Source organism: Centropristis striata, chromosome 17, assembly GCF_030273125.1.
Source record: "Centropristis striata isolate RG_2023a ecotype Rhode Island chromosome 17, C.striata_1.0, whole genome shotgun sequence".
Taxonomy (NCBI): domain Eukaryota; kingdom Metazoa; phylum Chordata; class Actinopteri; order Perciformes; family Serranidae; genus Centropristis; species Centropristis striata.
The window spans coordinates 6,076,758-6,198,705 of NC_081533.1; the positions used below are offsets into that span (position 1 = coordinate 6,076,758).

A 121,948-nucleotide genomic window follows, 5' to 3' on the forward strand; every position below is an offset into this window, starting at 1 on the left:
CAGTGATTAAAAAAGTTCAAGAATCTTACCGAACTGAATAAGCAGCAGCTTGGCAGACAGGAGCACACAAATCTTATTTTTGTTGTGGTTTGAGAATAGGTCCTACTCCTCATTAATATTCCTAAAGATTATTATATTCCCAGGGGCCATGGACCTTTTTTTGTGACGTTATTAAAAATGTCACATTGTGTTGCATATGCAGACCTTCGTGCTTGGTCTATTTCTATTTGCACAACATTGCCCAAATGGGCAAGCAAAGAGCTGAGCAAAACTAAATAAATCAACACAAAGTGTATTCTGTGACAATATTGAGGAACAGTTTTTATGCACAATCTGCATGTATGATTGCAGCAGCTGGCACAGAATAAGTATTTACTGTCCTTCTGAACAGTTAGAATGACAGGTTTTGATGCCTCACGTTGTCATTTAATCAGGTGAAAAGTAACTTGGTTACGAAAGCTGGAAAGATGTAAATGTTGCCTTATTTAAAAGGTAATGCAAAACAATATCAACAGGCAAACATGATGTGAAAACAACAGTTGCATTTCAGGTGAGATTTAAATGTATTAGTTAAGTTAATCAGGTATTTATTATTGAGTTTCCAAAATGGTATTAATTAAAATTCAATAAGTATACAATAAATAATGTTAATAATGTTGTTTTTGTTGTTATTTTATTTGGAGTTGATGAGCAGTTTAATTGTAAACTGTAGGCCTAAAGTTTTGCACATATTGAGATGTAAAGGTGGAAAGATTTGAGTTGAATGGCATGAATGTAATTATACTGCATCCTGTCAGTAAGTGGATGAAGACTATGAGAACAAAGATGTGTTTATGTTTTTATTTTTGCTTCCTTTGTTTGCATAAGTAACACAAACAGTGTTTCCGTGAGAAAGTCTGTGTGCGTGCGTTACTGTCAGGTACAAAAATTACGGAAGGCCTAAAAGAATTTATTTTTTTCACCTTGCCTTTCAGGGCGTAGTGTCTCCTACGAGCGAGATAAACTTAGGTTTTGGTAGGAAAAACTTTGAAGCTTAATTAGGCTGTTATGAAGGAAGCACTTGAGGGACGATACAAAAGGAAGTGAATGTTCAGCAAAATGCAACATAAACAAAATGTTAGCTGTCACTTGACTTCACCGCTGTGTCGCAAACTGCTAGACCATTGTGGTTTGTTGCTACATTTATTTTACATATGGCATTCCTTGAATCCAGGTGCATCATGTACACATTAGGTAGGTTTGCTGCCAGACACCATGATCATGGTCACGTGAATATTAAGTAGCCTTGTGGAACACAATATGATTTCATCAAACCTTATATCTACACTGTTCAACCCAGGTCGGCACCTGTGCACAGTCCCATTATGTTTTACAGACATTTGTAGTTAATTAATAAGGTAACACATTTTGTTTATGCTGCATATTGCAGAACTTTCACTTCCTTTTGTATGGTTAAACTTTTGCCTCAAAGTTTTTTCCAACAATGCCCGATTTTTTTTCATCTTGCCTTTCAGGGCTTCTGTAAAAATATAGAAAAAACAAGGGAGTGGTTATAATGTTCAGTAAGCGATAAGAAAAAGAACAAGTGCAAAACACTTTTACTTCATTGAGATGGAACAAATATGAAGTAGGCTATAAACTGACTCCTCTCCTTATTTAGAAAAAAAAAACACACGTGCTGTGAATGTTTCCAGACTGTCACACACACACACACACACACACACACACACACACACACACACACACACACATTTTTTCCCTTTATGCATTTCACCCATTTTCTTGCAGTTGTCGCGACATTGTAATAAAAAAATATATAAAAAACAAAAAAAAAAGAAAACAACCTTGTGGTTTTTTTTCCCCAGAAAATTCATTAAAAAATATGACCTTATTAAAATAAATAGATCATTTTCTAACCAAGTTAAACTAAAATGACAGGATGTCTGATAAATATAAAACCTTAACGATGCCTAATATTTAACAGGTAGGAGGTAGGGCCACTGGGTAAGGCAGAGTGATAAGACATCCTCCACTAAACCTCACTGGTATCATTATGTGAAGACAGCTGTCAGTAAGTATTACTAGATCTTTTTTCCTCTAATATTTCGTTACAACTAAAGTAGCATCATCTTATTATTTTAAAATTACTCCAAACTGCGACTTGTTTTGAATCCCTGCAGACAGTTATTGTGTTTTTCTTATTCCCTCATCGGTGTGAACTGTCAGTCACAGCTTGGATTAAAGTGGTGGATGTTTTACCAAGTGTCGCTGTATGCAGTACAAAACAATAATGCATGTGTCGCTCCGGAGCATGGAGCTTTGTTTTCCGTTAAATAATTCACTGATCCGGTGTAGAAATGTTTCTTTTTTTACTGGGGTAATCAAAAATCCCGTAACATCTTAAACGCAACACATACTCAAATTTTGTGATGTTCAATCTGCTAGATTTAGATAAATTTTCTTTTGCCACTGCGAATTTCGAAAACATACTCATTTCGAGGTATTTATTGGACTGGAAGATTAATTTTTATTATTTAGGTCTATTAGGTCACGGACAGTGGTAGGTCTGATGAGAAACAACTCATTTTGTCCTATGATTTAGACTCACGGTAGTACAGCATACTAGTTTCAGTGCTAAACTAAATTACTTTGACCAGATGACCATAATTAGTCTGAGGGGTAGCCGAAAAGGAGCGCGGTCATACCAACTGTTAATTAGATTAAAATAAATGATACAATTCAAAATCAGTAATCCAAAATATGAAAAATATCTGGAAACATTTTTCTTTGGTGTGACTTCCTAACTTCTTAAAGGGAAAGATCATTTTGTTGTTTGAGTGAATTGAAGGGATATAGCGCCATCTACTGGACTAACTGAGTGTCACCAGGCTGAGTATTGACATTTACAAAGCTGAAAAATTAAAAAATGAGTTGTTCTCATAAAAACATAGTAACCCTTTCTTATGTTCAGTTGGGAATTCAAGAGCAAAAATGAGCAGATCTAAAAAACCACCTCAGGACGAGGAGGACCACAGAAAACCACCTCAGAACGAGGAGGACCACAGAAAACCACCTCAGAATGAGGAAGACCACAGAAAACCACCTCAGGACGAGGAGGACCAAAGAGAAAGACATCCGGAAGAGCAACACAACGCATTAGAGAAAAAGGAACCAAACGGTAAGAAAGATGTAGATGTAGAACAACATATTATTGCAGGCCACTTAGTGGATAGGCAACAAAAATAAAAGTAAAAGAGGGTGCCACAGTGACTCACTGTGAAGAACTATTGGGCTTGAGCCTATTGTTGCTAGATATTATAATTAAAAATCAACAAACCAAATAATGAAAAGTGAGCTACAAGGCAAGGCAAGGCAAGTTTATTTGTACAGCACAATTCAACACAAGGTAATTCAAAGTGCTTTACATAAACATTAAAAACAGCAAGACACAATTGAAAACAGTAAAAACAGTCAATTAAAACAGGGAAATAGAAATAAAAATACAAATAAGATAAATTAAGATACAGCAGGATAAGAAAATAGATAAAATAATAAAAAGCACAAGTCAAACATTGTGTAGTTAAAAGTTACAAACATTTATTTTCTTTGGTGTGACTTTCTAACTTCTTAAAGGGAAAGGTCATTTTGTTGTTTGAGTCAAGTGAAGGTATATAACGCCATCTACTGGACTAACTGAGTGCCAGCAGGCTGAGAAATGTAGTATTGACATTTACCAAGCAGAAAGACTGAAATGAAGTTGTTCGCATAAATAAAATAAAATTAGTAAAAAATAACACTTTCTTATGTTTAGGAGGAAATTCTAGAGCCAAGGTGAGCAGAAAACAATCTCATAATAAGGGGGACTCTCCAGAAGAACTACAAAAAGCAGCAAAGAACAGGAAACGAAAAGATAAGAAAGATGTAGATGTAGTTAAACATGGAGAACAACGTGGATAGGCAGCCAAAATAAAAGTAAAAGAGGGCACCAAAGTGACTCACTGTGAAGAACTGTTTGGCTTGAGCAAAGTATCAAATATTCTTTTTCTAAAAAAAAAAAAACATATACCTATACGTATACCTTTAACCATTTGTGCAAGTGGGTCAGCAATAAATAGGGAATAAACTGTAATCATTTTTATGAAAAAGTCCTCCAAAATTAGCATTTTATATTGGCCCATCCTGTAGTTTGTACATTTAGATGGTTATTTTGGTTATGGTTATACAGACCTGGTTCCAAAAAAGGGGGAGCACTGTGTAAAATGCAGGCGGCAACCTCCTGGTCTGAGCAGGGAGGCAAACCAGGAAGTGCCTTAAGCTGCATTCTACCAATATTTATCTATAAAATATATATCTATCAAAATTCCAGCAGGGGGCGCTAAGTTTGGCTGCAAAAAAAATCTGTCCATTCATTTCAATGCAAAATGAGAAAACTTCTCACTTGATTTATTACTGCAGATTTTTTTTAGGAAAATACTATGGTTTAAATCAATAGTAAAAAATCTTCTTCAAGACAATTTGATGTAGATGCAGTGAAATATATAGTTTTTTTTACAATATGAGTTATCAACTAAAGAACTACAAATGATAGATGAATGGAGATGGTGTGATGACAATATGTTTTCTTTCCTCTAAGTGACTCATCATGGTCTCTATAATCAGGGAGCTACATGTTACCTCAACACTATCCTGCAGGTTCTCTACATGACACCAGAGTTCAACAGCAGGTTTGAAACAGCTCCTTTCATCTGCAGAAATAAAAGTACAAGAGCATTTACAATGAAAAGAAAATATTATGTAAAATAACTACAAGAAAGTAAAGGTATTCAAGTGATGCGTGATGGGTTTTATATGGAGGCCTCACACCTCAACACTCAGAGAGTTTATTAGACAGACAGTTAACAGTCACTATTCACTGAGAAACTGCTCTCTCCCTGAAGGTTGGGTACAGAATCACCAGATGATCGTGAGCTGAGAAAAATCTTTGAAGGCCTGAAGGAAAATACTTGTGGAACAGGAAACATCACAAGGCTTCTGGAGATTAAAGATGGTAAACTGGACTGTAATAAATATGAAAACAGCATTCAGAGAGCAAGAGACAATTCATAAGAAAGTAATATATTCATAACAAGTTAACTAAGATGCTTTTTAAATGCTTCAATTTATATATTAAATTAAATTTTATTTTTCAGTTTATCAGCAGCGTGATGCACCAGAATGCCTGGAGATGATTTTACGTAAAGTCAGCCCAAAGGCCTCTGAGGTGAGAACTTGTGAAATATATAATGTTATTTACAGATGAACAAATCAGAAAGCTGTGTTATATGTTATATTTCCATTTGAAGGTTTTCCAAGGAGAGGTGAGATACACAACAAAATGCTCCCAAGGCCACATCATCAATGAAGAGACAAATCCATTCTGGACTCTTCCACTGTCACTGAAAGACACTTATGGTACACTCTACGACGTGGTAAGCAGCCAAAATTAGTATTTTATGTGATTTTAAATATCAATTTAATTGTGAATTTATTACAACATTTCTGTTCCTCAGGAAAGTAGCTTCCAAATGACTTTCCAGAAAGAAGACTTGAAAGGAAACAATGTGTACTGCAAAGAATGTCAAAAGAAAACAGATGCAACAAAAGTAAGTTTTGACATTAGAAACTATGTTGTATGATACTGAGATCATATAGTGTGATTATAGTGTTCATTAATGTTTCTTGTGTTGTTTAGGAATGTGAGATGGTGAAAGATCCTCAGATTTTGGCTTTACTCCTCAAGAGATTTGACTACAACACCATGTCATATGTCAAATCACACTGCTTTGTGAAAGTGCCACGAGAACTCCAGACGAAGGTAAGAGGAAGTGACTTTTATGTGTGATTTATGGTGTTCTATTGAAATTACTTGAAATCTTTCTGTATGTGTGACTTTGTCCTTTATTGCTGTTGATTGTTATTGTTCTTCATTGCAGAACAAGGAGTACAGTCTGTATGGGATGGTGAATCACATGGGCAGTCTCAGTGGTGGACATTACACAGCCACCATCCTGTCTAATGAGGACCAAACCTGGTATGAGTTTAATGATGCTCAAGTTAGAGAGGTATGGAGGACTTTACTTAATCTAAGCCATTTAGATTTTACACATTCAAAACATACCAACAGTTGGATCAAACATGAAAAGGAAATTCATGACCATTGTTTTTGTTGAACCATGCAGGCTCAAGAACCACCACACAGGTATGTTTGATAAAACCCATTTTATTTAATTTTATCAATAATAATCTGAGATATATTACATTGTTTATCCAGAAGTGTATTCTGTGTGTTGTCACACAACCTTTGTTTGTTTGTTCTATATAAACAATAATTTCAAAATGATTTCTCACCAGCTCCCAGACTGCATATCTTCTCGTGTACAAAGGTAGGATCACAGACATGTCACATTAACAGAGCATACAACCCCACTTCAAGAAAGCTGAACTATCCCTTTAATATATCTTTTAAAAACATTTCTGCTTATTATTCTTATGCACAATGTCAGAGTTCAAACTTCAACACTGTTAAATATGAGACTTTAACTGCCTTGTTCCATTTAAACACATTTAAGTAATTTTTGTTTTGCTGCAGCTCAATCAATGACAGATTTAATTTGTCTGGTAGATTTAAATATATTCATTTATTTTACATGTTTGACTTGAGAAACTCATTTATGGTTTATTTTTCCACCAGATGAGAATTCTCCGAGAGGCTCACAGAGACTCTGGAACAAATACACAATGTTTTTTTGCTGTTGCTTGGTTATTGGTTGTTGTAAGCTTATCATACCTAAACTTAAATTAATTACACTAAGAGCAAAATTTTTTGTGGTTTGTGAATACTTTTCGAAGTTGAGAGGATTTACAGAGAATCTTGTGTGAGCCTTGGCCCTGTTTTTAGGGAAATCCTTCTTGTTCTACCTTTTAAAGAGGAGGAGACGTTTCTGTTATTGTATCATATGAGTTCAGAAATACAAACTACTAATCTAATCTACAACCTGATATCAAAGTGGTCAAAAATATGGAGGACTTTACTCAATCTATGCCATTTAGATGGTGTATAATCAAAACATACCAACAAGCATGGAAATTCATGGACATTATTTTTGTTGAACTATGCTGGTTAGAAAACAACCAAATGCTCACAGGTATGTTTGATAAAACCAGTTTTAATTAATTTTATCAATAATAATCTGAGATATATCATATTGTTCATCCAGAAGTGTTTTCTCTGTGTTGTCACTTTTGTTTTTGTGCTATATAAACAAAAAAATTCTCATGTACAGAGGTAGGATTACAAACAAATATGAATATATCAATTATGCTAATGGATTATGAACAGAGCATTGCAAAATATATAATCTCAGATGCCCTGTGAAAGCAACTCACTCAATAATAAATTGATTATTAAAGCATCTTTTCCCAAAGGCACATTTCTTGGTTGTATATGTTGAAATTTGCACTTGTTCTGGAGTGTAAATCATGAAAAGGGAAATGCTTTGTTATTACAAAAATTGATTTTGACACAGATCATCACTAAATATATCTTGTTCTTTCATTTCTAAACCTCAGAGGGTCAGATGTCGTCTCAGACCAAGTCAAAGACAAGAGATGTAAGAGAACTGCATTATTTCAAACAAATCTGCGTCAGTTTTGTTGATATTCAAGTGCTGTCTCTTGAGCTTGTTTCCGTGTCTTCTAGTTACTGTATTATAGCATGTTAGTCTAAATAAATTCCTTCCTGGTTTTCCTTTCCACCAGGTGATTAATCCTTTGGAGCCGACAAGAGAGCATCCAGAGTTATTACTAACAGCTATAATTGTTGTTCTTGTTCTTTTTTTATTTGTTTTTTTCCTCCTTATTATTTTAGGAGGTGTTTAATAAAACCCTTAGTCTTCCTCCAGACTTGTTTTAAAGTATGTTTAAATATTCTGCTATGCTTAATATTTCATGGTTTTCCCACATCAAAATAAATTCTGGATCTGGCCCAGTGTCAACTGTTGTAAAACAAACAATATCTGCTATGATGTTAAATGTGTTTTTGCTCTCTGTACTGACAAGATCTCTCTGCACTGGAGGTTCAGGTTCCTCGTCTGGCTTTTGAAAGTCGAGATGTATCTTATCTAGCTTGCCTTGCGTACATTGCTCAGATTGTAGGGAAGTGCAAAGACATCTCTCCTCCAGTTGAATAATATGAAAACAAACTTAGCACAGAAACGTTTGTTGTCAGTTTAGAAAATAAGGGCATTTTAGTGGTCATAAAATAGAGTAATAATAATTTTTAATGGAGGAAATCTTTAAGACCAAAAGTCACCAATATTGGCAGATGAGTTGCATAATCCACCCTTCAAATCTCTGCTCATTTGGCCTTCTGTTCTAAAAATATCAAACTTATTATTACACGTTTTTTTTTTTTTTTTGAAGAAGAAGAAGTACTTCTGCCCGAGTACTTCGGGCTGGATCCATAATTGCTTCAGTCTTCATCGTTCATAAATCAAAATTGGCCACTAGGGGGCACTACAAACGTTTATATCTCCTAATAAAAGCTCGGATTTATAATAAATCCAGTTTGCATGATCTAGGATGATTGACTTAGTCCATGCATAAAAATCTGTAATGATTGATAAAGTGGGCAAGATTTATGACAACAAATCTAATCTTGAAATCTTAACTAAATTAATTTACGCTGGGGGAGAGGTTTTAATCAGCACTTGTGCCATATATGGGTATTATGAATCTACTTTGCTTAAATCATTGTAAATAAAATTAAATTAAAAAAAGTAAATAAATAAAAAAGCCTTGACTGTCATACATTAATTAAATGTCATAATGCTAATAATAATAATCACAGAAAGTTTTACTCATTTTGTTTGACTGTTGCTCATTTAAATGACATGAATACACATTACATCGCTGTTTTTATTGTGATAATATCAAGCTGTATGTTTAATCATTTTTCCTGCAACTACATTTTACCAGCTAAATGTTGCTGCAAACTAAATAACTCAATTTTTTTGGGGTGTAATAATCAGACTGTGTAAATATAAATGAAATAAATAATAATAAAAAAGCATCAATTTGAACATTTCACTGACTTTATTGAATGAGGTTTCTCGAGAAATTCTGATATGAAAATGAACTTGTTTCACTTTGTAGATATATAATTCATGATTAGTAACATCAGTAGCTCAATACTGTAATTTCTGTTTACAGTCTAATAAAATATCAGACATTTTTGCCATGTGCAATTTATAATCAGTGGTGGAAGAAGTATTCAGATCCTTTACTTCAGTAAAAGTACTAACACCACACTACAGAATTACTCCACTACAGTAAAAGTCCTGCATTCAAAACGTTGCTGAAGTAAAAGTACAAAAGTATCAACATCAAAATGGACTTAAAGTATCAAAAGTTAAAGTACTTGTTATGCAGAATGATGCTCCTCAGATTGTTTTTTTTATATTCCAAATATATTATTGGATTATTATTTTTGAAGCATTTATATAAGTAGCATTTTATCTACAATGTAGGTTAAGTTACTTAATATACAGGGTGTCCATAAAGTGTCTTTACAACTTAAAAAAACGGCAATTGATGAGATATCTTATTCAGATTTGTTGTATGTACTCAGTGGTTATCAGAGTGTTTAATCACATTGCATTTGTGTATTTCAGCTTCCCTGTTAATGAAATAAGTAGTGGTAAATGAACCCCTATAAAATGGCTGTACAAACATGTGTATCATGGTTTATTGAAACAAAAAATCTTTCTGTGGGGTTATGTTAAATATATCGTGTATTGAACAAAGATCAGTCATGCCATTGGGACCATTGATGAGGCTCTACAGGGAACTCAACAAGAAATCGAGTACTGTCTTGATGTGCTTAGTGCAACTAATGGTGCATGTAGAGGTGTATTAAAATGAGGCAAAAAACTTCAATATCTACCCCTCATTTTGTAATAATTTCCACATATTTGTCTGTTTCATTTGCTTTTGTAACAAACTGTTTTAACTTGTTCAGTTATACATTTTATGGACACCCTGTACTGTTTCGTGATTTAATTTATAAAAATGCATTATAATTTTAAATTGATCATGTGTTTTATTTAATAATAATAAAATCTTGACCTGAAAAGTAAAAAGTACAATATTTGCCTCTAAAATGTAGTGGAGAAGAAGTTTAAAGTTACATAAGTGGAAATTGTCAAGTGAAGCACAAATACCTCAAAATTGTACTCATGCGTCATATTTTGGACTTGTATGTATCAACAACTGTTAAGAGTTTGCAGGGTAATGTAATATTAATAAATGCAATCAATCATTTATCAAATGCTTAACGAGGTACAGATTTTCCTTTTCATTTCCTCTGCCACACAGGGATGGAGGTCTGTCTGGGCGCCACACCAGCAGGACAGATTTTATACGGTGAACTGTCTTTGCAACATTCACGCTTTAGTTTCAGGCAGACGAAGCAGAACTCCACGTGGCAGCGAGGACAGTTGATGTTTTTGCAGAACTGTTGGCTGTGTTCCACCTTCATGCCACATGTGGGACAGGCTCTGACAGAGGGGCAGCTGGAGACCCCCTCCACCGCAGGAAGGCTGATGGTCGTACAGGTCTGCAGGAGCTGCAGGTCTCTGTTGATGCAGTCGTTGTTGCCGCAGCGGTCTGATCGAGGACCTGGACCTTTCCACTCCCTCTGACACTGCCAGCAGAACTGGTAGGTCTTCTTCTGATCAGCTGAGCAGATGGTGCACCGGACACACAGGTTGCCCAGATCTTTCCTCTCCACCTTCGTTTTGCACTGCGGGCACTGAAGGAGGAAAACAGCTTAGAGAACAGAAACACAGCATTTGGAAATCAGTGCACTGAATTAGGATTATTGAGTGTGCTTGAAAGAGCACACTATATACTATTCACCAGGCTTTTCCTATTTGAGTGTGCTTCAAAAGGCACACTACATGTTATTCACTGGGCTAATTGAGTGTGCTTGAAAAAGCATACTATATACTATTCATTGGGCTTAATCCTAGATTTTCTTTCGTGTTTTTTTCCCATGTGCTATGACTTTTCTAAGGGTTTCAGCAAACGTTTTTTTCAAATTACAATAATTATTCAGCAAAAACACGCGAAAAAATCGCCCCAATGTTGCCTTATGGAGAGGCTAGAATGGATGACATCATGGCTAGAGTGGAGAGGAAGAGAAAAATGTGTCACAAAATAAATTTGGAAACTGCGCTTGAGGCCGCAAATTCCACTCTACAGAAATAATTTATACATTATAATAGGAAAATGTGTCTTCTCACTCAAATTTGTCTGGTAAACCTGTCAGAGTTATAGTTTGGGCGTAGGACATTCTAGTTTAAATGCTACATCCACTGAGCCACTTACCGGCTGGATCTCAAAGTATCCTGCAGCAGCCAGGCAAGCCATGGTCTCTTCAAAGTGCTGCATCTCCTCAACAGACAGATCAGCCAGTCTACGCACCTCCTGGTACGACCACAGCTTGTTGCACTGTTTGGTCCCTTCCACCACTGCAGGGCATCTGAATTTGTATATGCCCTTAAAATCAACAAGGAGAAGAAACAGATCAGAGTTATACTGTAGAAAACAGGCAGAGAATTGATGCTGGGTTACAGCTAAAAGAGGGGAAAAGAAAGGGTGATATTTACAATAAACATTCAGGAATATCAGAGCTTCAAATACAGTTACATACTGTATTATACTGTCAATACATACAAATATGTTCTAGTCTAGAAATGTCCAGTGTATGTTCTTTACTTTGCTCTGTGCACTTTGCTGATGTGTGCTCATTTGAAACATCACTAAAGTTTCTGTGCTGTTTCTTTTAAGAGTAAACTCTTTTTCACTTCATTTAGCATTTTGTTTGCAGTTATACTACACCTTAATATTTGCTCTTTGCTTCAGAGTTGCAATGCCTTGCACTTGTCAGTAGGTGGCAGAGTAAGTGCAGAAGAATACAGGCTACACGTAGTGGAGCATTCAGATCCTTTACTTAAGTAAAAGTACTGATACCACACCGCAAAATTACTCCACTACAAGTAAAAGCATTCAAAACTTACTTCAGTAAAAGTACAAAAGTATCAGCATCAAAATCTACTTAAAGTATCAAAAGTAAAAGTACTCGTTATGCAGAATGAACCCACTCAGATTGTTGCATATATTCCAAATATATTATTAAATAGATGTGTTTTAAATGTCAAATCACTTTTAATTTATACTGATTTATGTTAAATTTCGACCTGAAAAGTGACTAAAGCTGGCAGCTAAATGAGACTGTACTGTTATGTGTGTGGTTTAATTTATAAAAATGCATAATCATTTTAAATTGATCCTGTGTTTTTTTTTAATGTAAAATCTTGAAATTGAAAAGTTCCTGGAGTAAAAAGTACAATATTTGCCTCTAAAATTGCTTCTACTGGAAGTAGAAGTTTAAAGTTACATAAGTAGAAATTGTCAAGTGAAGCACAAATACATCAAAATTGAACTGAAAAGTAACCAAAGCTGGCAGCTAAATGTAGTGGAGTAAAAAGTACAATAATTACTTAAAATGTAGTGGAATAAAAGTATAAAGTTACATAAAAATGTATATACTCAAGTAAAGTACCTCAAAATTGTACTTAAGTAAATAAACTTAATTAAATTCCATCACTGAAAAGGACTCATAATTTACATATCTTTTGTCGTAATAAATATATGTTGCCAACTGTCTTTGTATCGTGTCTCCTTCCCAGGTGGCTTTAATTAAAGTTTACATACTAATGTGTGTTTTCAGGACATGAGGTACCTCATCCAGCTGGCTGCGGCACCACAGTGTGAGAGAGTCCGGAGTGACGGCGTGGCCGCAGGACATCTCCGCTCTGAGACTATCATCATCATCATCATCACACACTGGATCCAAGTCGTCCCTCCTGTCCACAAAGTGCAGGGTGCTGTCCAGCGGGTCGTACTTCTTCTCCACCTGCTCCTGTCTCTGGATGCTAAGTTTGGGGTGAAGAAAAAAAAAAAAGTCAGGCATTATTATCACTGAAAAATGTGATTTAAAAGTTACACTTCAGACTTTATTTATCCTGCAGTGGGGAAATTCAGTCTTCACAGCAGAAGAAGAATTTGCATATAAAATAAAAAAATAAGATAATAAATACATACCTAAATATATAATAAATATAGACTCATTATATACATAAAAACTGCTTTTGAACGTTATTAATATTGGAAATTAAAAGTGTATTTTTAATTTTACATTAAAGAAGATGTTTTAATATATATGAAATATAAAGAATGCATAGAAATATATAACATAAAGGATATACAGATATAGAATAAAAAGGGCATAAAAGCATATGTATAATAAAGAAAGTACACAAACAATATTTATATAAGCTAAGCTGTACAGGAAATATGTTTTTTTTTAAAGAAAAAGTGAGAAGATAGAAAGCACATAGAAAGTGTCCTATTTAGTACGATTATAGGTATAATAATATATTAATACAATAAAATTGTGTAAAAATACAGGATAATAGTTTACAGCTGCAATGTCATGACTATTATTATTATCATTATCATTATTATTATTATTATTATTATTATTATTATCATCTGAGACTTGGTTTCATATAACAATCAGATTTTTGGGACATTCTGAGACTTAATAAAGCAGCAAAAAAAAAAGACATTAACATTAACATTTAAGGTTAATATAAATGGATTTTCTACCAATAATTATTAATAAAAAAGGCATAAAAGTGCCTTAAGTCTCGGGACTACGTCTCTTAATTTGATGGACGTAAATAGGAAGTATGACGTTGCCGTGACGTCAGCTGTGAGTTCGCTGTTGGATACAACCTCGTTTTTTGTTTTTTTTAAATATTTCTTACATTTAGGAAATTCTGCGACATAAAAAGAAAGACAAAGTATGCCGAATTATCTATAAACAGTCCATGTTTACAATGTACTAATAAATATTCATACAACTATTACTAGATTACTTTAATACTTAAGTAAAAGTAAAAAATGAGACTATTATTAGGCAAGTTCTGGAGTAAACGGCCGTCATGTTTGGTTTCGATTTCTAACCAGATTTATTGATTCATTATCAATGTAAATGAGGGATAAAGACACTTAAAGACAAGTTGATGTCCCTCTGAACCTAATAATGTGCATACTATGTGTGCGTGCTCAGATTTGACTTATTGAGTTATTAATAGTTCAAACCTATAATCTGAATAGTTTGAGTCGCATTGTTGACAAAACAAGAGATGATATTAAATCTTGAGTCACTGAACGAGCACTCCGGGACTTTCCACCTGACTTACATAAATGCAAAAACACCTACGAAAAACCCCTTCATAAAAAAAGAATAATAAAAAAGTCACGTTTGCACTTTTTTGCAGGCTAAAGTCGGCAACAACAACACAACAACAACACAACACCACACAACACAACACAACATAACATATAATAATAATGATAATATAATAACAACAATATAATAATGATGATAATATTAACGATGATAACAATACAATATTATAATAATAATAATGATGATAACCATACAATATTACAATAACAATAATGATGATAACAATAATAATAATAATAATAATAATAATAATAAGAAGAACAATACACTATTATAATAATAATAACAATAACACTAATAATAATAAGGAATAGATTGAAAATAACTCTTAAAGGCACAATCATGAATACTCTGATTATAGGGTTATTTCTCACAACATTATCATAGCCCATATAGATATATTTTTAATTTAAGGGCAGAAATGACACATAGTGAATTAACAGAACACCTTAACAGAATATAAGAGGAAGTTATGTCTTACCTTATAGACATCGTTTACTTTTATTCTTGTGCCCAACCAGAAGCACCGCAGACACCTGAAACTACACAACCCTGCAGGATTGTTTCGCTCGAATTCAACAGTTATTGCGAGGTGTAAAGTCTCCAGATACTTCTCTCTGTGTGTGTTTGTTTAATATCTCTGTCTCTCCGGTTCCTCCTTCAAACTCTCGCTGGAATCGAAAGTGAAAGTAACCAGCAGGAGCCTCGGCTGCACGGTGAGTCGACTCGTGTTTCACCCTCCCATTTTACTACACAGCCAACTATAAAGTCACCATGTGTCATCTGACTGTGTGAGTTATGATGTCGGCTACGTGTAGCTGCCACTTTAGGCTATTTATTGTTGTTATTGTTGCTTATTTTGGTTAAAATGTCTCGCTGGGTGGAGGAGGGTTGACAGGCTGCATGGGTCTCCATAACACCCAAACACAACAGCTGCGTTCACGGTCTTCCTCTGAACCCCAAAAAGCCGTTTCAGTGCGTTTTTTTGTTGTTGCTCTTTTTACATTTTACTCACTTTTTACTTTAAAGAAAATGCAGATCTTTCAACCTTTATCCGACAAAGAATCATTTAACCACCTGAACCTACCCCAAGCTGATTCAGGGCTTTGTTTGTTTACATTTTACTTGCTATGTTCTTGTATTTTACTTTAATATATATAAGCCTTGAAGCTCTATGGAGTCAGCACAGTCAAGGCTAGAAGTGGAAACAACTCGAAAATGTCTATAACACAGTTATAATAACATAAATAATAAAAAAAGAAGATGCATGTTGAATTTTCTAAATAATTATTTTAAAGATTGGAATAAAATGGATTTTATATATACAACACTTTTTTTCCCCACGTGCCCACAAGTGTTGCGAATATTGTTAGAATAGAAATATCACAGTTTTAAGCTTCGTTTTGGTTACTTTTTCTAACAGAAAATTTTGTAAACTATGATCCGTTCAAGGACTGTGGGAAAGTTCAAATTTCGACAACAGTGCCTGTTTTTACAGTTTCTTTCTACGATAAATTTTTACGATCTTTTGAAAGAAATTTACTTTTTCACACTTTTTGACAGATCACAGGTTTAAGGTTCTTTTTGGTTACTTGTTTTAATGGAAACATTCGTAACGGATGATTTTATTAATTTAATTTAATTATTTAATAACTTTTATAGACCATAAGTCTGTCCTTACGCATACAAGGACAACATATAGCTGAATGGGGAAATGTAATATTTATTAAAAAAAAATAGTATTATTATTATAAACATAATTTGGATGTCTGTTTTTATTATTATATTCACAATGACCAAATAATGCTCTTTCCCACCATTATTGGGTTACGAAACAGTATCAAAATACATGCAAAACCCTCTGAAACTAGTTTAACAAGTTTATTCTCCTGTAATGCAACCCTCATACCGTTCAGTGTGGTTTTGATGCAAATCTGCCTGTCTCGTTAACAGACTTTAGACTTCTCCCTGTGTCTCCTAACGTCTCCTGTATCTGTGCTTCAACAGGTTGAATCCAAACGTCCACAAACAAGTCCCGATCTGAAAATGTCCACACTCTCACCTGAAAGACATCAGTATGAATCATGATGTCGTTAAACAGTTCAAAGAGAAGCTGGACAGGTTGAACGTATCAGGTAAGTGAAGCATGTGGCTCATGCATTTCTGAGTTTTATGATAATGTGGCAGTTTTTGTGTCTTATGTTGGTTATCTGTTGTGTCTTTAGACTACCATGGCCTGAGCAGTCCAGGCCTGACCTGCTATCTGAACAGCGTGCTTCAGGTGCTTTTCATGACCGAAGACTTCAGAAAGGCTATGAAACGGTTCGTACTGCAGCTTTATTATGGCGCTCTTAATCAGTGTTTCCACTAGGATTTTTTTCAGCAGCGGGGGTAAAGGGTTATTCTTCCCCTAAATTTGGTGCCTCTTGCACATTCTAATGCCACCATTCCATCTTAATCATTGCATATTTTACTGAATTGTTGCAAAGGAGAATAAGGGTTCTTCTATGTTTTATTTAAGGCGTCATATTTTGACAGTCTGCTTGTAGATTATGAGGTGGACTCTGTTTACACATCCATGTGCTCTTATTTTGAAAGCTGCATGTTGCTTTTTTTTGAAGGTGGGTCTAACACGTTCTTACCTTAACGCTTAGTAAATACCAGGAAAACGAGTGGTGGCTGACTGGCCACAGTGTGCTTTGTTCTCTTACAGTAACGTTAGCAGCCATCCACTCTAACAGGCAGTCTGACCCATATACAGTCAATGGTGAAACCTCACTAAAATAACTGGAGTAATGCTAACAGTTGTGATGACATCTCCATTGGCTCGTCCCTGCGATGAGAGAGCGCTGTGGTCACAGAATAAAAAAAATAAAACAATCCCCTATTTACCGTTTGCAAAACTCCTCCCCCAAACGCTCTTCGTCCAATCATAGCCTTAGCAACCGTTGCTAAGAGAAAAAGGTCTGTCAAGCTTTGAGCTCTGAGCAGCAAGGTGAAACGGTGTTCATGCGGGATTTGTAAATCTGACACCAGGTACCCTCAGAGTTTAGCAGGAGGAGTCCTTTTTCCCCCATTTCCAAAACTCAAAAAACAAGAGGAGGGTTGCTGGCTGTGGATTAAACAGTGTGGGAGAGCCCACTCCCAACTTAATATCATGAAGATCAAAAGACACACAAATGTCTGCTCCAAGTTAAGCTGCTAGCTAGCAAACATGAGCTAACTGATGATTGTTCAGCTGTTAGATGCGATAACCCAAACTGGCTTTAACAGGTTGGTTCCTGTCAACAAGTATTCTTACCACTGCTAGTGCAGAACAAGTCCAACAAACGTATGTTTATGACAGCATGTGTAAAATTAGCATGCTACGCTAGCTAGCAATGTTGCTAGGAGCTTAACATAATACAGGGCTGTACAGTGCTAATAGCTAGCGTCACTGAATCCCACATTGCTGGCTATTGGCTAACATTCTATCAAAATGTCACATTAACTATTAATATTAATGATCATGTTGTGTTTCCAATTAATGAAGTGGTGTGAAACTAGAGTGTAACTTCTTATCTTCAAACCGTATATATTTTGACTCTCTTGATCAATTGAAACCCCCTATATTCACCTCTTTGGAGTTTCTTAAATTAATTGTTTGACATTATGGGATGCTTTACTGCTGAGACTTACATGAGATATCTGCTCGTCACTGGTTACTTTAATGCAAGTTTAATAAAGTTTATAATGTTGTCATGGTCACAGATCCTGCAGTGAACATTCAGCAACCATTGAACCAGAGCTGGTAAGGCTCTTTGATGATTTACAGAGAAATATCGCCAGAACTCACGACGTCACAGACAAACTGGGGATCTCCAACGGTAAGTTTGGACTTACATCGAACTGCAGCTGAAGGGGCTTGTGTGTTAATAATAATAATATTAATCATAATAATAATAATAATAATAATTATATGTTTTGTCCTCGCTCTGACTTTCAGTTTATGAGCAACGTGATGCTGCTGAGTACTTTGAGAAGATCCTGTGTCTGACCAGCTCAGAGGCGACCCGGGTTAGTATAGGATCAGATTAATCTCTCTAATGATGCATTCAGGATCAGAATCAGGATCAGGATCAGGATCAGAAATACTTTATATATATGTAAATACTTTATTGATCCATAGGGGGAAATTGCTTTTGTTACAGTTGCCACTGTATAAGAAATAGAAATAAGTCTTTAACTAAAATAAAGATTAAAAAAAAGGCATGCTTTACAAAGTATAAATGCAAGTCTTAAGTAAATAGAAATAAGTACAAAATAGAAATAAAATAGAAACATGAAATATAGAAATACATTTTGAGTAAATGGAGGAATGTACAATTTATATTTCATATTTATATTTTTATTTCTATTTGTCCATATCTCTCTTTACTTCAAATTTATTTCTATATTTCATATTTATATTTGTGCAATGTATTTCTATATTTCATATTTCTGTTTCATTTCTGTGTCTTTTCATATCTCTATTTATTTCACATTATTTTCTATATTTCAGATTTTTATTTCTATTTGTACATATCTCTTTTCACTTCAAATTGATTTATATATTTCTAATTTATTTCTGTTTGTACATATCTGTATTTACTTCAAATATTTCTATCTATAGAATAGTTGTCAGATAAATGTAGTCCAGTAAACAGGACAGTGTTAACCTCTGAAATGTAGTTAAGTAGAAATATTGAAGTAGAGTTACTTTAAGTTCAGAGGATCAAAAGATAAGAAATGTAGATATTTGTTACTGGGGTGGTTTCAAGTCGACAGGAGGAGAGTTTTTTTTTTTTATATGAAATAAAAAGGTTTTCGGTGGAATATTCCTTTAACAGTCAAGTTAGGCAGCAGTATTGTCACAGCTTTACTGAACTCTGATGTTTCTCTGTTTCCAGATGTTCAAAGGAGAGCTGAATCACAAGTCCCAGTGCCTCCGCTGCAAAGAGAAGAACGACTGCAGGAGTTTTTTTTGGATTCTGCCGCTCACCGTGGAAGATCCATCTGGTCGAACCTACAGCGTGGTACGAGGACGGTGATTTATTTTAACATAAATAAGAGTTGTGTGTTGTGTAATGCATGCAGGATGAATAAATAGAGGCTGGTTGCAGGAGAAAGGGCTGAAGGCGTTCTTCAAGGGAGAGAAAGTCTGCGGGGACAACAAGATGTTCTGCAGCCGGTGCAACGACAAGCAAGATGCACACTTTGTGAGTATTTGTTAAAAAGTTTACCCTTTTAATGGCTTGTAAAACTTTTACATCATTTCTCATAAATTTACTATTGAGGACGATGAATTCAGGGTCCTGAAATCGATATGAGACGACATCATGAGACCTGAACTCACAAAACACATTGAAAAACGATTTAATTACATTTTATTATAGAGCTTTTCCAGACATTTAATTGAAAAACGATTTGTTACAATATTTTTAATTAAAAAAAACTCCTGTTCAATGTGAAGTGAGATTTTCATAACACCTAGGGCTTAGTTTAATTTAGTTTAATTTTTAATTTGGATATTGGCTTCCCACAACTATGATAACAAGATAATTAAGATAAAATGTATTTAAAAATGGTAATTTAACGGAAAACAAATAAAACATAATTTAAAAAAATAAAATAAATTGTTTTAAAAAATCTGCTATTAGAGACAACTTAAAAATGCATGATTGTGATGTCAATTCTGACCAAAAAAAAATCACAAATATAATTTTTGGATAATTGTGGAGCTACGAACGTGTGATAAAAGTAAATAATTTGCCTGCCAAAAACAAAATTACTTTAATTCAACCATAAATGAAGCAGGCCAATTTCATTTTTGAGTCATATTTGGCCACCAATTTAAAAAAATATATTTCTACATAAGCTGCCAAAGCATTATTCACTTTCATTTACAAATGGAAACATAAGATATGAGAAGAAAACATACTCCTTTATTAGTCCCACAATGGGTAAATTTCCTGTGTTAGATATCATCATATTCATCATAAGAAGAAAAAAAAATATTAACAAGAAACATATAAAATTGTTAAAATGTAAACAAGAAGAAATATTAAAAAGTACTTTGCCTTTAAATAAAGGCAAAGACAAATACAAAGACAACCAAATAAGCCCATTCCCAAAATAAGTGAATTAATGGATTAACCCCAAGCCGTTTCAGGGAATGAGTTTTATATATACAACACGTTTCCAAGAGTCCACAAGTGTCACAAGTGTCTCCACATGCTATACATGTTGAACTATTTACATTTTTACAACCTCTCCTCTCCTGTCCTCTCCTCTCTGCTCTGTGACTTTGTAACTCTCGTGCTCATGCAGTTTGTTTTTAATGATGTGTTCTAGGAATGTGAGATGACACAGAGTCCAGACATTTTGACCCTCCTGCTGAAGAGATTCAGCTTCGACAACAAGCTCCGATGTTTCATCAAGCTTCACTGCAACGTGGACGTCCCCGAAACTTTACACATCAAGGTCAGTTTCTATATCAATAGGCGTGTTTCCACTGAGTACCTTTTGGAAAGCGGCTGAGTGTTTTGGCTCCGCCCACTAGTTAGCAGCTCCCCTCAGCCTCTGGTCCCATCATAGACCGTATAAATAATGGATGTAGTGACCGTGACATCACCCGTTGGTTTGTGGCTCGTTGGTAACATCTAGTTCAGCGTTACACTTGATGCCATCTTGTGCCGCCATCTTGTTTCCTGAAACAGGGAGCAGACCGTATTTGGACTGTGGAGGAGGAGAGGGATCTGATCACTGACTACAGCCTCTCTACACCTCAACCTGACTGATTCATTGTAGCATTAACTGGAGCATTAACTTGTTAATGTTAGTTTTGGCAAAAAACAAAAACAAAATGTTTGTTACTGACCTCAGAAAACTGAGCAGCGACTCCTTGGAGTGTCTGTTAGTCCAAACAAACAAGACATTTAATGAACAAAACGTTCAAATAAACTGTCATTAAGTGAAAAATACAGTGAAAGGGTCAAAGTTATGAGACCAAACCGCTAAACGTCCTTTTTTAATATCTATATAACTTTATATATAACTTTATTGACACGTTGCCGTGGATACGCATTGTTCTGCTTCTCTCCTGGTGACGGCTCGCCTTGTTAGTGACCTGTCAATCAAAGGTAGCCACGCCCCAAATCATATGATTCTTTATCTTCTATTTTCTTCTAAATGGGGCCATTATTTACACTATTGACATCAAATTGTCTTGAAGAAGATTTTTTACTAGAGATTGAGACCATAGTGTTGTCCTCAAAAAAATTCTGAGGTAATAAATCAAGTGAGAAGTTTTCTCACTTTGCAGTGAAATGAATGGACAGAAATGTTTTTGCAGCCACACTTAGCTCCCCCTGTTGTCATTTTCAGTAGAATGCAGCTTAAGGCACTTCCTGGTTGGCCTCCCTGCTCAGACCAGGAGGTTGCCGCCTGGTAGCAACCCGAGGCAGGTACTTTCTGAGCATCCACATCGGTTCACTAGAGGGAGAAGTACCTGATGGAAACGCGCCTGTTATTTCTTCTTTCAGCCACTAAAGGCTTTAACGGTCCATCAGTAGTCTGACTTTGTTCCATTTCCGTCTCTTCAGAATTGCAAATACGACCTCTACGCTCTCGTCGACCACTTTGGTAATCTAACAGGAGGTCACTATACGGCTCAGATCAAATCTTTTGAGACTCACATGTGGTATCACTTCAACGACGACACTGTGAACGAGGTAAGGAGGCTCATTTCTCTTTTCATGAATCCTCACACTGCTGAAAGTATTATATTATATATTATATATATAATATTCAATACCACAGTCTATACTATTCTATTTTCATTTTCATTATCATGCGCAATATATCTGTCTACTACATCCTGCCATGTCATCTGCACTTTATTTTTTTTTTTTATTTTGTAGTGTGATATTTATATTATTTATTTTTATTGCTAGATATTTTGTTAGATATTTTGTTCATTGTTTTCTTATACTAGCCTATATTGTGATTGTTTTTGTAATTGTTTTGTATCTTTGGAGCAATCTGGAACCAGAATATCCTTTGGGATGAATAAAGTTCTATCTTATCTTACATATTTCTCTTTTCATGTGTTTATGGATGAGCTCCTTTTAAACTCTTTTTCTTCTATTTGCCTTGTCTGTTCAATCATTATTTTATGCTCCACTTATTTTTATATAATATACTTTCTTTCTGCCCTTCTATTTTTTCTGTCCTCTTGCTTTTTAATTGTATGTTTTAATTCTGAGTCGTCCTGTGTATGAAATGTGTTACATTAATAAAGCTGCTTTTAATTCTCCTTAACTCCATCAGTGGTGGAGGAAGTATTCAGATCTCTTACTTCAGTAAAAGTACTAATACCACACTGTGAAAGTACTCCACTAGAAGTAAAAGTCCTGCATTCAAAACTTACTGAAGTAAAACCAGTGGTGGAATGTAACTAAGTACATTTTTTCAAGTACTGTACTTAAGTACAATTTTGAGGTACTCCTTGAGTATTTCCACATTTGTAACTTTATACTTCTACTTGACTACATTTTAAGGTAAAATATTGTACTTCTTACTCCTCTACATTTAGCTGCCAGCTTTAGTTACTTTCCAGGCGAAGATTTAACATAAAAATATGATACATTTAAAGTGATTACGCATGTTTTAAAATTAAATCACATAAAGTATATTAAAGAGGTAAAATGAGCTCTACATAGACAGCAGTAAAACTCTGTTTACATAAATGCACCAATACTAATAACAATCTAATATATTTAGAATATATAAAACATCGAGTGGGTCCATTCTGCATAAGGAGTACTTTTACTTTTGATACTTTAAGTACATTTTGATGCTGATACTTTTGTACTTTTACTTAAATAAGTTTCAAACGCAGGACTTTTACTTGTAGTGGAGTAATTTCACAGTGTGGTATTAATACTTTTACTGAAGTAAAGGATATGGATACTTCTTCCACCAGAGAGGAAAAGTACAAAAGTATCAGCATCAAAATGTACTTAAAGTATCAAAAGGAAAAGTACTTACTATGCAGAATTGCATCTATTATTAGATGTATGTATTGATGCATTAAAATTGATCATGTTTTTATGTTATATCTCAACCTGAAAAGTAACTAAAGCTGTCAGCTAAATGTAGTGGAGTAAAAAGTACAATATTTGCCTCAAAATGTAGAGGAATAGAAGTATAAAGTTACATAAAATGGAAATACTCCAGTAAAGAACAAGTACCTTAAAATTATACTTAAGTTCAGAACTTGAGTAAATGTACTTAGTTACATTCAACCACTGAACATCATGAAATTCAATCCTTCAGGTGAAACAACAACTGTTTGCAGCTGGAGACAAGTATTTGAGGTCTTCTACAGCTTACCTCCTCATGTACAGGAAGGGTAAGTTTTAAAATGTACAGCATTCAGTTAATTTATTTTTGTTTAGTTCCATTTAGAGTAGTTATTGTTTTTAAAATGTGTCAACAAGAAGGGACTTTGTTCAGCCACTGAAGATGAAAACTGCTTTATTTCCGTTTACTTAATGTGGAGTTGAATCCAGCCGATCAATTAAATAATAATGATTAGGTCAAAACAAAACGGGGGTGTCCAAACTTTTTTTTAAGAGCTGATATCTAGACATTTTCCATGGTTTTCTTGATTATAACCAAAATCATTATGAAGAAAACCATGAAAATGTCTAGAATTTAATGTTTTTAACAGGATGTAGTTATTACAAACGCTTTATTTTTGGCGATATTTTAAATGAGACACGTAGAATAAAGTGATTTTGACAGAAATATCACAATTTTTAGCATTGTTTTGGTTACTTTTTCTAAACCTATGGGAACTTTTTAAACCTATGATCCATTCGAGAACTGTCAGAAAGTTCAAATTTTGAAAATAGTGCCTGTTTTTACAGTTTCCTTCTATGATAATTTGTGTAATTTTGCGGATCTTTTGAAGGGAACTTACTTTTCAGGTTCAGTGTGTCTTCAGGATGATAATATTTATCAGTATTTTTAGTCAATAAGTGGTGCCAACTTCAGTACCAATAAAAGCACTGGAATAATAGTTTCTGAGAGGGGAAATAAATAGAATAAAACAAATATTTATACATAAGTAAATAGATGAATAAAAAAGGGAAAAAGAAATTAGATCCAGGAGTGTTTATCCTCATAAAAATCCTATTTAATTCTTAATTTTCCCATATTTTCTTGTACGTTTTTGGTCAGTTTTGGTTCCAGACTCTGTCCACCTCGCTGCACTTTTATTCTAAGTCTAATTCATTTATAAAACACACGATAAAACACACAATAAACAAAGTTAAAGATGAATTTGACTTTCTTATGGATATATTTCTTATATATATTGAGATTATGTCATTGTTGTAAGTTATTTTTGCCACAATAATCATGGAGTGACGGTGTGATATTGTGACAGCCCAACAGTGTTTATTTCTGCTGTTTTTTGTCAGTAATAGCTCAATTTTTTTCTCTTTTAAAGTGAGCAAGAATCCCGAAAAAACTGATGAAGGTGACCAGGAGTCTCTCTGTACACAGTCAGATGTGGAGGCAGAAGGAAGATATGAAGAGGCAGAGAGAGGAGAGGCTCTCGTTTCTCACCGTCAACCGAAGCAGGAAAGCTTCAAAGGACAGGAAACTGTGCAGCACTTGCATGGCGAGATATTAAAGAAGAGCCACGATGATACGATCGGGATGAAACAGACAAACCTGAGAGCAGGTTGTGGGAGGACACACCATGAGATGCTTCAGTCAGACTCTGTGGAAGATGGAGACAGTTTGCAAACACAGATGTCAAACTTTGTGATGCTGCAAAAAGACGGAGGACGAAAACATCATGAGAAGAGACGGCAGCTTGATACAAACCTGCACCATGTGGACAGTATGATAGAGCAAAACCGTGCATCTTCAAAGAAAAGACTGAATGCAAATGAGACTGTCTGGGAAACACCAAATTATGTCGTAGCGAAGACTAAAACAAGTGTTAAGGATTGTAGCATAAGGACCAGACCTGCAGAATCTAAAGCTGTGAGAATCAAAAAGGAGGCAGTAACAGAGGTAAGACTAGAAGGAAATAGTGCCAAACAGGAAAGAGAGGCTGGTGTCGGTGCATGTATGTGTAATTGTGATGGAAAGTCATATCATGTTTCCCCGAGTGACTGCTCTTCTGCTGCAGCTCGGTGCAGGACAGCACACATGCAGAGTCCCTCTAGGATGCGTGAACACAGTGGGGGGAACTTTTCAAAACTGAGCAGAAAATCAAAGAGTCCAAACAGCGACAAGGAGACTGAAGGCAGCAGCTGCAACCTGGACACAAAAACTGGGACAAAAGGATCAAAAACTTCAAGTTGTAGAGAGAAAAAAGAGGCTACAAAGAGCAGGGATAAAGACAGAAAAGAGCCGTGGAAGTGATGGAATAACAAAGAGAATATCTTAATCTACAGGTGATCTTTTTTGTCACTTGGAATAGCTGTTTTTAAATATTTTAAGTCAAAGTCACATTGTAAATATTCAGTAGATCTGAACATTTGACACTACTACTGACACTGACTCTGATCAATGATGTTTTTATTAAATCTCTGTTTCATACATGTAGATGGGTGTTTTATGTTTTATGTAGTATTTCAGCGAATCATCAAACAGGCTGGACATCATGTATTTATGTCTGTAAAGTAAATTACAGCCAATGCTGCTAAATAGCATTACATTTACAGTTTATACAGTCATTTACAGCAAGATATTTATGTTCCACAGTGGTTTGCAAATTATAAAAAATAATGAAGTACATTTACTCAAGTGCTGTACTTAAGGACAAGTTCGAGGTACTTGTGATTTACTCAAGTATTTCCATTTAATGCCGTTATACTTCTACTCCACCACTTTTAAGTGACATATTTTGTTACTCTCCAGATTACATCTGAGCTACCTTCATTTGGAGATAAAATTAGCACAATTTTAAACATCTACAGCATCACTTTTACTTGTTATTGGAGTGAAGTATTTTCAGTGGTGGGGCACCAGTTGGCAAAACGTTTTCTAGCATGAAGGTCAGCCTATATGGCACTGATGGCACTTAATGTTTTTTATGCCCCTTTTTGTCGAGAGCGTCTGTGTTTAGGGACCAGTCCAACTTGTTACATATAACTTATACACGCCACAATAGCAGTGTTGTCTGAGTACTTCTGTATGTGGCAGGACTCAGAGTTGTATTTGAAGTCTGCTGTGTACAGTGAGAACAGGAATGGAGCCAGAACAGTCTCTTGGTTAATTCACTGAGCATCAGACAGAACTGCAGGCTGTTTACACAGAGCAGAGGGGAGAGGACAGGAGAGGTCTCAAGTAGAGGTTGTAAAAATGCAAATAGTTCAATATGTATAACATGTGGAGACATGTTTTTCTCTCTCAATATTCATGACACTTGTAGGCACTTGTAAAAGTTGTATATGTGATACTCACAAAATAAGTGTTTTATTGAGATATTATTAGCCTATTATCATTATTATTGGGTTTATTGCAATTGTATTATTTGATTTTATTCTGCCTAATGAAGAATAATAAATGACAGAGTAGCTGACAGTGACATGTTGTTGCGTAAATCGGACGCTGGGTGGCAGCACTGACCAGCAGCGTCACTGGGCTCATTAACAGATGGAGGAGAAGGAGCAGCAGGTGTCCTGCTCCGCTGATTTCTCTCATATTTACAGGTTAGTTACTCACTTTTATGTGGCATAATGTTCGAAATGTTTAAGCTAATGTGCAGTTAAAAACAGTTAAAAACTGTTCAAATCGGTTAAAAACTGTTAAAAGCATTTCAAGTAAGTAAAAAACAGTTAAAATAGTTAAAAACAGTTACAACGGCAGCGTTGGTTAAGGGCGCGCGCGTTAACCTTTAACAGTTTGTTGTCATAGTGTAAATGTGAAATAGCTTCACTGCGAGGGAGATTTATTCTGTTATATTTAATGTACACAGTTATTACAAAGAAAATACTTTCTATGAGAGGAAAGGGCGCAGTAATGTGCAGTTCACGTTTTTTATTTTATTTTTATGATTTATGTCATTATTTTATTATCATTACTATTATTATTATTATTATAACTGCACAAAAGACATTTTCGAGTTGTTCCTACTTCGTACAGAGCTGCAGGACTTTTATATATCGCACTGAAATACAAGAGCACATCGAGTAAAATGTAAAAAAACTAACTAACTAAAAGAATCCCTGAAACAGCATGGGGTTGTTTCAGAGGGTTAAATGATTCTTGGTTAGATAAAGGTTAGTAAACAGCTGGTGTATACGTCTTTAATGATGAGCATGAAAGTGAAAGTATTTTCTCAGCTCATAGGCAGTGGGCAGGGCTGAATACATGTTTATTAAACTGCACCAGGTGAAGAGAGCAGCTCAGAGAATTGGTTCTCACGGTCTTTGTTAAAGTTTAATTTGAGAGACCTGTTAACAACGAACTGTGTGACACAGAGGAGCAGTTTAAGAGCGTCACAGTGCTGCAGCTGAAGAAGAAGATCGAGTCTGTTGAAGAAGTCCCAGGTAAAATCTCTTAGCCTTTCACATGTAACCTACAAGTGTTCACGATTAAAATGTCCAGTTGAAGCGTGCAGAGTTTAGTCTAAAGCTAAAATGATGGACTACAGATCAGATTCGGTTCATACTTGTATTCTTGGTTGCTACTTGAACATGTTGTGAATATATATCTGTATTCACTCTCAACATTTAGCTGTGTCTCCTTAAGGCCTCCTCTCAAACAGGCAGTCTGCTCTGATTGGTCAGTGTTTGTGTCACTTCAGCTGAATGAGCGTTAAGGCCCAGTGACAGCACTTTCTGCCTCTACTTCACTATATTTATAACATCACAACTTAAGAGAAGAACTTCAATCTGTGTGAGTGGATGAGTTTAATGATCAGATGGTTGATACTATGGACCATGGAGTGTGACTGCAGCTCTAAAAGGATCAACTAACATTACTTTTAACAAGTTATTTAAACTTTATACCAATAATAAATGACTTTCTGTTCTTTTGGAAAAGTTGTCAGTGACTGGTTTGACCCTGTGTGTGTGTTTGTGTGTGTGTTGTAGTAGATCCGCAGCAACTGAACTTCAAATTGGACGTGCTGGAGGACGATGCTCTGCTGGTTTCATGTGGAATCCAACACAAGACAACCATTGAGTTAACTCTAAGTATGGCACACTTATTATTATTTTTAAACCCATTCCCTATATGTTTCCTCCTGGGACACATTTTAATAAAACACCAGAGCTGCACTTCACTGTCCTGACAGTCAGCTCAGGTGACATTTTGTTGTAATTTGTTAGAAATCCAATTTTGCATGATTATCTAATTTAAATTAAATTATGTGCTGATCAATCCTTCAAAACCTTCACTGGCAGCCTGCTGTTTACATACTTCAGTTGAACATCCTCCTTTTGTTTTACAAAGCACATGTGGGACATGCTGTCAGTCTATATCCCCAGCAGGTCTCTCCAGTCACAAGGTGGAAATCAGTATTTATGCTCCTGTTCTTTTAAAACCAAACTAAATACCGTTCTTTTCACTGGAGCATTTTCTTAATGATCACACTGTACTTGTACAGCATGCTCATTTGTATGTGTGTATGTGTTTTTATGTGTCTGTATGAATGGATGTCTCTATTTACATATTTTTTTGTTCTTCTATCTTGTTACATTTCATTTTACCTATATTTAATTTGTACTGCATCAGAATGGTCATTAAAGGTTTGCAAGTGGACATGAGACAAAAACGGACTCATTTTCAACTATGCTAAGAGTCTACATGAAAAAATATCTATTTGATATTTTAAATGTTATATTGCATGTGAATAAATGTGACTATTTAACTGTTTAACTCTGTCCAACATACAGGGAATGTTTTTACATATATCCACCTGTTGGACACCAAATACATTCTGCATTCATTTAAAGAGAAACTTTATTAAGTGATGCAGTTATTAAAGACAAAGTTTGACTTTTTTTTTAGAAATGGATTTCACGGTCTTCATTAAAGAGTTAAATGGGAGGATCACACGTATCCGCCTGCTGGACAATGAGTTTGAGAGCGTCACAGTGCTGCAGCTGAAGGAGAAGATACAGACTCTCACAGGATACCCAGGTAACATCATGTTCATGATTAAAATGACCAGTTGAAGCGTGCAGAGTTTAGTCTAATGCTAAAATGATGGACTACAGATCAGATTAGGTTCATACTTGTATTCTTGGCTGCTACTTGAACATGTTGTGAATATATATCTGTATTCACTCTCAACATTTAGCTGTGTCTCCTTAAGGCCTCCTCTCAAACAGGCAGTCTGCTCTGATTGGTCAGTGTTTGTGTCACTTCAGCTGAATGAGCGTTAAGGCCCAGTGACAGCACTTTCTGCCTCTACTTCACTATATTTATAACATCACAACTTAAGAGAAGAACTTCAATCTGTGTGAGTGGATGAGTTTAATGATCAGATGGTTGATACTATGGACCATGGAGTGTGACTGCAGCTCTAAAAGGATCAACTAACATTACTTTTAACAAGTTATTTAAACTTTCTACCAATAATAAATTACACTCTGTTGTTTTGGGAAATGTTGTCAGTGACTGGTTTGACCCCCTGTGTGTGTTTGTGTGTGTGTTGTAGTAGATCAACAGCGACTGATCTTCGGAGGTAAACAGCTGGAGGACGATCGTCTGCTGGTTTCATATGGAATCCAACACAAGTCAACCATTTACATAGTTCCAAGACTACGAGGGTTCGACCCGTCTGTTCACCAGGGACGTGATGGAATGAGGAACAAGGATGGCATAAACAGAAGTATGGAACATTTTATTATTTTTTAAACCTATTTCCTATATGTTTTCTCCTGGGACACATTTTAATGAAAACACCAGGGGCCTCATGTATCAAAGAGTGCGTAGCTTTCATACTGAAAGATGGCGTACTCCCAAAACTAGAGAAGTACGTACGCAAACTCACCTCCACATGTATCAAACTGTGCTTACGCCAGGTTCAGCGCACCTTTCCTTGATACATCCCAATCAGCTGGAACTGAGCGCACATCCACGAGCCACCAGCCACGCCCCGGCTCCTCCCCAAAATGAATATGCAAAATACATGCAAATGACGATAAATCTCCAGCATGCCCGCTGATTATCGACAAAACAATGGCAAATCAACTTACATGCGTGAGGTGGACGTGGTGATCTCCGGGGTGGAGGCAGGAAAATTAGCTTTTTGGCGCCTCAGGTGTGGGATCAGCAACAAGATGTCACTGTGGCTGTTAACCAGCCGGATCAGAGACCTGCACCATGGCAGAAGGGTCCCTCAACACACGCTCCTTCTAAACGCCACCGTTATTGACTGAGGTCAGAGCCTTTAGAGCTGCCAGTGCGTAATGCGTGCCAAAATAATTTTTACGCGTCAGTTTATAAGCCTCACTTAACTTGTTGTCCCAATTAAACATCACATACGGAATCAAATATGCACCATTCCTGACTTATTCTGGAAGGATTTCCAACACATGTTTTTTCTCCGGAGAGAGGGATCTGTGCGTCATGACCTGTAGCGTTAACATTACCGTGTTAAACCAAAGGGGAAACGGTCGCGATCTTCACTTTAACACAGTAATTAAGTCAGGTTCACTGTGAAAAAATGTGTGCGCTCCATAATCACAATCACAAGACCTTTATTGATCTCCGGAGGGAAATTTGGTACATAGCAGAATATATAGACTTAAGACAATATACAATCTTGACATCAAAACATATGGACTTCAGCATACTATCATTGCACAAGTAAGCAGCACTACGCAGGGGAAGTCTAAAATATGATAATAGATGAAATAAAATCATTAATCCCCTCATATTTAGAATGGGTTATTGATGATGGAAAACTGCATTTTCCCTCCATTTTCCAAGAGCTATAAACTATAAAAAAATGCCAGTTGTGTGTAGCATGAGTTTAGACATGAAACACGTTTTAAATAGAGCATAAAATACAGTAGTTTCTGCCAAACAAAAGTTTGCGGTGCCACCGCACATTCTCACGGCAAGTTTACTTTTCATACATGTGGCGTGTGCGGAAAAACAGTGTACGCAATGTTTTTGTGCGTACGCAGCGTTGATACATGAGGCCCCAGAGCTGCACTTCACTGTCGTGACAGTCAGCTCAGGTGACATTTTGTTATGATTTGTAAAAATTCTCATTTTTCATTCACCATCTGATTTAACTTAAATTGTTATGTGCTGATCAATCCTTCAAAACCTTCACTGGCAGCCTGCTGTTTTCAGACTTCAGTTGAAAATCCTACTTTTGTTTTACAAAGCACATGTGGGACATGCTGTCAGTCTATATCCCCAGCAGGTCTCTCCAGTCACAAGGTGGAAATCAGTATTTATGCTCCTGTTCTTTTAAAACCAAACTAAATACCGTTCTTTTCACTGGAGCATTTTCTTAATGAACACACTGTACTTGTACAGCATGCTCATTTGTATGTGTGTATGTGTTTTTATGTGTCTGTATGAATGGATGTCTCTATTTACATATTTTTTTGTTCTTCTATCTTGTTACATTTCATTTTACCTATATTTAATTTGTACTGCATCAGAATGGTCATTAAAGGTTTGCAAGTGGACATGAGACAAAAACGGACTCATTTTCAACTATGCTAAGAGTCTACATGAAAAAATATCTATTTGATATTTTAAATGTTATATTGCATGTGAATAAATGTGACTATTTAACTGTTTAACTCTGTCCAACATACAGGGAATGTTTTTACATATGTCCACCTGTTGCACATCAAATACATTCTGCATTCATTTAAAGAGAAACTTTATTAAGTGATGCAGTTATTAAAGACAAACTCTGACTTTTTTTTTAGAAATGGATTTCACGGTCTTCATTAAAGAGTTAAATGGGAGGATCACACGTATCCGCCTGCCGGACAATGAGTTTGAGAGCGTCACAGTGCTGCAGCTGAAGGAGAAGATACAGACTGAAACAGAATTCCCAGGTAACATCTTGTTCATTATTAAAATGACCAGTAGAAGCGTGCAGAGTTTAGTCTAATGCTAAAATGATGGACTACAGATCAGATTAGGTTGATACTTGTATTCTTGGTTGCTACTTGAACATGTTGTGAATATATATCTGTATTCACTCTCAACATTTAGCTGTGTCTCCTTAAGGCCTCCTCTCAAACAGGCAGTCTGCTCTGATTGGTCAGTGTTTGTGTCACTTCAGCTGAATGAGCGTTAAGGCCCAGTGACAGCACTTTCTGCCTCTACTTCACTATATTTATAACATCACAACTTAAGAGAAGAACTTCAATCTGTGTGAGTGGATGAGTTTAATGATCAGATGGTTGATACTATGGACCATGGAGTGTGACTGCAGCTCTAAAAGGATCAACTAACATTACTTTTAACAAGTTATTTAAACTTTATACCAATAATAAATTACACTCTGTTGTTTTGGGAAATGTTGTCAGTGACTGGTTTGACCCCCTGTGTGTGTGTGTGTTGTAGTAGATCAACAGCGACTGATCTTCGGAGGTAAACAGCTGGAGGACGATCGTCTGCTGGTTTCATATGGAATCCAACACAAGTCAACGATTTACATAGTTCCAAGACTACGAGGGTTCGACCCGTCTGTTCACCAGGGACGTGATGGAATGAGGAACAAGGATGGCATAAACAGAAGTATGGAACATATCATTTTTTTTTAAGCCCATTCCCTGTATGTTTCTTCCTGGGACACATTTTATTAAAACACCAGAGCTGCACTTCACTGTCCTGACAGTCAGCTCAGGTGACATTTTGTTGTAATTTGCTAAAAATCCAATTTTTGGCAGCCTGCTGTTTTCAGACTTCAATTGAAAATCCTCCTTTTGTTTTACAAAGCACATGTGGGACATGCTGTCAGTCTATATCTCCAGCAGGTCTCTCCAGTCACAAGGTGGAAATCAGTATTTATGCACCTGTTCGTTTAAAACCAAACTAAATACCGTTCTTTTCACTGGAGCATTTTCTTAATGAACACACTGTACTTGTACAGCATGCTCATTTGTATGTGTGTATGTGTTTTTATGTGTCTGTATGCATGGATGTCTCAATTTACACATTGTTGTTCTTTTATTTTGTTACATTTTCTTTTGTACGATACGGTGTGACGCAGATGAAACTGAACAGAGAAAATAGATGGGTGAACCTTGAACCTTGAACCTTGAACCAGCTGGAACAGGCTGACAGATATTTGCATAAACATTGACACAGCAAAATATGTTCAGGTGAAGACAAAATGTCTCTGCGTGGTGCAGAGCAGTGCCTTGAATTTCACCATACACTGATAAAAATAATACTTCCTTATAAAAGAAAAGGCAATAATTTGCGCTGTCTTCTTTTTTATTTAGAGCAACATTTGTATTTTTTTTTCATTTGTACTGTTTAAAGAGGTAATGCCACTGAATAACTTCAATTATATTGAGTAAATCCACGTCATGTTGTTTATTAAATCATCACAGGTTTTTTTTAATCAAGATAATTTCATCATTAGATTTACATATGAAATCAAAGATCAGGAAAGAATCAGTTTCATTTTACTAAAAAAGCGGTTTTCATTATTTTTTTTATTTTATAAAAACTTAAATCCACTGTATTTTGTATTCCTTTATGTATGCCTTTACATCAACGCTGATTATGGATTTTATTTTTGTGAAACTAATCAGTATTACATTAAAAACACTAATGTAATGTATCTCTGAACATATCTTTGTGGAACCAGCTTTAGGGTTCCAGGTGGACGAACCAAAAGAACGAATTCATCTGTTGTGTTCTTTCAGCTGCACCTGAGGAAGACATTTATCAAGATTTGGATGTTAAATAATCATACTTTTTATGTTTGACCTTCCAGTTTCTGTAAAGGATAACTAACGTACTGCAGCCCTGTGGAAAAACATGTTGAAAACTAAAATATGACTCTAAAACATTTTCTTATTTTGTCTATTTTCAGTGCCATTAAATACACTCTGCTCTGTTATATATGTATATATGTATGTAGAACAAAGAATGTATTGTTGTAATACTAACTTTACTAAAATATATATATTTTAAAATATATGTATTTTTATAATCTTTCTGACTTTGCTGGATATTAAACCATTATTTTAGTATTAACGTGTCACAAGTTTTATTGTTCAGTGTTTTTTTCTCTCTGATTGACCTGTAGAGGGAGCTACAGCTCCTCCTGGGCTTCTGGGAAAAGAAATTAAAAAGACTATATGAAGATGAACATGAAGGCAATCCAGGCACTCTAAAATATAAGAAAGATAACAAGGAAGCAAATATTAAAATGCCTCTGTTAAAGTTGCTAAATTATTTTTAATGAATCATGTTTCACCACTGTAGCTACTTGTTTTGAAGTGCCTTCCTGTTTATCTTATTTACCTTCATTTTCCAAACGCACCAGACATGCATTAATTCATTTATTTAGACTAACAAGTCTCTTTTTTCTTGACCTTATATCTGGTTTTGCACTGCATCAGAATGGTCATTGAAGGTTTGCAAGTGGGCAAAAACGGACAAATGTTCAGCTCTGCTATGTGTATATAAGAAAAAAATGTCTATTTGGTATTTTAAATGTTATATTACATGTGAATAAATGTGATACGTTAACTGTTTTTTGGTTCTTGATTTTTTTAGTCTAACATACAGGGAATGTTTTTACATATATCCACCTGTTGGACATCAAATACATTCTGCATTCATTTAAAGAGAAACTTTATTAAGTGATGCAGTTATTAAAGACAAACTTCTACTGAGCAGAAATCATTACAAGACAGGGAACTCCAACAATCCAAAATCCAAAATCCAGGGAAATCCAACAGGAACAGCCCATCATGAGAAGAGACGGCAGCTTGATATAAACTTGCACCATGTGGACAGTATGATAGAGCAAAACCGTGCATCTTCAAAGAAAAGACTGAATGCTAATGAGACTGTCTGTAAAACACCAAATTATATCGTAGCGAAGACTAAAACAAGTGTTGAGGATTGTAGCATAAGGACCAGAGCTGCAGAATCTAAAGCTGTGAGAATCAAAAAGGAGGCAGTAACAGAGGTAAGACTAGAAGGAAATTGGCCAAACAGGAAAGAGAGGCTGGTGTCGGTGCATGTATGTGTAATTGTGATGGAAAGTCATATCATGTTTCCCCGAGTGACTGCTCTTCTGCTGCAGCTCGGTGCAGGACACCACACATGCAGAGTCCCTCTAGGATGCGTGAACACAGTGGGGGGAACTTTTCACCAAAGCTGAGCAGAAAATCAAAGAGTCCAAACAGCGACAAGGAGACTGAAGGCAGCAGCTGCAACCTGGACACAAAAACTGGGACAAAAGGATCAAAAACTTCAAGTTGTAGAGAGAAAAAAGAGGCTCCAAAGAGCAGGGATAAAGTCAGAAAAGAGCCGTGGAAGTGATGGAATAACAAAGAGAATATCTTAATCTACAGGTGATCTTTTTTGTCACTTGGAATAGCTGTTTTTAAATATTTTAAGTCAAAGTCACATTGTAAATATTGAGTAGATCTGAACATTTGACACTGCTGCTGTCACTGACTCTGATCAATAATGTTTTTATTAAATATCTGTTTCATACATGTAGATGGTTGTTTTATGTTTTATGTAGTATTTCAGCGAATCATCAAACAGGCTGGACATCATTTATTTATGTCTGTAAAGTAAATTACAGCTAATGCTGCTAAATAGCATTACATTTACACTTTATACAGTCATTTACAGCAAGATATTTATGTTCCACAGTGGTTTGCAAATTATAAAAAATAATGAAGTACATTTACTCAAGTGCTGTACTTAAGGACAAGTTCGAGGTACTTGTGATTTACTTAAGTATTTCCATTTAATGACGTTATACTTCTACTCCACCACTTTTAAGTGACATATTTTGTTACTCTCCAGATTACAGCTGAGCTACCTTCATTTGGAGATAAAATTAGCACAATTTTAAACATCTACAGCATCACTTTTACTTCATTACGTCATTGGAGTGAAGTATTTTCAGTGGTGGGGCACCAGTTGGCAAAACGTTTTCTAGCATGTAGGTCAGCCTATATGGCACTGATGGCACTTTATGTTTTTTATGCCCCTTTTTGTCGAGAGCGTCTGTGTTTAGGGACCAGTCCAACTTGTTACATATAACTTATACACGCCACAATAGCAGTGTTGTCTGAGTACTTCTGTATGTGGCAGGACTCAGAGTTGTATTTGAAGTCTGCTGTGTACAGTGAGAACAGGAATGGAGTCTCTTGTCTCTTGGTTAATTCACTGAACATCAGACAGAACTGCAGGCTGTTTACACAGAGCAGAGGGGAGAGGACAGGAGAGGTCTCAAGTAGAGGTTGTAAAAATGCAAATAGTTCAATATGTATAACATGTGGAGACACGTTTTTCTCTCTCAATATTCATGACACTTGTAGGCACTTGTAAAAGTTGTATATGTGATACTCACAAAATAAGTGTTTTATTGAGATATTATTAGCCTATTATCATTATTATTGGGTTTATTGCAATTGTATTATTTGATTTTATTCTGCCTAATGAAGAATAATAAATAACAGAGTAGCTGACAGTGACATGTTGTTGCGTAAATCGGACGCTGGGTGGCAGCACTGACCAGCAGCGTCACTGGGCTCATTAACAGATGGAGGAGAAGGAGCAGCAGGTGTCCTGCTCCGCTGATTTCTCTCATATTTACAGGTTAGTTACTCACTTTTATGTGACTACAGATGTTTATAGACTAATATGAATCCCCGGTGATATGTGGTTCGTAAGCTAAAAGTGGGTTAACTGTGTAAATATTTAATTGTCATCACTGTACGTGACTTTTTTTGAGAAAACGTGTCTGATGCCTTAGCCAACCGTTACTGTGTTACTCTGTTTCTGTCAAAGACTTTATTTTAAAGTCTTTGACAGAAACAAAGTAAAGTCTTCATAAAATAGGTTTCTTTCGGCTCCTGGACATTTATGGGTTATGGCTGAATATCTGAAAATCAGTTGTTGTGGCATAATGTTCGAAATGTTTAAGCTGATGCTAATGTGCAGTTAAAATCAGTTAAAAACTGTTCAAATCACTTCAAATCAGTTAAAAACTGTTAAAAGCAGTTTAAAACAGTTAAAAACAGTTACAACGGCAGCGTCGGTTAAGGGCGCGCGCGTTAAAGTTAACAGTTTGTCATAGTGTAAATGTGAAATAGCTTCACTGCGAGGGAGATTTATTCTGTTATATTTAATGTACACAGTTATTACAAAGAAAATGCTTTATATGAGAGAAAAGGGCGCAGTAATGTGCGGTTCACGTTTTTTATTTTCTTTTTATTATTCATGTCATTATTTTATTATCATTACTATTATTATAATAACTGCACAAAAGATTTTCGAGTTGTTCCTACTTCGTACAGAGCTGCAGGACTTTTATATATCGCACTGAAATACAAGAGCACATCGAGTAAAATGTAAAAAAACTAACTAACTAAAAGAATCCCTGAAACAGCATGGGGTTGTTTCAGAGGGTTAAATGATTCTTGGTCAGATAAAGGTCAGTAAACAGCTGGTGTATACGTCTTTAATGATAAGCATGAAAGTGAAAGTATTTTCTCAGCTCATAGGCAGTGGGCAGGGCTGAATACCTGTTTATTAAACTGCACCAGGGGAAGAGAGCAGCTCAGAGAATTGGTTGTCACGGTCTTGTTAAAGTTTAATTTGAGAGACCTGTTAACAACGAACTGTGTGACACAGAGGAGCAGTTTAAGAGCGTCACAGTGCTGCAGCTGAAGAAGAAGATCGAGTCTGTTGAAGAAGTCCCAGGTAAAATCTCTTAGCCTTTCACATGTAACCTACAAGTGTTCACGATTAAAATGGCCACTTGAAACGTGCAGAGTTTAGTCTAAAGCTAAAATTATAGTCTACAGATACGATTAGGTTCATACTTGTATTGTTGGTTGCTACTTGAACATGTTCTGAATATATATCTATATTCACTCTCAAGGGGCTTTTCTAATTTCCTTATTTGCATCCGTGGTTTCCTTGCGTCTTCGTCCCGCCCACCGGGGATTAATGGAGAGACGCAAGGAAACGAAGCGAGGAGAGAGGAAACGTTGGCTGTGTCCCAATGTCAAGGAAGGATGCTCAAACGGCTGGATTTGAAGGATGCCACGTCATCGACATCCGCCGAAGGACTGTCCCAATGTCGAGGATGCTCCGGAGGACAGAATCCTTCTTCTGCCCAAATTCCGAGGATGCATGTGTGTATCCTCCGTGCGCTCCCATTACCCATAAAGCATTGCGCACACCGGTCTACCGGGAGATTTAAAAATGGCGAGCGCAGAAACAGCGACGCTAGCGGCGCAATATGCATTTAAATAAGTATTTACAGTTTACACTGAATGTTGTCACATAACTTACAAAACGTGTGTTCAAAGTCAAGCAAAAACATAAACATAAACAAATGCCAGAATATTTGTCTAAAGATAATAAACGTCATCTTGATACATTGCCGGTTAAGTTAATTAATGCCGTCTCAGTCGCTAAAGTTATTGTTTATTAATTTATATGTGTCCATGATGATGTACTATGTGCAACTGTGCCATTCAGAAAGTTATACATTTCTTTATTGTGTTTACAGGGACCGAAAGTCCGCTATTATCCGTTATTGTTATTTATAATATAATAAATAATAAAAAAATAAAAAATCACAGAATATATTTCCATGATGAATTATGCGCCGCTGCATTCATGACACTAAGTAGCGGCCGAATTCAGCCAGGATCAGTTAAATATTCAGGTTTAATCCACTTTATGGTTTTTACTTGATAAATCGTGGAGATTCAACCTTCAGCATCTTCTTCCATTTTCACAAATATGTGTCAGAGTGCTGATGCCAGAGACACATTCATGTCGTGAACTGATTTTGAAATTGCGGCGCTGAATTTATTTATTTATTTTTTATTAAACTGATAATAGTGGAGCGGCTAAGTGATATAATCTTTCAGTTTATGATACAAGCGTGAAAATTGGCATGAACACTCTCCATGGGTCACTTGACAAGAAAATTGTCCGAGACATTTAAAATTTTAAGATGGCGGCCATTTTTCAAGATGGCCGACACCTAAGTGGAGCAGTTAAGTTATATAATGGTTTATTTGGTGATACAAGCATAAAAATTGGCATGAGCAGTCTCTGTTGGTCACTTGACAATAACCCACCCACAGTTACTTGAAATTCCAAGATGGCGGCCATTTTTCAAGATGGCCGACACCTTAGTGGAGCAATTGAATGATATAATGGTTTATTTGGTGATACAAGCATAAAAATTGGCCTGAGCACTCTCCATGGGTCACTTATCAAGAAAATTGTCCGAGACATTTGAAAGTGTAAGATGGCGGCCATTTTTCAAGATGGCCGACACCTTAGTGGAGCAATTAAATTATATAATGGTTTATTTGGTGATACAAGCATAAAAATTGGCATGAGCAGTATCTGTGGGTCACTTCACAATAACCCACCCACAGTTACTTGAAATTCCAAGATGGCGGCCATTTTCAAGATGGCCGACACCTTAGTGGAGCAATTGAATGATATAATGGTTTATTTGGTGATACAAGCATAAAAACTGGCATGAGCATTATCTGTGGGTCACTTGACAATAAGCCAGCCACAGCTACTTGAAATTTCAAGGCGGCAATTTTTTTTTTCAGGATGACTGCCGCCTGCCATGTGGGCCTTTAAATTATGAATTTTCTCATAGAAATGTATTGGGTTCCTCAAGAGAGGTTGTTTGACTGTGCTTTGTCTGAATCCTTGCCCACGACCTGTCCAGTTTGGTAAAACCTGACAGGAGTTCCCTCCCACCGGCGTAGCTCTCCGGGTTCACCGAGGTTCACAGGCTCCCTTACCATGAGGGCTTTTGTAAATACTTTTTTTAATTACTTTTTTTATAACTAACCATTACTACTGCCATTAAACATGCCAAATAAATACTAAGCGGTGGGGAAACACAGTTGTGGTGCTGAACGGACAGTGCTCCAAAATAATAATTGAGCAATGGTTAATACTGAATGGCAATAATGATCCAGAGGCAACAGCAGCTCTGGCTGACACGGAACCATGACAAACAGTATCTGAAACTATACTAGGCAACTAAACTGAAAATGTGAAAGCAATGCTACAAAGTAAAAACTGAACATGTCACAGTAATAGGCTGGTGACAAAATAGAACATAATGCGCCGATGTGGCGAGGGGAAGCCGAGCCATAGGCCTACACTTGAAAACACAAAGGACAACAAGGAATAACACTGGCAAAAGAAACAAGCAAATAAGTTCTAGCAGGGGCAACTGAGTCCATATCTGTAGCACTTACACTTTCCAGTACAAGCCTTGGTGAACCCACATTTTGTCAACTCCCAACAACTCTCCGCAATAGGTGGAAGTGGAGTGCAGAAGACTTTCCACTCCTTGTCCTGTTTAACCCATCCCCAGTCGGACGGGCTCGGCATTTGTGGATGTCTGTTCAATGCCTGTCCCCACACATATCCAGCTTCATAAGAAGTCTGGGATCTTCTTGACCTCTTGACATGGATATCTTTGGTATCTTTAGTGTCTTTAGCAGCAGTAGATGCCTTTTTTGTGCCCTTTCCAGCTGTGTGTTGTTGAACATAAGTTTACAGCTTGAATGATATTTGGCTCTGTTTCTTGTCAATGTGCTTTCTATGCCATCACCTTCATCTAGTCGGGTTGGACTACGTAAAATAGGCAGAGCATTTATTTTATGAAATAATGGAACATTTCTTGCAATGGTATCATAACCAGTATGATCTTGGTGTCCTGCTGTTTGTTTTCTCAACTGTTATGATTGCTTCTGCAATGTCTGCAGCAAATTCAAAGGCAGAGGCCGAGGGTTTATCCTTTTACCACTTTTTAATAAGCACTTTGATGTATGGGATACAACTAAGTTCATGCCTTAACCCTACATTTGGTCCAATCGTTCATCCAATGCCATTTTTACCCTGTACGATCTGTACACCACCCGGTTAACTAAAACTACTCAGAGAGTTGTCGTCTCTTCTTTGACTAACTTTACAATTGGCTGACACTGAACGCCACTCTGAGTTTAACAGCAGTCATATATCACCAGTGTGCCCTGGTAGTGCAGATACTCACCCTTGTCTAATCTGTCTATGATCAACAAATCAAAACAACTGTATTATGATGTGTTAAAACTTGTTTTCCAGAATAATCTAAAACCCAATACATTTCTCTGAGAAAATTTATCTTTTGAGGATCCAGGGGGCAGCCATCTTGAAAATAGAAATTTCAAGTGGCTGGGAGTGTTTTTTTGTCAACCCAAGTAACTGTGGGTGGCCTATTGTAATTTAAAGGCCCACATGGCAGGCGGCAGTCATCCTGAAAAAAAAAATTGCCGCCTTGAAATTTCAAGTAGCTGTGGCTGGCTTATTGTCAAGTGACCCACAGATACTGCTCATGCCAGTTTTTATGCGTATATGACCCAATAAACCATTGTATCACTTAACTGCTCCACTAAGGTGTCGGCCATCTTGAAAAATGGCCGCTATCTTGGAATTTCAAGTAACTGTGCGTTGCTTATTGTCAAGTGACCTACAGATACTGCTCATGCCAATTTTTATGCTTGTATCACCAAATAAACCATTATATCATTCAATTGCTCCACTAAGGTGTCGGCCATCTTGAAAATGGCCGCCATCTTGGAATTTCAAGTAACTGTGGGTGGGTTATTGTGAAGTGACCCACAGATACTGCTCATGCCAATTTTTATGCTTGTATCACCAAATAAACCATTATATAATTTAATTGCTCCACTAAGGTGTCGGCCATCTTGAAAAATGGCCACCATCTTACACTTTCAAATGTCTCAGACAATTTTCTTGTTAAGTGACCCATGGAGACTGCTCAGGCCAATTTTTATGATTGTATCACCAAATAAACCATTATATCATTCAATTGCTCCACTAAGGTGTCGGCCATCTTGAAAAATGGCCGCCATCTTGGAATTTCAAGTAACTGTGGGTGGGTTATTGTCAAGTGACCAGCAGAGACTGCTCATGCCAATTTTTATGCTTGTATCACCAAATAAACCATTATATCACTTAACTGCTCCACTTAGGTGTCGGCCATCTTGAAAAATGGCCGCCATCTTAAAATTTCAAATGTCTCGGACAATTTTCTTGTTAAGTGACCCATGGAGAGTGTTCATGCCAATTTTCACGCTTGTATCATAAACTGAAAGATTCTGGCAAAAATGAGCACTTAGCCGCTCCACTATAAGAACAGATACTACACTTGATCTTAGCCAAAGGTCCGAGAGCGGCGCTGAAGTTAAGCAGGACGTCCAATTACGCAATGACGCACAGCTGCACACTCCGAAGGCTGTCCCATTTGTGCATTACACCAGTCAAAGGAAGGACTCTTGCCTTGCCTTCGGAGGACCCGACTCTGAAGGAAGGATCCTACCAAGGAAGGATCCTTGACATTGGGACACAGCTGTTTTAAGAGAAGTGAGACGTCCTTTCCTGTGAAGCGACGTCCGTTTCTAATGACGACAGCAGCGGATCACAGCTGGATCAGCTGTCAGTCGGCTTTAACAGCTGTTTGTGCCTGCACAGATACAGACATGTGCTAATAATAATAATAATAATAATAATAATAATGTGTTTGTTAAGTGTTTTCTATCTGATGCCAGCTACCTGTTTAACAAACACCTGCACATGAATAACAACCTGTGCTCTGTATTTATACTGTGTGAACTGTGTCATTTGTTATTATTTATGTCTGTATATAGCCTACCCTGGTGATTAATAAATTATTTAATATCCCATAACATGATTGTGTCCACTGAACACTGGCCAGTGTTTTTTTAGGTTAGATGATTGAGGGACAACGTAAATTATGTCACTCAGATCAAACCTTCACTGAATGATCAGCCTCAGGTGGGACTAAATGAAAATGACAAACAATGTAAAAGTGTTTCTTGCTGACTGACAGACAATTTTTAATTGAATATTATCTGTAATAAATCTGAAGGGGGGTAATAACAGAAAGCTTCTAGACCGATATTTCTTTTCATTTATTATAATTGTAGAAATATGCTTGTGGTCTTTTTGGTGTTCAGACCAACAATAAAACTGATTTTTAACTACATTGCGAATCAGAAGATTCACTGATGGGTCAGTGTTTGTGTCACTTCAGCTGAATGAGCGTTAAGGCCCAGTGACAGCACTTTCTGCTTCTACTTCACTATATTTATAACATCACAACTTAAGAGAAGAACTTCAATCTGTGTGAGTGGATGAGTTTAATGATCAGATGGTTGATACTATGGACCATGGAGTGTGACTGCAGCTCTAAAAGGATCAACTAACATTACTTTTAACAAGTTATTTAAACTTTCTACCATTAATAAATTACTTTCTGTTGTTTTGGGAAATGTTGTCAGTGACTGGTTTGACCCTGTGTGTGTTTGTTTTAGGACGATCATCTGCTGGTTTAATTTTGTATACAACACAAGACAACCATTGAGTTAACTCTAACATGGGAGCCTACCTGTCTGCTTACTGGAGACGTGATGGAATGAGGGACAAGGAAGGTAAAAACAGAAGTATTGAAATGTTAACTTTATTTTAAACCCATTCCCTGTATGTTTCCTCCTGGGACACATTTAATAAAACACCAGAGCTGCACTTCACTGTCCTGACAGTCAGCTCAGGTGACGTTTGTTGTAATTTGTTAAAAACAAAAACAATTTTGCATTAATAATCTGATTTAAATTAAATTATGTTCTGATCAATCCTTCAAAACCTTCACTGGCAGCCTGCTGTTTTCAGACCTCAATTGAAAATCTTCCTTTTGTTTTACAAAGCACATGTGGGACATGCTGTCAGTCTATATCCCCAGCAGGTCTCTCCAGTCACAAGGTGGAAATCAGTATTTATGCTCCTGTTCTTTTAAAACCAAACTAAATACCGTTCTTTTCACTGGAGCATTTTCTTAATGAACACACTGTACTTGTACAGCATGCTCATTTTTATGTGTGTATGTGTTTTTATGTGTCTGTATGTATGGATGTCTCAATTTACACATTGTTGTTCTTTTATTTTGTTACATTTCATTTGACCTATATCCACTGCATCAGAATGGTCATTAAAGGTTTGCAAGTGGACATGAGGAAAAAACAGACTCATTTAAGCTATGCTAAGAGTCTATATGAAAAAATATCTGATATTTTAAATGTTATATTGCATGTGAATTAATGTGACCATTTAACTGTTTAACTCTGTCCAACATACAGGGAATGTTTTTACATATATCCACCTGTTGGACATCAAATACATTCTGTATTAATTTAAAGAGAAACTTTATGAAGTGATGCAGTTATTAAAGACAACTTTTACTTTTTTTTTTTAGAAATTGATATCAAGGTCTTCATTAAAGAGTCAACTGGGAGGATCACAAGTGTTGACCTGCCCAACAATGAGTTTGAGAGCGTCACAGTGCTGCAGCTGAAGGAGAAGTTGGAGCCTCTCACAGGAGAACCAGGTAACATGTTCATGATTAAAATGACCACTTGAAGTGTGCAGAGTTTAGTCATGATCAGATGGTTGATACTATGGACCATGGAGTGTGACTTCAGGTCTAAAAGGATAAACTAACATTACTTTTAACAAGTTATTTAAACTTTATACCAATAATAAATGACTTTCTGTTCTTTTGGGAAATGTTGTCAGTGACTGGTTTGACCCCCTGTGTGTTTTTGTGTTTGTGTGTGTTGTAGTAGAAGAACAGCGACTGATCTTCGAAGCCAAACAGCTGGAGAACGATCGTCTGCTGGTTTCATATGGAATCCATCATGAGGCAACCATTCACTTAATTAAAAGTATGGTCCTTTTTCTATAGAAAAAACACAACATTTCCTATATGTTTCCTCCTGGGACACATTTTAATAAAACACCAGAGCTGCACTTCACTGTCCTGACAGTCAGCTCAGGTGACGTTTGTTGTAATTTGTTAAAAACAAAAACAATTTTGCATTGATAATCTGATTTAAATTAAATTATGTGCTGATCAATCCTTCAAAACCTTCACTGGCAGCCTGCTGTTTTCAGACCTCAATTGAAAATCATCCTTTTGTTTTACAAAGCACATGTGGGACATGCTGTCAGTCTATATTTAGGTTTATTTTACCTACTGAGGGGTCTCCAGAAGCAGCAGACAGGTACCGTTCGGCCAGAAGGGCTGCAGCTGCGGCAGTTGCTGAAGCAAAAGCTCGGGTATGGGAGGAATTCGGGGAGGCCATGGAGGAGGACTTTCGGTCGGCCTCAAAGAGGTTCTGGAAAACCGTCGGGCGGCTCAGGAAGGGAAAGCAGGGCTTGGCCCAAGCTGTGTTCATTGGGGGAGGAGACCTGCTGACCCGACCTGTGGATGTCGTCAGATGGTGGAAAGAGCACTTTGAGGAACTCCTTAATCCAGCCAACATGTCCTCCGCAGAGGAGGCAGAGTCTGAAGTTTCAGGGGAAGACTCATCAATGTCCCTGGCAGAGGTCGCCGAGGTAGTTAAAAAGCTGCCCGGTGGCAAGGCGCCAAGGTTGGATGAGATTCGCCCTGAGATGCTGAAGGCTCTGGACACTGTTGGGCTGTCATGGTTGGCACGCCTCTTCAGTGTCGTGTGGAGGTCTGGGACAGTGCCAGTGGAGTGGCAGACTGGGGTGGTGGTTCCCATTTTCAAAAAGGGGGACCGGAGGGTGTGTTCCAATTACCGTGGAATCACACTTCTCAGCCTCCCGGAAAAGTCTACTCCAGAGTGCTGGAAAGGAGGCTCCGGCCGATTGTCGAACCTCAGATTCAAGAGGAACAATGCGGCTTCCGTCCTGGCCGTGCAACAACGGACCAGCTCTTTACCCTTTCGAGACTCTTGGAGGGGTCATGGGAGTTTGCTCATCCAGTCTACATGTGTTTTGTGGACTTGGAGAAGGCCTACAACCGTGTCCCTCGGGGAGTCTTGTGGGGGGTACTGCGGGAATGTGGGGTACCGGGCTCGTTGCTACGAGCTATCCGGCCCCTATATAACCAAAGTGAGAGCTGTGTCTGCGCAGCCGGGGGGAGGAAGGGATCCGGTTTGGTGACCTAAGAATTGCATCTCTGCTTTTTGCAGATGATGTGGTTCTTTTGGCTTCATCAGACTGGGACCTCCAGATGAGAGTCAGCTCCTCCAAGTCTGAGGCCATGGTTCTCTGCCGGAAAACGGTGGACTGCCCCCTCTGGGTGGGGAGAGAGGTACTGCCTCAAGCGAAGGAGTTCAAGTATCTCGGGGTCTTGTTTACGAGTGAGGGTAGAACGGAGCGTGAGATGGACAGGCGGTTTGGTGCGGCGTCGGCAGTGATGCGGGCGTTGTACCGGACCGTCGTGGTGAAGAAGGAGCTGAGCCTGAAGGTTTACCGGTCCATCTACCCTCACCTATGGTCATGAGCTTTGGGTAGTGACAGAAAGAACGAGATCGCGGATACAAGCGGCTGAAATGAGCTTCCTCCGTAGGGTGGCTGGGCTCAGCCTTAGAGATAGGCTGAGGAGCTCAGACATCCGGAGGGAGCTCGGAGTAGAGCCGCTGCTCCTTCGAGTCGAAAGGAGCCAGCTGAGGTGGTTTGGGCATCTGGTAAGGATGCCTCTTGGGCGCCTCCCGTTAGAGGTGTTCTGGGCACGTCCAACTGGTAGGAGGCCCCGGGGAAGACCCAGAACACGGTGGAGGGATTATATCTCTCGCCTGACCTGGGGACGCCTTGGGGTCCCCCAAGAGGAGCTGGACGTTGTGGCTGGGGAAAGGGAGGTCTGGAAGGCCCTGCTTAACCTGCTGCCCCCGCGACCCAGCCCCGGATAAGCGGAGGAAAATGGATGGATGTTATTTCATTTTGTTACATTTCATCTGACCTATATCTGGTTTTGCATTGCATCAGAATGGTCATTCAAGGTTTGCAAGTGAGCAAAAACGGAAAAATTTTCAGCTATGCTACGAGTCTATATGCAAAAATATCTATTTGATATTTTAAATGTTATATTGCATTTGAATAAATGTCACTATTTAACTGTTTATCTCTGTCCAACACACAGGGAATGTTTTTTTTTATATATATTCACCTGTTGGACATCAAATACATTCTGCATTCATGTAAAGAGAAACTTTATTAAGCGATACAGTTATTAAAGACAAACTTTTACTTTTTTTTTTTTTTTTTAGAAATGGATGTCACGGTCTTCGTTAAATGTTGTGATAGGAAGACCATAGGGGTCCATCTGTGTGACAATAAGTTTCAGAGCGTCACAGTGCTGCAGCTGAAGGAGAAGATACAGACTCTCAAAGGAGACCCAGGTAACATCATGTTCATGAATAAAATGACCAGTTGAAGCGTGCAGAGTTTAGTCTAATGCTAAAATGATAGACTACAGATCAGATTAGGTTGATACTTGTATTCTTGGTTGCTACTTGAACATGTTGTGAATATATATCTGTATTCACTCTCAACATTTAGCTGTGTCTCCTTAAGGCCTCCTCTCAAACAGGCAGTCTGCTCTGATTGGTCAGTGTTTGTGTCACTTCAGCTGAATGAGCGTTAAGGCCCAGTGACAGCACTTTCTGCCTCTACTTCACTATATTTATAACATCACAATTTAAGAGAAGAACTTCAATCTGTGTGAGTGGATGAGTTTAATGATCAGATGGTTGATACTATGGAACATGGAGTGTGACTGCAGCTCTAAAAGGAAGAACTAACATTACTTTTAACAAGTTATTTAAACTTTCTACCAATAATGAATGACTTTCTGTTGTTTTGGGAAATGTTGTCAGTGACTGGTTTGACCCTGTTTGTGTGTTTGTTTGTTTGTGTATGTTTGTGTATGTATTGTAGTAGATCTACAGCGACTGAACTTCAAATGGGACGTGCTGGAGGACGATGCTCTGCTGGTTTCATGTGGAATCCAACACAAGACAACCATTGACTTAATTCTAAGTATGGAACATTTATTATAATTTTTAAACTCATTCCCTGTATGTTTCCTCCTGGGTCCTCATGTATCAAAGAGTGCGTAGCTTTCATACTGAAAGATGGCGTACTCCCAAAGCTAGAAAAGTATGTACGCAAACTCACCTCCACATGTATCAAACTGTTCTTATGCCAGGTTCAGCGCACTTTTCCTTGATTTTTCCCAACCAGCGTGGAACTGAGCGCACATGCACGAGCCACCAGCCACGCCGCGGCTCCTCCCCAAAATGAATACGTAGATGACATGCAAATGACTATAAATCGCCGGCATGCCTGCTGATTATCGACAAAACAATGGCAAATCAACGTACTGCCACTGCGCGCGAGGTGGACGTGGTGATCTCTGGGGTGGAGGCAGGAAAATTAACTTTTTGGTGCCTCAGCTCTGGGATCAGCAACAAGATGTCACTGTGGTTGTTAACCAGCCGGATCAGAGACCTGCACTATGGCAGAAGGGTCCGTCAACACAAGCTCCTTCTAAACTCCACCATTATTGAGTCTGGTTAGATCTGCCAGTGCGTAATGCGTGCCAAGATAATTGTTACGCATCAGTTTATAAGCCACACTTAACTTGTTGTCCCAATTAAACATCACATACGGGATCAAATATGCACCACACCTGACTTATTCTGAAAGGATTTCCAACGCACGTTTTTTCTCCGGGGAGAGGGATCTGTGCGTCATGGATCGCTATGCACCTGCAGCGTTAACATCTCCATGTTGAACCGAAGGAGAAACGGTCGGCGATCGGCACTTTGACACAGTAATTAAGGCAGGTTAACTGTGAAAAATGTATGAGCTCCATAATCAGAATCACAAGACCTTTATTGATCTCCGGAGGGAAATTCAATAAAGGTCTATAAAATAGTGGAAATAGCAGAATATATAGACTTAAGAAAATATACAATCTTAACATCAAAACATATCGACTTCAACATACTATCATTGCACAAGTAAGCAGCACTACGCAGGTGCTCATATTTAGAACGGGTTATTGATGGTGGAAAACGGCATTTTCCCTCCATTTTCCGAGAGCTATGAACTATAAAAATAATACCAGTTGTGTGTAGTATGAGTTTAGACATGAAAAATGTTTTAAATAGAGCATAAAAGACAGTAGTTTCTGCCAAACAAGAGTTTGCGGTGCCACTGCACATTCTCACGGCACCTCGAAAGGTTGCGGAGCGGTCCGCACATTCTCACGGCAAGTTCACTTTTCATATATGTGGCGTGTGCGGAAAAAACAGCGTACGCAATGTTTTTGTGCGTACGCAGCATTGATACATGAGGCCCCAGAGCTGCACTTAACTGTCCTGACAGTCAGCTCAGGTGACATTTTGTTGTGATTTGTTAAAATTCCAATTTTACATTGATAATCTGATTTTAAATGAAATTGTTATGTGCTGATCAATCCTTCAAAACCTTCAATGGTGACCTGCTGTTGTCAGACTTGTGGGAAGCACATGTGGGACATGCTGTCCCATCCCCAGCAGGTCTCTCCAGTCACAAGGTGGAAATCAGTATTTATGCACCCGTTCTTTTAAAACCAAACTAAATACTGTTCTTTCCACTTTCATTTCCACAGCATTTTCTTAATGAACACACTGTACAGCATGCTCATTTGTATGTGTGTATGTGTTTTTATATGTCTGTATGCATGGATGTCTCAATTTACACATTTTCATTCTTTTATTTTGTTACATTTCATTTGACCTATATCTGGTTTTCCACTGCATTAGAATGGTCATTCAAAGTTTGCAAGTGAGCAAAAACTGACAAATTTTCAGCTATGCTATGTTAGAGCGTAAAGCTTTTACAGCTTTTACCTCTCACCCGGGTTCTTTTTCCTAAACTTGGTCTTACAAAACACTAAGGACAAATGAATAAAGTCAACCATTTATTGAAAGAATCATAGCCAAATGCAATGCTCAGTGCTGGACTCTGCCATGTGACCTCGATGGCACCACAAGACAGAGTGATTACAAACTTCCTTCTTGTTACATAGATCTTCTCGGGTTTTGGTGAAACCCCGTCCAATGGGTGGGCTCTTTAACGCAATTGGTCAATTTGTTTGTGATATGCATTGGTTGCCACCCCTTAACCAAGCATCTGGAGATCGAACATCTCACTGACCTTTCAAACTTTATGTGTGTGTTTTGTTGTCTGCTGAAGCTTCACATCCTATCCTTTGCTTATTCTACCTCTCCCCCATGCATACCTTCCCTGAACTCTGACCTCTCCTATCCTTAAATGACCCAGTCCTGTCAGTGAGTAACCCAGGTCATAATTTTAAGACTCAGCCCAGCTGAGTAATTCCCTGCTCCCACAGCTACGAGTCTATATGAAATAATATCTATTTGATGTTTTAAATGCTATATTGCATTTGAATAAATGTGACTATTTAACTGTTTAACTCTGTTTTACATATATCCACCTGTTGGACATCAAATACATTCTGCATTCATTTAAAGAGAAACTTTATTAAGTGATGCAATTATTAAAGACAAACTCTTACTGTTTTTTAGAAATGTTTGTCACCGTCTTCGTGAAAGATTTAACTGGGAGGAACATAAAGATCTACCTGCGCTACAAGGAGTTTGAGAGCGTCACAGTGCTGCAGCTGAAGGAGATGATGTATACTCTCAAAGGAGTCCCAGGTAACATCATGTTAATGATTAAAATGTCCACTTGAAGCATGCAGAGTTTAGTCTAATGCTAAAATGATAGACTACAGATCAGATTAGGTTCATACCTACTTGAACATGTTGTGAATATATATCTGTATTCACTCTCAACATTTAGCTGTGTCTCCTTAAGGCCTCCTCTCAAACAGGTAGTCTGCTCTGATTGGTCAGTGTTTGTGTCACTTCAGCTGAATGAGTGTTGAAATGACTGGTTTGACCCCCTGTGTGTGTGTGTGTGTTGTAGTAGATCAACAGCGACTGATCTTTGGAGACAAACAGCTGGAGGATGATGCTCTGCTGGTTTCATATGGAATTCAACACAAGGCAACCATTGACTATGTTCTCAAACTACGAGGGTTCGACCCATGTGTTGACCAGGGACGTGATAGAATGGGGGACAAGAAAGGCAAAGACAGAGGTATGGAAAAGTTTTTTTATTTTTTAAACGTGTTCCCTAAATGTTTCCTCCTGGGACACATTTTAATGAAACACCAGAGTTGCACTTCACTGTCCTGACAGTCAGCTCAGGTGATAGTAATTTGTTTTAATTTGTTAAAAATACAATTTTGGATCGATAATCTGATTTAAATTTAATTGTTATGTGCTGATCAATCCTTTAAAACATTCACTGGCAGCCTGCTGTTTTTCATCCTTTCGTTCTACAAAGCACATGTGGGACATGCTGTCAGTCTGTATTTAGGTTTATTTTAGGTTTATTTTTTGGCCAGTTAGAATTACATAAAATGACAAAGATAACATGTAGTGTAAAGTGCAGGGAGAGGCAGAAAACCCTGATGGGCTTATTTAAAGCCTCCACCTAAAATGTCATAGTTATATGAAAGTAATAAACTGATAGTAGAAAAAACATAATGTATAACATCAACCACAAGTTATGACAATATGACAAACAAAAATATGAACATGATATAAAAGTGTATTTGTGTGTGAATTAGAATTTTAAAACAGCAGTTAAATGGGCTTTTAGACATCTTTTGAAACATTTTATAGAGATGGAGTTCTTTGCCAGATGGGAAAAGGTATTTATCCATAATTTAGTCCCTAAATTGAACAATAAATTGACCTCTGCATGTCAGAAATCTTGGAGGATGAAGATCTAAAGATTGACGCGTTGGATAAGAGTGAACCTGAGAATTAAATTTAAAATAAGTCTTAAAGTGCTCTGAAAAGTTTTCATGATCTGAATATAACTTATAAATCAAAACACATATTTGAGAGATATTGATGTCATGAGCAGTAAGTATAAAGAGGTTCAGATGATCATGTGACTCAGATCTGGTTCCGTCCTAACAAAACGTTTCTGAAGAACAAAACTCTGTGGAGTGTAGTAGGAAAGGTGCTTGCCCAAACTATATTACAATATGAAAGATATGGATAAATTAAACTGTATTAAAGTGTACAAAGACAGTTTGTAGTTGGCAGATTACTAATCCTCCTAATTATACCGATAGATTTACTTCTTTTTTTTTTTTTGCTAATCCAGTGTATTTGTGCTTTCCAACTCAAACTCCCATCAAAGAATTCCAGGATTCATGTTGTTGAGACTTGAGGTATCTCAACAGACTACATTATAAACTTTACAAGAATGTCTAGAGTATCATTTTTTTGCCACAAAATAGTATATAGTTTGACTTTTTTATATTTAGAGATAATTTATTTAATTTGAACCATGTAGCGTATGTAGTTTAACCAACATTAACATTTTTAATCAGAGAATTGAAATTTGAGTGAGAATGAACTACAGTTGCATGATCTGCAAACGTTATTGGAGAAATAATATATGAAACATTTGAAAAATCATTTGTATAAATAATAAATAATAATGGTCCAAGAATTAATCCCTGTGGGACCCCACAAAGTAGTGTGGCTTTTTTGGAGTAGCATCCATTAATACAAACAAACTGTCTTCTGTTTGAGACATAGTTTTTTAACCATTCAAATGTAACATCATGAAAACAGTATTTAAAAGAATTGTCCCCATCTAAACAGATTGAAGGTAACTCTGGGTGGGTCTTTTTTTCATCTCTATGCAGCAACGGATTTATAACTTTCCATGTGGTTTGACTATCATTTGAACACCTTACATTTTTCATAGAAATATTTCGTTTTTGCAGATCTAATGGAATGAGTATATTTATTTCTAAGATATATATATATATATATATATATATATATATATATATAGTGTGTGTGTATATTTATTACATTCAGAAGTATTTGACTTGCTCATTATTCTTTTGTGCATCTTTTTCTTACTTTGTTTAGTTTTGATTAGTTTAGATTAAAGAGTACTGGAATAAAGGGAAATTATCTGACAAATCTAGATTAAAAAACCCAGATTTCTTTCCTTCACTCAAGTTGTTTGTTAGGATGTTATCAATCAAAGTTGCTGAATTTTCATCTACTCTTGTAGATTTATGAATAAGAGAGAAAAAGTAACTAGAATAAAGAATATTGATAAAAATCTGTAGTGAATGTATCTAAGTTATTTTTAAAGATGTTTATATTAAAATCTCCTAAAATATAACAAAGTTTGTCCTCCTTGTTTATCCAGTCAAGAAAACTGGACAGAATTTCATTAAAATCTTTGACAGTAGAGTCAGGTGGGTGATAAATGACACCAACTAAAACATTGTTTCCACCAAAGACACCAGAGAGCTCTACAAAACAGATTCCACCTCAGCCCTCGGTGACTTCAGGGAAAATAAATATAATATAATAAATTCATAGTCACCAAGAAAAAACAGAGATACTCCCCCTCCAGATCTATTCTCTCTTACATAGTGAACTGAATTGTAATTTGGTCATTTAAATATTTCTCTATATTTCAGATAAAGCTATAACAGAGAAATTATGTTTGAGTAAAGATAAATAATGAATAAATGTGTCATAGTTGCAAGGAAGACTTCTCATATTCAAGTGGAAAGTGGAGAATATAATAGAAGGCATAGAAACACATAAGTCATTAAACTCTGCAGAGGTTAGTGGGATCAAATGACGAAAAAAAATGTAGATCTGGGTGAAGTGGAAATTTTCTCTGCTGCTGGTGAAGAATGAAATAGAGAAGAAATCTGACCACAATGGGTCTGGGCTTTTCTGAAGGTGTCCCCGGCTGTTCAGCTCTATTTTCAAGTGAACCAGTTGTAATTTTTCACCAAATAGTTTTCTCACTTTTTCTTCAGATACTTCAGACACCTTTTCTTTCCCTGACTCTTTGATGCTATCCACAACAATATTATGCCGTCTTGTCTGTCCCTCAAAATATTCAGTCTTGTCTGAGACTGAAATCAAACTTTTACAAAGTGTGTCCAAATCCATCCTGGTTTCATTACAGTTCTTGGACAAAGTGCCACAAGAGATTTGTCCAAGAACTACCACAAGAGATCCACAAGAGATTTTAAAATCATCAAATTCCTTTTGGGTCATTTCCAGACTCACCTTGAAATCAAATACTTTCTTTGACAGATCATCGATCCTCTTATTAGAAGAATCAACTATGATCTGTACACAAGATTTTAAGTTTTTTCTTGTTGTTCAAGCAATTCATGCACTTGAGCCATGGCAACATATTCCTTGGTGTGTGGTTGGAACTTCAGAACAGCAGCGGATGTTTTGGGTCTGTTGATGGTGGCTGCTGCTGATAGTTTGCTTCTGTTTTTGTTTAGCTGTCTGTGCTACTGTTGCTGATGTCTATATCCCCAGCAGGTCTTTCCAGTCACAAATTATGCACCTGTTCTTTTAAAAGCAAACTTTCCATTCTTTTCACTGGAGCATTTTCTTAATGAACACACTGTACTTGTACAGCATGCTCATTTGTATGTGTGTATGTGTTTTTATGTGTCTGGATGTCTCAATTTACACATTGTTGTTCTTTTATTTTGTTACATTTCATTTGACCTATATCCTGTTTTCCACTGCATCAGAATAGTCATTAAAGGTTTGCAAGTGGATATGAGGCAAAAACGGACTAATTTTCAGCTATGCTACGAGTCTATATGAAAAAATATCTATTTGATATTTTAAATGTTATATTACATGTGAATAAATGTGACTATTTAACCGTTTAACTCTGTCCAACATACAGGGAATGTTTTTACATATATCCACTTGTTGGACATCAAATACATTCTGCATTCATTTAAAGAGAAACTTTATTAAGTGATACAGTTATTAAACACATCTTTTACTTTTTTTTTAGAAATGGATCTCACGTTCTTCGTTATAAAAGTAGATGGGAGCAAAATAACTATCAACCTACATGAGTTTCAGAGCGTCACAGTGCTGCAGCTGAAGAAGAAGTTGGAGCCTCTCACAGGAGAACCAGGTAACATCATGTTCATGATTAAAATGACCACTTGAAGCGTGCAGAGTTTAGTCTAATGCTAAAATGATGGACTACAGATCAGATTAGGTTCATACTTGTATTCTGGTTTCTACTTGAACATGTTGTGAATATATATCTGTATTCACTCTCAACATTTAGCTGTGTCTCCTTAAGGCCTCCTCTCAAACAGGCAGTCTGCTCTGATTGGTCAGTGTTTGTGTCACTTCAGCTGAATGAGCGTTAAGGCCCAGTGACAGCACTTTCTGCCTCTACTTCACTATATTTATAACATCACAACTGAAGAGAAGAACTTCAATCTGTGTGAGTGGATGAGTTTAATGATCAGATGGTTGATACTATGGACCATGGAGTGTGACTGCAGCTCTAAAAGGATCAACTAACATTACTATTAACAAGTTATTTAAACTTTATACCAATAATAAATGACTTTCTGTTGTTTTGGGAAATGTTGTCAGTGACTGGTTTGACCCCGTTTGTGTGTGTTTGTGTGCGTGTTGTAGTAGATCAACAGCGACTGATCTTTGGTAGCAAAAATCTGGAGGACGATGCTCTGCTGGTTTCATATGGAATCCAACATATGACAACCATTCAAATGGTTTTAATACTACGGGGTGGAGGCCTCCCGTCTGGTGACCCAGGAAGTGGTGGAATGGGTGACAAGGATGGCCAAAACAGAAGTATGGAACATTTCTTATATTTTTAAATCCATTCCCTATATGTTTCCTCCTGGGACACATTTAATAAAACACCAGAGCTGCACTTCACTGTCCTGACAGTCAGCTCAGGTGACATTTGGTTGTGATCTGTTACGAATCCAATTTTGCATTGATAATCTGATTTAAATTAAATTGTTATGTGCTGATCAATCCTTCAAAACCTTCACTGGCAGCCTGCTGTTTTCAGACTTCAGTTGAAAATCCTCCTTTTGTTTTACAAAGCACATGTGGGACATGCTGTCAGTCTATATCCCCAGCAGGTCTCTCCAGTCACAAGGTGGAAATCAGTATTTATGCACCTGTTCTTTTAAAACCAAACTAAATACCGTTCTTTTCACTGGAGCATTTTCTTAATGAACACACTGTAATTGTACAGCATGCTCATTTTTATGTGTGTATGTGTTTTTATGTGTCTCTATGAGTGGATGTCTCAATTTACACATTGTTCTTTTATTTTGTTACATTTCTTTTGCATGAGAGATGAAACTGGATTGCTACGTGTGTTTGTTGCACAGATAAAATGAATGGGTGTGCCTTTAAACTTGAACCAAGTGGAAGAGGCAGAAAGACAGCATACCATGACACTCCTGTTACTGCATTACTCAGGTTCAGGTGAAGACAAAATGTCACTGTGTGGTGCAGAGCAGTGCCTTAGATGTTCACTATATGGGTTATATCTGTACCTTAATATATGTCTTTACAGTTATGCTTTTGATGGAACCATCACCAGACTTTATGTTAGTGAAACTAACCACCAATAAATTAATCTGAGAGCAATGTTAGATAGATTAAAGACTTTAATGTAATGTATCTCTGAGCATATCTTTGTGGAACCAGCTTTAGGGTTCCAGGTGGACGAACCAAAAGGAGCAAATATTCTTTCAGAGTCATTTATAATAATCATAGTTTTTAAACTGTTACATATTTCTGATCAACTAATTGAAAAAAAAAGTTTGACCTTCCAGTTTCTGTAAAGGATAACTAACATACTGCAGCTCTATGGAAAACATGTTGACTACTAAAATATGACTCTAAAACTGTTTTAAATAATGTTTCTGTTGAGGAATGTGGGTAAAACATTTTCTTATTCGTCTCATTTCAGTGTCATTAAATACACTTGCTCTGTTATTAATATTTTTATTTGTATGATGTATGTAGGTCAAAGAGTTTATTGTTTTAATCCTAACTTTTCAATATATATGTATTTTTTTTAAATATATGTATTTTTTATCATCTTTCTGACTTTGCTGGATATTAAACCATTTCTCCAGTATTAACATGTCACAAGTTTTATTGGTCAGTGTTTTTTTCTCTCTGATTGACCTGTAGAGGGAGCTACAGCTCCTCCTGGGCTTCTGAAAAATATCTATTTGATATTTTAAATGTTATATTGCATTTGAATAAATGTGACTATTTAACTGTTTATCTCTGTCCAACATACAGGGAATGTTTTTTGGAGATAAAATTTGCACAATTTTAAACATCTACAGCATCACTTTTACTTGTTATTGGAGTGAAGTATTTTCAGTGGTGGGGCACCAGTTGGCAAAACGTTTTCTAGCATGAAGGTCAGCCTATATGGCACTGATGGCACTTAATGTTTTTTATGCCCCTTTTTGTCGAGAGCGTCTGTGTTTAGGGACCAGTCCAACTTGTTACATATAACTTATACACGCCACAATAGCAGTGTTGTCTGAGTACTTCTGTATGTGGCAGGACTCAGAGTTGTATTTGAAGTCTGCTGTGTACAGTGAGAACAGGAATGGAGCCAGAACAGTCTCTTGGTTAATTCACTGAACATCAGACAGAACTGCAGGCTGTTTACACAGAGCAGAGGGGAGAGGACAGGAGAGGTCTCAAGAAGAGGTTGTAAAAATTCAAATAGTTCAATATGTATAGCATGTGGAGACACGTTTTTCTCTCTCAATATTCATGACAATTGTAGGCACTTGTATAAGTTGTATATGTGATACTCACAAAATAAGTGTTTTATTGAGATATTATTAGCCTATTGTCATTATTATTGGGTTTATTGCAATTGTATTATTTGATTTTATTCTGCCTAATGAAGAATAATAAATGACAGAGTAGCTGACAGTGACATGTTGTTGCGTAAATCGGACGCTGGGTGGCAGCACTGACCAGCAGCGTCACTGGGCTCATTAACAGATGGAGGAGAAGGAGCAGCAGGTGTCCTGCTCCGCTGATTTCTCTCATATTTACAGGTTAGTTACTCACTTTTTATGTGACTACAGATGTTTATAGACTAATATGAATCCCCGGTGATATGTGGTTCGTAAGATAAAAGTGCGTTAACTGTGTAAATATTTAATTGTTATCACTGTACGTGACTTTTTTGAGAAAACGGTGTCTAATGCCGTGTTACTTTGTTTCTTTGAAATACTTTATTATAAAGTTTTTGACAGAAACAAAGTAAAGTCTTTATAAAATAGGTTTCTTTCGGCTCCTGGACATTTATGGTTTATGGCTGAATGTCTGAAAATCAGTTGTTGTGGTATAATGTTTGAAATGTTTAAGCTAATGCTAATGTGCAGTTAAAAACTGTTCAAATCAGTTTAAAACCGTTAAACGCAGTTACAGTAAGTTTAAAATCAGTTAAAACGGTTAAAAACTGTTCAAATAAATTAAAAACAGTTACAGCGCTGGTTAAGGGCGCGCGCTTTAACCGTTATATGGCTCCAGCGGGGTGAAATTGGTTATAACGGCTGTTCTGAGTCAGCCATGTTTATTATTTCAGTTTGTGTTGTTGTAGTGTAAATGTGAAATAGCTTCACTGCGAGGGAAATTTATATATTATATATATTTATATTTAGTGTACACCGTTATTACAAAGAAAACCTTTCTATGAGAGGAAAGTGCGCAGTAATGTGCAGTTCACTTGTGTGTAAAAAAGGATGGATTAAATGCGGAGGCTGAATATCCCCATTGTGGGATTAATAAAGTAATTCATCTATACACATTTTTATACGTTTATTTTCGTGGAAAATGTAAAAATAGACATTCATGTGAATGTTTATAACCAGGGCTTCAATGCAGACAAAATAACAGAAATAATTCATGATTGCAGTAAAAAAAAAAAGTTCAAAATGAATATGAAAATAAATATAATCCAGATGAATGGAGAATGAGCAACAGTTGTCCTGCTTCGCTGATTTCTGTGTTATATTTCCAGAGCACTCCTCTGGGTCAGAGGATTATCTATATATCTGTCAGCGGAGACTGAGCCGGGAGCCGCTGCATACAGTCATGGAAAAAATTGATAATAATGTATAGTATATACATTTCATTTTATTTCAATTAGTATTTCAATACTTCGAGCCATGATTGTGCTGATTCCACAGAGCTGCAGGACTTTTGTATAATTCACTGAACAGCACGGGGTTGTTTCAGAGGGTTAAATGATTCTTTGTCAGATAAAGGTTAGTCAACAGCTGGTGTATACGTCTTTAATGATGAGCATGAAAGTGAAAGTATTTTTCTCAGCTCCGTCCCTGTCTTTTACCTCGCACCAGGTAAAGAGAGCAGCTCAGAGAATTTGTTGTCACGGTCTTCGTTAAAGTTTAATTTGAGAGACCTGTTAACAACGAGCTGTGTGACACAGAGGAGCAGTTTAAGAGCGTCACAGTGCTGCAGCTGAAGAAGAAGATCGAGTCTGTTGAAGGAGTCCCAGGTAAAATCTCTTAGCCTTTCACATGTAACCTACAAGTGTTCACGATTAAAATTTCCACTTGAAGCGTGCAGAGTTTAGTCTAATACTAAAATTATAGTCTACAGATACGATTAGGTTCATACTTGTATTCTTGGTTGCTACTTGAACATGTTGTGAATATGTATCTGTAGTTACTCTCAAGGGGCTTTTCTAATTTCCTTATTTGCATCCGTGGTTTCCTTGCGTCTAAGTCCCGCCCACCGGGGATGCATTTATGCAGTCTGTGATTGAGAGACGCAAGGAAACGAAGCGAGGAGAGAGGAAACGTGAGGCTTCCTCTGAAGCCTCACACGCTGTGTGTGTGTGTATCTGTAAGTGTAATCACATACAGTTACCTGTGTGTGTGTGTGTGTGTGTGTGTGTGTGTCGCGAAAAATTCGTATTCCGTAGAGAAAAGTAATAGCAAACCAATCCCGATCAAACCGCACGTTTTGATATATAATTTGACGAGTAGCGGGACGAAATTGTGTCCGGAAGAGGAAGAAGAAAAAATCCACAGTATAACAGTAGTGCTCGGGGCTTCACCTAGCTGTAGGGGCAGCTTGAAATGTTTGTTTGCTTTGAACTGGATATTGAATGAACCAAAACGTGGATTCTGCCTGGACAATGGACTTCTTTTTGCCTGAGTACATTCTGATTGAACTGGTGCATCAGTGGCATTTTGTGCAATTTTAAAGGTGAAAGAACTTTCTTTCAAATAGCCAATACAATGTCACTCAGATCAAAGCTAAACTCAGGAATGATCAGCCTCACATGACTGAATGAAAATGACAAACGATGTAAAAGTGTTTCTTGCTGACCAACAGACTCTCATACTTTTCTTTTTTTTTACTTTAATAGTATCCATAATAAATCTGAATGGGGGAAATAACAGATAGTGAAAGAAAAAAAGCTTCTAGAACGATAGTTCTTTTCATTTATTATAAATGTAGAAAGATGTTTTTGGTCTTTTTGTTGTTTAGACCCACAATAAAATAGATTTTTAACTACATGGCGAATCAATATAGATAAAATATAAAACTTGTGAGTGACACACTTTAATCTGTTTATCTCTCTTCACTGCGGTATGAAACTACATTGATCTTGTGATGTATAAGATCAGTATATAGTAGTAGTAGTAGTATATAGTAGTACGCTATAAGCTGCAGCTTCAGTCAATAACCGATGTCCAGTCGGGGCGTATTGACCGGTAAAAGAGTTCCGCATAGGATGCTCTCATGTATCCTCGCTCATGTCTCCTCCGATATCCCTCCTCCATCCTACCTCCTCCATACTACCTCCTCCATCCTCCGAGCACAAATAAGAACTTTGGGAAGGTCATGAAGATGGCGCACGTGAAGAACTTCTGGTTCAATCGAGGATGGAGGAGTGAGGAGACATAAAATAAGGGAATTGAGAAAGGACCAACATTTAGCTTGTCTCCTTAAGAACTCCTCTCAAACAGGCAGTCAGTATATATATAATATCACAACTTAAGAGAAGAATCTGTGTGAGTCAATGAGTTTAATGATCAGATGGTTGATGAACATTTCAACTTTCTACCATTAATAAATGACTTTCTGTTCTTTTGGGAAATGTTGTGACTGGTTTGACCCCCTGTGTGTGTGTGTGTGTTTGTGTGTTGTAGTATATCAACAGCGACTGATCTTCGCAGACAAACAGCTGGAGGACGATCGTCTGCTGGTTTCATATGGAAACAGACATGAGTCAACCATTCACTTAGTTCTAAGACTACGAGGGTTCGACCCGTCTGTTGACCAGGGACATGATGGAATGACGGACAAGGATGGCATAAACAGAAGTACGGAACATTTTCTTATTTTTTTAAACCCGTATGTTTCCTCCTGGGACACATTTTAATATAATAAAACATAATAATAATAATAATAATAAAACACCAGAGCTGCACTTCACTGTCCTGACAGTCAGCTCAGGTGATATTTTGTTGTTAGTTTGTTTTGCTGTTAAAAATCAAATTTTTCATTCACCATCTGATTTAAATGAAATTGTTATGTGCTGATCAGTCCTTCAAAACCTTCACTGGCAGCCTGCTGTTTTCAGACTTCAGTTGAAAATCCTCCTTTTGTTTTACAAAGCACATGTGGGACATGCTGTCAGTCTATATCCCCAGCAGGTCTCTCCAGTCACAAGGTGGAAATCAGTATTTATGCACCAGTTCTTTTGCTGCATGTGTGTGCTCAACAGAGAAAATAGATGGGTGAACCTTGAACCTTGAACCTTGAACCAGCTGGAACAAGCTGACAGATATTTGCATAAACATTGACACAGCAAAATATGTTCAGGTGAAGACAAAATGTCTCTGCGTGGTGCAGAGCAGTGCCTTGAATTTCACCATACACTGATAAAAATAATACTTCCTTATAAAAGAAAAGGCAATAATTTGCGCTTTCTTCTTTTTTAATTCAGAGCAACATTTGTATTTTTTTCTTTGAAATGAATTCAAATAAATCTAATTTATTTACTCAATGTAAGTACTGTTTAAAGAGGTAATGCCACTGAATAACTTCAATTTAATTATAGAGAGTAAATCCACTTAATGTTGTTTATTAAATCATCACAGTTGTTGATGTTGAAAACTAAAATATGACTCTAAAACATTTTTTTATTTCGTCTCATTTCAGTGCAATTAAATACACTCTGCTCTGTTATTAATATTTTTATTTGCATGATGTATGTAGACGAAAGAGTTTATAGTTTTAATTCTAACTTTACAATAGATGCTACATGTCCATATGAAAAAATATCTATTTGATGTTTTAAATGTTATATTGCATGTGAATAAATGTGACTATTTAACTGTTTAACTCTGTCCAACATACAGGGAATGTTTTTACATATATCCACCTGTTGGACATCAAATACATTCTGCATTCATTTAAAGAGAAACTTTATTAAGTGATGCAGTTATTAAAGACAAATTTTTACTTTATTCTTTAGAAATGGATGTCACAGTCTTTGTCAAAATAACCTTATTTGGGAAGACCACAGAGGTCCACCTGTCCAACAATAAGTTTGAGAGCGTCACAGTGCTGCAGCTGAAGGAGAAGATACAGAATCTCGAAGGAATCCCAGGTAACATCATGTTCATGATTAAAATGTGTGCAGAGTTTAGTCTAATGCTAAAAAGATGGACTACAGATCAGATTAGGTTCATACCTGTATTCTTGGTTGCTACTTGAACATGTTGTGAATATATATCTGTATTCACTCTCAACATTTAGCTGTGTCTCCTTAAGGCCTCCTCTCAAACAGGCAGTCTGCTCTGATTGGTCAGTGTTTGTGTCACTTCAGCTGAATGAGCGTTAAGGCCCAGTGACAGCACTTTCTGCCTCTACTTCACTATATTTATAACGTCACAACTTCAAATCAAATCAAATCAAACTTTATTTATATAGCGCTTTTCATACATAAAAATGCAACACAAAGTGCTTTACAAAAAAAAAAAGAATAAAAACAAACAATAAAAATGACAAAACCAAACCATCCCTCCCCCACATACACATCTGTAAGTATACATACACAAACATGCACACACGCATTTAGTCATGCATGCACACAAACACACTCAGACTCACACACAGCACATATTGATTGACAGTGTCGAGACATGGCAAGGCACCGAGGATCCAGATGAGGAAAAAGCAACCTGTGGGAGCATCCACACTGAGAGGTGGCAGAGCCCACAGCCATATAGGACGCCGTCACAGAGACCACCAGGACCCGGGGAGACCGAGGCGGACTCCACACATGGTGCAGAGCCGCCTAGTCCCCCGGGCCCAGGGAGTCTCCAAGACCACATCCCCACGGGCAGACCCAACACACCCCCCAGTGAGGAGGCCCCCATGAGGGAACACTGGAGCTAAAAACTAAAAGACTAAAAGACATCAGGACAGGATAAAAACTAAGAGACTAAAAGACAACAGGACAGGATAAAAACTAAGAGACTAAAAGACAACAGGACAGGATAAAAACTAAAAGACTAAAAGACAACAGGACAGGATAAAAACTAAAAGACAACAGGACAGGATAAAAACTAAGAGACTAAAAGACAACAGGACAGGATAAAGACTAAAAGACACCAGGACAGGATAAAAACTAAGAGACTAAAAGACAACAGGACAGGATAAAAACTAAAAGACTAAAAGACAACAGGACAGGATAAAGACTAAAAGACAACAGGACAGGATAAAGACTAAAAGACAACAGGACAGGATAAAGACTAAAAGACATCAGGACAGGGTAAAGGCTAAAAGACAACAGGACAGGATAAAGACTAAAAGACATCAGGACAGGATAAAGACTAAAAGACAACAGGACAGGATAAAGACTAAAAGACAACAGGATAGAAAATAAAAGATAAAAACCAAAATACAACGGGAAATAAATAAATAGTAAAATAATCAGTTAAAAGCTAGACCAAACAGGTGGGTCTTGAGCCTCCTTTTAAAAACATCAACAGTCTCTGCGGTCCTGATGTCCTCTGGCAGGCTGTTCCAAAGGCGTGGGCCATACTGGCTGAATGCAGCCTCCCCGTAGGTTTTAGTTTTAACTCTTGGAATGATTAAAAGGCCGTTGCCAGAGGACCTCAGGACCCGCGAGGGTTGATATGATAAAAGCATATCCGATAGATAAGATGGCCCAAGGCCGTTAAGACATTTAAAAACTAATAAAAGAACCTTAAAATCGATCCTGAAACACATGGGGAGCCAATGCAGTGATTTTAAAACCGGTGTAATGTGTTCCCGCCCTCTGGTCCTCGTCAGCACGCGTGCGTCTGAGTTTTGTAATAATTGTAGGTTGTGGATGCTCTTTTTGGGAAGACCAGAGAGCAGGGCATTACAATAATCTAAACGACAAGAGATAAAAGCATGCATCAGCACCTCCGTGTTGGCCTGGGAGAGAAACAGGCGGACTCTGGCTATGTTCTTAAGATGGTAAAAACCTATCTTTGTTGTATTTTTAATATGAGGAATAAAACTTAGCTCAGAGTCGAAAACGACGCCCAGGTTCTTTACACATTGTGAAGTTTTAAAATCTCGTAGTTTTGGTAAAAGTTTCTGACCGATGACTAAAACCTCTGTTTTGTCCTGGTTGAGCTGTAGGAAGTTCACTGCCATCCATAACTTGATATCTAAAATACAGTTTAAAAGGGAGTCACTGTACATCGCCGTGTCTCCTGATGACACAGATGTCATCAGGAGACACGGCGATGTACAGTTGTGTATCATCAGCGTAGCTGTGGAAGCTGATGCCGTGTCTCCTGATGACGTCCCCAAGGGGAAGCATATAGAAATTAAAAAGAATTGGACCTAAAATTGATCCTTGGGGAACCCCACACTTGATTTCATGTGTTCTGGAGGAGCATGTATCCATACTTACAAAGAAACTTCGATCTGAGAGATAAGAACTGAACCAGTTAAAAACAGTACCAGAGAGGCCGACCAGGGTTCGGAGTCTGTTTAATAAAATGTGATGGTCTACTGTATCAAAAGCTGCGCTGAGATCCAGTAGAACCAAGACTGTTAATTTCTGTGAATCTAAATAACACCTGAAGTCATTTAAAATCTTTAAAAGAGCTGTCTCGGTACCGTGGTTCATTCTAAAACCAGATTGATATTTCTCTAAAATGTTGTTTCTATTTAAAAAATAATTGAACTGGTTAAAAACCAGTTTTTCTAAAATCTTACTTAAAAATGGTAAGTTGGATACAGGCCGGTAGTTATTTAAAATGTTGGGGTCTAAATTACTCTTCTTCAGAAGGGGCTTCACCACTGCCGTTTTGTAGGCAGCAGGGAAGACACCCGTCTGAAGAGAGCAATTTAAAATCTGTTCCTCAAAGAAAGCATAAAATGATTTTAAGAGCGATGTGGGAATAGGACCTAAAAGGCAGGTTGTTGGGTTTACTTGGGAGAAAAGTGTCCTTGCATCAACCATGGCAAAACTCTCCAGTGTTTCCTCAGATAAGAGCGATGGTTCAGGTGTGTAAAAAGTTACATTCTGGGATAAAAGACTGGATCTGATACCATCGATCTTATTTCTGAAGTGGTCTGCAAAGTCCTCGCAGAGGACCTCTGATGGTGTCATGTGAGCTTTATTAAAACTGTTGTTGGTTAAAAGATCGAAGGTGGAGAAAAGAAACCTGGTTTTTATTGTCTGTGATGAGTTTCGAGAAATTGGAAGTTCTTGCTTGTTTGACTGCGTTACTGTAGGTTTTGAGTTGTTCACGTAGTATTTCATGATGAACTGTCAATTTAGTTTTTCTCCACCTTCTCTCTGCACTCCTGCAAACTTAAGAGAAGAACTTCAATCTGTGTGAGTGGATGAGTTTAATGATCAGATGGTTGATACTATGGACCATGGAGTGTGACTGCAGCTCTAAAAGGATGAACTAACATTACTTTTAACAAGTTATTTAAACTTTATACCAATAATAAATGACTTTCTGTTATTTTGGGAAATGCTGTCAGTGACTGGTTTGACCCCCTGTGTGTGTTTGTGTGTTGTAGTAGATCAACAGCAGCTGATCTTCGCAGGCAAACAGCTGGAGGACGATGCTCTGCTGGTTTCATATGGAATCAGACATGAGTCAACCATTCACGTAGTTCTAAGACTAGGAGGGTTCGACCTGTCTGTTTACCGGTGGCATGATGGAATGGGGAACAAGGATGGCATAAACAGAAGTACGGAACATTTTATTATTTTTTAAACTGGTTTCCTATATGTTTCCTCCTGGGACACATTGTAATAAAACACCAGAGCTGCACTTCACTGTCCTGACAGTCAGCTCAGATTACATTTTGTTGTAATTTGTTAAAAATCCAATTTTGCATTGATAATCTGATTTAAATTAAATTGTTATGTGCTGATCAATCCTTCAAAACCTTCACTGGCAGCCTGCTGTTTTCAGACTTCAATTGAAAATCCTCCTTCTGTTTTACAAAGCACATGTGGGACATGCTGTCAGTCTATATCCCCAGCAGGTCTCTCCAGTCACAAGGTGGAAATCAGTATTTATGCTCCTGTTCTTTTAAAACCAAACTAAATACCGTTCTTTTCACTGGAGCATTTTCTTAATGAACACACTATACTTTTACAGCATGCTCATTTGTATGTGTGTATGTGTTTTTATGTGTCTGTATGAATGGATGCCTCAATTTACACATTTTTCTTCTTTTATTTTGTTACGTGTCATTTTACCTATATCCTGTTTGCACTGCATCAGAATGGTCATTAAAGGTTTGCAAGTGGATATGAGGCAAAAACGGACTAATGTTCAGCTATGCTACATGTCTATATGAAAAAATATCTATTTTAAATGTTATATTATATGTAAATAAATGTGACTATTTAACTGTTTAACTCTGTCCAACCAGCATGCAGTTATTAAAGACAAACTTTGACTGTTTTTTTTTAAATAGATGTCACGGTCTTCATTAAAGAGTTAAATGGGAGGATCACAAGTATCCACCTGCCCAACAATGAGTTTGAGAGTGTCACAGTGCTGCAGCTGAAGGAGAAGATACAGAATCTCGAAGGAATCCCAGGTAACATCATGTTCATGATTAAAATGACCACTTGAAGCGTGCAGAGTTTAGTCTAATGCTAAAATGATGGACTACAGATCAGATTAGGTTGATACTTGTATTCTTGGTTGCTACTTGAACATGTTGTGAATATATATCTGTATTCACTCTCAACATTTAGCTGTGTCTCCTTAAGGCCTCCTCTCAAACAGGCAGTCTGCTCTGATTGGTCAGTGTTTGTGTCACTTAAGGCCCAGTGACAGCACTTTCTGCCTCTACTTCACTATATTTATAACATCACAACTTAAGAGAAGAACTTCAATCTGTGTGAGTGGATGAGTTTATTGATCAGATGGTTGATACTATGGACCATGGAGTGTGACTGCAGCTCTAAAAGGATCAACTAACATTACTTTTAACAAGTTATTTAAACTTTCTACCAATAATAAATTACTTTCTGTTGTTTTAGGAAATGTTGTCAGTGACTGGTTTGACCCCCTGTATGTGTTTGTGTCTGTGCTTGTTGTAGTACATCAACATCGACTGGTCTTCGGAGACTGCCAGCTGGAGGACGATCGTCTGCTGGTTTCATATGGAATCCATCATGAGGCAACCATTCACTTAATTAAAAGGCTACAGGGGGGAGACCTCCCGCCTGATGACCCAGGACGTGATCGAATGAGAGACAAGAAAGGCAAAATCAGAAGTATGGAACGTTTATTTTATTTTAAAAACCATTCCCTATATGTTTCCTCCTGGGACACATTTTACTAAAACACCAGAGCTGCACTTCACTGTCCTGACAGTCAGCTCAGGTGATATTTGGTTGTGATTTGTTAAAAATCCAATTTTGCATTAATAATCTATTTTAAATTAAATTTATGTGCTGATCAATCCTTCAAAACCTTCACTGGCAGCCTGCTGTTTTCAGACTTCAATTGAAAATCATCCTTTTGTTTTACAGAGTACCTGTGGAACATGCTGTCAGTCAATATCCCCAGCAGGTCTCTCCAGTCACAAGGTGGAAATCAGTATTTATGCACCTGTTCTTTTAAAACTAAACTAAATACCGTTCTTTTCACTGGAGCATTTTCTTAATGAACACACTGTACTTGTACAGCATGCTCATTTGTATGTGTGTATGTGTTTTTATGTGTCTGTATGAATGGATGTCTCAATTTACACATGGTTGTTCTTTTATTTTGTTACATTTCATTTGACCTATATCCTGTTTGTACTGCATCAGAATGGTCATTAAAGGTTTGCAAGTGGACATGAGGAAAAATGGACTAATGTTCAGCTATGCTACATGTCTATTTGAAAAAGTATCTATTTGATATTTTAAATGTTATATTACATGTAAATAAATGTGACTATTTAACTGCTTAACTCTGTCCAACAAACAGGGAATGTTTTACATATATCCACCTGTTGGACATCAAATACATTCTGCATTCATTTAAAGAGAAACTTTATTAAGTGATGCAGTTATTAAAGACAAACTTTTACTATTTTTTTAAAATAGATGTCACGGTCTTCATTGAAGGGTTAAATGGGAGGATCACAAGTATCCACCTGCCGGACAATAAGTTTGAGAGCGTCACAGTGCTGCAGCTGAAGGAGAAGATACAGACTGTCTGGCGATACCCAGGTAACATCATGTTCACGATTAAAATGACCACTTAAAGCGTGCAGAGTTTAGTCTAATGCTAAAATGATGGACTACAGATCAGATTAGGTTCATACTTGTATTCTTGGTTGCTACTTGAACATGTTGTGAATATATATCTGTATTCACTCTCAACATTTAGCTGTGTCTAGGGTTGCCAACTCCCCGAAAAATAAATAAGGGACACTTCATTGGCAGGGCCGGCCGACCCGATTGCCTTCACCCATCCTGGCGTGGTGGAATTTTTTAGCCCCTTTTTTGTAGGTAAAATGATTTTTTAACAATTTGACTCGAACCTGAATTGAATTAGATGCATATTTTTGTGTGACATGAATACATAGAAAACAAATGATTATCCAGCAATTCACTTTAACACAAAATAACAATTAGCCTGTTTTTCAAAGATGTAGTGGAGTTTGCTGATAACAATGGAAAAAGAGCGCCGGCACAACGTGCAGTGTGCTTTATAGATGTTATCACGCACTTTTTCCACCCAGGTGCTTCCTTTTACCCATTCTTCAGTATTTTTGCATCCTTTTCTGTTTTTTTCTCTGAGGGGTACTAGACACATTGCTGCTCGAAGGTGTAGCGTCTGTGTCACTGTCACCTACGCATGCTGCTTTGTTGTCTTCTGCTCTCTTCTCCTCGACCAATGGGATGAGCGTATTCTGTATCGTCATACTCGTGTGTGAATATGCTGTCAGTTCATTGGTCACAGAGCAGGACGGGGCCTTGGAACAAGTTTACCGTAAGTTTACATATAAAGCGCCCTGTTATTAAATTTTCATTGGCATTTACTGACTATTTTTTGACTGTCACAATAATACGGGACAAAGTGCGTCCCTTTTCACCTCAATACGGGACGGGTGCTTTTGTTTCTAAATACGGGACGATTCCGTTTTTCAAGGGATGGTTGGCAACCCTAGCTGTGTCTCCTTGAGGCCTCCTCTCAAACAGGCAGTCTGCTCTGATTGGTCAGTGTTTGTGTCACTTCAGCTGAATGAGCGTTGAGGCCCAGTGACAGCACTTTCTGCCTCTACTTCACTATATTTATAACATCACAACTTAAGAGAAGAACTTCAATCTGTGTGAGTGGATGAGTTTAATGATCAGATGGTTGATACTATGGACCATGGAGTGTGACTGCAGCTCTAAAAGGATCAACTAACGTTACTTTTAACAAGTTATTTAAACCTTATACCAATAATAAATGACTGTTCTTTTGGGAAATGTTGTCAGTGACTGGTTTGACCCTGTGTGTGTTGTAGTAGATCAACAGCGACTGATCTTCGCAGGCCGCCAGCTGGAGGACGATCGTCTGCTGGTTTCATATGGAATCCAACATGAGGCAACCATTCACATGGTTTTAATACTAGGAGGGTTCGACCCATCTGTTGACCAGGGACATGATGGAATGAGGAACAAGGATGGCATAAACAGAAGTATGAAACATTTTATTATTTTTCAAACCTGTTTCCTATATAGTTCCTGTCAGGGCTGGGTTTGGTGGACTCAGGAGCAGGGAAGGAGGCAGAAGCAGAGGTCAGGTAACAAGAGTGTTTATTGTAAATGGTAAGGCAGGGAGACTTGCGTCGGCACATGGTGGGTAGGAAGCTAGGCAGGGAATGGGATCAGGCTGGAGGTGCAGGCTGGCGTCCGGGCGGAGGCTGTTGCTGGGGTGCAAAAAAGGAAAAAGGGATAGGTCTCAAAAGGCAGGACAAAAACAGGAATACAGGCAGGTAATGTTTCGAGAGCTAGAGACTAACTGTTAGTAGAGTCTATAATCCAGCGCTGACTGATTGTGGCACAGGATCTTAAATAGTGTGGGTGATGATCAGATAAGCAGCAGCTGAGAGGCCCCGGCTCCAGCACAGCAGTCTCCCATCAGCAATCAGGCTTGCACACACACACTAGGGAGCAGGGGGAGGAGGCATGACATTCCCTCCTGGGACACATTTTAATAAAACACCAGAGCTGCACTTCCCTGACAGTCAGCTCAGGTGACATTTTGTTGTAATTTGTTAAAAATCCAATTTTGCATTGATAATGTGATTTAAATTAAATTGTTATGTGCTGATCAATCCTTCTAAACCTTCACTGGCAGCCTGCTGTTTTCAGACTTCAGTTGAAAATCATCCTTTTGTTTTACAAAGCACATGTGGAACATGCTGTCAGTCTATATCCCCAGCAGGTCTCTCCAGTCACAAGGTGGAAATCAGTATTTATGCACCTGTTCTTTTAAAACCAAACTAAATACCGTTCTTTTCACTGGAGCATTTTCTTTATGAACACACTGTACTTGTACAGCATGCTCATTTGTATGTGTGTATGTGTTTTTATGTGTCTGTATGAATGGATGTCTCAATTTACACATTGTTGTTCTTTTATTTTGTTACATTTCATTTGACCTATATCCTGTTTGTACTGCATCAGAATGGTCATTAAAGGTTTGCAAGTGGATATGAGGCAAAAACGGACTAATGTTCTGCTATGCTACGTGTCTATATGAAAAAATATCTATTTGATATTTTAAATTTGTATTGCATGTGAATAAATGTGACTATTTAACTGTTTAACTCTGTCCAACTTACAGGGAATGTTTTTACATATATCCACCTGTTGGACATCAAATACATTCTGCATTCATTTAAAGAGAAACGTTATGAAGTGATGCAGTTATTAAAGACAAACTTTTACTTTATATTTTTTATTTTTTTAGAAATGGATGTCAAGGTCTTCATTGAAGACAAAAGACCTGTGACACCTACGATTCAGTTCGAGAGCTCACCAGTGCAGCAGCAAAATGAGAAGTTGGAGCCTCTCATAGGAGTCCCAGGTAACATTATGTTAATGCTAAAATGATGGACTACAGATCAGATTAGGTTCATACTTGTATTCTTGGTTGCTACTTGAACTTGTTGTGAATATATATCTGTATTCACTCTCAACATTTAGCTGTGTCTCCTTAAGGCCTCCTCTCAAACAGGCAGTCTGCTCTGATTGGTCAGTGTTTGTGTCACTTCAGCTGAATGAGCGTTAAGGCCCAGTGACAGCACTTTCTGCCTCTACTTCACTATATTTATAACATCACAACTTAAGAGAAGAACTTCAATCTGTGTGAGTGGATGAGTTTAATGATCAGATGGTTGATACTATGGAACATGGAGTGTGACTGCAGCTCTAAAAGGATCAACTAACATTACTTTTAACAAGTTATTTAAACTTTATACCAATAATAAATTACATTCCGGAATGCACTTCAAGAGTAGCAGCAAATCTGGTAGCTCTGTAATTTTACTGATTTTTTTGTTTTCTTATCATATTTTTGTCATACTTTTGATGGATACTTCTGTGGAGAGAAGAGTTTATTCAAGAGAAGAGCTTTATTCATTGAAACGGAGCAAGTCTTGAGGAGACCATCAACCTATTCCAGCTGAGTTGAAGAGGTGTTTTCCTGGTTGTTGTGCTCGTGCAAAAGTGAAGGCTCGGAAATGGAGATGTAAGCCCTTTCTTCCATCAGTCATCATGGGAAATGTCAATTATCTGCCCAACAAGACTGATGAACTGGAGATATTGGTGAAGACTTACAAATTATATCGTAAGTGTAGTCTCATGTGTTTTACGGAAACTTGGTTGAATCAAAACATCTCAAACTCCAATGTGGATCTACCTGGCTTCACGCTCATATGATTGGACAGAGATGCTAAAGCTAGTGGCAAGAAGAAAGGTGGGGGCTTGGCTTTATTTGTGAACCAGAGATGGTGCAGTCCTACACATGTTACTGTGAAGGAGAGAATGTGCTGCCCAGACATTGAATTATTGGCAGTTAGCATGAGACGATATTATGTACCAAGAGAGTTCAGTCATATCATAACAATACTTGTGTACATTCCACCCAAGATAACTGCTGAAGTTCCATCTGAAGTTCTACATGACCTCATTGCTAAGACACAGACTAAACATCCCGAATCATTCTTGATCATTTCAGGAGACTTCAATCATGTTTCCCTCTCCTCCCACCTGACTGGATTTACACAGTTTGTTAATTGTCCCACCAGAGAAAATAAAACCCTTGATCTGCTGTATGCTAATGTCAAAAAAGCGTACAGAGCTACTGCCGTACCACCAATTGGAAGGTCAGATCACAACTTAGTTCTTCTGGAGACTTGTTACAAACCCTGTGTGTGGAGGCAGCCTGCAACTAAACTCACAGTCAGGAAATGGACACCAGAGGCAACTGAGACTCTAAAGGACTGCTGTGAATGTACAGACTGGAATGTGTTGCTGGAAACAGAGCAGAACAGTATGGACATTGACAAACAGGTTGACTGCTTTACTGAGGACTGAACGCTGTGCAAGTGCATTCAATACCATTCAACCCAACATACTCAAAAACAAGCTGACAGAGATGGGAGTGAATCTTTCCTTCATCTCCTGGATCACAGATTACCTGACAGGAAGACCACAGTATGTCACGTTGGGGAACTGTGTTTCTGGGACATTAATGAGCAGCACAGGGGCTCCACAAGGGACTGTTCTGGCTCCGTTCCTGTTCACACTGTACACAGCAGACTTCAAATACAACTCTGAGTCCTGCCACATCCAGAAGTACTCCGACGACACTGCTATTGTGGCGTGTATCAGGAATGGACAGGAATCTGAATATAGGGATCTGATAAAAGCCTTCAGTGACTGGAGTCACAAGAACTATCTCCTACTGAACACCTCAAAGACTAAGGAAATGATCGTAGATTTCCACAGGTTCAAGCCCCCCCTTCAGCCAGTGAATACCTGTGGGGTGGACATGGAGCTGGTGCCAAGTTCTAAGTATCTAGGTGTATACCTGGATAATAAGTTGGACTGGTCCCTAAACACAGACGCTCTCTACAAAAAGGAGCAGAGCCTCCTCTTTTTCTTCTTGAAGCTCAGATCTCTGGACATCTGTAGTAAGATGCTGCAGATGTTTTACCAGTCTGTGGTGGTAGTGTGTTGTTTTATGCTGCAGTCTGCTGGGGAGGCAGCATCACACACAGAGATGAAGGCGGTTGGACAGACTGGTCTAAAGAGCTGGTTCTGTGGTTGGAGCCAGGTTTGACACACTGGAGGAGGTGGTGGAGAGATGACCTGTCAAGATGGTGGAGAGATGACCTTCCCAAAAGATCCTTTGCTCCTACAGCCATCAGGCTATCTCATTCTAGTTATCAGACTTACTAAATTTCCCCTCGGGGATAAATACAGTTATTTTGATTTGATTTGATTTGATTTTGTTGTTTTGGGAAATGTTGTCAGTGACTGGTTTGACCGTTTGTGTGTGTGTGTGTGTTTGTGTGCATGTTGTAGTAGAAGAACAGCGACTGGTCTCCGGATGCGACGAGCATGAGGCAACCATTCACTTAGATGCAAGACTACCGAAGGAAGGCGCCCCGTCTAGTGACCCGAGACATGATGGAATGGGTAAGAAGGATGGCAAAAACAGGAGTATGGAAATGTTAGTTTTATTTTAAACCTGTTCCCTGTATGTTTCCTCCTGGGACACATTTTAATAAAACAACAGAGCTGCACTTCACTGTCCTGACAGTCAGCTCAGGTGACATTTTGTTGTAATTTGTTAAAAATCCAATTTTGTATTGATAATCTGACTTGAATTAAATTGTTGTGTGCTGTTCAATCCTTCAAAACCTTCACTGGCAGCCTGCTGTTTTCAGACTTCAATTGAAAATCCTCCTTTTGTTTTACAAAGCACATGTGGGACATGCTGTCAGTCTATATCCCCAGCAGGTCTCTCCAGTCACAAAAACCAAACTAAAAACTGTTCTTTTCACTGGAGCATTTTCTTAATGTATTAGACAGTATTTAGACAGCATGCTCATTTTTATGTGTGTATATATTTTTACGTGTCTTTATGCATTGATGTCTCAACTTGCACATTGTTGTTCTTTTATTTTGTTACATTTCATTTGTACGATATGGTGCCATCACCAGTCTTTATGTTGCTGAAACTAACCACAAATTAATTAATCCTAGAGCAACGTTAGATAGATTAAAAACTTAAATGTAATGTATCTCTGAACATATCTTTGTAGAACCAACTTTAGGGTTCCAGGTGGACGAACCAAAAGCACTATTTAATCCATTGTGTTATTTCAGCTGCACCTGAGTCATTTATCAAGATTTGAATGTTACATAATCATATTTTTCATGTTTGACCTTCCAGTTTCTGGAAAGGATAAGTTATATACTGCAGCTCTCTGGAAAAACAGGTTGAAAATGTTTTAAAAAATGTTGTCGATCCCCAGCCCTCCCATCATATTTTTTTCAAGTCTGCCTTCAGTTTCCTTTTTAGACCAGCAGAGGGCAGACAGTACACATTCCATGACAAACCCAGAATCACATTTCCCCTCAACATTTCCTCAGTAACATTTTGGAATACAAGAAAAACTATAGCCGTGTTTCCACTAGGGGGAAAAGTGTCCACCGGGAAAGTCTCAGGCCACACCCTCTCAAAAGTCTGCTCACTCTGCTGGTCTCCATTACAAGTTAGCCCCCAGAGGGATTTAGAGACTCCGGAGGTGATGTATGGTTTTCGCCATCGCTAACTGTGCACAACGTCAGCAGCTGAAAGCAGCATGGCTAATTATACACAGAGTCTCCTCTGATCATAAACAGTGATCGTGAATTAACCGGCATCGCTAACTGTGCACAGAGTGTCCGGTGCTTGTTGTAAACACACAGAGATCACTAAGTGAAAACCTCCTGCAGCAGCAGCACATACACACTGTACTGCTACAGAGCTAACTGTTAGCCTATTAGCACATACACACTGTACTACTACAGTGCTAACTGTAGCTAACTGCCGCTATCGGAGGCTCTTCTTAACGAGCCGGCCTCCTGCTCGTTAAGAAGTTGCTGGATTTGTCTCCAGCCGCTTTCTTGAAAAATGGTAGCTAAGGGGGTCTGAAAAGTCGCTTAATTTAGCATCAAAGTTGCTAAGTTTGTGGAGTAATACGTCACATCCTGCTTAGCGATCTATCCAATCAGTAACCAGCCTTTTTTCAGGGGAGAAAACAGCCCCTGCTCTTTTTACCCGACAAGTCCGCTCTGGACGGCTCGTATTCAAATTAGGGGCGTCTCGGTGAGTGAGACCCGCCTCATTCAGGGTGTTGCCCGGTTGTGGAAACGACCCTGTTATGTGGTGTGATCTCCCACTCTTTTCTAAAACTGATTTCAAACATGATGTTTCTGTTGAGGAATGTGGGTAAAACATTTTCCTATTTCGTCTCATTTCAGTGTTATTTAATAAACTCTGCTCTGTTATTAATATTTTTATTTACATGATATGTGTAGGTCAAAGAGTTTGTTTTAATCCTAACATTTCAATATATATATTTTTTAAATATATGTATTTTTTATAATCTTTCTGACTTTGCTGGATATTAAACCATTTCTCCAGTATTAACATGTTACGAGTTTTATTGTTGAGTGTTTTATTTCTCTGATTGACCTGTAGAGGGAACTACAGCTCCTCCTGTGCTTCTGGAAAAAATACTTTATCTCAACATGAAGGTAATCCAGGCACTCTAAAATATATTAAAAAAGATAACGAGGAAGCCAATATTAAAACTCCTCTATTAAAGTTGCTGAATTATTGTTAATAAATCATCTTTCACCACTGTAGCTACTTGTTTTGGAGTGTCTTCCTGTTAAACTTATTTTTCTTCATTTTCCAAAAGCACCAGACATGCATTTATTTATTTATTTAATTTAGTCATCTCTTTTTTCCTGACCCTATATCTAGTTTTGCACGGCATCAAAAGAGACATTTAAAGTTTGCAAGTGGGCAAAAACTGACAAATGTTCAGCTATGCTACGTGTCTATATGAAGAAATATCCATTTGATATTTTACATTTTTATATTGCATTTGAATAAATGTGATTAGTTAACTGTTGTTACTGAATGTTTTTACATAAATCCAACAAAAATGAATCAAAAGAGAAACTTTATTAAGTAATGCAGTTATTATTGACAAACTATTGCTGAGCAGAGATCAAGTGCAAGACAGAAAACTTTAAAAACATTACAAACTGCATTATAGAACATTATGAGAACATACAGCAGATATTTCACTGCTGGTTATGTACATTAACAAATCAGGCCACAGGTGTACACCAGCAGCGGGCTCTAAGTGTGGCTGCAAAAACATTTCTGTCCATTCATTTCAGTGCAAAATAAGAAAACTTCTCACTTCATTTATTACCTCAGAAATTTTTTTAGGACAACACTATGGTCTCAATCGCTAGAAAAAAATCTTCTTCAAGACAATTTGATGTTAATAGTGTAAATAATGGCCCCATTTAGAAGAAAATAGAAGATAAAGAATCATATGATTTGGGGCGGGGCTACCTTTGATTGACAGGTCACTAACAAGGTGAGCCGTCATCAGGAGAGAAGCAGAACAATGCGTATCCACGGCAACGTGTCAATAAAGTTATATATAACGTTATATAGACAAAAAAAGGACATTTAGCGGTTTGGTCTCATAACTTTGACCCTTTTACAGTTTATTTGAACGTTTTGTTCATTAAATGTCTTGTTCAGCGTTTGGTTGGACAAACAGACACTCCAAGGAGTCGCTGCTCAGTGTTCTGAGGTCAGTAACAAACATTTTGTTTTTGTTTTTTGCCAAAACGAACATCCCAGTTAATGCTAACATGAATTAGCAGCAGCTTCTCTCAGTCAGGTTGAGGTGTAGAGAGGCTGTAGTCAGTGATCAGATCCCTCTCCTCCTCCACAGTCCAAATATGGTCTGCTCCCCGTATCGGAAACAAGATGAAGACGGGTGTAACGATGAACTCGATGCTTCCACTGAGAAGAAGAGATAACGGTCTTCTCTGCTTGGTGACATGGTGTGTCCTCATATTGATTAAAACTGATGAATCAACGGTTCGAGAGGGACGCACCTTCTGGAGAGTTCTACCCACATTATCAGTAAACATTGTTAGGCTATAAAACTGGGTTTCAGGGACAGAAAGGGGTCCAACCTCCAAGAACTGACCAGTCTAATGTGATGTCAGGGACGTGTAGATTGAACCCAGAGACTCTGTAACTGCACATTCTTTGACGTATTGTAATAAAATGTAAAGACAGAACTTGGACGTCTCCTGCTCATCATTCCCCATTAAACGATCTGCACAGAGAATTGGTAAGAGGATTTTCTGTTTGAGTCAGATAATTTAATTGTAAAGGTTTCCTCAATGCATTTCTCAACACATCACAGAGGAAGACAAGACGAACACAAATCAAGAATCTAGAATCAAGTAGCATTTTGGTCCTCAGCTCATTTTAAACAGAAGTCACCCTGAAATCACCTCAAAATTCATTTTTGATCAACGGCTCCGATGGACAGTTTAACATATTAGCGAGAGATAACCAGATATTTTGCTTGTGCCCACACTGCCCTGGGCCCTTTAGAGGCCCCTGTAGCCCCTGTGTGTGTGTGTGTGTGTTCCTGCATGAAGAAGCTGCTGAAGACCTGCGACTGATCTTCAGGGACAAGATTCTGGACACTTTGGAGACTTATTTCAATTAAAATATTTTTAAAAATCTGAGAAACTCAACTTGCGTTCTTTTTTTTTCTTTTTCTTTTTTTAAATGATTAATGTCATTATAACTGTGTTATTCTGCACAAAATACATTTTTGAGTTGTTCCTACGCCATGATCGTGCTGATTCCACAGATTCCACTTTTATATATCGCACTGAAATAGAAGAACACAGTGAGTAAAATGTAAAAAACAAAAACAATCCCTGAATCATCATGGGGTTGGTTCAGAGCAGGGATGGGAAACTTAAATGCTGCAGGGGGCCACAATTTTTCATGGACACTACCACAGGGCCACATATAGGACCGTGCACTTAACCAGATATGATGAAACTGCAATTTTAAATATGTTTACAGTGCAGTAACTTTACATATTTCATGTTCAAATGCATTTATAACAGTATAATTAGGAATACAAAAGGTTTGAAGCAAATAAAAATAACCACTTACTGTGATTTCTTTTTTATCAGTGCAAAAACAGCAGACTAACAGTAATTGCAAGAAGTAATTTTGTGCATTTTTACACTGCACTTTTAAGATTTCATGCTCAAATGCATGTAGTTGTACTGAGGGCCACTTCAAGTGAGGGTGAGGCCCCGGGCCTCCAGTTGCCCATCCCTGGCTCAGAGGGTTAAAAGATTGTTGGTCAGATAAAGGTTAGTAAAAACTGGTGATGAGAATGAAAGTGAAAGTATTTTTCTCAGCTCATACGCAGTTGACTGAACACCGCCATGTTGATTACTCTGCAGCAGGGGAAGAGAGCAGCTCAGAGAAATGTTTGTCACGGTCTTTGTTAAAGTTTAATTTGAGAGACCTGTTAACAACGAGCTGTGAGACACAGAGGAGCAGTTTAAGAGCGTCACAGTGCTGCAGCTGAAGAAGAAGATCGACTTCGTCGAGTTGGTCCCAGGTAAAATCTCTTAGCCTTTCTCATGTAACCTACAAGTGTTCATGATTAAAATGACCACTTGAAGCGTGCAGAGTTTAGTCTAATGCTAAAATGATGGACTACAGATCAGATTAGGTTCATACTTGTATTCTTGGTTGCTACTTGAACATGTTGTGAATATATATCTGTATTCGCTCTCAACATTTAGCTGTGTCTCCTTAAGGCCTCCTCTCAAACAGGCATGTATGTAACACCCGCGAATGTAATAATGCTTTATTACAGCTTTTATAGCTTTTAATGTAATAATCCCACAAACGTAATACATTTTCCACAAACGTAATAGCAGCTGTCTACTACAAACGTAACACGCGATTTCCCACAAATGTAATAACTATGTTTGCAGGGTCTTATTACGTTTGTGGGGAAGTGAAAATATTCAACTATTGTAATACGTTCCCACAAATGTAATAACGCAAAGAATAATGGTTGTTGTGGTGGTGGTTGTTGTTGTTGTTTGTTTGTTTGCCTACACACACACACACACACACACTACTAATCCATGGGTGCAAAATCCAGCTGCTGGCTGTCTCCACTATCACAGCACAGACTCTTACGCAACCAAGCCACAAGTTCCTCAACAGACGTTGAGGTGGGTGGAGTCAAACTTTGAGGTGGAGGAGTGTTAGATTTACTCAACGGCACCACTTATTGATGACAGCCATGAAGCACACTTCTATTATTATTATTACTGGCCTCATAAACAAATAAGGAGCATATTCACGTGTTATCAGAATTAAACATAAATACATATATAACAAGATTAGATAAACTATTGGATAATGTAATAGCAGATTAATAGGGATACCACAGCAGGGAATTCTATGGATGTACAGCAGCAGAGAGGGATAGTGCAATAACAAGATGTCAGTAAAAATGTGAAATGAGAAATAAGGAAGTTTGAAGCTAAAGCTGTTGTCATTCCCATTTTCATCATCCCAAAATAGTTTGCATCCTTTTGAAGTCTAATGTCGAGTTTTTTGCCTTTAGTGAATTCTAGTAAAATATGGGTCATTGCTTATTTTTATAAATGTTAAACCTTTATCTATCCTGATTTATAATGCTATTATACTGTATCATTTGTAACATTTTACATACATTACACGTGAATGTGCTTTGTACATAAGGTTATACCACTTAAGAGATCAAAGACTGAGGTGACTTTAACATCATCTTTATTGAACTGAACACAATTAAAAATCAAAGATAACATATTTAAAAAATAACAAATAACTGAATTAAAAATCACAGCAGAAAAGCCCTCTATTAAACAACATAACACACCAATACATTCAAAAATCACAGCAAATAAAAACCTTTATTAAGCAACATAACACACTCATGAGATGAAGCTGGTGCTGCTGTTTGGTCCTGAGGGGCTGGGGCAGATGTCACTGAATGTTGATGTGATGACAGATGTTTAATGTACTGGGATCTATTTATGATAGTAATGGTGCAAAAACAACAGTGGAAGTGTGTTGCTTTCCTGCAGTTTAATCCACACTTTATGATAGTGAACTCTGAAAGAGTGGAATAACAGTAAAAACACAAGTTATACAATTAAGTTGAACACATTGGGCCTCATTCATGAAACGTGAGCAGAACGAATTTGTGTGTAAACCGTTCGCAGACGGAAATTTACGTGCATCTCCGCATTCATCAATATTTTAGTAGCTCCGATCTTTTCGTAGCTACTAACAAAATCTACACATGCTGCTGACCACACGTAGTGCTTGTGTAAATTTAAGAACGCATATAAATAATGCTCGTCACTGTTGGAAATTACAATTTTAATTCATAATGCGTTCTGTTATGTACACAATACGCAGATGCCTTTGAAACATGTGATATAAACATGGCAAACGATTAAAAATATAACATATTTAGTTAAATTAGTTGGCAATTGGCGGGATTAAGATTCAGATTAAACTCATAATTGTGAATTATCTATGTAAATTGACGCATCCTGCCTGCAGTTCTCAGGGGTATCATTAAATTAATGCCAGAGTATATCCAATTTCCATACGGCGCACAACGGCAGACAGAAGTAATGCAGGGGTTCAGTGCAGTTGCAAACATGCCAGGTGTTATCGGTGCCATAGACTGCACACACGTACGCATCAAGGCTCCATCCGGTGATGCATTTGCTTACATTAACCGGAAAAACTTTCATTCCGTGAATGTGCAACTGATCTGTGACGCAAAGTGTGTGTTGTTAAACGTTGTGGCACGGTGGCCCGGTGGGACGCATGACGCATTCATCCTGCGTAATTGCGCAGTTGGCACGCGTTTGGAGGATGGAGCTGTGAGAGACGGCTGGCTCATTGGTAAGAATATAGCCTGCATAATCACATGTGTGTGTTATATATGGACTTACCTTTCTATATCCATAGGGGATAGGGGTTACCCACTGACGCCGTGGCTTATGACCCCACTGGCCAGCCCGCAGACACCACAGGAGCATACAATGAGGCGCACGCGGCTACTCGGGCCGTTGTAGAGCGCACCAACGGGGTATTTGGACTCTGAGCGTCCTCCTCCTGTGGCAGATGTACTTTTTTTGTGTGCGCTAATGCGTTTCTTTGCGTCAAGTTTAATGTCAAACCATTTACGTTTAACCTCGGACGTAGTTCTTTGCACTACAGAAACCACATTTACTGCGTCCGTCACCTCCCTCCACGCTTTCGCTTTGCCTGTCCCTGTCACACCACTACTAACAGATGAAAATATATTTTTTTTTTGGACTCCACTTCTCCCAAAATAACTTCAATCTCCGCTTCGGAAAAATTCTTTTTTCTTTCTCGTTCTTTTTTTCTTTGTGCCATGACTGACAGGTTGACAGGATGCCTCTACACACCTCCTTATATGGTGGTCATTAGCAATTCATGGGCGGGGTTCATGCTAATTGCTGATTACCGGGAGCGCGCTGCCACCTTACGATGGATTGGCATTCATGATCATACACACGTGTTTACGATCAGATCTGAGTTTCCCGCAGCGTTCATGAATCCGGAGTAGGTTTTTAGTAGCGTAGGCTTTTATGTGCAAATCTACGCACAAATCTACTAACGTTTCATGAATGAGGCCCAATGTGTGCAAATTGTGCAAAAATAGGTAAAATCAAAAATATGTGTAACACCAAATATATATAACAACAAATATATAAATATGTATGTATATATATATATATATATACACACACACACACACACACACACACACACACATATGTATACATATATATACATACAGTACAGGCCAAAAGTTTGGACACACCTTCTCATTCAATGCGTTTTTCTTTATTTTCATGACTATTTACATTGTAGATTCTCACTGAAGGCATCAAAACTATGAATGAACACATATGGAATTATGTACTTAACAAAAAAGTGTGAAATAACTGAAAACATGTCTTGTATTTTAGATTCCTCAAAGTAACCACCCTTTGCTTACTAGAATATAAGACATGTTTTCAGTTATTTCACACTTTTTTGTTAAGTACATAATTCCACATGTGTTCATTAATAGTTTTGATGAATTTACAATGTAAATAGTCATGAAAATAAAGGAAACGCATTGAATGAGAAGGTGTGTCCAAACTTTTGGCCTGTACTGTACATATATATTTGTTGTTACACATATGCAGTAAAGGCATCGATAACGACCACAGCTACTTTTTGGTATTTTAGGAGTCTCGCCCTCCAATAAAACACTGATGTCTCTATATGTCAAAGAAAATAAGCAGACATAAATGACATGATACTTAAAAATGGATACATAAGCATTCACCATCTAAGCTGACATTTGTATATAATAACGTTACTGTGTGTAAGTCATTTTAAATAAATTGGGATTAAGGACAGCCGCTTGATCGAACTCCAATTGGCCGCTACAGTAATCACAGGTGAGAGTGACAAGAATTATTTTGCTTATGCAAAGAAATAAATCTGTTTAAACACAAAATAATTTTAACTGATAATGAATGACAATGCTGCTTGGGTGCGTAAGTGCGGGGAGGGTCCGTGGTCGCGGGTTATGTTTGTAGCAGGCAGCAGCTATTACGTTTGTGGAATTATTACATTAAAAACAGCAAATTTTTTATTACGTTTGTGGGCATTATTACATTCACGGGCGTTACACAGGCAGTCTGCTCTGATTGGTCAGTGTTTGTGTCACTTCAGCTGAATGAGCGTTAAGGCCCAGTGACAGCACTTTCTGCCTCTACTTCACTATATTTATAACATCACAACTTAAGAGAAGAACTTCAATCTGTGTGAGTGGATGAGTTTAATGATCAGATGGTTGATACTATGGACCATGGAGTGTGACTGCAGCTCTAAAAGGATCAACTAACATTACTTTTAACAAGTTATTTAAACTTTATACCAATAATAAATGACTTTCTGTTCTTTTGGTAAATGTTGTCAGTGACTGGTTTGACCCCCTGTATGTGTGTTTGTGTGTGTGTGTGTGTGTGTGTGTGTGTGTGTGTGTGTGTGTTTGTGTTGTAGTAGATCAACAGCAGCTGATCTTTGGAGGCAAACAGCTGGAGGACGATGCTCTGCTGGTTTCATGTGGAATCCAACACAAGACAACCATTGAGTTAACTCTAAGATGGGAGACGGCCACTTTGTACTGGGTAAATCAGTAATGAAAAGTCAACTTTATTTTAAATCCATTCCCTGTATGTTTCCTCCTGGGACACATTTTAATAAAACACCAGAGCTGCACTTCACTGTCCTGACCGTCAGCTCAGGTGACATTTTGTTGTAGTTTGTTAAAAATCCAACTTTGCATTGATAATCTGATTTAAATTAAATTGTTATGTGCTGATCAATCCTTCAAAACCTTCACTGGCAGCCTGCTGTTTTCAGGCTTCAATTGAAAATCCTCCTTTTGTTTTACAAAGCACATGTGGGACATGCTGTCAGTCTATATCCCCAGCAGGTCTCTCCAGTCACAAGGTGGAAATCAGTATTTATGCTCCTGTTCTTTTAAAACCAAACTAAATACCGTTCTTTTCACTGGAGCATTTTCTTAATGAACACACTGTAATTGTACAGCATGCTCATTTGTATGTGTGTATGTGTTTTTATGTGTCTGTATGAATGGATGTCTCAATTTACATATTGTTTTTTTTTTTATTTTGTTACGTGTCATTTGACCTATATCCTGTTTGTACTGCATCAGAATGGTCATTAAAGGTTTTCAAGTGAGCATGAGGCAAACACGGACTCATTTTCAGCTATGCTATGTGTCTATATGAAAAAATATCTATTTGATATTTTAAATGTTATATTGCATTTGAATAAATGTGACTATTTGTTTTACTGTTTAACTCTGTCCAACATACAGGGAATGTTTTACATATATCCACCTGTTGGACATCAAATACATTCTGCATTCATTTAAAGAGAAACTTTATTAAGTGATGCAGTTATTAAAAACAAACTTTTATTTATTTTTGTTGAAATAGCTGTCAAGCTCTTCGTTAAAGGGTGTTTTGGGAAGACCGTAGGGGTCCACCTGCGCTACAATGAGCTTGAGAGCGTCACAGGGCTGCACCTGAAGGAGAAGATACAGACTCTCACAGGATACCCAGGTAACATCATGTTCATGATTAAAATGACCAGTTGAAGCGTGCAGAGTTTAGTTTAATGCTAAAATGATGGACTACAGATCAGATTAGGTTCATACTTGTATTCTTGGTTGCTACTTGAACATGTTGTGAATATATATCTGTATTCACTCTCAACATTTAGCTGTGTCTCCTTAAGGCCTCCTCTCAAACAGGCAGTCTGCTCTGATTGGTCAGTGTTTGTGTCACTTAAGGCCCAGTGACAGCACTTTCTGCCTCTACTTCACTATATTTATAACATCACAACTTAAGAGAAGAACTTCAATCTGTGTGAGTGGATGAGTTTAATGATCAGATGGTTGATACTATGGACCATGGAGTGTGACTGCAGCTCTAAAAGGATCAACTAACATTACTTTTAACAAGTTATTTAAACTTTATACCAATAATAAATTACTTTCTGTTATTTTGGGAAATGTTGTCAGTGACTGGTTTGACCCCCTGTGTGTGTGTGTGTGTGTGTGTGTTGTAGTAAATCAACAGCAGCTGATCTTCGGAGGCAAACAGTTGGAGGACGATCGTCTGCTGGTTTCATGTGGAATCCAACATGAGTCAACCATTGAGTTAACTCAAAGGCTACAGGGAGGAGGCCTCCCGTCTGGTGACCCAGGACGTGATGGAATGGGGGACAAGGATGGCAAAAACAGAAGTATGGAACATTTAGTTCTTTTTTAAACCCATTCCCTGTCTGTTTCCTGGGACACATTTTTATAAAACACCAGAGCTGCACTTCACTGTCCTGACAGTCAGCTCAGGTGACATTTTGTTGTGATTTGTTAAAAATCAAATTTTTGGCAGCCTGCTGTTTTCATAGCCTGGGTATACACATACTGCCTTGCACACTCGATTTCATTTCGAACTGCAAGACAGCATGGTGTCCATGGCCATTTCTTAGCCCTGCTTTAGGGATCCAATCACAGAACGGGGAGGGACGGTAAGACGATGACGCGTACTATTGGACAGACGGAAGCTTGTAGTTTTGTAGTTTTCTTACGGATCCAACATGGCTGCAGCAGACGCGAAGCTCTCTTTGGATCTAGCTGTAGACAGTGTTCTAGATAGTTTAGAGCCAAAGTTGAGAAGAGTTACACTCTGCTCTGTTATTAATATTTTTATTTGTATGATATATGTAGACCAAAGAGTTTGTTGTATTAATTCTGACTTTTCAATATTTGTTTAAAAAAAATGTATGTGTTTTTTATCATCTTTCTGACTTTGCTGGATATTAAACCATTTTTCCGGTATTAACATGTCACAAGTTTTATTTTTCAGTGTTTTATTTCTCAGATTGACCTGTAGAGGGAGCTACAGCTCTTCCTGTGCTTCTGGGAAAAAGACTATATGAAGATGAACAGGAAGGCAATTAAGGCACTATAAAATATAAGAAAGATAACGAGGAAAGAAAAATTAAAACGCCTCTAATAAAGTTGCTAAATTATTTTTAATAAATCATCTTTCACCACTGTAGCTACTTGTTTTTGAGTGCCTTCCTGTTAAACTTATTTTTCTTTGTTTTCCAAAAGCACCAGACATGCATTTATTTATTTATATAATTTAATCTCTTTTTTCCTGACCCTATATCTAGTTTTGCACGGCATCAAAAGAGACATTTCAAGTTTGCAAGTGGGCAAAAAGACAAATGTTCAGCTATGCTACGTGTCTATATGGAGAAATATCTATTTGATATTTTACATTTTTATATTGCATGTGAATACATGTGATTAGTTAACTGTTGTTACTGAATGTTTTTACACATCCAACAAAAATTAATCAAAAGAGAAACTTTATTAAGTAATGCAGTTATTATTGACAAACTATTGCTGAGCAGAGATCAACTGCAAGACAGAAAACTTTAAAAACATTACAAACTGCATTATTGAACATTATGAGAACATACAGCAGATATTTCACTGCTGGTTATGTAGCTTAACAAATCAGGCCACAAGTGTACACGTTAGGCTTCAGAAGCAAAGATATCTGACAGTGTGACAGAAGAAAATTGTGATACTTCTGTCAAAAATCACTTTATTCCACATGTCTAATTTAACATGTCTCCAAAAATAAACTGTAATAACTAGATCCTGTTAAAATCATTAAATTCTGCTCCTCAGAGACACTGTGAAGACATGATTGATTCTGCTGAGACCAACGGTCACATGACAAATATTCACTGAGAATCTGTTTACACAGAGCTGAGAGGAGAGGACAGGAGAGGCTGTAAACATGCAGATAGTTCAACATGTATAACATGTGGAAACCCAATTTTTCTTCAATATTCATAACACTTGTGGGCACAAAAGTGTTTTATATATAAATTCTATTTTATTACATTTTTAAAAATAATTTATCAGGGAAATTCAACATGTGTTTTTTTTCCCTTTTTTATGATTTATGTCATTGTAACTGCTATTCTGCACAAAATACATTTTTGAGTTGTTCACACTTCTAGCCATGATTGTGTTGATTCCATAGAGCTGCAGGACTTTTATATACTACAGTGATAAACGAGGCCACGGTGAGTAAAATTGGGCTTCATGGTTAAGCTAAAATGCTGCTAGCTTCAGCTAAATATTTACCAATCAATGTATAGGAATAACATCAATCTTCTGCTCTAACTTTGAGCAATAAACTATTCTTTTTGCAGGATGTAGAAAGAAACTAATTCTGCTCAACTCAATCAGTTTGTGATTTTCACATCGGGACACTCACGTTTTTGAAGCCAGACGGGCGATCTTCTTCTCGAAGTATTGCATCTCTTCAGTTGTCAGCACTGCCAGCCTGCACACCTCTTGATAAGGCCACAAGCAGGACACTTAAATGTATGCTGGCCCTGCAATGAAAAGGACACATTATGTTTTAATGCCAGCTGAGACCGGGGGGCCAAATCAGAATAAAAAGAGTTTAAAAAAAAAAGAATAAAAAAAGTTTGGGTCCAAAATATCCTATTTCAGGAAAATGCACTTAAAGTGTTAAAGTAAAGCTACTACAGTCATGGAATAAAATATTAGACCACCCTTGTTTTCTTCAGTTTCTTGTACATTGTAATGCCTGGTACAACTAAAGGTATTTGTTTGGACAAATACAATGATAACAACAAAAATAGCTCATAGGAGTTTAATTTAAGAGCTGATATCTAGACATTTTCCATGGTTTTACTGATAATGGTTTTGGTTATTATCAAGAAAACCATGGAAACAAATGTACGATGTCCAAATGTAGACGTCACACTGAAACATGTTCATACTGAAATTTACTAAAACTGATGAACTGACAAAGTTTATTTCTACTCTTTGTGACACTCAGCTGATAATTCAGAAAGGTTATGGTTCAGTTTGTAAAGGAGGAGTTCAAGTCCCAATTGGAGTTTTATTGTTGTCTCTTATTGTGAAAAACCTGCCTTGAATGGGTAAAACGGACTGAAACAGGAAGTCTTTTAACTTTGCTTCTCTGCAGTTTAACAATTAAGAAGTTACTGCAGCTGCACTATGATCTTATTTCTGCCTGGTTCTTTGACTTAAGCAGGACGTTCCTTATTTGACCACCGATATGTTCTACCCATAACCAGATTATCTGTCTTGTCTTGTGCATCGAGGATGTAAACTGTGTAGAAAGATTGCTGTTTCATGCACTGCGAAGAGAGAGAAGCAGATAGAAAAACAAAAACAAAAGGTATTTACAGAACTTAATCTAAAGTACTGGAAATGGGTAGTTACGGTGACACAAGAAACACTTTAATTTGTCTGTGAAGCTAAAGGTCGGCGGTTCGAGCCCACCCAGGGAGGAAATCCTCCTCATTGACCACTGGTACACCATTATTAACAGTAACTGTCTTTGTTGGCCCAAATTGTATTTCCACTGGCATTGGTAACATACTTGTACCTTTCATGGTTTATAAACTCAGTATCTTGAGTATATTAAAGCAACTAAACAACAAAGACCAGATAAAAGAAAAAGGCATTCATGTCTCAATTTAATATACAATTCTGGAGATAAACGGAGTAGCAGCACAAGAAACACACTGAAAATGTTTAAATGTACATTTAAGGACAGCAAACAATTCAAACGACCTGTTACTAAAATTTACTTTACTTTAATCATGGCACTCCATGTTCAATGTCAGATTGGATGTTGACCAATCACAGCGCTTCTTTGTCCAACGTCAGATTGGAGGTTGACCAATCACGGGGTTTATTTCCAGTGTGACAGCAACGTTCAAAGTTTTGCCTGCATTTACCTGTCTGTAGTTTTGCTGCAACACAAGAAACAGGCTGAAATTAGTTTACATTAAAGGACAGCAAACAGTTCAAAAGACCTGTTACTACAATTTAATTTAACTGATCCAAGATAAAAAGAGCCGTCTTCTGTAAAACAATACCAAAGAATTCAGCACATAAAAGTGGGAGGAGCGTGAAGATGTCCCGCCCCCCAACCTACTCATCCAATCAGGGCACTCCATGTCCAATGTGAGATTGGACGACAGCCAATCACGGCGCATCTTTGTACAATGTCAGATTGGACGGCGGACAATCACGGCGCTTCTGTCCAATGTCAGATTTGATGGCGGCCAATCACGACGCTTCTTTCCAATGCGACAGCGACGTTCAAAGTTAGCGGTCTCCGGGCGCTTTACTCTGGGAATTCAGCCGGAGATAACTCGAGAAAGGTAAGTGATCGGTAAATGTTTTTCATTCTATTCTCAAACAGTCATCGCAGTTACCTGCCGCAAGAGTTACTTTTGTCATTTTAATGTCAAGAGGCAAATTACGTTTAATGGCAATTTTCGGCGCCATATTATCAATAGGTAACGCAGTCTATGTAAAACGATATGTTTCTTATTCATACTCAAACAGCCATTTCTACCCGCCACATAAGGCAATATCATTGTGTTAGCGAGTTTCACATTAAGTTAAACGGCGATGTCCGCCGACATGCTATTAACAGATAACGCCGTTCATGTAAGCAACCAAGACCATGTCATAAGTGATCACCAAATGTATTTAATGTCATACTCAAACAGTCTACGTTACTATACATCCACCTGCCACATTAGGCAATATCATTTTGATTGCGAGTGTCACATTAAGTTAAACGGTGATATCCACCGACATGCTATAAATAGATAACGCCGTTTGTGTAAACAAAGTGCATGATGTTCTCTTGACATGGTGGTCAGAAAATGTGTATTATGTCATACTCAAACAGTCATACATTGCACGCTATATTTCCACTTGCCACACAAGGTATTGTAATATTAATTGCGAGTTTCACATTAAGTTAAAAGGCGATGTCCGCCAACATGCTATTAATAGATAACGCCGTTTGTGTAAACAAACAATATGATGTACTGTAAACAGAAGCGAACACTAAATGTTTTAAACTACATACTGTATTCAAACAGTCATATGTTATACGCTTTATTTCCATCTGCCAAACAAGGTATTGCCATTTTAATTGCGAGTGTAACACTGTTAAACGGCGATATCCGCCGGCCTGCTATCAATAGCCTAGATAACGTCGTTCATGTAAACAAACAATATGATGTACTGTAAACGTTAATAAACGGCTCGTTGCCGGTACTTGCATAGTATGAATGAAGAGTATCTGTAGAATACATTAAATTGAATCGTTGCATTTTTCATCATCATTACATACACTATATAAATGAAGAGTATCTGTACAATACATTATATTATCATGAAAAGTATCCTGCACTTTGTCCTCATAATTTGAAGATTCATCAGTTAAAAACTACTTAAAAGACAGAATAAAATATGATTTTAGCCCATCCCCCACTCTCTTTTTCACACCAATTCTGTGAGTTTTTTCACAAGTTTATTTTTTTATTCTTATTGTTTGACTATTCATATGTTGTTGTGTGACTGTTTTTACATAAAGTACATTTTCTTATTTGAATTTCATAATATCTTACTTCAAATACACATTTTTGTTATCCCCCTGGTTCTTACTTAGGGCTGGTGCCTGCTGACAAATTTCCCCTTATAAAATTGTCCGACATTGTACCACTGCACAGTTCAAGCAAGCATGCATCATCTAACTAGCTTACTACCTGTTAAAGACATCTGATCAGCGGTGATAGGTTACCAACTTTCATCAGTAGCATTACATGAGTGTGTGTTTATGTGTTCAATGCATGCTTACATTCAGTGTTTACATAATTGCAACTTGTTATTGTTTTTTTTTCTTATTAAGATGAGCACAAAAAGCCACAAAGCTATTGGAGATGGAGAGTGGATGTCCAGGCTGAGGGCATTTGCCAGCTCTGGGGTTTGGCCTTCTGGAGCAGGCAATAGACCAGCCCCAAGGCAGCGGAAGTGGCATGACCTCTATCAGAAAGTACAGTACAGCAAATTATGTATAATGCACCTATCACTGATTATCATTAGTATTCAGGTCACTTAATAAAAAAACAGCTATTTGAATCTGAAGATAATATAAATCACAATGAAATGTATACTGAGGGACTAACTCCAGGCTAATTCTGTTTGTTTCAGATTGAGAAGTGCCCCATGCAGACCCGTGGTCAGACAACCCTCTTTGGAGGGTCCACAGGCTGTAATTGTGGTTTTCATGCTGTTCAGGTGATATATATTAAAAAATAACATGTCATTGTTGTAAATCTTGCATTGCACACCTTTTATATGCTGTTGCTGTTACATCACATTTTGTCATGAATTTGTTTTAGCAGCCGGCCCCTCATGTTCACCAGCAGCAGTCTGTGGCCTCAGGCTCTACCCTGAGTGTGACTGCTGCCCCTGACTCAGAACCTGGTGCTACAGCCCCGCAGTCTTTCCTGCGTCCCCCTCCTAGTTTGGCAATGGTGAATATTTTTATAGCAATTATTATAGTGTATGAAACACATGTTATGTGCTGCATGGTAAAACTACATTTTATACTATATTTTTCCTTTCAGTTCACTAAATCACGTTTTGGTGGGTCGGTCTCACCAAAGCCAAATTTAGTGGCTAGGAGGACCCCAAGCCCTTCACCTGCTCCATCCTCTGTGAGGACTCCTTTTACGGCCTCCGTGAGGACCCCCAGCCCTGCTCCACCCTCTGTGAGGACCCCTAGCCCTGCTCCACCCTCTGTGAGGACCCCTAGCCCTGCTCCACCCTCTGTGAGGACCCCCAGCCCTGCTCCACCCTCTGTGAGGACCCCTAGCCCTGCTCCACCCTCTGTGAGGACCCCCAGCCCTGCTCCACCCTCTGTGAGGACCCCCAGCCCTGCTCCACCCTCTGTGAGGACCCCCAGCCCTGCTCTATCCTCTGTGAGGACCCCTAGCCCTGCTCCACCCTCTGTGAGGAGACCCAGCCTGGCAGCAGCCTCTGTCAGTACAGTGTTTATTAACTGGTTTGGCTCTATCAAAAGTAACCTTTAACACAACCTTTATTAATGTAATAACCTAATTGATTGTCCTATTTTTTTGGTCTCCCAAACAGGATGAGTCTGGAGGAGTTCACCCAGCGCCTGCTGGCGACGCAGCTTCATTCTGGTTGCCGGGGGAAATGAGCAAGACCCTCCCTGTGCAGGACCAGAGGTGGATTGCAAACACCCTCTTTAATTCTGGTAAACTGCTGCCAGATTTGAAGCTGTGGTACGAGCCGCCCGTTCCAGCCGTCATTTATCACCAGACACAACACCGGACCGTTTCTTCACCCATCGGCTGATGGTGTGGATGCCCTACCACCTGTGGAAGGTGAGGGTGTCCTGCCCAGCTTGTGGGAAGCAGCTGACAGGCTATGGTGTCCACAAGAGGGCTCGGAAGGTCCTGGATGTTGACAGGTATTACCTGTTGGTGACAGAGACACTCAGGTGCACTGTGTGTTCCCTGAACTACCTGTCAACCAGCCAGACTGTCAGGGACCAGTTGGACCTTCCGCACCAGAAGATGTTTCGGCTGATTCTGACCCGCAAGTGAGTACAAGAGCAATGACAAGATGGTGACTGTGAATTAAACCAATAATTAGGTTTTTGACCATGATACATGATATAGTGTATTTCAGTATGCTTTAGCTAAACAGGGTGTAAGAGGAGATTAAATATTGATATTGGAACAGGCAACATGTAATTTGGAAAATAATCACCTGTTATGATGTTGGGATTATTACTCAAATACATCCTTCCCTATCTCATGTGAGTAGACTGGGTCATCAGATGACCAGATAAAGTGGCTTTGGAACAACAGACAATAACGCAACAATGTGCATTTCAGATATGCTTGTGACATCCGTGTCATTCGGCTTCTGCGGGACCAGACACTGGGGAACAGTCCTGCACGCATGGTTAAGCAGCTCAGGGAGAACCATGGTGAGGAATGGCTGAACCGCTTAGCACATTATCTTGGGGAGTGTGCTGACTTTGTGGATCAGCCCAGCCTCTTCCCAGTGGTCTGCCAGGAGCCCCCAGACCCCATCGACATCCCCACCAGTCGCTGGCTGCTGTCTGTTTATGGCAGGGACATACTCTCCCGCATGGACCACATCAAGGCCAGCATCACCTCAATGTTTGGGTCCATCTTAAAAATGGACTCAACTAAGAAGGTAATAAGTAATGATGTCAACATGGGATGACAAATGAACTTTTTTTTACATACACAACATCTACATACACTGACTTGCTACTATAGATAATGTTTTAAACAATACTGTTGTCAAATTCCAGATCACAAAGAAGCTGGCTGGTCATGGAAGGGGGACAGCTCTCTGGGTGACCTCTATAGGGAACCAGCTTGGGCAGATCCTTACCAGTGTCCTGACGGTGCAGGAGGGGCCAGGACTGGATGTCATGGTGTCTGGTGTGATGGAGCGTTACCGCCAGGCAGCTGTTCCACCCCCAGTGCTGCTGTATGTGGTCTGTGGTTGCTGTATTCAGGATGGAGCAAGCAAGCTGCAGACCAGATTTTCAGAGTGGCCAGACCTCCACATACGGCTGGACATCTGGCATTTTATGAGGAGATTAGCTGCTGGGTGCACCACAGATGCCCATCCCCTCTACCCCACCTTCATGGGTTGCCTGTCTGCCTGCAACCCATGAAGTTCTCCTGGTGGACTGGAGAATCAGTAAGAAGGAGCTGGCACAGTACTGCAGCAGGAGAACACCCAGTGAGGATGCCACTATCAGCCTCATAGAGCGCCTGCTGGAGAACCTGATGGGGTCAAGTGGGAGTGATCTTATGGGGGTGCCACTCCTGCACCAGGAGCGCATGGAGCACATCTGGCATGTGCAGAAACGCCATGTCAGGTGTATCCAGGACGTACCAGGTGTACAACTGTACACAGAAACAGGTACCACCACCAAAGGAGGAGTCATCCTAACCAGGTACCGGTGTGCCAGAGGGTCCACATCCCTGGAATCCTTCCACTGCCACCTGAACAGGTTCATTCCAGGTTGGTGTTGTTTCTACAAATTATTTTTTAAATTATTTATGTTTTGTTTTGAGAGCATTATTCAGATTGAAAGGAAATACCCGTGTCTGTGGCATAAATATTTTTGCTGTTTTCAGGAACCAGTGCAAATACACTGAATATCCAGCTTTACCTCCTGGAAGGCCTGAACAGGTGGAACCAGGACAGGAGGACTGCTGCAGTGACCACCAAACCAGCATGTCTCCTCACCTATGCTGGGGATGTGGCCCACTGCGTGAACACCAACAGCCTGAAGGTGTTTGGCCGAGCGCATCTGCCCACGTTCACACCACCTGCCAGATACACTGGTATGTCTAATTGATATCTGGCTACATAATACTGTGGGTTTGTGGGTCTGAACTTAAATTCAATGAGCCATGATTTGTACTTTCCATTGCCATACATATATACAGGGCTTGAAGACCTCCGGCACGGTGCCGGAAATCCGGCTCGGGATTTTTTTTGGTGTTTTTTTTTTTTTTTTTTAATCATGTTTAAAAAAAAAAAAAAACACCACGAGTCGGAGGCCGGCTCGTTAAGAAGAGCCACCGTTATCGGCAGTTAGCTCTGTAGCAGTACAGTGTGTATGTGGCCCATTTCAGAATTGCGGGTACATTTGAAGTTTAGACAAAATAAGAATTTTATTTTATTTTTTTCCATAAAACCTTTTTCATTCCCATAGAGAATACTTTAAATTTAACACTTCCAGCATTTGCCAAGCTTAAACATGTAAGATTTAAAACATTTAATCTGAAAATCATCGTAGTATCAGTAAAATCAGTCAACTCTGTTGCAGACAAATTAGGGTAAATATTTATAGTACTCAAATGTAATACAGTTTAAAACCATGTCTTTCCTAAGAGAACGTTTGTCTTTACATCCACTAATTCAACTTTAAATTTTCTAAGATAAAGATTCTTTTTTCAGTAAAATCATTGACACATTTAATTGGAAAGTTCCCAAGACAGTTTGGATTTTCTCTAAATATTGCTCCAAAAATGAATGAAACGCTTTGAAATTTCATGTATAGTGAGAATGTTAGTTATGACACAGCTTCTGGTTAATTTGTCAACAATAAAACATATTTAATTAGAATTTTTTTAAACAAAACTGTGTGAAACAGAGTTGACGGCTATGTGAACAGAGTTGACATGAATAACAGAGTTGACAAACTGTGTAAAAGCCCAAAAACAGTAACTCTGTTATCATTAAATTGTTGACACATGTAACAGAGTTGACATTTTCCACCATGTTGTGCTTTAACTCCACATGCTAGCTTAAAACCAGATAACACATGTCATGAATAAAACCATAATTTAATGAATTTTCATCATATAATTGTTTTAGTTTTTTAAATGACAGATTCACTAGAATATCCTAGTAACAGATTTGACATATAATGAATCTACTGTTGTTGTATTCTCAACATTTTGTTAATTTTGTTAACAAGTTAATGAGAGAGAAAGTTTAACATTCCATAGTTCCCTCCAAATCTTTTCTGCAAGAGGAAGTGACATCACTGTGTGTTTTTTATTTGAATGCTGTAGATTTTTTTATATGGTTTTATAACAGAGATAACAGAGTTGAAAAATATATATTTTTAATGTTGAAATCCCATGTATTACAGAAAATGAATACTCTGTGCAACTGTAAGTATAAGTATTTATAGAATTAGCACAAAAAAAACTGCTAATTTTAATTAATTATTTTATGTTAATTCAATATGAACGTGTGAATCAAAAGCTGAAGACAGCCAATAATTGGTGGGTGGGAATCATTTAATTAATATTTTACATATAAATTGTGCCTAAAATACACACCAAACATTATTATTGGTGATCATTCAATATAATAAGCAATATTATTTAAAACAGATCCAGTAAATACTTTTTAGGGGGAAATAATCAAAGGTTTTTCTGGGAGACGCGAAATGTACCCGGAATTCTGAAATCACCCATGTGCTGCTGCTGCAGGAGAAACAGCGATCTGTTTGTTTACAACAAGCACCGGACACTCTGTGCGCAGTTAGCGCGTACCGTTAATTCACGATCACTATGTTTATGATCAGCGGAGACACTGTGCATAACAATTAGCCATGCTGCTTTGTTTATGATCATTTGCTGTGCACAGTTAACGACGGCGAAAACCATACCTCACCTCCAGAGTCTCTAAATCGGTCTGGGGGCTAACTTGTTGTGGAGACACGCAGAGTGAGCGGACATTTAAGAGGTTGTGGCATGAGACTTTCCCGGTGGTAGTCGAAACACGGCTATACGGTCCGTGCGTGCGCTCTCCCACATTTCCACCGGGCGTGGAACGGCTCCGCCGCGGGTTTGCTCCGTCCTCTGCCCGGCGTCAGTTCCCACCGGGCGCGTAACGGCAGCGTAGCGAGCCAGCCGTAAAACAAGAGGAAGTGCCTTATTGGCTGCCCTTTACACGTGCAAAAAATTATTTGGTGCCCTCTAGGGTGCCCCTTCATACAATTAATTATGATGATGATCCCTCTAGCGCAAGAAAATTCAATAACGTGTCTTAATGAGTGCCCTTCTAGTGCCCTTTTTCCTGTTTGGTGCCTCCGTGGTTGAAAAAGCGCACGAAAGTGCCCTCTAGAGTGGTGAAAATGAGAGAAAGTGCCTTATTGGCAGCCCTTTACACATGAAAAAACTTGTCCTATACGGTTCCCCTTTATACAATAAATTATGATGTGCTCTCTCGAGATTCTATAATACAGTATCACTGAACTGTGGATAATGTTATGTGAGATGTTTGCTCTCATTTAGCTCTCAAAGTGCACAAAATAGATGCATTTTACTTAAAAATGTACAAATTTTCTCCCGGGGGGGGCATGCCCCCGGACCCCCCTAGATGGTTTGGTTCAATACTTTTAATTGTCAGTATCATATCATCAATGACTTTGATCTGGATCTCCTTTTAACTTAATGCTAATATTTCATCATACATGTTGCATCAGAGCTTTTTGCGTGCTTGTGGGGCCCCATGTTGTGCAGAATGGGCCCTTTTTATTTTTTCGCCCCTGCCCCTACCACAGTTTGAGTCCGACACTGTATGTCATAAATGATTGATGCTGTTCCACTTCAACAATCCGACTCTTGTTGTCCATGTCTCCGACCCTCCGAGACCCTTTGATTGATTGATTGATTGATTGATTGCTGATCTGGTGCCAAGACGTAATGTTGATGTGAAGTTGTTTTAGGCTGCATGAACTGCGTATTGTTTTATTTTGAAAGGATTCTGTATTTTCATCTTGTTAACAAGAATGTCAGTTTTCCAGTTATGCCGCTTCCCCCCCTGCATAAAAAAAATTTAGGCACAGGATTTTTTTCTGCTTCAATCCCTGTATATATATATATATATATACATATATATATATATATATATATATATATATATATATAATGCTTTGAATACAATTAATAAAATTGGTCTTCAATCTTCCCAAATTTTCACACACAACACCTCTCCTCCGCTCCCTCCACTGGCTACCAGTGGCTGCGCGGATACGCTTCAAGACTCTAGCTCTGGCGTACTCTGCTGCTAACGGTTCAGGTCCTACTTACATCCAGGACCTTGTCAAACTCTACACCCCTGCCCGTCCTCTCCGCTCTGCATCAGCCAAACAGCTGGCGACTCCCACCTTGCGTGGGTCAACTCGCCTCAAAACCACTTCCAGACTTTTCTCTGTCTTGGCTCCCAAATGGTGGAACGAGCTCCCCACCGACATCAGGACCTCAGACAGCCTGTACATCTTCCGCCGCAGGCTGAAGACCTATCTCTTCCAACAATACCTCGGTTAAGTCATGGTCACCTAACAGATATATATATTTAAAAAAAAAAAAAATTCTTCTTCTTTTCTCTTCTTTTCTTCTTTAACATATAGCACTCCTTAGCAATGACAGTTAGCTCTTAAAGTTGTGTACTTACTCGATTCCTATGGTCTATGTCTAGTACCATCAGGTTGAATGCACTTATTGTAAGTCGCTTTGGACAAAAGCGTCTGCTAAATGACATGTAATGTAATGTAATGTAATGTAATGTAAAGTGTGTGACTGTCTCTATCTCAACTTTGTCGTAGGAGAGCTGCTTGGTGTTGACTACCTGCTGAGTCAGACTGGACAGCCCCTGAAGGTGAACCCAGACTCAGAGGAGACTGAGGACATGCTGGAGGATGTGGAGGGGAACGAGGAAGAAGAAGAAGATGAGGGCTCTGATGAGGATCAAACACCTGATCTTATGATGTCAAGTCTCCTGGATGACCCAAGTTTCTCTGTCATCTCTCAGCCATGTCCCTCCTCTGAACTTCCCTCCATGTTTGCTGCCTCCACCCTGGCTGCTTCCTCCACCATGGCTGCTTCCTCCACCCTGGCTGCTTCCTCCACCCTGGCTGCTTCCTCCACCCTGGCTGCTTCCTCCACCGTGGCTGCTGCCTCCACCGTGGCTGCTCCCTCCACCCTGGCTGCCTCCTCCTCCCAGGCGACTGCTCCTTCCATGGCTGCTGCCTCCTCCCTAGCTGCTGCTGCTTCTGCTGACGAGTCTGGGGTATGTTAATACTTTTCAATACAAGTATTGGACAATACAAGTATTGAAAAGGAATAAAATCACGGTTTGTGCATTTTGTTCCACTTCGCTGTCCTTAAATTGTGTTGCTCATCTGCCTTTTCTTTATCAGGCTGTGGAAGACTCTGGCATGCCAGGCATGGACAGAGTTGACAGCTTGGCAGCATATCTGGTGGAGCTGAGAGATCAGCCTTCTCTGGTCCTAACCAACCAGCAGGTCAGGAACCTATATTGCCTTACTGCTTTCCCTCTCTGCCCAGTCATGTACACACTTGCCCATGTGTTTGTCTTCTCATTTGATGTTGTGATCTCTTTCTACTTAGGCAAGCAACATTGTTGCTCTTTGGCAGAACCTGCTGGACTATGATCGGCAGAGAGTGGTGTTTGCAGCCAGACACCAGCAAAAGCTGAACACGGGGAGGTTCAGAGTCTCAAAGAAGAGGGAGGAGTTCACACCAGGGGTGGAGAGTGTCAGGAGGCATACACTCACCACCACTGCCCCACTGGCCCAGTGGCCAGATTGCTGCCGTCTGATAGAGATTCTGTTTGTCCGACTCTGTGCTATCCACCGCAGTCCCAAGAAGCGGGGGACTGGCACATAGGAAAATCAGACAGCGCATTCTGTCCAATGGGACAGTGATGCAGCAGACCAACCTGCAGCTGGTGGACGTGAGCCACACCACCCTTGTGCAGTGGCATAATAAGAGGGTCAAAAGCCAGGAGCAATCAGTGCTGATGCAGGGGTTGAATTTACCGAGCCGCTTCTCGGTGGCTGTTGAGCCTCTACTCCCGGCTAATTTAAGACCTGATTCTGCGCCTCCCCAGCCTGGCCCACCTCACCTGTATCACCTGCCCAGCAGCACCGTGGGTCAGGCGCAGGTGAAGAGGAGGTTGGCAACCACAGCTGCAACACCGCCAGCTGTAAGGCCACGTACCCAGCGGCAGCTGCTCCATTCTTGGGCCCCCAGGTGATGCAGACTCCACAGTGCCTGGGTATCCGCCTCTCTTCTGTCGCTACTACTCCTCCACAGGCCCTGGGATTCCTCCTCCCCTCTGCCCCTCCTGCTCCTGCGTCTGCTCCAGCCAGAAAGCTGACCCGCAAAGTACTGCACAATACGTGCAAGAAATGCGGGCAGTTTAGGACAGCAGAGACTGGGCACAGCCAGTACAAGGGTGTAGTATACTGCCCCTCTGTAGAGGCTGTTCCCAAGGAGCAGTGGTTGGAGGGGATGAAAAATAAAAATAAATAGTTGTTTGTGCCCCAGCATGGGCACTGGGCTACTGCCCCTCTAACCCCCCTTCCAGAGCCCTCCTTCATGGCCAATAGTTGCCAACTCCACTGGTTGCAAAAAAAGTTCAATGTGGAGACTGTTTAATTGTGTTGTGGCCATTTCTGATTTCCCTTGCAGGTTTTGTATTTTTGTATTTTATTTTATTAGTAGTAGAGACTGTGTCGTGCTGTTTTTAACTGTGTTGTGGTCATTTCTAATTTCCCTTGTAGGTTTTTTTTAATTTAATTTAATTTAATTTTAATTATATTAGTAGTAGAGACTGTGTGATGCTGTTTTTAATTGTTCTGATGCTGTGATTGTTTACAATAAAAGTTGGATTCATTATGGTTTATGTGAAAAATCTTGGGTTTGCCTTATTCTTAGGCCATTTCTGATTTGCCAATATATAGTTAATTCATCATAACATAATCCCTGATCATCTGGAAAGGAAAATGATTATGGTGATATTTTGTATTTTTGGTATTTAACTAGTCACAAGACTGATCACTGGACTAAGAGAAACCTGAAATAGCCTTAGAAACCAACTTGATCAACCAAAAGACAGTAGAAATTATTCTTCAAGGGAACTCAAAGCAAAATACACCTCAGATTGAAATATTTAATCAAACTTTGAACTCTGAAGATATAAATAATCTACATATGTAAAGTGTAAGTATCTAGGGGCAGCACAAACACTATTATTCTGCACATTAGGAATTTCAATCCTGGCGGTGCCGGGATTCGAACCCACGCTCATGTGGATGTGTCCTTCCCAGCTTCCTTCTACTACAAGGTGCAAAAAAATCACTTTTTTATGCTTTTTTTTACCAAACTCCTGAGATTATAAAGACTTCAAAACGTCACAGGGTTGGAAATAGCCATTGCAGAAACATTTTTCTTTCCCCTTTTCTCTCCTTTTCCTCTTTTTTCTTTCTTTTTCCTTTCTTTTCCTCTTCCCCCTCCTTCTTCCCCGTTCTTCCCTTTCTTCCCCCCCTTAATAGACTATTGTTCCCCAGCTTATGTTGTTTCTTCCCATTGTTCGTCTGTTATTATAACATTTGCTTCCAATTCCCATTTTTCCTTGACATCCAAATTGTTGTTGTTAATTTCCTGTTGTATTACCTTACACAATTTTGATATAACCCCTTTCTTTGTCTCTCCCTCTGTATATGTCATTAATAATTATTCTAGTTTCGATGGGATTTTACAAATATTCTCCCACTCTTTGTGGGTCTGAAGGTAATGTCTTAGTTGTAAAAATTTGTATAAATCATGAGCTGGTAAATTAAATTATTGTGCAAGCTGTCGGAATGACTTCAAGGTTTGTCCCCTGAATACTTGTGCAATATAGTTTAACCCCTGGCGGATCCATCTATTCTATCCTGCATCCATCATAGATGGCAAAAAATCAGGGTTTGTCAAAAATTCTTGTGGCTCTACATATAGAGTTTGACAATTTTAATTTCTTACGTACCATTGACCATACTCTCATTGTCCCTCTGATCCATACACCTTCAACCTCTTTAGTGTTGCTTCATTCCAAAAATGGAAACGACTCTATAGGTACATTTTTGCAAGAATTTTGTTCCATCTCCACCCACAATGCATCTGCATCTTTTGTAATCCACATAATTATAGCCCTAAGTTGAGCAGCCCAGTAGTCATTTTTTTAAATTAGGTAAATTCAATCCTCCCTTCTCTTTTGGGCAAAGAAATGTCCTATATTTAATTCTAGGCTTCTTTTTTTCCCAAATAAATTTGGATATAATCTTGTCTAACATTTTAAAGGTAGAATTAGAGACCACAATAGGCAATGACTGGAACAAAAACAACAACCTTGGTAATACATTCATTCTTACGGTTTCTATCCTCCCCATCAAAGTCAAAGGTAAAATCTCCCACCTAGCCAAATCATTTTTAATTTCCATTATCAATTTCCCATAGTTCGCTTCAAATAGCTCTGATGTGGCATAAGTAATAATGATACCCAGATATCTAAACCCTGTATTAGTCCATTTGAACTTGAATTTGCCCTCTAGATCTGCTGAACGTTGACCTGAGATCATCATAGCTACTGATTTAGCCTCATTGGTCAGATATCCTGATATCTCCCCATATTCATTCAAGTTATTCACCAGGGCTATTAACGAGCTAGAAGGTTCACTTACATAAGTTAATATATCATCTGCAAATAATGATATTTTGTGTTCTATCCCTCCTTCATCCCTCATTCCCTTTATATTTGTATTTAGTCTTATTGACTCAGCCAGTGGTTCAATACTTGCAGCAAATAACAAAGGACTCAGACAGTCTCCTTGTCTGACTCCTCTTTTAAGTGAGAAAAATTCTGAGCAACACCCGTTGACTCTAATCCGTGATTTGGGGTTTTTGTATAACATTTTTACCTACTCTATGAAGGTTGTATGAAATCCGAAATTTGCCATTGTTTGGTAAAGAAAGCTCCACTTTACCTGGTCAAATGCTTTTTGTGCATCCAAACTGAGCAACATGGTAGGTTGGGAGTTGTTTTTGACACATGAGATAAGATTTAATGTCCTCCTGATATTGTTAGCACCTTGTCTTCCAGGAATAAAGCCTGTCTGATCTGGTTTGATCAATTTAGTTATATGCCTCTGCATTCTCCCAGCCATTATATTTGTTAATATTTTCAAATCATTGCAGAGCAAGCTGACAGACCTATATCCCTTGCATGAAGTTGGGTCTTTGCCTTCCTTATGTAAGACCGAAATGATGGCTTCTGACCAAGTCTTTGGCGAGTCACCTGTACTCTACATAGTACTGGTGTGATCTCCCCTGCAAAAACTTTATAAAATTCCCCCGGAAACCCATCTGTACCAGGGGATTTATTGTTTTTAAGATGTTTTATAGTATCTGATATTTCCTGCACTGTAATTGGCTGTATCATTCCAGATGCAGAGTTTAGCTCAAAGTCGTTAAGTATTTATAATATTCTGCAAAAGCTTCTGCTATCTCTGTTGGCTAAACCACAAATTGTTTAGAAATGGGATGTTTTACTTTTGAAATGATCCCATTTGTTTGAGCCTTTCTCAGTTGGAATGCTAGAAGTCGGCTTGCTCTATTCCCCATCTCATAATATCTTTGATTTGTAAAACGTAGAGCTCCTTCTGCCTTATGTTAGTAATTTGTCTAATCAGTGTCTATTTTCTTTCATTTCTTGGAGTATGGAGTTACTTGGTGTCCTTTTATGTTCTAATTCGAGATCTCTGATTTTGCTCTCTAACGTCCTCTGCTGTTTCCCTTATCACTGCTTTCCCGCCATCCCAGAGTCGCTAGTGATACCTTGCCATTATCATTTATTTCCAAATATTCCTTAATATTTTCTTTTATTTCCTTTAATACCTTCTCATCTGATAGGATTGACACATTTAATCTCCAATACTTAAAAAAAAGGTTATTTATCCATTTTTACAGTTAGGGTAATGGGAGCATGGTCACTTATAGTTATTGTCTCGATACCACTTTCCACAACTTTGTGTAGATGTTGCTGTGAGACACAAAATAAATCTATCCTAGAATAACTACCACGTGGGTTTGAATAAAATGTAAAATCCCTCTCTCTAGGATTATTGTTTCTCCATGGATCAACAAGACCTAACTCTTTAATAACATTATTCAATACTCTGGATTTTCTTGAAGTCAGCCCTTGTTCTGTTCCGGTAGCCTGTCTAATTTACCATTCTGTACTGTGTTGAAGTCCCCCCCCCCCCCCAATCAATACCACCCCCTTGAAATCACATTGGCTATATTTTTAAAGATTGTTTAATTTTCCTCATTCGGGGCATAAATGTTGATTACTGATATAGCCACATCTCCTATAGAGCCAACAACCATTACATATCTTTCCATATTATCTTTTATCACTGACTCGACTGAAAATGGTAGGGACTTATGAATTAATATGGCTACACCCCTCTTCTTGCCATATGAAGCATGAAATACTTGATTTACCCATTCTCTTTTTAGTTTTTTATATTCATCCTCCACCAAATGTGTTTCTTGTAGTAGAGTATTCGAACATTGTAAGTTTTTTAGTTGGCTCAGTGTCTTCCCCCTCTTGATGGGATGATTTAAACCGTGGACATTGTAAGACACAAGTTTCAGCTGATTCATATCAGTTTCAGTTTAAGATGGCTATAAACTCCCCACCTCTCATAAAACAAAACAACTGTATACCAAATTACACAGTGAAAAACATCAACATTAAGCATCTCCTTCAGAACTATTTTACAATAACAAAAACAAAAAAGTGTGACTTCCCACTGTCCCATTGCCAGAAAGATGTGGCGTATTCTCTCTGAGGAAATAGCAATAAGTGCACCTGCAACTTCCAAGGTGTTGAGTAAAGTTGCTGCTTGCTCTAACTGAGCAGTAATTACGCTCTCTATAACCAATATTCATATTGATTTATATAGGTAGTAATATATTTAACTAGCTCTGTAAATATTCAGTGTGCATTATGTTGTAATTACGCACCGGGGCGTCAACTATGTTGGGGTATCTGTTTAAAGATACCGATTGCCTTCATCAAGGATCACCAAAAATGTTGGGAATTAAGGATGGCTCTTTTATGAATAAATGATGACCTTGCACAGGGCGTCGAATATATTAATAAAAGGGCGTTGTCATAAATGCTATCCCTTCCATAAGGATACCAAATATGCAGGGATGAACCTGAGCAACACTTGTGTGGATCTCACGGTTCAAAAGTGTGGTTAGATGGCTATAACAATTATTAATAATTATCATAAACAATTATTAATTATAAGAAATGATATGACTTGATTTAATAATAATAATAACAATAATAATAATAATAATAATAATAATACATTTATTTGTAAAGCACTTTTCATGCAGAAATCTCAAAGTTCTACAGAAACCAGAAACAAGAAAGAGAAAACTCATTAATATCAGCAGTAGATAAAAAAAGACACGGGTAATAAAGTACATTATGCAGAGACAAAATAAAAACATCTAGGGACAACCTAAAAATGCCTCCCTGAACAGAAAAGTTTTAAGCCCTTTTTTAAAGGTGTCCACAGACTGGGGTTTACGTAGATGTTCTGGGAGGGAGTTCCAGATGTGGGGGGCAGCGGAGCAGAACGCTCGGTCTCCCATGGTGCGGAGTCGTGTGCGGGGCTGATGGAGGAGGTTTATGCTTTGGGAGCGGAGGTTGCGGGTGGATGAGTGAGGGGTGAGAAGGTCTTTGAGGTATTGTGGGGATGGGGATTTCCCTGCATCAGGGAAAGTGAGGAAGGGGCGGAGTTTAGAGATGTTCTTTATATGGAAAAAGCAGGTTTTGTACAGTTGTTTGATGTGGTTTCTAAAGGTAAGTTGTGGGTCCAGCTTCACACCAAGGTTGGTAACTGAGGTAGAGAGGGGTATGGCTTGACCGGAGAAGGAGATGGTGGTTATGGGTGATGACTGGACCTGATGAGGGGTGCCAATTTGTATGGCTTCGGTTTTGGAGCTGTTTAACTGAAGGAAGTTGTGACTCATCCACGCCCTAATCTCCTCCAGGCAGTTTGAGAGGGCTTGAGTAGGTGATGATGAGAGGACCGAGGTTGGAGAATGTTGGTTGGGGTGAGTACGGAGGTATAACTGTGTGTCATCGGCATAGCAGTGAAACGAGATTCCCTGTTGGCTGATGACACGACCCAGTGGCAGCATGTACAATATGAAGAGGATGGGTCCTAGGACAGATCCTTGGGGGACACCACAGGTAACAGGGGCTGTTTGGGACTTGGCAGATCCCAGGCTGACGTACTCCGTCCTGTCAGTGAGGTAAGAGGTGAACCAGTCCAATGTGGAGTGATGGAGACCAATGTCGGTGCGGAGGCGGCTTAGGAGGATGTGGTGGTCGACAGTGTCAAAAGCCGCTGAAAGGTCGAGGAGGATGAGCAGGGAGGGGGATCCAGAATCGGCAGAGATGAGAAGGTCATTGGTTACCCTCAACAATGCTGTCTCTGTATTGTGGGCAGTGCGAAAACCAGATTGGAATATTTCAAAGAGTGAATGGCGTTGTAGATGTTCCTGTAGCTGTGCGGCAACAGCTTTTTCAAGCACTTTGGATAGGAATGGAAGATGGGAAATGGGCCGGTAGTTGGAGAGAGATTCTGGGTCGAGGCTGGGTTTCTTTAAAAGAGGCTTGATAATGGCAGTTCTGAGTGAGGGCGGGACATGGCCGGAGTTTAACGAATGGTTTATTATTTGTGTGATAAGAGGGCTTATGACAGACAGGTTTGATTTGATGAGTGTTGTAGGGATGGGGTCCAGGGGGGAGGTGGAAGGCTTCATTTTTTTGATGAAACCCTCAACTTCGGACTGAGTGACTGTGGCAAAGGTGCTGAAAGGTGCAGGTTGAAGGCAGGCAGATGGCAGAGATGGAGCAGGGGAGCCTGAGAGCTGAGACCGGATGGAATTGATCTTTTCTTTGAAAAATGCAAGAAACCTGTTGCAGTGTTCTGCTGTGGGTTCTATATGGGTTTGGTTTTTGTGATTAAGGAGATGGTTTATGGTGGAAAAGAGCTGTTTTGAATTTCCTGGACTGTTATTGATGATGTTGGAGTAATAGATGGACCGGGCTTCTTTAAAGGCTGCTGCATAGGCTTTCTGGTGAGTTTTGTAGGCCAGCTTGTGTACCACCAGGCCAGATGATTTGACATGCCTCTCAATGGCACGGCCAGCAGCCTTCATCTTGCGCAGTTCATTCGTGAACCAGGGGGCAGTGCGGGAGAAAGACACAGTTCTTGTTTTGAGAGGGGCATGTATATCCAGGTGGGAGCGAAGAGAATGGTTGTAGTGTTCAACCAATTTGTTGACTGATGGAAGGTTGTCTGAGGCCAGCAGTTGGAGGTCAGAGTGCAAGATGGCAGGGTTGATGTTTTTTACATTGCGAAAATGAGGCTGGGGGAGGTGGGATGGGCAGGAAATGTCCATGGAAATGATGCTGTGATCAGAGACGCCCAGGTCATATACTGACAAATTTTTGATGGAAGGAGAGTCCGAGATGACCAGGTCTAAAGTGTGCCCTCTGGTGTGTGTAGGTGCATCAACATGCTGTGTGAGGTTGAGACAGTCCAGTACATGAAGGAAATCAGCTGCCATGGGGGAGGAGGGATTGTCAATGTGAATGTTCATATCGCCAAGTATGATGTTATTGGAGGATAGAGAGCAGAGGGAGGTGAGAAGGTCGTGAATCTCTGTGATGAAGGATGGGTGTGGTTTGGGCGGCCGGTAGATCAGTACTGCATTGATCTTGGAAGGAGGTTTTGATTTGAAGGCCAGATATTCAAAGGAAGACACATCAGGCAGAGACAGAGGTGAGAGCTTGAGGGAGTTGCGGTAAATTACCGCCAGACCACCACCTCGGCCAGTGCAGCGAGCTCTCTGCAGGTAACTGTATCCAGGGGGACAGGCTTCATTTAATGAGGAAAAAACCTCAGGTTGGTGCCAGGTCTCAGTGAGGCACATCAGGTCAATATCTTTCTCCAGAATGTGATCATAGACCAGGCTTGATTTATTAGACAGGGACTGTGCATTAAAAAGTTCAGTTTTAATGTGGGGTAGATCAGTAGACCTCTGGATGGGACAGAGCAGGCTGGGATCTACACCTCTCCTTCCATCACACACAGCATGGTACAGTCTCGCAATGTTCCCGGCGATATAACTTACTTTGGTGGCGGCGGTCTGATGACGTGTCTGCGATGCGACAGGTAGAGCGGCAGACCAGGTGGGTGAGATGTAGCCGGCGTCGGGAGGCTGGATGTAAATAAACTTTCTCCGCGAGCTTTCAGCTTTAAACTGTGCCAGTGTAGCGGGTCCGTTGACCAGAGTAATCAGCGGCTCTGGCTCCGGGAAAACAGGGCGGATCTATCGGCTGCATACGAACCGGGCAGGGGGAGAAGATCCGAGGCGGAACTCAGCCGAGGAAAAGACTCTCAGGTGAGCTTTGAGACGGGCAATCACACCGGCGCGTCTCCCACGTCTTCTTGAGCGCTTTCTCTGGGGGAGAGGGTTTGACAGGCGGCCTCGGTGTTCGGAGCCGCAGGGTCGGCTGGAACGGGACTTTTGGTCGTGATCCCTCCGCGGAGAGACTGTAGGCAGGCGGCGCAGGTGATCGGGGATGTCCGCCAGCAGCGGTGTTTGCTGATCGAAAAGAGGGTGATCAGATGGCAACAGCGACTCTGACCAAGCCCTGAGGTCGAGGAGGGTTTGGCGATCATATGCCAGCAGAGCAGATACATATCGGAAGGCAAAAAGCAGTAGGAACAGGAAAACAGACATAGCAGCAAAGGAGCATTTCCCATTGGGTGGTACGGTGTGGTATGAGATTTGTCAACCCCAGCCATCTGAAGTAGCTCAGCAATAAGTGAACTCTCAAAGTTTGCCCCTCTGTCAGAGTGAATGCATGCAGGAAAACCATAAATGGAAAAGAAGTTATTCCACAACACATGGGCAACTGTCTTGGCAGACTGATTTGGACATGTGTGAGCACAGGCAAGTTTCGTAAAATGGTCGGTCACTACAAGCACATCGATGGACTTGTTGGCATCCTCAGCAGACCAGAAATTAATACACACTAACTCCAATGGTGCGGTCGTGACAATAGACACTAGTGGGGATCTGGCCTCGGGCTCAGGTGCATCCTACAGTGTGCCCTAGTGTTATGTTTGAAACTGTCACAAACCATGCACTTGTTAGGATGTTTGGGGGTCTGTTTATAGGCCCTGTCATGCACAGACTGACTGTTGCTAGTTAATGTCATCTCCAACAAGTTAAGGATTCTATCAATTGTGTTCTTCTCAGGTACAGAAGACACCTGCTCTGACTCTGAACCACTTTCAGTAGTAGATGACATGGACAGCTTGTCGTCGACAACTACTCTCTTTTGTGGGACCTCAATGACTGCAGCATTCTGTTTCAACCGATCTCGGCCAGCCATTTGCTCCCTCTGGTATTCATCCAAATGGTCCTGCACTTCACAAGCCCTCCACCACTCACGAGATGGCTTACTTTTGAACACTAAAGCAAGCTCCTTATCAGGACAGTTACGGATGTACATGAGAACTAGATGTAAACTTAGGTCAGTTGCGAGCTCTCCCTTGCTAGCGAGACACTGCTCAGTGACTTCTGCAGCTTTGTTTAGCCTAATCCAGTAGTCAATAAGACCCTCATTTGTATATGGTGTGACGGCATAAAAATCGGCCAAAGGTAAATCTGAGTGTACAATATCACCAAAATGGTGCCTTAGGATGTCAAAGATCACACTCACATCAGCAACGGTTGAGTTACTACGCATCCAAACTCTTGTGACGTCCCTCGCCCTCCCCATTAGTTTGTTCATAACCTCCTCAACCTGTTCAATGCCTGTGCAAGCCCTCTTTTTGAGATAAGTTCTCATAAGCTCCTCCCATTCTAACACAAAGCATTTATCTGAACTGTCACCTCTAAAATAGGGTGGAGCATTTGCATCAGAACGTAACACAAGGTTGATTTTTGATGCATCAATGACAGTCGCACCAAATTGATCAGACTGAAGGACATGCTGGGATTTATCAGGAGCTAACCTGGGAGGGGGCCCTGAGACTGTGTTCTGCAGTAGAGACATTCTTATAGATTCACCTATCTCTGACCCAATGGTCTTGATCAGATTGGCTAGCTGAGTAGGAGGAGTTTCCTCACTAACGTTGGTCATCTCAGAAGGATCAGAGGCAATAGGGGACACACCAGGGGTGAAAGCCAAAGGCGGAACATTAACATCAGAAGGTCCTGCCATTCTACCCCTCCCATAGACAGAAAACGTAGGGCTAGAGAACACTTGATAGCCTGGAGTAGACTGCATGCCCAGCCTCATAACCCCTCTCCCTCTCCCAACAGTGATATCCCCAGGATTAGGTACAGAAACTCCATTGACATTAAAAGTTGCCATTGCAATTATGCTTCACAAGAAAAATAAAAAATATATATAGCTAAATCACAAAATCACAACAATTCAGTCTTTTTCAAAGGATCCACAGCTGTTCAGCATCCCCATGGCATGGGCAGAGAAGTATGGCACCAATCAGCAACATCGGCGGTCGGCTTCTGCTAAGCAATCGATGGGTCACGGCACCAGTTTTGTAGCGGGTGTCACTCTGCGTTGCGTTGAATTTTCTTGGTTGGTATTTAAGGACACCACAATGACGGGATCATTGAAGATTGTTTATTAGCTCCTCTTTTCTCTCATGGTCCCCATTCTGCAATACATCACAGTAGTGAGCAATACAGATCACCTCCTATTGTCACCACCTTCGCTCTCAGAGTCCCAAAACACAGAGAATAAAAGATATATAATATTTAAAATAACAATAACACATTTAATTCAAAACAGCATTGACATCTTTAGAACAGTGTGCAATTTTCGGACCAAAATAAAATAAATATACTGCAAATGCACATACCTGCAATACATCACAGTAGTGAGCAATACAGATCACCTCCTATTGTCACCACCTATAAATCAACGACAACACTCTTTCACTACATGAGGAACGGCATCTTTTTGACAATGCACCTTCACTCTACTTCAGTGTGTCGGACTAACAGTTCTTTACAGTGTATGGCATGAAAATAAATGACAGAATATATGAAAATTGCAACACAAGACATCATTAAACCTCACTTCTCGCAATAACAACGATGATAAGGCACAGATACTATATACACAGTAGTGATGGGTCGGGCAACAAAATCTGATCTTTTGCGGTTCATCCTCGAAGTCATCAAGAATTATGGAGCAGCCTCAAGCCAAACGAAAGGTTTCTGCTGTGTGGGACCATTTTGATCTCATATCGGAAAATAAGGTATTTGTTTTAATTTCCTTGTTGTTTCATCATGTTTCTCTCAGAGTTTCCACTTGATATATCTGAATTCAAATTCATTTCAAAGTGACTCTTAGTTTACTATTCATATTATTTACTGCAGGTTAAATGTCGCATTTGTAAGACAGAACTTTCATATTTAAACAAGAGCACCTCCTCAATGCTGAGGCATTATAGGGCCAGGCATGAAAATGAAGTCCAAGATACACCCAGGATAAACTCAGGTATACAGCCATTCTACAACTTACTCACAGTTGCTTTCTTGATAATTAATTCCTATTAATTTATTCTTTACCTTATTTTTAACGATCAAGCTTCCAGGAAGCAGATGCTGGATGAGGCTCTCTTGAATTTCATTCTGAAGGACTGCCAGCCCCTCAGTGTTGTGGAAAATGAAGGGTTCAGGGAACTGGTTCAGGTCCTTCAGCCCTCATATATTTTGCCAACCAGAAAGGTTTGTACTATCTAAAGTAGTAGTTGATATATCCAATTTATTTAATCTTTAATTTAAATATATTGATTTGCTTTTGATTTGACTTCACTTGGTGTCATTTTCAGACCATCAAACAAATGTTGGCCAAAAAGTACGAGGAGGAACCGGAACGAGTGAAAATGGAAGTACAGCACGCTGTGGCAGTAAGTTTAACAGCTGACATGTGGACATCTGTGAACATGGAGGCTTACTTGGCTCTTACCTGTCACTACATTAATGAGAATATGCAGTTGTGTACATCTGTTTTGGGTGTGCAATACTTTCAACAAAGTCACACTGCTGACAATTTGGCTCAAGTCAAAAGGGGCATGATGGAGGACTGGGCCATAATCACTCGGGTTCCGCAGTTCCTCCAAGTGCAATGAGGCCATCAATAGACTGCGCTCGCAATGTGCGTCTGTAATCGGACGCACAAATGAGCCGCAGCCGGGACCGTCTTCACAACAGCTGTCTGCACCCACTTCAGGCATGTTATTCTGCATTATTTGTTTGTTGTTGTTTGGAAATCATGTACTAAAATGCCAATTCATTGTTTTTTAGATAACCTTTGGCAACATCTGGACATTGAAGTGGTCAGACAAAGCAAAAGTGCCACAGCCGATGCCATCCAGGAGGTTCAGAGATACCTGGCAGAGGGCAATATTGCCAGGTCCCAGGATCCAATCAGATACTGGGGCAATCAAAAGACCCATTACCCAAACCTCTTCCGGCTTGCCTTGCAATTTCTCTGCACTCCAGCCTCATCTGTGCCGTGTGAGCGGGTGTTTTCAACGGCTGGAGAAATTGTGTCCAAAAAGCGCAACAGGCTCAATTTCAAGACGTTGGAAAAACTTATTGTTTTGAATAAAAATTTGTAAAAAACAAATCCCAGTGCACAAGCATCCTCATTCACAACACGTTCACTTAGATTTTCATGTTATGATACATGTTCACATTATTTATTGACTGTATCTAAAAATATCAAAGATATTTTACATTTAAATTAATATATGAAATAATACAATATAAAATATAATTACTTAAATTATATTATTGTATATACTAGGTCATCAAATCAGTGTCAGTTGAGTCTGTCAACTAGGTTGCCTGTAGGGATTTTTAAGGTCCAGCAGGTGTCAGTATTCACTCAGTGACACAGTATCGACACAGTATCAATACAGTTTGGCAATGTGTTGAAACGCTTCATGACGCCTCATCTACCCATCACTAATACACAGTATTAATAAAATAAAATAAATAAAATAGCGGAGCAGAAAAATACATACCTTCGCTCTCAGAGTCCCAAAACACAGAGAGCGAAGATGGCGCGGGAAAATAATTTGGTAATGGTAAATGGACCTGCACTTATATAGCGCTTTTCTAGTCGCTTTGCGACCACTCAAAGTGCTTTACAATACAGACTGCGCTCATTCACCCTTTCACACACACATTCATACTGGTGGCAGAGGCTACCCTAAACGGTCCCACCTGCCACCATTGGGAATTCATTCACACACCGATGAACACAGCACATCGGGAGCAATTTGGGGTTCAGTATCTTGCTCAAGGATACTTCGACATGTAGACATGTGGTCAGGGATCAAACCACCAACCCTTCGGTTGGGGGCCAACCAACTCTCCCAACTGAGCCACAGCCGCCCCTCCGTCCACAACGGGAGAATCCATTTAATTAACTTTTTACCAACTAAAACTTATATGTAATTGCCGCTATGTATATCCAAATGATACAGAAAATATTTTGGCCACAAATGACCACACTGTAAATGCAAACAATGTCCTGACTAAAGATGAAATAGTGCATTTAACTTAATTCATACTAGTTTTTAAAGTTTACTTTCTTACACCAAGTTTTCTGAACTTTTAACCTGCATACTTGCTTCATTAAGTTATATGAACTTGATTTTTCTGAGTTAGTAGCATGGTTTGTGGTATGAGACTTAAGTTACCGAGCTGCGCACCCCAGTGCGCATGTCCATCTCCGGTTAGCGCGCATTTGACTCTATGGCACTGATCTTACCACTGGAGGTAAACTTAAGCAAGCAGTCAAAGCCATGGACATGGCCCCAGTGCTCTCACGGAAAATTGGCTCTAACGTTGGTTTCGGTAAGTGTAAAGCCTTTGTTTGTAATCTTGTCAATATAATTTAATGTTTAGAAGAAAGCCCACTCTTCGCCTTTTTTCGACTTTGTATGTGTCTGACCCTATTTATACAGTCTATGGTCTGACCGCGGGTTCACAGAGCAGACGTTAGCAGCAGACGTTAGCAGCAGCTCAACATAAGCAAATCCGAATAAAAGTGTTTTAACTCGGCCTAGAGCCCCAGTGTAGTGCTAATATGTAACATGTCTCCACCGGGTCCTGTCTGTTAGCTCCTGGATTTACACGCGCCGCTTTATTTATGTTTATTTATATTTATGTTGTTTGTGAGTTAACCAGTTAGCTTATCTTAACGGAGGGGGGGGGGGAGGGGGGCTCTGCTCTGCTCCGTGTCGCTCCTGCAGCTCCGTGCAGTCATGCTCGTGCTGGGATGTAAACATTGTGTGTGTGTAACGTCAGTTAAGTTACAGTTACAGCAACTGAGCGCTTCTTCTCTGGCTCAGTGCACGCCCGCTCCTGACAACTGACCCAGTAACGTTAGTGAAAGGGAAACACTGTATTACCGGTATGTGTTCATAATGAAAAATAACTACAGATTCTCTTTGAAAAACATCAGTCATTCACAGAACAGCTTCCATTAATATTAATCAGTTCATCATTTAATCTTGCTTAGATATGAAGGACATGAGAATACACGTGGCTGTTAAAAATGACCGTTAAAATTGTACTATTTATTAAATTTTTTCCCTCTCCATATAGCCTACCTTATGTGGTTTCGCTGGCAGTGAAGTTGTTGGCAGTTAGAAAAAAAGGTGCCCTTGGTCACCAAGACTGTGTTGGCCACCAGGGTACCAGATAACCATCTAACCCAGCCAGACCAGCTCAGCAGTCGCAGCTATTTGTCCCACTGCACCTCCTCCCTCACTGCTGCTTCGTTGACAAGAAGCTTTCTCAGTAGACTGGACCACAATCCTTTCCAGACGGTATTGTCACTCTTAATAATTTTTATTTCATGTTTATTATTTTTTATCCACCATTGCAAAATTATTATATTAAAAAAATTGTAAGAAAATGATGATAAATGTGACAAAAGGTTTTTGGTATTGTCTTATAGAATATAGACAACTGTTTACCATAATACATTTTATACTTGTTTTTATTTCTGTCACTGGATTTATATTTCAAATATGATGACAAATAATAACAGTGATAAATAATTAGTAACATCTCAAAGGGCAGTTTGCTAATCCCAAATACTTCAACATTAGACATTACGATAGGTGGTCACTGTCTTTTTTAGTCTAATTTATTGTTCTACTGTATTTTTTTTTCAGTGTGTCTTTCAGTGTTTTCAAGTGTCTACTGGAAGAGGGATGCAGTGGACATGTAAGTTCTGCACTTTTGTCACTCCAAAAAGAGGCCAGCTATTAAAGCATTATAGATTAAAGCATGGTGGCTTTACAAGAGCCTCTCCAATACCATGTCTTTATCAGCAGTGTATTTGCACATTCAAATCGTTTAATGCCCTAAAGGTTCATTTATCCAGATTTCACTCACAGTTGGCCAGTGAAAAAGATTATGTGCAAACATTTAATTGTCAAGTGTGTGAGTTTAATGAACCTTGCAGTGAAAATGAATTTTTTACTCATTTACGGAAGCATCTGAAGTTGATGCAAAAAGTGCAGTGCCCCTATCTGGATCAGATTTTACATGCTGAGAACCAAAGATGACCATGACAGACAGGTTCAGGAAGTCAAGCAGGACCCATCTAAAGTAGCACATTGTGGAGTCAAAGGTGGATGTGTGCTCAGTGAAAATTTGAAATATTTTCATGCTGTAGATGGATTTCCTCCAGATATTCTTCATGATTTTTTGGAGGGAGTGGTCCCATTTGAATTGCACCTGTGCATTCAAGATCTGATAAAAAAGAAATACATCTCTCTTGAGACACTAAATCAGGCCATCAAAGAATTCCCATATTCCTTTTCTGACAAAACGGACAAACCTCAACTAGTTCCAAAGACATTTGCCTCAAAGAAGACAATAGGAGGGAATAGCCATGAAAACTGGTGTCTAATCAGATTGCTTCCCTTAATGATTGGGCATCTTGTTCCTGAGGGAGATGAGACATGGGAGGTGCTCATGATTTTAAAAGATGTGCTTGAATTGGCTGTATCTCTGAGATTCACAGATGAGTCTTTGTTCTATTTAGAGTCTAAAATATCAGAGCACAGAGAGTTACTACTGAATGCTTTTCCAGCGTGCAGACTCCGTCCAAAGCATCACTATATCGAGCATTATCCCCACTTGACAAAAGTCTTTGGACCTCTCATAGACACGTGGACAATGAGATTCGAAGGGAAGCACAGCTTCTTCAAAAAAGTCATCCATGGAACTCAGAACTTCAAAAATGTTCCCCTAACTTTGGCAAGGCGACATCAAAAGATGATGGCGTACCATTTGGACTGTGCTTCATTTTTCAAACCAGCACTCCAAGCAAACAAAGTAAAGAGCATAATGATTTCTTCCCTCCCAGGGAACATTCAAGACATTTTGCACCAAAGATGTGGTCTCCAAAACACAGTCCTGTCAGCTGTGTCTGTAAATATTGATGGAATGAACTATGCTGCAGATATGGTGGTTTCTGTAGGTTCATGTGGAGGACTTCCAGAATTCAGACAGATTAAGTTAGTGCTAGTGATTAATGCGGACATTGTTTTCTTGTGCAAACCAATGATTGCATGGTATCATGAGCATCTTCGTGCTTATGAATTGACACAAAGCAGCACAGACTTGGTTGCCTCTCAGTTGACCGAGTTCAATGATGTTTTTCCTTTGTCGGCATACCGAGTCAGAGGCACGTTGTTTGTTTCTTTGAAACATTATATATTATGCTAGCCGCACTAACTTTATGGCTCTCTTCTCTGTAGGACTATGGAACAGAAGTGGCCAATCAGAGTCATTGTCACTGATTGTGACATTAGAAGAATCAGCCTTGATCAGAAACCAGGCAACTTTGGGTCTCTTGTGGAACACTTGAAAGTTAAACTGGCACTACCATATGATTTCAAACTACAGTTTGAAGACCCGCTGTTTAACAATGCACTCTGCAATCTGACAGATGTGTCAGAACTGCCAGATCGAGCCACGCTGAAAATTATAAGTCTTGAGTCCCTCTCTTCAGTCTCTAGCATACGGTCCTCACCGAGCACATCTGATACAGAGATACTGTATACAAGTGAAGAAAAATCTCAGTTGATGAGGCCAGATCCTTGGCCGTCTGCATTTGATATTCCAGAATTCTCTGTGGATGTAAATTTCCGACTGAGACAGGGAGACCTTGCCTATATGAAGGATGGAATTCGGATGGATGTTGCTCGGGACATGAAACATGTGATCTTAGAAAGACTTGCAGAGACAATGTACAAGTACACAGCATACCCCACAGAAGAACACTGTAAAGAAGTGGCCTCTGCACTGATTGCAAAACATCCCTGTCTGAAAGAAGTTGGATCACCCACTGGATATTGTGGATGGAAGAATAGCATTAAATTTAAGATGGGGAATTTCTGGATTTAATAACCAAAACTACAATCGAAATTTGGAATACTGTTGTTGAAAGGTACAAACTGGAAAAAGAGATAAAGAATTTGAGTTGGTTTGCATTTGACGATAGGTTTATACCTGGGATAAATGACAAAGGGTTTAAGCAATGGGTAAGAAAAGGGATTACAGCGATATGTACAATGGTTGAACGGGGTAAGCTGCAGAGTTTTGAGAAGTTGAGGGATAGATTTGGATTAGATGAACATGAACGATATCGCTACCTGCAAATAAAAGATTATTATGAGAAAGAGATAAAAACAGATACTGATAATGAAGTTGTTGAGGTATTTAGGAAAGCTTATGAAGGTAAAAAATGCAGAGTAATTTCAGTCCTTTATAAAAGTTTGATGTCATGTAGAAAGTCTTCCTCCCTTTATATCAAAGAAAAATGGGAAAAGGAATTAAAAGAACAAATAACAGAGGAAGAGTGGTTCAATATTTGTAAACTGCAGTGCACGTCCACTAGCTCGAGGATCTGGAGAGAATTCAACTGGAAGAATGTGGCCCGATTTTTTATAACTCCAAAGATTAGGAAAGGGATGGTATCTATTCAGCAGCCATGTTGGAGAGCATGCGGCCACATAGATGCGGACCACACACACATATTCTGGTCCTGCCAAAAGTTAGAAGGATATTGGGATAAAATATGGAGGGGGTTACAAAAAATAATAGGATATGAGATACCAAAAACATGTAGGATACTCTATTTGGGGAATTTAACACATGATATAATACAAAAAGAGGACGAGTATCTTGTTAAAGTACTGCTGTCAGCCAGTAAAAAATCAATTACCAGAATGTGGTACAAGGTAGATCCTCCGACCGAGGAGCAGTGGATGTGCACTGTAGAAGAGATTCTTGTAATGGAGAAAATCACTCATAAATTGAGACTACAAGAGTCACAATTTGAGGATAAATGTGAAAAATGGACTGATTACAGAAGATGAGAAGAGGACACCACCATTGTCACTGAACAATAAGGACATTGATATAAGAATGACTGTATGACCATGTATGTATGATGTGCCCTGACACTGTAATTGTTGAAAGGAAAAAATGAATAAAAAATAAGTTACAAAAAAAAAGATGGGGAATTTCCGTACGAAAATGAGGAGATCTGGAATGGCCGATGTCAAGGTGAACGGCAACAAGAGGACTAGGGATTTCCCTGAAGGAGCGCCATCATGTAGTAACATAAAAAGGCCAAAAAGAAGCGAGACAAATTTCTTGCCAAATTTTCCTGATGGTGAAAATGCAGCTACTCTTGAGTCTGTTAGAAGACAGCTTGAAAGTGAAGCAAAGAAAAGGCTTCCAGACTCATCCGATGTGAGGAAAATGATGGACCAGACATTTTCTTTGCGACGCAAAGAAATCGTGGAAGAACAGCCTCCAGTTAAAAGGATGATGGAACGCTGGCCTGCACTGTTCACAGAAAGTCAGGTATGGCCCACTGACACTGCACTATACTGAAGCACAACACAGGTAATCATTTTCATTGTAGATTACTCTGTTTCGTTAGATTGTTTGAATGATTAATTGATTTATCATTGAATAAATCTGGTCATTACCTTTTGAGAAATGTATTGTATATGACAATTAAATAGGGTTAGTTAGCTAAATAGGGTCCTTTGGATGTGTTTCTTTTGTTTCTTAAGGTGTTTGCCGAGTTCTACAGAGTCGCCAGTAAGAACCTCAAGAAAGACTTCTACCAAGCTCTGGACCACCATACCACTCGTCTCATTGACCTCTTCAAATCCAAAGAAGGAGTTGTCGGCCAATCACTTGACTGCCTCCTCCAGCCAATCAATACACAAGTAAGTGTTGTTTCAATTTCTTCATTACCACCTTATGGTAGTGTGCTTGCAAGCTTCAACTAGGCCTACAACTGCTACTACAGTACAAGTAATTCTTTATAATTTAACATTGTAACTCAAGTACACATACATCCACAGACATTTTTTCCCCCAAATAAGTTTGCTTTCATATAGTCTTCTGCTTATTGTTTTTTTGTCATTTTTCCATGAGACCAATGACATCACGACAACACGCACTGCTGTCCTGCAATGCCTGCCCCTGTACCTTGGAGATAATTCCAACGAATTCTTCCTCAGCTGCACAGTAAGTACATTTATAATGATAATGATATGACCATCGTACAGTGCACACTTTAGGACATCATCAGACCTCAGGTTCAGTTCTCAGATTTTAGAAAAATGCACCTGGACTGCATAAAGCAAGATCCCCCAAACTGAGATCAAGTTAGGTATTATAGCGTGTACTCACACTTTTCAAACCAAACCTGTTGTTTATTTTTTAAGCCATTTTGGCTGTATTGAATGACTATAGCTCAAATTTTCCAGAACATTTAAAAAAAAAATGTTTAAAAAAATTGAAATCTCAGTACTTTAATTAAGCCTAAAATGGCTATGCTAGGAACATCCACGGCGTAAATAAGTTAAGAAAACTCAAGGATTAAGTAGGGGATGTCAAAACATTAAACAAGTGACATATTTTTAATCAGTTGAGAGTTACAAACAAATTTGATGTCTCACATGTGATGCAGAAGAAAAGCAATTTTCCATCTTAGTCTATGGTGAAAATGTTTTATTTCCATTTCTTCTGACATAAATTTGGTTTAGAGGGTTAAATTGTAACTACACATTTATGTTTAAAATGATTTTCAATGCATGCAACGTTTTAGCCAAATCTGAGCTTCCCAGATGAAGTTGTATAGTTTTGTTTGTTTGTTTTTCTTTTTGTGCAGGCTTAGTGGTGAAATGCAGCCATTTCTACCTGCTCATAATCTAAAGAGCTCTCTAAGACAGTATTCCAGAGTTGTGGTTTCTTCTATGTGATTTTGTGCAGACACTTTAATCATCAAAGTGAACACACTATAACTGTGAGTCTTAGCATCCTACCTGAATTTATTTGTGTTCTTTTACTTTGAATGCAGGATTCGGACACTGCAGAGAACTTCACCCAGGTGCCTGTTGGGGTTCTTACAGTCATGACCGAGGACACACCACCAGTGATCAACACCATTGCAATCATCCTTGAAGGAAACATTGTCATGGATGAGATTCCCACAACCTGTCAAGCACTTTGTCTTCTGTTTGGCTTAATATATGCACTCCACCTGGATTACCCAAAAGGTATGAAGAACACATTTGAGTTCATCCAGAAGATACTGCTGAACCTTGGACAACAAAAGCTCAGCCCAAAACTGCAAACATTAAAAAATGCTCTTTTGGGCTAGATGTTGTGGCTAGGCTAGTTATGTTACTGCTACCTCATAATTGCAGAAAGGAAGGAGGTACTTGGGGAGCCCACAGTATTAAAAAAGGTTAATGGAGACCAAAAGTAAACTCATAAGTATCTATTGAGATAACTGCTTGTTGTATTTGTTTGTTTTTTTGCATTTGCGATTTGAAAGCATAAAAAAAGTTTAATGGCAGCAGAAGACAATCTTATGCAGTTCACATGACCCTGCCATCAGCACATGTGTTAAGTAATTTCCAGTGAGTAAAAACTGTTGAAAAAGAGCACACAGTATATGATGTTTAGTATTAAAATAAGTGTGCCTCTGTAACACAGGTTGAATACAACAAAGTGTTGTTAAAGAGCTGACTTAATTTAGCTGCTTTGAAGATGTATGTACAAGTACAGTTCTATGTAATAATACAGTTTTAATTATCAGGTTTTATTGAGGTTTTAAACTTTTACAGACTAAATGTTGCCAAGTCTGTGTGTTGCTGTGAGACATTCAGGAAAGTGTCCATTGTTAATCAAGAGCCTTCTGTTAGCCTACATCCAGACCAATCATTACACCTCACTCACTCATTCTCACCCTTAAATCTTACTAATTTTGTCATACATCACATACTGATTTTCACTCATACTGACATACACTTTCTGTCTCACTCACTCGCGCACATGCATGCTCTTACACTCAATCTCTCTCACAAACACATAATATTGAAATACTTTAGAGAAAGGCATAATTTAGCAGGAATCTGAACCGATCAGCATACTACAAGGAAGGATTAGCCTCTAACTGGTTA

General features: G+C 38.7%; 9 protein-coding genes across 15 annotated transcripts; 8 read left to right on the top strand and 1 right to left on the bottom strand.

The window, feature by feature from the left end:
- Window positions 1-2,991: 2,991 nt before the first annotated feature.
- LOC131990146 (ubiquitin carboxyl-terminal hydrolase 47-like) lies at window positions 2,992-6,734 on the top strand. The gene is made up of 10 exons (XM_059355545.1): window positions 2,992-3,178; window positions 4,634-4,724; window positions 4,938-5,047; window positions 5,190-5,260; window positions 5,343-5,468; window positions 5,550-5,642; window positions 5,732-5,854; window positions 5,973-6,101; window positions 6,219-6,238; window positions 6,731-6,734. Exons 1-10 carry the CDS (start codon window positions 2,992-2,994, stop codon window positions 6,732-6,734), a joined length of 954 nt encoding a protein of 317 aa, XP_059211528.1.
- A 2,385-nt stretch (window positions 6,735-9,119) lies between these two features.
- Window positions 9,120-15,027, bottom strand: LOC131989937 (uncharacterized protein DDB_G0292642-like). Its single transcript, XM_059355319.1, has 4 exons — window positions 14,904-15,027; window positions 12,845-13,037; window positions 11,428-11,598; window positions 9,120-10,849 (listed from the first exon to the last, which is right to left on the bottom strand). Exons 1-4 carry the CDS (start codon window positions 14,912-14,914, stop codon window positions 10,394-10,396), a joined length of 831 nt encoding a protein of 276 aa, XP_059211302.1. The 5' UTR covers window positions 14,915-15,027; the 3' UTR covers window positions 9,120-10,393.
- A 1,327-nt stretch (window positions 15,028-16,354) lies between these two features.
- LOC131989932 (ubiquitin carboxyl-terminal hydrolase 47-like) lies at window positions 16,355-26,811 on the top strand. The gene is made up of 10 exons (XM_059355311.1): window positions 16,355-16,557; window positions 16,648-16,744; window positions 18,173-18,288; window positions 18,408-18,478; window positions 19,351-19,476; window positions 19,564-19,659; window positions 20,795-20,923; window positions 22,045-22,173; window positions 23,780-23,855; window positions 24,960-26,811. Exons 1-10 carry the CDS (start codon window positions 16,500-16,502, stop codon window positions 25,886-25,888), a joined length of 1,827 nt encoding a protein of 608 aa, XP_059211294.1. The 5' UTR covers window positions 16,355-16,499; the 3' UTR covers window positions 25,889-26,811.
- Window positions 26,812-27,143: 332 nt separating this feature from the next.
- LOC131989938 (polyubiquitin-like) lies at window positions 27,144-35,169 on the top strand. Its single transcript, XM_059355320.1, has 8 exons — window positions 27,144-27,180; window positions 27,952-28,020; window positions 28,567-28,668; window positions 29,486-29,617; window positions 30,138-30,311; window positions 32,380-32,511; window positions 33,026-33,199; window positions 34,281-35,169. The coding sequence occupies exons 4-8, from the start codon at window positions 29,488-29,490 to the stop codon at window positions 34,346-34,348; spliced, it is 678 nt and encodes a 225-aa protein (XP_059211303.1). The 5' UTR covers window positions 27,144-27,180; window positions 27,952-28,020; window positions 28,567-28,668; window positions 29,486-29,487; the 3' UTR covers window positions 34,349-35,169.
- A 2,034-nt stretch (window positions 35,170-37,203) lies between these two features.
- LOC131989934 (polyubiquitin-like) lies at window positions 37,204-57,667 on the top strand. Of its 5 annotated transcripts, XR_009396006.1 has the most exons (12): window positions 37,221-37,267; window positions 38,306-38,374; window positions 44,071-44,187; window positions 45,006-45,137; window positions 45,373-45,474; window positions 47,827-47,958; window positions 48,497-48,598; window positions 51,157-51,288; window positions 51,560-51,733; window positions 55,532-55,657; window positions 55,832-55,978; window positions 56,179-56,313. XR_009396006.1 is itself a non-coding variant. In XM_059355313.1 (11 exons), exons 3-11 carry the CDS (start codon window positions 44,133-44,135, stop codon window positions 56,379-56,381), a joined length of 1,158 nt encoding a protein of 385 aa, XP_059211296.1. In that variant the 5' UTR covers window positions 37,221-37,267; window positions 38,306-38,374; window positions 44,071-44,132; the 3' UTR covers window positions 56,382-57,667. The 5 variants fall into 5 exon arrangements, 4 of the variants coding, with proteins under 4 accessions (XP_059211297.1, XP_059211296.1, XP_059211299.1 ...); XM_059355313.1 differs by lacking the exon at window positions 55,832-55,978 and having other exon boundaries at window positions 56,179-57,667; XM_059355316.1 differs by having other exon boundaries at window positions 55,817-56,320.
- LOC131990147 (uncharacterized) lies at window positions 56,973-77,011 on the top strand. Its single transcript, XM_059355546.1, has 12 exons — window positions 56,973-57,006; window positions 58,530-58,619; window positions 61,752-61,925; window positions 63,083-63,217; window positions 66,652-66,825; window positions 67,564-67,689; window positions 68,198-68,374; window positions 68,633-68,689; window positions 69,194-69,319; window positions 70,606-70,779; window positions 72,057-72,173; window positions 74,678-77,011. The coding sequence occupies exons 1-12, from the start codon at window positions 56,973-56,975 to the stop codon at window positions 74,839-74,841; spliced, it is 1,548 nt and encodes a 515-aa protein (XP_059211529.1). The 3' UTR covers window positions 74,842-77,011.
- Window positions 77,012-79,630: 2,619 nt separating this feature from the next.
- On the top strand, window positions 79,631-86,771 carry LOC131989939 (uncharacterized). 2 transcript variants are annotated; one of them, XM_059355321.1, is made up of 4 exons: window positions 79,631-79,845; window positions 84,393-84,520; window positions 85,358-85,483; window positions 85,992-86,771. In XM_059355321.1, exons 2-4 carry the CDS (start codon window positions 84,496-84,498, stop codon window positions 86,192-86,194), a joined length of 354 nt encoding a protein of 117 aa, XP_059211304.1. In that variant the 5' UTR covers window positions 79,631-79,845; window positions 84,393-84,495; the 3' UTR covers window positions 86,195-86,771. The 2 variants fall into 2 exon arrangements, with proteins under 2 accessions (XP_059211304.1, XP_059211306.1); XM_059355323.1 differs by having other exon boundaries at window positions 84,396-84,520.
- Window positions 86,772-90,443: 3,672 nt separating this feature from the next.
- Window positions 90,444-93,339, top strand: LOC131989935 (uncharacterized). Of its 2 annotated transcripts, none has more exons than XM_059355317.1 (5): window positions 90,444-91,873; window positions 92,032-92,118; window positions 92,223-92,357; window positions 92,451-92,864; window positions 92,977-93,339. In XM_059355317.1, the coding sequence occupies exons 1-5, from the start codon at window positions 91,658-91,660 to the stop codon at window positions 93,202-93,204; spliced, it is 1,080 nt and encodes a 359-aa protein (XP_059211300.1). In that variant the 5' UTR covers window positions 90,444-91,657; the 3' UTR covers window positions 93,205-93,339. The 2 variants fall into 2 exon arrangements, with proteins under 2 accessions (XP_059211300.1, XP_059211301.1); XM_059355318.1 differs by having other exon boundaries at window positions 92,226-92,357.
- Window positions 93,340-94,381: 1,042 nt separating this feature from the next.
- On the top strand, window positions 94,382-101,130 carry LOC131989933 (uncharacterized). The gene is made up of 5 exons (XM_059355312.1): window positions 94,382-94,923; window positions 95,040-95,249; window positions 99,035-99,498; window positions 99,629-99,733; window positions 99,840-101,130. The coding sequence occupies exons 1-5, from the start codon at window positions 94,515-94,517 to the stop codon at window positions 100,116-100,118; spliced, it is 1,467 nt and encodes a 488-aa protein (XP_059211295.1). The 5' UTR covers window positions 94,382-94,514; the 3' UTR covers window positions 100,119-101,130.
- The last annotated feature ends 20,818 nt before the right edge of the window (window positions 101,131-121,948 follow it).

What these genes read in the sequence shown, in the direction of transcription:
- LOC131990146 (XM_059355545.1), top strand. Translation starts at nt 2,992, where the DNA reads ATGAGCAGATCTAAAAAACCACCTCAGGACGAGGAGGACCACAGAAAA. An exon ending in AGAGAAAAAGGAACCAAACG is followed by an intron (nt 3,179 to 4,633) that starts GTAAGAAAGATG and finishes CTTTCCTCTAAG; the next exon opens with TGACTCATCATGGTCTCTAT. An exon ending in CACGAGAACTCCAGACGAAG is followed by an intron (nt 5,855 to 5,972) that starts GTAAGAGGAAGT and finishes TCTTCATTGCAG; the next exon opens with AACAAGGAGTACAGTCTGTA.
- LOC131989937 (XM_059355319.1), bottom strand. An exon ending in GCCGCAGCCAGCTGGATGAG is followed by an intron (nt 11,599 to 12,844) that starts GTACCTCATGTC and finishes GTTGATTTTAAG; the next exon opens with GGCATATACAAATTCAGATG. An exon ending in GATACTTTGAGATCCAGCCG is followed by an intron (nt 10,850 to 11,427) that starts GTAAGTGGCTCA and finishes TTCCTCCTTCAG; the next exon opens with TGCCCGCAGTGCAAAACGAA.
- LOC131989932 (XM_059355311.1), top strand. Translation starts at nt 16,500, where the DNA reads ATGAATCATGATGTCGTTAAACAGTTCAAAGAGAAGCTGGACAGGTTG. An exon ending in TTCAGAAAGGCTATGAAACG is followed by an intron (nt 16,745 to 18,172) that starts GTTCGTACTGCA and finishes TCATGGTCACAG; the next exon opens with ATCCTGCAGTGAACATTCAG. An exon ending in CCAGCTCAGAGGCGACCCGG is followed by an intron (nt 18,479 to 19,350) that starts GTTAGTATAGGA and finishes CTCTGTTTCCAG; the next exon opens with ATGTTCAAAGGAGAGCTGAA.
- LOC131989938 (XM_059355320.1), top strand. Translation starts at nt 29,488, where the DNA reads ATGGATTTCACGGTCTTCATTAAAGAGTTAAATGGGAGGATCACACGT. An exon ending in GACTCTCACAGGATACCCAG is followed by an intron (nt 29,618 to 30,137) that starts GTAACATCATGT and finishes TGTGTGTTGTAG; the next exon opens with TAGATCAACAGCGACTGATC. An exon ending in CAAGGATGGCATAAACAGAA is followed by an intron (nt 33,200 to 34,280) that starts GTATGGAACATA and finishes TTGTGGAACCAG; the next exon opens with CTTTAGGGTTCCAGGTGGAC.
- LOC131989934 (XM_059355314.1), top strand. Translation starts at nt 44,133, where the DNA reads ATGGGAGCCTACCTGTCTGCTTACTGGAGACGTGATGGAATGAGGGAC. An exon ending in AACCATTCACTTAATTAAAA is followed by an intron (nt 45,475 to 47,826) that starts GTATGGTCCTTT and finishes TTTTTTTTTTAG; the next exon opens with AAATGGATGTCACGGTCTTC. An exon ending in AACCATTGACTTAATTCTAA is followed by an intron (nt 48,599 to 51,156) that starts GTATGGAACATT and finishes ACTGTTTTTTAG; the next exon opens with AAATGTTTGTCACCGTCTTC.
- LOC131990147 (XM_059355546.1), top strand. Translation starts at nt 56,973, where the DNA reads ATGACACTCCTGTTACTGCATTACTCAGGTTCAG. An exon ending in GACTGTCTGGCGATACCCAG is followed by an intron (nt 69,320 to 70,605) that starts GTAACATCATGT and finishes TGTGTGTTGTAG; the next exon opens with TAGATCAACAGCGACTGATC. An exon ending in CAAGGATGGCATAAACAGAA is followed by an intron (nt 70,780 to 72,056) that starts GTATGAAACATT and finishes TTATTTTTTTAG; the next exon opens with AAATGGATGTCAAGGTCTTC.
- LOC131989939 (XM_059355321.1), top strand. Translation starts at nt 84,496, where the DNA reads ATGGGAGACGGCCACTTTGTACTGG. An exon ending in AGACGGCCACTTTGTACTGG is followed by an intron (nt 84,521 to 85,357) that starts GTAAATCAGTAA and finishes TTGTTGAAATAG; the next exon opens with CTGTCAAGCTCTTCGTTAAA. An exon ending in GACTCTCACAGGATACCCAG is followed by an intron (nt 85,484 to 85,991) that starts GTAACATCATGT and finishes TGTGTGTTGTAG; the next exon opens with TAAATCAACAGCAGCTGATC.
- LOC131989935 (XM_059355317.1), top strand. Translation starts at nt 91,658, where the DNA reads ATGTGTTCAATGCATGCTTACATTCAGTGTTTACATAATTGCAACTTG. An exon ending in GGCATGACCTCTATCAGAAA is followed by an intron (nt 91,874 to 92,031) that starts GTACAGTACAGC and finishes TGTTTGTTTCAG; the next exon opens with ATTGAGAAGTGCCCCATGCA. An exon ending in CCAGCCTGGCAGCAGCCTCT is followed by an intron (nt 92,865 to 92,976) that starts GTCAGTACAGTG and finishes TCTCCCAAACAG; the next exon opens with GATGAGTCTGGAGGAGTTCA.
- LOC131989933 (XM_059355312.1), top strand. Translation starts at nt 94,515, where the DNA reads ATGCCCATCCCCTCTACCCCACCTTCATGGGTTGCCTGTCTGCCTGCA. An exon ending in CCTGAACAGGTTCATTCCAG is followed by an intron (nt 94,924 to 95,039) that starts GTTGGTGTTGTT and finishes TGCTGTTTTCAG; the next exon opens with GAACCAGTGCAAATACACTG. An exon ending in TGGTCCTAACCAACCAGCAG is followed by an intron (nt 99,734 to 99,839) that starts GTCAGGAACCTA and finishes CTTTCTACTTAG; the next exon opens with GCAAGCAACATTGTTGCTCT.